This window comes from Calliphora vicina, chromosome 4 (assembly GCF_958450345.1).
Source record: "Calliphora vicina chromosome 4, idCalVici1.1, whole genome shotgun sequence".
Lineage (NCBI taxonomy): Eukaryota > Metazoa > Arthropoda > Insecta > Diptera > Calliphoridae > Calliphora > Calliphora vicina.
This window is the reverse complement of record NC_088783.1, coordinates 81,594,598-81,706,347: the sequence shown is the minus strand read 5'-3', so window position 1 is coordinate 81,706,347 and position 111,750 is coordinate 81,594,598. Positions and strand designations below refer to the sequence as shown.

The 111,750-nt window shown below is 30.4% G+C and overlaps 5 protein-coding genes across 5 annotated transcripts; 1 reads left to right on the top strand and 4 right to left on the bottom strand.

Annotated features, from left to right (window-relative positions):
* Positions 1 to 5,761: 5,761 nt before the first annotated feature.
* On the top strand, positions 5,762 to 98,190 carry LOC135957393 (niacin transporter NiaP). The gene is made up of 5 exons (XM_065508132.1): positions 5,762 to 6,148; positions 96,099 to 96,614; positions 96,688 to 97,111; positions 97,290 to 97,516; positions 97,585 to 98,190. Exons 1-5 carry the CDS (start codon positions 6,106 to 6,108, stop codon positions 97,947 to 97,949), a joined length of 1,575 nt encoding a protein of 524 aa, XP_065364204.1. The 5' UTR covers positions 5,762 to 6,105; the 3' UTR covers positions 97,950 to 98,190.
* Positions 19,528 to 31,761, bottom strand: inaF-D. The gene is made up of 2 exons (XM_065509695.1): positions 31,062 to 31,761; positions 19,528 to 20,371 (listed from the first exon to the last, which is right to left on the bottom strand). Exons 1-2 carry the CDS (start codon positions 31,282 to 31,284, stop codon positions 19,551 to 19,553), a joined length of 1,044 nt encoding a protein of 347 aa, XP_065365767.1. The 5' UTR covers positions 31,285 to 31,761; the 3' UTR covers positions 19,528 to 19,550.
* On the bottom strand, positions 82,724 to 83,092 carry inaF-C. Its single transcript, XM_065507844.1, has one exon. The coding sequence runs from the start codon at positions 83,090 to 83,092 to the stop codon at positions 82,724 to 82,726; it is 369 nt and encodes a 122-aa protein (XP_065363916.1).
* On the bottom strand, positions 89,529 to 89,753 carry inaF-B. The gene has a single exon (XM_065507132.1). The coding sequence runs from the start codon at positions 89,751 to 89,753 to the stop codon at positions 89,529 to 89,531; it is 225 nt and encodes a 74-aa protein (XP_065363204.1).
* inaF-A lies at positions 95,666 to 95,926 on the bottom strand. The gene has a single exon (XM_065507130.1). It carries the CDS (start codon positions 95,924 to 95,926, stop codon positions 95,666 to 95,668), a length of 261 nt encoding a protein of 86 aa, XP_065363202.1.
* Positions 98,191 to 111,750: the final 13,560 nt, after the last annotated feature.

Below are 111,750 nucleotides of genomic sequence, written 5' to 3'. Positions count from 1 at the left end.
GTGTGCTGTATTTTCCAGTGAATTCATATACATTAAAAAGTGAGTCTGTATTTCTGCGAATTTATATATGCATATAAAAAAACACTGAGCGACTATTTAATTCTGTTGTTGTTGTACATTTTAAATAAATTGTTGTTACAATTTTTAAACTACTAAACGGCTTTTATTTGCAATCAAAAGTATCCGGTTTATTTAAAGGAAATAAACCAACGTTTTGAAAATGTTAAAACGTAACAATATAATTGGTCAATTAAAAAGGTGTACTATCATGTCATATTGTCATAATGTCCTATTATTTCACGACTCGGCGGCTCGGTTTAACCGACTCTTAGGCGTTCGGCGCTGGTCTCTGCTTGTTGGTTACAATAACTCAATAAACATAGCATACAGAGTAATATTATTTTAGGACATTTTTAGCTTGAAAGGCAATAACAATATTTTCAAACCATTGAGAAATATTAGGACATTATGACAATATGACATGATAGGAGACCCTGTGAATTGACCAAATATCTCATTTGCCTTAAATACATTCGTTTCTTTTTTTTTAGGGGCATATCATAACATATACATTAGAGTACTCCAAGATTGTATTGCCGAAAAAAAGTTAAGGTACAGGCCGTTCCCCTAGAATTGTTCTATGTATTGTAGAACCACGTTCTGTAAAATATTAGGACCATAGGATAACGTTAACCGCCGTAAAGTTTTTTTTTCCAGTTTTTGCAAAAAATTTTGCTACTAAATAACGACTTATACAATTTAATATAAAAGAATCGAAATTTGGACGTAATTGTCGTTCTAATGAGATATAAAATACAAAAATTGGTTAAAAAATTTTAAAGTTATTAAAAAATCGCCAGGCCATTAATGTGTCTCAGGCCACTAGAACAAGAAATTTGGGAACACAATTAACATATTTTGAGAAATATTAAAATAAAAGTTTATTTTTACTTAAAATATGTCTATATTTATTTGTATATGAGTTTTTGTCTTCGTAAGATACCGTTAACCTATTCGCAGTTATGACCAAAAAAATTAAATTTTTTTAACGGAAGTTTCAAAACTCCAATTTCAAATTTTTAAAAATTGTGTTAAACAAATTTCAGAATTTTTGTATCTTTATATTGGGATTTATTTAGAACATAATAGGGAATAAAAATATGAAAAAAGTATGACAATAGGTGTGTTCGCCTACTTTCCAGTAAAAAAATCCAGTAACTTTATTTAAGAGAGTAAAAATAAATTACTCTCAGTCTGAAAAATAATCAAAAAAAGTACGCGAACAACAATTTGTAAAAATAAGTTGTATTTTATTATAAATCAATTTAAAACTTTTGTTTTGTGTTATTTAACTTCTTTTCTTTACAAAACTTGTAAATTGTAATAATTTTCAACTTTTTATTTTTGTTTACATTTGCAACCTAAGTTTTAAATATATTTTTATGTTGATATTTTGTACGCGAATACAACTAATACCTCCTACAGTTTTTCCTTACCTGCGATTTAAATATTGCGATTTTCGAGAAAAACTAATTTTTTGGCCATATTTTGGCGAATGAGTCGAATTTCCTTACTTATGATTTTTAAGTAAAAGCTATTCAGAATATTATAGTACATGTCATTTTAAATATAGTCTGAAACATGATACAATAATTGTAGAATCACTAGGGAGAGTTTTCAATATTTAGCCCTATAACGTCAAATTTTGATTTAGATTTTTTTCATATTTTTTTATATTTTCCTTTGTTTGACGTTACAAGAATTGTATAATTGAGAATTTATTTTCTACTGAGTGTACCTTATATTGTTGTATCATGGTCTGAAAGTTTTACTAAAATCGGAAAACTTTAACCCTTAAATCGTGAAGGTCAAATGTCAATTTTTTTCAATATTTGGAATTTCTCATAGAAAGATAGCGAAATGTTATATATTTTTGGGCCGATTTTGATGAAACTTAAGAAAAATATAACACAAAGACTAGTATTTACAAAAACAGCAGAAAAATTAAAATTAACCCTTAATAGCACTTGGGGTTCAAAATTCGCATTTTCGTTTTCTTGGAGTACTCTAATATACATACATATGTACATTGTACATATGTATGTAGATATGGTTAGGTTTTAAAATAGATCTAATAAAATATATTAATATGAAGCTAATTAATTCTACAGGCAAAAAATTTCATTAATTTAACTGATATATATTTAATTGGGATATTCACATGGTCTGATATTAGTCATATTGTCATAATGTCCTAATATATTATAATAGTTGTTGTTGTGTTTTTTTTTTTTTTAAGTATTATTTTATGACAAAACAATAAATATAGTTCAAATAGTCTTATTAGTTTAGAACTTTTTTGTTTGAAACACAACAAAAATTTGATTAAACTATCATAATATATTAGGACATTATGACCAAATATGATATCTACTCCCACATAATGCACATAAATGTTTTGCGCACTACTGTTTATGTCATATTATTTTAACACCTGTTGATATGTTTTCCAAAGATAAAAGGAGTAAAATGTCCTATTGTTTTTATTAGTATTTATAACAAGTATAAAGAAAGATATAAAAGAGATAAATTCGTGTAAGAAAAAAAATACATGTATCTCATTATTTTATATCTACACATATTTTCTCTTAGATTTTTCCTTTGTATTCTCTTAAATAATAATACATATTACAATACCAAGATTATAAATGTGTTTGTTTTACTGTAGTTTAATGTACTTTTCATTATTAATGTTTTTTTTTATCTAAATAGTAATTAAAAAATAATCGAAAAACACAAAAACTATAACATATCTACCGTAAACAAACAAGATTGTTCTTGTCTTGTGTAATTGTTAATAAATTATTTCTTACAATAAGAGTGGTAGTGGGTTGATAGGAGAGTATTAACACTTTAACACTACATACATATTTTACTACATATTTTGCTAAAAATTTGATAAACAAAAATCTCATTTTGGATGATTCTGTTTATTTTTCGCTTAATTTTTTTATAGTGATAACTAATAAAAAAATCATAGTTTTTTAGCAAAATAAATTAATTTAAGATAAGCAAGAATTATTAAGAATAATATATGAACATGAATAAGAATAATATGGCAAAGACGAATTGTGTGTGCCCTGTATTGATTTTATATTCAATTGTAATATTAGTTGTCACTATTCATTTTACATAATAATATAATTCTAGGCTTCCCAATTCCCCGTACTTTTTCCATTCCCGGGAAATATTTTTTTAAAAAAAACTGTTCATTTACGGGATTTTTTTAATATTAAATTAAGCCAAATCCAAATAATCCGTAATTTCAGTTTTCAAAAATATGACCTTTTAAAAAAACCATGTAGGTATGTATATTTCTGAGTTAAATTCAACGCATTGGCGAAACAATGAAAACTTTAAAACAAAAATAATATTTAAGAAAATGATGTAAAATACATCTTGTTTTACCGTTATTTCCATATTTACTTTATTTTAATATCTTTTGTCATTTTATTGGCACAGTAAGTTGTTTAATAGTTAGTTAAAATGTCTAGACAAGATTTGGGATATGACTTAATAATGCGGGATTTACAATAGATGGCGTATCGTTTGAATGCGAGTTTTGTTTTTAATGTCTGTAATTTATTCTCACTTAGTTATTGAACATTATACTGTAAATAACAAAGTTTTTGTTTACTTCGAAAATGTTGAATTTTGTACCAACGATTCTTCATATGCGAGAAGTTTTGCTTTACTTCTTTAATTTGAAAAAAAGTGCCTCTGAAACACTCCGATTGCTCACCAAAGCTTGGTGAATGTGTTTCATCGGTTTCAACGTGCAAGAAATAGTTTGTGAGGTTCAGAATTGGTAATTTTGGCACGGAAGAAAAATATTGCTCAGGCCATCCAAAAAAGTCTGAAGACCAATAACTGGCGGTATTACTTCATGCAGATTGTTGTCAAACTCAACAAGAGCTTGCAAAATCAGTGGGAGTGGGATCTACTTATGCAGCTTTTTCAAAACGTTTGCAAGTAGCTGTATTCATCCAGAAGCAGGCAAATTGGGTACCATACGAATTGAAGCCGAGACACCTTGAAAGGCGAGTTTGCATGTCCGAAATGATGCTTGAACGTTTCGATCGATGCAGAAAGCTCTCTCTGGGATACGCTTCACTTTGGAATTTGTGAAATTGTACAAAAACCTTTCTTTGATAAATCAACAGTTTAAAAAATGTTAAAACAGGTTCTTTGAAAATTCAACATCTGGGAGTAAGAACTCGCAAAATATCAAAGACAGTATAATTTAAAATCAAGAGAGTAATAGTTCTCGAACTGCTAACTACAGGGCAAATCAGGCGGGTATTGGTTGCTATCACCCCTCGAAATAACCTCTTATTTCTAAAAGAACAATTTGCCAAAAAATATTTAAACTCATCTGCACGAAAATGGAATAGTATTATCTTTTCGGATGAGAACAGAGTACTCAAAGTTTGGTGCTGTTTTTTTCTTAGGGCAAGGTTGAGTAGATCATTTTTGTAGAATAAACTTATAGTCCAGCTGTTATATTGTGGAATTTTATGGGTATAATTTTTGTGGAATTTCTTAACCCTCTAGCTCCTGTCTTTAGGGGTCAATTACACCATTTTTTCGAGAACATCAAAAAAAGTCCTTTCAAAAAGGACATTTAAGGATTAAAATTTTTGCCGGAAAATTTCAGTTGGGGTGACCAAAGATGTCAAAGTTGTAAATAAAGCTCTTTACGCTTAATTAGCTAAATTACACGCCATCTCGGGTCTCACATTTTTTAAAAAAATCGTCAAAAATCCAAGAATAATTCGACTAAGCTGAAATTTAAAATATAAATAGTCCTTAAGGAGATCTACAAAAGCATTTATACATATGTAAGTTATCTCTTTTCGTTCAAGAGATATTTAGGTTTATTTTTTAAATTCTGCTGGATCTTTTTTTGGTTTTTTAGATATGCCGGGCCTAGGGAGGTTCAAAATTTTTGGATTGAGAATGATGTGTCCCTCATTCTAATCTAATGTGTATGCAGACCTAATCCAAAGACAATAAGGAAGAATGCCAATTTAATCAGAGCAACAATTGTTAAACAATTTTTCGTCCGGAACTGGCTGGACTAATTAAATAATAGTTATTATATATAAGATTTGAAATAATTAGTGTTGGTGCATTAAATAATGAATATAATAAACAAATGAAATTGAAAAAAAATTATATTATAATCAATCTGTCTGAGCCATATTAAAATTCTGGGAATTTGTAATAAATCTGATATTTTCCTCAGATTGGAAAAATTTCTATATTTGGCATACATTCCAATTCAAAGCATTCTAAATTATTTGGGGAATAACGATCCATAGTGAGTTCTCTTACAGAATCTAGTACCTGTCTAATGTACATACAAACTTACATATTGACTTAAGTTTTATAGAGATTGAGAATACAGCCACATCTTTCTATCTGTCTGCTGCAAATGAACTGATAAACAAATTATACCTTTTCATAACACGCAGAAAATAATAATAATAAAACAAAAAATAATTAAAACTCATTTGTTTTAGTTTTATTTAGTTGTGGTGGTAGATTTTGTATTTTTTACTTTGCAAAAAAATCAAAAAAAAAACATCAGTAAAACGTCATAAAGGGGAAAATATTTTTTATTTTTTTTTGTTCACACTACAAAAGAATTTTTTAAATAAAGTTGGAAAGTCATCAAAATTTTCAACACAGTCTTCAATTAACGTTGGTCTGAACGGTTCCAGTGGGCATACAAATTGAATTTCTCAGCTAGTGTTTTGAGGTCTTTCAATCAATGTAATCTGTTCAAAAGTGTTTTGGTTAAATTTTCATTATTTTTTATTTTCGAAATAAAAGTGAAATGTGCTGATATGTGATAAATTTTTTCTATGAAAAGCTACATAAATAATTTATAAATAAAGTTTATAAATAAATCGAAAACATTAATTAATAAGTGTTATTGTATATTTTGATATTTATACAATACAAATAAATTTAAATAAATTTGCTTAAATTAAGTAAATAATAATAAAATTTAAAAACGAACAAAGGAATCTGAACAAAATGGATAATCCTGGTTATATTATTGAACTCGAAGGAGATAAAGGTAAGTTGTGGTTTAAAATTTAAATTTGTATCTTTACTTCCGTCCTATACTTTTGGAAGATGAAAAAGATTGCAAAAAAGTGATTAATTGGCCAATATATTTTACTGTTTAGTTTTAATAAAATAATTTCGAAATATTATGATTCAGATGAAAATAAATGTTTTTCTCAATAAAATTCGAGTTAAATAAATGATGTTTACACTTTGAAGATCAGTAGAGTACCAGTAAGAGTACCAGTAACTTTTTCAATATATTCGATACATATGAAACTTAAGCAAGAATAACCTTGATTTTGATTTTAATTTTATAAAAATCTGGCCATTCATAGGTAAATTCTCTGCGAGATATTAAGTTTTTCCTAATTAATTTGCCACATAAAAATATAAGCTAGACACATTATATATCAATGGATAGGGGATTATGTCTATTTTTCAAAAATATTTATAACTTTTGGCAATTAAAAATTTCATGGAATACTTTTTTGAAAAATATGACAAAAAATGTCTTTTATTGAGTTTTTGCGAAGACAAACATTTTTAAATTGTTATTTATGAATACATATTTTTTAATGAAATTTTACAGTTATATATGTAGATTCTTCTATTGAAAATCCAAAAATTAAAACAAATTTTAAAATTCGTTATCAGGAATCAATTCCCAAAAGAGTTTTGAAAAATACCAAAAATGGGATTTTTTGGTTTTTTGACTATAATATCCATAACAGGGGCGAAGTTATCGGACCCTATTACAAGATAATTATGAATATATTGGGCCATCTAAAATAGGTTACTGTATTTTGCTATCGACTATGCGATTTGAGAATTTTTGCCCTAAACTTGAATTTTACATGCAAAATATACGTTTTTTGGATGGACCTGGTCCCCTCGGCTTGAATAATTTTTAAATTTTGTTTCATTTCAAATATTTGATGTAAAGTTAGCTTTTAAAAAAGTATAAATTCCTTGTACATTTTCTAAGAAATTTTATAGATAACTTAAAAAGAAAAAAAGAACATTTTTTCCAAAAAACTTGCATATTGAAATACAAATGCATATTACATTGGAGTCAGTCTTGATTTGTAAACAATTATATTTTTATTGGATATATACATTTGTTGTTAGTCAAATAAAGGAAAAATTAAGAAAATCGGGAAATATTTGGACCAGCTGGGTAAAAATTTTGAAAATTTAGTTTTCAAATGCGAATATCTCCTTAGTTATAATAGATAATATAGAAATAAGTAGTAATTTAACATACCCGAGGTATGGTAAATTACTTCTTTGGGGAACCCTATACGCGCCCCTAGTGAGCCCATGAAATCCAAATTCAAAACATAAACTCGACAACATTTTATCTTTACGCATGTCAAATTTCATTCAAATCGGACTAAGCGTTTAACAGTTACAGATTTATTTCCATCTTTTTTTCTAAACCACTGTGCTCTCGATACAGGCCCTAAAAATCCGAATAAGGCTTAATTTAAATTACATTATCGATCTACAAGTAAAATCCCGTCACGAACTAGTTATTTAATTTGGTCACTTTCACCTATTCTCAAAACTTCAGTTCTTCTTTCGGAATTCTACTCGTCCTCTGTCAGCCATGAAGTTGGTTGTCCTTAAAACTCTATCACGCAAACTTTAAAAAGGTAAAAAAAAAGTTATCGAATAATTTTTTTAGGGTAATTATGACCCAATAAACTCAGAACAGCCATCTGAAACTAATTTGCAAATTAAGTTAAGGAACCAGATGCAAAAAGGTGAAGAGTGCCTCAGGGCATTGTTGCCGGTTTAGGTGTAAAAAAACAATAGTTAGGATACGATTTTATTGAAAAACTAATGAAAAAGAACTAATAAAAAATATTTCAAATAGATCGAGCGACTAAAAGTTAGTAAAACTTTGATTTTTTAAAAAATAAAATGACACACAAAATTCCACGTGCTAAAATTATGACATCACTCACAAAACTAAAAGTCAGAATGCATTTCGACCTTCGAGGGAAATGTTAACAAATCTGTAACTAAAGTCACAGTTAAATTTAAAAAAAAAATTATAATTACTTTTTGAGATACTAATTGGATTTTTGTAAAGCATGCCTTGAGGCACTCTTGCAGGTTAGAGGGTTAAGAATCTTTGGGATCTATTTTCCACCAATTGTCTAATTGCTGCAGGTTTTCTGTATCATTCAACCCGCTGCAGAAAGGCCTCTCGTTTACTTTTTCCTCACAATCATAATCGCTTTGCAAGTTACTGAAGGCACGTGTTCAAACCCGTAAGCAGGTTTACAGCGCACTTTATATTCGCCCTATATCTTGTGATTGGCAATGGTTGAAGGGTACATGAAAGAATGCCAACTTCTTCATTTCGAAATCTACATTTAAACATTTAAACAAAATATTCGGCTGTGCCGAATCTTATATAGCCTTCACCAAATTATACTTTAAAATAAATTTTTTTAGGTAAACAAAATTAAATTTTTTTTTAATTGTATTTAAATTTTTTTTTTTTTAAATTGTTTTTTTAATTTATTTTAAAAAAAGTTTTTTACAAATTTTTTTTTGGAAAAAAAATTTATGACAAAAAAAAATTTTTTGATGAAAAAAAAATTCGGGTTAAAAAATATTTTTCCCGATTTTGACCCATTGTAGGTCCAACTTACTATAGCCTTATCTACATCGTTGCAATGGACTTTGAAATATCTATCATTAGATATCCATATTGTCTATATTAATGACTTAGTAATCCAGATATAGATCAAAAATAGGTCAAAAATTGAGGTTGTCCCGGTTTTTGCTCATATCTCCGTTATTTATGGACCGATTTTGCTGATTTTAAATAGCAAACTTCTCGAAAGCATGTCTGACAGAATTATTGAAGATTTGGATCCCGAAGATATCTGGGGTCTTCAGAAAATTGATTTCAACAGACAGACATACGGACATGGCTTAATCGACTCCGCTATCTATAAGGATCCCGAATATATATACCTTATAGGGTCGGAAATGAAAAATGTAGAAATTACAAACGGAATGACAAACTTATATATACCCTTCTCACGAAGGTGAAGGGTATAAAAACAGTCCCTAGAGACTCTCAATCCCTTGGTTTTATCGTAAAGTAACTTGAGTAATGTCTAAACCTCACTTCTATTACAAGGTTGGTTCCGATCTTGAATTCAATAATAATATCAAGATTATCAAATATCGACTCAGGTCAAACGATTATGTCCGAGCTATACCAGACCGTGTCATGGGCATTTCCATCAGCCGTAATTGTCTTCGAAATAGTATCTTAAAATAAATTAAACTTCATCGTGACTGGAAATGAACCTATTATTCATTCAGTTGTAATCATAAAAAGTTAAAACATTGCGATGATTAGGTTAACATTTATTTTTAGAAAAGAACGCGCCATTAGACTATTATAAATCTGAAACCCCTTAATCACTGTGATGAAATTAAAAACAAAATATATATTATGACTTTTGGACTTTTTACGTATGCATACAAAATTTAGAATAATATGACCCATAATTGAAGTAATTGCTTTTATAATACCCACATAATATCATAAAATTTTGAACATCAAACTTTATGAGTGGCAGTATTACTGGTAGTGAGAGGGCTCGTGTGATATTTTAATGCCTTTCGAAGATTGTGAAAATCATTGAAAAAATTTCCATAAAACAAAGAAAATAATTGAAATAGAAATTTATATTCGAGTTAGAATTTCATGACATTGCATCAAAAGTTCAAGTACTTAGAACTTATCTAGTTTTATTGTATAACAACAATTAACCATTTACGAGTGTCATGAAAAAGTTTGCTAAGAAAAATCACGCTGATGCTGATAATGATGATCAGGGCAAGTTTTTCAAGCAGAATGCTTGAAAAGTAAGCTTTTTTTTACCCCCAACCAGACATCGATACAACATTATGAAACTAAAAGAAAAATAATTTATTGTTCTTTGTAAAATATGTTTATTATAATAAAAGTAATTTAAACTCTTATTTTTCCTGTGCATATCCATGCTTTTTTCTGCATATTTTCCCGTTTCTTTGAGCTTTTTTGTTTGCTAATAAAATTGTTTTGTTTGCATATTTAAACTTGCCCTGCTGATGATGGCTTATTTTCATAATATAATTTATTAATCTCCAAAAACGATTTACATAAGGAATTTTGTTTTTATGAATGAATGAGATAAATGTAAATGAAATCTAAAGCTCTGGTAGTCAGTCTACATAGTTTGTATAATTTTATACAGTATTTTTTTATTAATCTTTATAAAAAAAACCATAAAATGACAATTTTGTTTGGTAGAATTTTTTTTACATTCTCACATTGTGATTTTTTGTTATCATTAAATAACCGTAATAAGAAAAAAAGTGCTGAGTTTTAATAAATACTTTTAATACGTAATTTGTTTCATTTAACACCACCCTTCACACATTTAAATTAAACCTTTTTGCTAGAAATTGTTAGTCATTAAATTACACTGAGCTACAGTGAAAATTTTGAGCATTTACTAATGTTAGTTCTTCAAGTTTCTCCAACCCACATACATCTGCCTGTTCTTATTTATTTGCAAATAAAATATCTAAATTTGTACTGCATACTTTAGGGAGCTTTTTTTTTATTACAGTTTATTTACAGAACGGCTCCAGTCGTTCTCATGTGATGCCATTACATACATTTTTATATATATACATATATAGAAAATCCTAGGTAGAGTAATGTTACAAGGTCGGGCCAATAAGTCGGTGAGTTTTCGTATGAAATACAGATTTTTGGATAAAAACTCATATTATTTTTCAACATAGTCTCCATTGAGCTCTATACACTTTGTTCAACATTTCTTCAATTTGTTTATCCCTTCCAAAAAATAAGATTTGTCGAGGTCATCAAAATAGTTATTTGTTTGTGAGATGATTTCATCTTTGTCCAATCTCTTTCCGAAGAGTCATTTCTTCAGGTTTGGAAACAAGAAATAGTCACTCGGAACTTTTTTCTTGGCCAAATGCGGTAATTCTTTTTTTCATCCTCATAAAATCGACCCAATAAGTTGGCATAATACACCCCATGATACCCAATGTTTTGACTGCATTTGGGTGTCTGGTGTATTGTGGTCGTAAACGTTACCATATCGTAAATATTTTCAATTGTTTCGGGTATAGAGATCTCAACTGGACATCCGGAACGTTCGCTTTTTTACCATTGTATATAAGACCATAGTAAGTTGGAACTACAATGGGTCAATATATATTTTTTAACCATAATTTTTTTTTCACCAAAAGTTTTTTTCGCTAAATATTTAAAAAAAATTGAAAAAACAAAAAAAATTAAATTTAAAAATATTTTAAAAATTTAAAAAAACAATTTTTTTTCCTAAAAATTAAAAAAAACAACTTTGGAAAAAAAAATTTTTTTGTTTACCTAAAAATATTTAAAATTTTTATTTTGAAGTATAATTTGGTGAAGGGTATATAAGATTCGGCACAGCCGAATTTTATTATGAAATCCTACTACGACACGGGAAATGTCCTTATATTAAGCCAATTTTTATAAAATGTTTAAAATTGGTTTTTCAATCAAGCAGAAATTTAATTAATAAACATAAAATGTAACTGACATGCTTCTGAGGAAAATAAAAATCAAGGCTACATTGGATTAATGGACTTTTTTCTTGTAATGATACCAAAAAAAGGGAGACCTTGTCGTACTTTTCTATTTCTTCACATGGTACTTTTTTATTTTTTTTATAATAAATATGTTTATGAGTTGACTTAGTTTTACTTTCCAAGCGGTACCCCATTTGTGGTTTATTCTAAAAAATGTTTCAAATACGAATCATAATTGTTGGTGTGACTTGGCTGATGACATGTCAATGGGAACTGTCTGATAGACAGCAACCTAGTCTTCTCATGCAGTTGATCCAGATGAGTCATCTTGACACATGATTTGCGATCCTCGCCATTGAGAAAAGAGTTACTGGACTAGCGTAATTGAGAAGGGAGCAATCAATTGCCTCATATGTCGCTACCATCTTCTCCATGTAAATCACTTTATTTCGTGATTTCTCTTTCTGGTGATAGAAACCATTGGCGATCTGGATAGTTATCCAGTTCAAAGACGTATGTAGTTGTGGTCTGGGATTCCCTGTAGAACCAAAAGCTAAACAGGGTTTAGATTTGAATATAATGTTTTTAACTTCAATGGGAGTAAATGAATAGATCTCAGAGTATTGCTTCTGAGATCTGGGAAGCTCGGTAAATAGTTGACAAAACTGAATTTCCATCATATACAAGAGAAGGTTTAGATAATGTTTTTAACATTAAGTGAAGGAAGAGAGCAAAAAATCCGGTTCGAGATTCTCCGGATTATATGTAGTTCTTTAGTAACGGTTCTGCTGTGAATTATTAAATATTGTTCAGTGGTTAAGGTTGTTTCGGCGATGCTCCTTACGCTTGTGATGGGAAATTTGGTCTAATATTAGATATTTTTCCTGTGGGGAGAAAACGTCCTAGAGAACAGTAATCCTATAGAGTCTCTCAACTTTCTGGCACTTGTTGGGGGAGTAAATTGGACTTGTCATAGTTTAAAATGTTTTAAAATTTATTTCATTCGAAATACAAAATTTACGAATTTTAACAAATGGAACAAAAACTGAAACTTTTATGAAATAAACGTAGATATTATGGAATTTTAAAGGAGAAACACATTTTTGATATAATTAATAGAATACATACACTTATATTTTATTGTAATATATCTAAGCATTAGAGTGGGAAAATTTTTTTGGTCAACAGGCTTATAGCAAAAATGTAATCTACGAAAAACTGTAAGAAAATTTACCCCAGAAACTATGGGTCTAAAATCAAAACCTATGTAGCTCCCGCTGAAAGACTTCAAAATACACAGTTATGAAATTTTTAAAAACAAATCTTAAATATTTATGTCTCTCGGCGGGAGCTAGGTTTTAATTTTAGACCCATACTTTCTTTTGGTAATTTTCTTAGAATTTTGTGTAGATTCCGATTTTGCTATACGGCCGTCACGATATTTCTCACCCGAACAAATTGACCCTCCCTACTAAGCAACCTCCAAAAACTGTCCCCTCAAAAAAAAATTAAAACTTCAGTTATTATAGGATTTTTTTTTAACATTTTCGTTTTTATTTCAACCGATTCGTTCACAGTTTTCCTTTTAGATCATTTTCTTCTCCGTTTTTGTTTTGCTTAACATTTCCATATACTTATGTAATTTTTGCTGTTCTCGTTATATTCTGATTTTGTTTTATTTATTTTTTTAATGACATTTAGGTACACTATAGTTGAATAAATATCGATACATTTAGTTTTGGTTTTCTTGTGTTTATTTCACTATAAGTATAATTGTTTCTTTTGTTTTTGGTTTGTTTTTTTTTCACATATAAATTTTATTTAGGCCAATTTGTAATTATTGTATGGTTGGTTATTATTATTATTATTCATTTTAATTAATAGGTAGTGGTATACATTGATTTTCATTATTTTTTCTTGTTTATTTTTGTTACTTTTTTTCGCACTTAAAGACCCATTTACCAATAAAAAATGCGGTGATTTTTCTCATTTCGTTTTCTTAATAAATATTTCGAATTTTTTGTTATTATTCTGTTTTGGTTTTTCGGTTTTGATTTCAGACTAATAATATTTGTTGTATGGTGTTGTTTTTTTGTAGTTGTTTGCTGTGATCTTAAGAATTGTTGAGAGATAGATTTTAGATTTTGAAAGTGAGTGTTGAGTGAGAGAGTTATTTAGTGATTGATTGATTGAGCCAGTGAGCAGGTGAGTGAAAGATTAGGAGGTGATTTATATTATGAAATATTTTATAATTTTTCTTTTTTATAATTTTTTTCTGTTTGTTTAAATATCACTAAAAAATATGCGTGGTGTTTTGTTTTGTTTTTTCATCATTTTATTATTTATTTATTGGGTGTAGTGAGGCTTGGATAAATGGGTTTGGACTAAAGGTTTTTCTTATATTTCTTAGGTTATAATTTCCGTTTCATATATAAATTTTCTAAATTTTCGTTTATAGTGATAGTTAGGTATTTATTTATTTTATTGGTTGGTTTTGATCAACTAATAAGTAAGTAATAGTGTTTGACAATAGTTTGAGGTTATTATTAGTTTCATATCGCCAACTAAAATGCAAAATATCTTAACATCAATTCCAAAAAAGTTTATAGAGATGAGAAAAAAAATTAAAGTATCTGTAATGTAAACTTAATTTCTTTCATTTAATCATTAAACAGATTGACAAATACATTTTGAAATTGAAATTTAGATTTTTTTTATAATTTCTTAAGTTTTGTTAGATTATTTTGCATTTTAGGTGACGATTTCCTGGTAATTTTTTTTGTACTAATCATCAATTCCTAAATAAGTCTAAATTAGAGCTTCTAATTATTTAATTAAATTTTAGCTGAATTCTCTGAATAAATCTATTTCCAACATCTATTTATTTACATAGTTTCATTCAAAGGCTTTTATTTAAATAGAATTCATTCATCGTTGAACAGAATTCATTTAACCTTTGAATGATTTAATTCATAGAGAAATATACATAGAGCGGAAACTCTCTCAATTGTCAAAAACCTAAGTGGTGAAAATGTATTATTAAAAAAAACAATTTGAAAACATAAACAACACTCCTACATGTGATTATTTTGAATAATTTTGTGTTTGAGTTTTATTCTAGTTTCCGCTCTAAGATTCTTTATGATTCAATTGTTGTTAATTCAAAACTAATGCAAATTGAGTTAAAATAGTTTTTCTGTATTCAGTTTTCTTTTTGTTTTGATTTTAATCATTTACAAAATGACTTATGTGCTGTTTTTCTATAGCGAACGAGTACTTTGAGTGGAAATTTAACATGTGTTTTGTTATTAAACGTCCACTCAAAGCACTCGTTCGCTATAGAAAAACAGCACATTAAGCCTTTTTGTAATAAATTTGTATTGAAGAAAAATGTAATCATTCAATTCATTTTTAAAGCTATTTTGTAATGGCGTTGAATTAAAGAAAGTTTTAATGATTCAATAAGAAATCAATTCTTTAAAGAATGAATTCTGAAAGGAATGAATTCAATACATTTGAAGTATGAATTAATTTATAATGAATTCAATAACGGAATGATTAAGAGATAAAATTTAATTTGATTTTTAATATGGAATTTAGAATTAATTCGTTCAAACTTCACTACTAAATGCTGCTCTATTTGTCAAAACATTAGTTAAACGTTTGTTGTCGAGGAAAGAATCTCCGCTATCTCTTCAATTGCATCGTTTATTTCAAAAACCAGTCAAACAACAAAAAATCCAAAATTGAGTTATTGAGCGATTACTGTTGTGTAAAGGTATAAGCATCGTTTAATGCAAAAAAAAAAATATAATTAATAAATACTGCCCATATATTAATAGAAGGTTTTCTTTAAATGTTCAAGTCATCCTTTTACTGATTAATGGATTTTGAAATAGTTTGACGATGAACCTTCAGATCTTTTTCTATTATCGACTTTCAAAAAAAATAGCAGAAGATCTGAAGGTTCATCGTCACACTGTTTCGTTACTTTTTTTGCCGTTACGCATTTTAAACCACCTTTCACTTGAACTTTAAAAACTCAACTGAATATTTATAAGTTTCTTCCTGCGTTAGTTTGTTTTGTTTTCATATTTTCTGTTAAAGTCCCGCTATTTTGCTTTTTTAAATGAAAAAGAGTTAACATCGTCGCTCATCTGGTCGTCAATATAGTTTGAAAGACGTCAACATGCATGTAATTGTAGATAATTTTGTCCTCACAACAGTTTTACTGACGATAAGGTGAACACATTGTCGCTCATCTTGTCTTGGATGTGGCTTAATACAGGTCAAAATTCGCTCAATATGTCCTCAATATTATTTTATTCAACACAAGTTCATGAAATTGTCGTTAGCTAATGAACAATGGAGCTTAAAACACGACAACATATGCGACTTTGATTTATACTTGTCCTCAGAGGCATTCTATAGACGACAAATATCAAATGTCCGGAAGACAACACCGACGAAAATTTCGTCTATGACTGTCTGGCCAACTGGGTTATAGTAAAGCAAAGCCGAGAAATCTATGTTTAGTGCAGAAAAAATCAAGTGACAGCGCTTGACGGTTTACTGCCCATGTAGTACTAGGCGCTAATCTATTTTTACAATTACAAGCTCTAAAATCCTACTTGGTTGGATATGAAGAGTAATAGTAATAGAAGAGTAATTTTTCAGAATGCAATGTAGATTGAATGTATGTGTATATGAATATGATGTTGAAATCTTTAAGGAGTTCATTGGTCATTTTACTTTTGAAGTTCCTAATAAAATTAGAATATTTCGTATGAAATTTATGGTTGTTTGATGATTGTTTGTTTCAGAAACCAGTCAAGTGCAAACTTTATATAATTTTTTAAATACATGTTAATAGTGATAAAAAGTTGTATGTTTATCAAACAGTTCAACAAATGGAAACTTTCATAGGAAAAAATATAAATATTGTAAAAGTAATTTAGTGTTACAAAGAACTTTTCTTTGATTTATTCAAAATCAATAATTTGTTGCTTAACTAGTTTTTGAAATAAACGATTCAATTGTGTTCACACTTAATAACAACAATAGTGGTAGAACAATGTTTGCCCAGTATCGAATCGATTTAGTGATACAAAATATTTTAATTTTGTATACATACATATATATTTTTGTAGAAATTGCATTAGACAATGATTGAAGGTATTTTTATATAACTGAAAGTATTTTTCTGAAAAATGTACAAACATTATTTTACAATGCTTTTTATTTTAATGTAAAATATTCAAAATCGTTTGTTTAGATTTTTATATTGATCTCACAGTTGCACTTATCGTTTGTTTGAAAGGGATATTGAAATTGTGATACATCTTTTCAAAAAAAAAATTCGAAATGTCGAAATATACACACAATTACTAAAATATACGTACGATCGACTTTTTGTGCCTTTTTTAAATAATCTATATATTTAAAAATACAAGGCCTCACTAATAGCAGAAGTGATGAAATTTTAAATTGAGACCATATTAACGCGGTGTATTAACCATAAATAGGATTGAAATTTGGAGTTTTGAACAACACTTTCTTTGGAAATTCGCTAGGCTTCCTAATCAGGGAAATTTTTTCGGGAGTTTCCGGAATTATTTTTGTAGATATTACCGACAGGAAATTTTGATAATTTCTTTACAAGTTTTCTTCTTAAAGACACAGTATTATTATTTCTGATTTGTTTTACCAAACGAATTATTCGATTATATCCATAAATTTTATATTGATAGTTGGTAATGTAAGGAATGTATGTAAAACTAGAACAGCAACCAAACAAAAATTGTGGGTTACACCACTTTTACACTGATGGCCTCAATTTAGAAATACTAAACCTGACAGAAAATAGCTATTTTCGGATTTGTCATTTCTGATTTCTGAAAAAATACAGAGCCGATGATTTTATTTTGTCGGATTGTAATTATTACCCGGAAATAATTTAGCGAATTAATTGGATAAATCAGGTTCTTGTCTGCAAGACGAGGACATCATCTAAACAGTGGGTCTTTATGGGTCTGCTTAGATAGTCTACTATGACTACATGCTCGACATCGAGACTTGTATAGCCTATATATGAATGCTAGAAATCGTCTGCATTGACGGTGCTTCCACGAGATCGTCTATGGGTTCTAGTATTGGTGGAATACCTCCTCTGCCTGCGCAAGCAAGAGAACTCCACTGAAAGAAAAGTTTAGTGAACTAGAAAAAATATGACAGTATTTATCTGGATTTATTTGTTAACAGTAATGAAGTCAACAATATTAATCAAATTGTATTAGTTCGAACTCGAATTAAATTAATATTGTTGACTTCATAACAAATAAAGCCTGATAAACACTGACATATTTTTTGTAGTTCACTAAAATTTTCTTTCAGTGGAGTTCTCTTTCGTTTTGATGATTATTTTTCTTCAATTCGTGATAAGCTTAGTCCATTATTATTTGCATTAGATTCTGAACTGAGAAAATGACCATCCTTAGAACTTGTTCCAATATCACTAGTTCTAGAACGACTATAACCAGAACTACTTCAGATTCTTTGATAGTATCTATAGAACTAGTGATTTCGAACCCGTTCAGTAGAACAATATTGTGATTCTTAAGAAATTCTATAAAGTTAGAACACAAACTAGATTCGAAAGAAATTCATGGAACCGTTAAAAAAACTTTGAATTTTATGTTGGAAAAAATTAATATTTGATGAAATTGGACGGTTCTATTAATCTAATTGCATTAGGTACATTAACAAAACTGTTGATTGAAAAAATTTAAATCGATTTTTTTTTTTAATATTTTTTAAGAAGATTCATCGTGAGCATTGAATGCAACAAACATTTAATAGATCCAATGAAAGAAACAAATATTTATTTGACTGGTTCCCAGAACTAGTTCCAACTATAATAATTTTGAATAGCAAACAGTGATGGAAGAACTAGTTCTAGAATCGTTCTTAAGAAGATGTGTTAGTTATATATCGCTTCAATAGAACTAGTTCCGAGTGTGATAATTTCAAGCTAAAAGCATGAATTGATAACAGGTTCCAGAATCGTTCCAATGGGGGGATGGGGGCTCGGGCTTCGTAACTTTTTCCGAAGTTGACAATTTCAAACAAATATCATTAGTCGCAACGTCAAACGAGAATCTGTACTGGGTATATGCATGCGTTCTAGAATTAGACAAAAAATTATAATAGTAATAAATAATAATAATAAAAAAACATAAAATTTTGCTATAGATTTCTAAATCTATAAAATACGAGTTGTTAAAGTACAAGTCTACTATTTTTTGAATTTTGAATTTTTGTATAACCTCAAAATATTGCCTCAAATGGTAAATGTTTTATTTTGATACCTAAAAATGTAGATTTAATATTTTATTTTTTTTTTTAAATTTTATTTTTATCATAAAGTTTTGAGTGGGTGTGTTGTGGTAGTGATATGGCAAATTTTATTTCTTAGGTTCCATGTGTTTCAAAATAAGGTCGGATTTCTTCGGTTTATTGTGTATTTTGTTCATCTTTTTTTATCTTAAAATGTTTTACGTTCCCGCCCTGATACTAAATCCTTGTGTTTTTATCCCCATTTGTTTTTTTTTGTTTGGTTTCATTACGTTTTTCTAAAAAGTACTAATTTGGCTGGTTTATGTTGTATTTGGTTTTGTTATTTTTTTTGTTTGTTTTGTTTTTAATGTTGTCTCACATTCATAGATAAATAGTTTTCAAAAAAATTTCCTTAAACTCAATTCCTTAACATTTATTATTGAATGAATTTATTTCTCAAATATTAATTCACCATTTAAAAATGGATTCAAATATGATTTTGTATCGTAACCGGAAACGGATGGGGCTGTTATGCGTTTTCGCGCCAAAGCTTTGGTACGTTTCTCCATGTGACCATGGCCATTGTGGCCATGATTGTGATGGGGTCTTTTGTCCTCTTTTGAATTCAATATCAACGGTATGGGTATTGAGGTGTACAGCGGTTCTTGTATTATTGATGTGGGTGGATTTAGGGCTGTCTCCTTGTATTTCTCCTGGTTAAATTTCTCCTCGAGATTTTCCTCATCTTCCAATTCCTTGAGTTTCTGGTGATTACGTTGATTCCGTCGATGATGCTGATAGTGTTTGCGATGTGTTTTCCGTTTGCTGCCATACACCGGTGATGTATCCAATATGGGCAATGTTTCTATGGGTCTCAACATTGTAGTTTCCTTCTCAATGCCCAATGGTATACGATCTTGGGGTTCGTTCAGTGTCGGCAGTTCGGATAGTTCTGGCGGCGGTGGAGGTGGTGGTTGTCGGGCTGGATCGAGTAGGAATGTACCGTTGGTTGGTGTCACCGGCTTGTTGATGCGATCTTTGGGATTTGATTGTATTATTGTCGCTGTTGCGAAGATCTCTTGAAATTTATTGCCTGTTGCTGCCAATTGTTGCAGTTGTATGTGTTGTTTTTGTAAAAATTGTTGACGCTGTTGTTGCAGTTGATTTAGTATACGATATTGTTCCAAAATGTGTTTATAGAATTGTTCGGCGGTTACTTCGGATGAATTGATTAAACGTATGGCGATTTTTTCGGGTATCACAATTTTGTCTGAAATAAAAACAATACGATAATTAGAACAATTAATTAATTACATGATGAAATATTTAGAATAGTATTTTTAAAGAGAAATACTCGATTGTCATATAAAAACTGAAAGCATAGAGAAATACACAAAAGCCTAAGCATAGAGAATAGACATAGAGCGGAAACTCTCCTGTCAAAGACCTAACTCAGTTGACAGAAACCTAAGTGGTGAGAATGTATTAGTAGAAAAAACTATGTGAAAAGAAAAACAAACAAACGTTTGAGTTTTTTCTCTATAGTAAAAATACTTATAATTGCACTGTCCAACAAATTGAGACTTTTTGATTGGAACAAAATTCTGAAAGAGCACGTTGAGTTGATCATTTTTGTAAAATAAACGTATAGTCCAGCTGGTCTGAATGACGAGTAAATAATTTTGCAAATTAAGCGTAAAGGGCTTTATTTACAACTATTGTATCTTTGTTGACCCCCACTGAAATTTTCCCGAAAATATTTTCGTAGAAAATGTTATTTCTTAAATCTCCCTTTTAAAAGAACTTTTTTGGATTTTCTCGAAAAAAAGGGTCAAATTGACCCCTACAGAGAGCAGAGATAGAGGGTTAAGATCTTCCACAAAAATAATCCCCATAAAATTCCACAATATAACTCTGACAATAAGAATTCTCTCAGATATGAACTTACAACATTATTTTCAGTTAGTATAATGCTACATCCGATCAAAAAATTAAATCTTTGATCCACTGTAAAAAAAAGACCAGCTGGACTATTCTACAAAAATGATATACTCAACATGCCCTTTCAGAATTATAGGGTTGCTATTCTGTTACAAAAATGCTGTTGGACAGTGTTGTTTAGCATTTTTTCTATTTGAGTTTTTTTGGAGTTTCCGCTCTGTGACTACCAGTAAATACTGTTATATTGATGAACTTAATAAAGGTTCGAATTCAAAGCCTATATTTTGCCTCTTGGGTAAATGAATTGCATCTAATTATCTATTATTTGGTTCTTTCGAACTTTTTTAAAATAATAAACAAATTTCTACTACTTTGTTTATACTGCGTATGAGTAATAATTAAACACTACAAATGTTTCATAATGAATTTATTACTCATACGTCATGTAGATGCTGCATATAATTAATATTAAGTATACGACTCCCTCCCTCGCTTTTATTTTCTGTTGGAATTCTTTATGAATCAACTCAGTTAATATCTAATAAATCAAAATTTTAAATTTCATAAAAACGTTTTGTTACATTCCGAAAGAATTTATAATTAAATTTTATTGTTTCATAAGTAGCTAAACAAAATAAAGCTATTTTTGTCTTAATTAATTGTGTCTATTAAAATTAATTGCGCTAGAAATAATATTGTATGTAATTAAAAAATATGTTTTTCTAAACCTAACAAGCTATTTTAAAATTTTGATTTATTTAAATGTAAATGCGGCATTTACAATAGATGTCATATCTTTTGAACGTGGTTTTTGTTTTTAATAACTTATATATCATTTTGAAGAGTACACATCTTTCATTTATTGTCACTTAGTTATTGAATATTTTAATGTAAAAAACCAACTAGTTTTTTGCTTAGAAAATGTAGAATTTTGTATCAACAAAGCGTCATATGGGGGAAGTTTTGCTTTACATCTTTAATTTGAAAAAAGTGCCGCTTTTTTCAGGCCATCCAAGAAAAATTAAATACCAAGAATTGGAGGCATTATTCCATGAAGATTCTTGTAAAACTCAACAAAAGCTTGCAAAGTAATTGGAATCTACTTGTAAAGCGGCAATTTTATAACATTTGCGAGCAGCAGGATTCTTCTTGAAGTAGGGAAATTTGGTATTGTATAAACTGAAGCCGAAAGACCTTGAAAGACGATTGTGCATGCCCGAAATGATGCTTGAACGTAATTTTTGCACCGCATTATTACTTGCGATGAAGTATGGATCCATTACGATAATCCGAAGCCAAATATTCATGGCGCTAAGGTATGATCTGCTGATATCTGGCCAGACCATGATCAGCTATTGGTTTTAATTGCGTGCGAAAAAAGTGCTACTTATGTTATTTCGTAGTTGAAAAATAAGGTTGCCAGATTATTTCACAAAAAGAACAGAGTACTGCTTTTGCGAAATTATTTCGCAAATATTTCATTTGAAATATTTTATATGTAGTTTCTGAACAGAGTATTTAGCTTAACAACGGCCAATACATTGAATAAAATTATATTGTGCAAATCTTTCAAAATAAAAGGTAAAAATTTTAAAAAAACTTAATTTTTAAGACTTACAGCCAATATTTTATTTTAATTGATGTCATACAACTTAAAGATATGTGATATTTGTATTTTTTTTCGGATTTGAAAGCTTGTAAAAATATGCCCGTTTAAGTTATCGTAGTATAATTTGAAATTTACGTCCTGTTTATACCCTACACCACCATAGTAAGGAGGGTATTATGCGTTTGTGCAGATGTTTGTAACGCCCAAAAATATTATTAAAGTATACCGATCGACTTAGAATCACTTTCTGAGTCGATTAAGCGATGTTCGTCCGTCCGTACGTCTGGTCGGCTGGCTGGCTGTCCATGTAAACCTTGTGCGCAGAGATATTTCGATGAAATTTAATACATATTATTTTTTCGGCTCAAGGACCAAGCCTATTGAAACTGGCTGAAATCGGTCCATTATTTCACCTAGCCCCCATACAAATGTCCTCCCGAAATTGGACTTTATCGGTCATAAATGTTTAATTTATATATGTATCTCCAGAAATTCCGCTCCAAATAAGTTCTATATATACAAAATTCATGTCACCAAATTTTGTTACGATCGGCCTATAATTAGTCATAGCTCCCATATAGACCCGCTTCCGAAAATCACTTTAACGTGCATAAATCGCTTAAAAATGTTGGTAAACACACAAAATTCAACATAGTTAACTTTAATATAGACATAAATCACACGACCTTATACATGATTCATGGTGATCGGTCCATAATTGGTCATAACCCCCATATAAGACCCACTTCCGAAAATCACTCAAAAATATAAATTATTGAAATTTTAAAAGAAACATTTTTTTTGCTCTTTTACTTATTGTAGGGTATTATATGGTCGGGCTTGACCGACCATACTTTCTTACTTGATTTTTTATAAAAATGACAAATTTCTAAAAGAACAAATTGTCAAAGACGACCCAATATATACCAAAGCCTCAAAAATTCATGCACTTGAAAATTTTTTTGGAATTTGACTTGAATGCAAATGTAATTATGCTTTAAGCTTGAAAAATTAAATATTTAAAAAAACAACAAATTTATTTTTCCTTTTTTAATAGAGAATGCTATTGAAATAAAGTGTAATACAACTGTAATTCAATTGCTTGACTATAATTAGGCTTGAATTACACTTGCTTTCAACTTCAATTCTAGTAAAAATGCTTATTGGGTAAGGCCTTTTATATTTATGATAAAATGCCTGGACCACTCTCATCTATTTTGAATATAGGCCATATGTCATCAGAAGATCGTCATTGGATATCAAAATCATAGTTTTTTGAGATAAAGGCAAAAATTAAGAAATTATAAGAGGACCTGTTAATCGTTTGATCTGTTAATCAACGGATTAGTCAAAATTATTGGTCGGACCTTGTGATTTTGTTGATATTGTATATATTGTTAAGTTTTTACCTTTTAAAAACGGTGGTTTATTTTCTTCGAATAAAACTAATTCGTTTGATTGCAAATAAAAGCAGTTTAGTAGCTTATTTATATACACAGTGCCACCTTCCAACAGTTTCATGAAGTATTTAACAGACAAAATTAGAATGTTATATTTCTACAGCTTTTAGCAGCTTCAATGTTAATGTTAGCAGCTTTAACACTTAATGTTGCCCTACTTACACACAATGCTAATAACTGCGTACATATCAACATTGTTGACACTTATCAATATTGAGATTTGTTATTGAAATTCCCTCAACTCCCAAAAAACCTTTAAAAAATTCCTAAAATGTTTGGCAATATTTATGATAATAAAAGTCGAGCAAAAAATTCCATTTGCAAAATAACACAGAACATATTGGTTCATACAAAACAAGCTTCAATTATGTGATTAAATCTTGACTTAAATTTGAAATTTGCATCAGAAATTGGTATAGTTCTCGCAGTAACAAAACCTTTTTTTAATTTTTAAATGATGAAAAATATATTTTTTATAAGGCTACGGAATCGACTTTCCGTAGCCTTATACATGATTCATACGATTGAGAAAATCGGCCCATAATTGGCTGAGTTATAAAAAAGCAGGACAACCTCGATATTTTAACTATTTTTGATCTATATCTGGATTACTAAGTCATTAAAATAGCCAATACGGATATCGAATGCTAGATATTTCAAAAACTTTTTTCGAAATATGTATGTAGTATCACAACTTAAATCAAACTTCATTTAGTTTGAGAAAATATATTAAATAAATCAAAAATTTCTTATCACTCATACGTCCCTCAGCTCAATTTGCATTTAAACTAAATATATATAACAAGTATACGTCTCTTCGTTTAATACTCAATTCAATATTAATTATACGCTTAGTTGCATTTAAACAAATTACTAAATGAGTATAAAATATATACTTCACTACACTATCATATACTGCTACTGTTTACTACAGTTTTATGAATTTAACCCATAAAATCATTCAGGTGAAATCAAATAAACTTTCATATGGTTTCTGTTTCTGTTCTTGTTTTGCAGGTTGTTTTTTTTTTGTTTTTTCATTACACCAGCATTATTTTTATTACTTTAACAATTTCATAATAAATGAAATGCAACACGCACACACTTACACTTACACTTACACTCACTCATACTCACACTCATACAAACTAAAACCATGACCTACAAATAATATAACAAAAACAACATGCAAACCTCAACACCTGTAAAAAACTGTGAAATACACACACACACATACTAACAACAATTTTTTTAGAAGGAAATAAAAACAAAAAAAAAGAAATGTTTTTTGCTTTTAGCACTACTCATATACTGGTACTACCTAGACAAAATCAAGCTCCTCAACAAAATTTTTATGGAAAAATGAAAAAAGAAAAAAAAAATATTATGATGATTAACCTTGTGGTTGGAAAAGTATAATAACAACAACAAGACCAGAATTTGTACCTTGAAAAGTAATAAACTACTGAATTAAGGCTTTTTGACGATAACAACAAAAACATGAAGAGAAACCAACAGCAAAAACCAAAACCTAAAAAGATTGAAGAATTTAGACAAAATTTTTGTTAAAAATCTAGAACAGCTTAACTTTACTTAACATACATACAAACATATTTTGTTATTGTTGTTTTAGCAACGACAGCAAAAACTATTTAGGGGTTTCATTTTAATAAAACAAACGCAAACAAAACAATAACAACAAAAAAATTATAGGATTTTTGACCTGTATTTAACAGAATAAACAACAAAAAAACAAAGTAATCATTTCTTGAAAACCTTTCTAGACTAACTATTGTTGCAATAGGAGTATGAACTACATATACATCTACTCGTAATACCACACTCTCTCTCTCTCTCTCTCTTGCCCTCTCTATCGCTTTAATTTTCCAACAATGCACAAATCCATGATGTGCATGTGTATGTATACTTTCGCAAACAGTGTGAACACGAAGAAAAACAAAAACAGATTGAGTACGACAATCCATTGACCTACATTTACAGTAAAAAAGCAGCAACAGCAACAAAAATTTAAATGCAAAAGCAAGAAAAACAAAAGCAGCAACAGCAACAAACATTGTAAACCTTAGAAAATAACGGTACTGAAAAACGGCGATTTTCAGTACCGTTGGCTTCTTTCTAGTCGTTGTCGTCGTCGTTTTCTAACTCAACAGCGGCAGAGGAAACGGAAATAACTGAATGGTTTAAATTTGTAATGAAAAAAGTGTGTGTTTTGTTAAATATGGCTGAGGAAATACAGAAATCGGCTTAATGTAATAAAGTATTTAATTTAGTACATTGTTAATGGTTTTTAATATAAAAACAAGTAGTACGTACAACTTTACCAGAGTGTATTTAGGAAATTTGTAATTTTAGGAAATGAAATCAGCATAAATAGGTTGAATGTTGAAGATATTTTTCATTTGCTACAAACTTATTTACTTACTTAGTTATTTTAATGAAGTTTTTGATTATTATGCTAAATGAGTTTTCACTACTTAAGAGAAACATAGAATATATCATTCAAATAGCTAATTACGTAATTTTTTAATTTTATTTAGATAATTTTTAAGTCATAAAATACTATATTAAGGACATCATACGAGGATAACTATTTATATTGTGAGCCTTCCCAATAATTAGTTTACTGGAATTCAAGTTGAAAGTAAGTGCAATTCAAGCCTTGAGGTCAAGCAATTGCATTACAGTTGTATTCAACTTTATTTCAATAGCATTCTCCAGTAAAAAGGAAACATAAATTCAAGCCATATGGTTTTTGTTTGAAAAATATTTAAATTTTCAAATATTTTTAAAGTTTAAAACATAATTGCATTTGCATTCAAGTCAAATTCCAACAAAATGTTCAAGTGCTTGAATTTTTGGCAATTATTAGGTTATAACAAATGAATCTTTAATTTTGGTAAAAACAAATAAGAATGTATAGTCGGCTAAGACCGACCATATAATACACCGAGTATATGAGCAAAAACAATTTTCTTTCATCAATTTTGCGAATGGGAACAATGTCAGCCGTTCGACATTTTTTGTGTAGGCTTATATATGGGAGCTGTAAAATATAGGTGCCATAATTACTGTATATCAATCATTCAATGAAAGATTTATAAAGAAATTCCATTTTGTGACAGAGGCTTTATACAAATTTGACACACAATGAAGCCATTTTGACATTTCCATTTCCATTTTTAATTTTTCTAATTTTGAAAATTCACGATTTTCAATTTATGAAACTGACAAAATTCTACAATGTTTGTAAGTTTATGTATTCAAATCCAGATATCAATATTTGTAAAAGATTTCGTCAAGTTAAAGTTATTTTCCGGAAGTAGGCCTTATGTGAGAGCTGTGACTGATTATTAACCAATCGTCATAAAATTCTTCTTTTATATATAATTTATTTGTGTTGAATTTTATTTTGATATAATTTGTAAGACATTTATGATCGTTAAATTGATTTTCGGAATTGAGCCATCTACAGGAGCTACGACTATTTATGGATCTTTCGTCATAATATTAGGTAACACGGCCGATGTACATATGGAACTTTATTGACTAGAACTTTATTTCGATTAAAATACTTTTAAGCTATTTTGCTAAATTGATTTTCGGAAGTGGGTTTTATAATGGTGTATTCAGGATAATATTGTTACCCCCTTTTTAATGTTTTTTTTTGCTCTTTTTTAAAAGAAGGTCAAAAAGACCCACGCCTTGAGGATTTAGAGGGTTAATATATTCTACAAAAATGATGAATGAACACATTTTATACCTAAAATGTAAGGATCACATGGTTTCTTATGACGATTAACAATAAGAATGTGGCAGAGTTGGAAAACTTAAACCTCCCTCAAATGATATTCATGTGTCTTTTTTTTTGTATCCTCTATCAAAAGTTATTGGTCGGACCTTGTAATTTTGGGAAAAAATTGATTTTGTTGTATAATGTTATAGACCGATCTTCATAAAATTATGTGTTATGATTTTTGTATATATTGTTACATTTTTACCTTTTAAAAACGGTGGTTTATTTCCTATGAATAAAACTAATTCGTTTGATTGCAAATAGAAGCAGTTTAGTAGCTTATTTATATACACAGCGTCATCTTCCAGCAGATTCATGAATTATTTAACGGACAAAATTAGAATGTTCTATATCAAGAGCTTTTAGCTTTAGCTTCAATGTTAATGTTAGCAGCTTTAACATTTAATGTTGCCATAATTACAAACAATGCTAATAACTGCGTGTTATCAACATTGTTGATAAGTGGAAGATGGAAATGTTTATAAACATGATGAATGTTGCAAGCAGTCGTTACAGACCTAGTAAATTATATATATCGTTAAATCGACTCAGAATGTGATTCTAAGTCGATACGTATATTTGTTGGGTCATACAAAACAAACTTCAATTGTTTGATTAAATTTTGGCTTAAATTTTAATTTTACATTAAAAATTGGACTTATCTGGTCCTCGCAGTAACAAAAGCATTTTTAATTATTTAAAAATAAAGAAAAATAAATTTTTTTAAATGTACATAAAATGTTTAACAATTATTTTGATATCCTTCATCATTAGTGGCAAGGGTAGATATAAGTTTGCCATTCCATTTGTAATTTCTTCAAACTTCATTTGCCACCCCACAAAGTGCATATATATTCTGAATCGTTGTATATAGAGGAGTTAATATAGCCATGTCAGTCTGTCCGCCTGTATGTTGATTCCGAAGCCCCCAAATAACTTATATAAACCTGGTTCGGTTGAGAAAATCGGCCCACAAATGACTGAGATATAAGTGACAAATTTGGTTTTTTAACTATTTTTGATCTATATCTGGATTACTAAGTCATTAATATAGACAATATGTATATCGAATACCAGATATTTCAAAAACTTTTGCTACGGCTTATATAAGGCCATAGTAAGTCGGACCTACAATGGGTAAAAATCGGGAAAAATATTTTTGAACCAGCATTTTTTTAAAAATTTTTTCACTAAAAATTTAAAAATAAAATTTTTCAAAGAAATTAAAAAAAATTTTGAACTAATTTTTTTAAGCCTCCCTTAGTCGCAATGTTTTTCAATTGAGACTAGTGTATGTATCAAATTGAAAATAATCTCTTCACTTTTTATTTCGTAAACATAAAAACAATATTGAATTTAAAGTATTTAAAAGAGTAATACAAATAAAATTGCAGTAAAAATATATTTTTATCAAAAAATAGGGGACCTAAAAAAATTTACAATAAAAAATGTTTGCTTGTATCAACTAGATCAGTTGCGACTAAATTTTAATGATGATATCTCGTAAACTATCTAAAATGGATCAAAAACACTATGGACTTGTAACACCGCAGCCGGATACTATAAAAGGTTCAAGTTCAAAAATAAAACTCGACTATACCTTTGGAAAATGGGATCGTTTTTAATTTTATGTGGCATTGAGACTACGCCCCCCGATATTCTATAAGATCCTAATGTAAAACTTTATTTCTACTATACATCTTTTATAGTCATGAGTTTTATTAAAATTAGAATATCTTTTTAGAAATTACAGATTTATTTCCACCCATGGGGCACTCTATCGGCAATACAAAAAATCTTTACTAAACGAAACTGATTTTTTAAATACTCCGGAGAGAAGGATAGATATATTTTACAGTAGTGACTATATACAAAAAGTTTGGTTGCTTCAACCGAAATTCTTCTTCATCAACAGACTTTCTGTTGATAGAACCGATAAATTCTATGTGTGCAACCGAATCATTCGATTGGCAACAATATCGGTTGCTATCACGATTCTGTTTTCTCTGTGTAGAAAATAACATTTTGAATTTGGAATTATTAAATTTTTGTTGGGAGTTTTCACATTTGTTTGGACATTCAATTTTATTTTATAATTGTTCCAAATATTGTAATTTCATTTTTAAATAATGGCTATTATTTAATTTTTGCGAGGAATTGTTATTTGAAATTATCACATTAGAAATTCTGAATTTTTTTATTCGTATTAAAAAATGTAAATTTCAAGATGACATTGATGAATATTTGATACAGACATATACATATGGGACGTTGTTTGCACTTGCAAAATTCAAGTAAGATCAACTAAATATTTTATTTATTTGTGAAATATTTGCACAATGCGAAGAACGTACCCTGAGAAAACTTTTAATTTCAATGGGAATTAAATGTCCTGTATAAATTAATATAACTATTTTGTATAATATCAGATATTGGGCAGTAAATTTTGATTTGATTCTTGCTGAAAAAAGAATTCCAACAATTTCAAAATATATCATGTGCCAAGTAGTACAAATACTCAAGAATCTTTAATTTAAATAAACTATTACACAAATACTATTGTACTTTCTTAAACATACAAAAAAAAAAAAAAAAATTGCATACAAATTTGCACTTTTGCTCGACACTTTTAAATTTTGCATTTCTTTTACCGTTTTGCATTAAACAATGCAAAAACACCACAACAAATATGAGGTTAATAATAGACAAAATAGACAATAATTGTTGTTTTCTTGTTGTTGTGGGTGATGTTGAATCAGTCAGTCATTTGGTTTAGTGTTTAATTATTGTATTTCGGAAGGAGGAGGATGAGAAGGCTGATGATTATGAGGCATGAAAGAGTAAAGGAAATGAATGAAAGTTTTCCTGTTTTTTTATTATCGTTCAAAGGAAAGAGAAGCAATAAAATAATTTGTGTGTTATTAAGTGTTTTGTTGTTGGGACTTTATTGTCAATATTGTTTAGGAGTAATTTAACCCAGATTCAGTTGTGATTTATAGTATTTTTATGCAACTGCTTTGTTTTTTATTATTTTTTAATGATGTGAATTGTCGATGATGATGATGATGAATAAATAGTTTATAACTTTAATTATGTATAGAGTTGAGTGATTGTGTGAGTGAGTGAGAAATCTTACCACAATTATTGTTTTTTGTAACAAATGGGCGTATCGTTGGATCCCATATGAATATATAATATAGTGACAGCATAATGGCTGCCAGAGACACACATAGAACATAAACAGCTACCGTTAAAATGCGAATGACCTTACGATTGCCCTGTGGCTGATAGCAGCGACTGATAGTTTCCGTAGGCGGTAATTTAACTTTTTCCTCTAACGAACCCACTTTGGAATTCATGTTTCACGTTTGTCTTTGATTAATTGAAAACTTATTAATAGATTTTGGTAGTTTTGACAAGTAGCAGAGTTTAATTTTATATTATAGTTTTTTGTTTGTTGGGTTTTTATTTCATTTTCTTTGTTTAGGATATAAATGCAATTGTTTACAAATTATTATTCAGCTTTATAGTATTTTTTTTTTAATTTTAAAATTTATTGTCGTTTGTTTTTTTTTATGTTCTTAAGTATTTATTTTTATAAAATTTTAATTTTATCACTTGTTTAATTGTTATTTTTCGTTTATTTTGTTGTTGTTTTTTTTTTAATTTTATAATTTGAATTTGAAAAAATGTGTTTGTTTAAAAATAAAACCGTTAAAATTTGTTTTCCTTTCTATTCAAATGTTTTCGACCGTCTCTCTGTGCAACTGCATTTGTAATGAATTAAGTTTTTGGTATTTTCAACGTTTTTAACAAGTCTCCGTCCATCCATTCATCCAACAACCATCCGTCTGTTGGTCGGAATCAGTGCGAATAAGTTTCGTTGTTGTGATTCTCTCCAATTCTCTTTAATACTCTCTTTTGTTAAAGCGAAAAAAAGGAATCGTTTGCTCTCGTTTTTCTTCACAACTCTTTGTTGTTGTTTTGTGTGAGTTCGTGTGTGTTTGTGTTAGTTTGTTTGTTTGCGAATTGCCAAACACCGTTTGTTGATGGCGTTGCCACTAGCCTAGATAATGGATTGTGATTTTTAGTTTGTAGGGGGAGTGATTTTTGAATGGAATAGATAATTTTCGTAATTGAAAACACATTTTTGTTATTTTTTGTGTTTTCAATTACTAAAATTATCTATTCAACAATTTTTGTATTTAAAATTCAACCAACAACGAAAATTGTATACTCAATTGTCAAAATTATCAAATTCAAAACTCAAAATTCAATAGAAAATATCAGAAAATTTTGTTTTTGAGCACATGAAAACTAGATTCAATTATGAAATAATTGAAACCAGTTCAATATGTGATAAATGTTTGAATTGAAATATAGATTTTTCTGTGTAGGGTTCACATTTCCTTAGGGGCTTGGAAAATTCTTTGGAAATAAATAGGGAACATATCAATGTTTTCAAAGCTGCTTTCCGTTTTCTGATTCCAGCTTTGGGATTGGTGGACCAAAGTTGAAATTTTGATAAAATATTGGTCAAATTCCGAAGGGCGTAGGGGCAGCATATTAAAAAAATAGGACTTGTTTTTTATAACAAAATATTCTCCATAAAGATACTTTACAAAAAAACATAAAATTGTTATATGTTCTTAAAGAAAGTTTTTTTTTATACCCTTCACCTTCGTGGGAAGGGTAGTTTGTCCTTCCGTTTGTAATTTCCACAATATAATTTTCGACCCTATAAAGTATATATGTATATTCTGGATCAGGGATGTTAAAGTTGGTACAATTGTACTTTTTTTGGTACATTTTTACCTTCTAAAGTACCGTGGTACTACCGCGTCACATTTGGTACAATTTAAAATATTTTATATAAACAACTTTTACAAAAACCACAAGCAATTTGTAAACATAATATCAATATTGATATTGTTAAAGAAATTAAAGAAAATTACAAACAATTTTATATAAAATTTTGAGTTTTGAGGACTAAAGTCAACCTTAATAACGAAGTGTTAATTGGTTCCATAAATTTACTCCAGGATATGTTATTTCAAGTAGTATTGTACATCTACTAGTAAAAATGTTCCCGAATGGGAATTGCAAATTTTGTTTCAATCAATAGCACAGGTCAACAGCAAAAAAGTCGTGAATAACCACTTTATAGATTTTATGCACCTAAGTACAAAAAAATAGCTAATTTTTTTGTTTTAAAAAATTCATGAAAAATCGAAACTTTGAGTGGAAATTTTACATTTGTTTTGTTATTATTTTCACGTAAAAAATATGTATATTTATGTTTCAATTTGGTATTATAACTCCGAAAGTACTGAGCCGATTGAAACGAAATATATACATACATATGTATGTTAAAATTTGTACATAGATAGCATGGGGAAAATTATTTCAAAATTCAATCAATCGAAAGAAGAACATTAACTGCTCAATTTTATGTATATCAAACAAAAAACTAAAATTTTGCGAATATGGGCGAATTCACTTAATTGTGAATAAATTCGAAAAGAATGGTTTTTATGATATTTCTCATGTTATTTCTATTATACGTGGCTTTCTGATAAAGCATTAAACCTGAACAATTTCTGCCGTTTCGATTTTTCATGAGTTTTTGAATACAAAAATATTAGCTATTTTCACGCAAAAAATATATTTTTGTTTCAGTTTGTTATTATAAATCCGAAACTACTTAGCCGATTAAACGGAATATAGGTTATGTATATTTAAATTTTTTTAAGTTTATTTTAATAATATCGGAGTAACCGTTTTTGAGTTATCATTACTTATGTGGAGAAAAGTATAAAAAGCTCAATTTTACTTAAACATTTTTTTTAAAAAAATCCTCTACATAGAATTTAAAATTTGGACCATATTTGTACTACTGGACCACAATACATCAAAATTTTGTAGTGGTTTAAAAAGCCTCTAAATTTTTCCCGATTTTGTTGCCTTGTGTATTCAATTTAGAGCTTAGAGCTGAATTCAGTAAAAAATTAAAACATTTGTAGTTTTTGGTCGGTAGTAGCTAATTTAATCTATGTTAATGTTAAGTTTTGTTTTTTGTGTACAATTGAATTTTTATGTACTTTTTTGATGTTTTAATAAACTAAAAAAAATGGTACCGCGAAGGTCCAAAAAGTACAATTTTTTTTGGAGGGTGGTACAAAATTGAAAACTTCATTAACATCCCTGTTCTGGATCCTTACAGATAGCGGAGTCGATTAAGCCATATCCGTCTGTCTGTCTATTGAAATCAATTTTCTGAAGACCCCAGATATCTTCGGGATCCAAATCTTCAATAATTCTGTCAGACATGCCGAATTTTATTTTCACAAAAAATAAAAAAAACAAAAAAAAATTTTTGAAATTTAAAAAAAGAATTTTAAATTTAGAAAAAAAAAAATTTTTCCTAAAAAGAAAAAAAACAACTTTGAAAAAAAAAAAATAAATTTTGTTTACCTAAAAATATTTAAAATTTTTATTTTGAAGTATTATTTGCTGAAGGATATATACGATTCGGCACAGCCGAATATTGCTCTCTACTTCTTTAATAATAAAAGAGTCAACTTTTTCGCCCAAAAAACAAATTGAAAATCGTTTTTTTTTGGACCCATAATTGATTTTGCTCTGAAATCGGTTATATGAGCACGGTTATAATAGAGTTTGATCAACTGAAACTTTCCTACATGAGCTAGTTTGTATTTTAAAATTCAATGTTGTTGTAGCTTTCGTGAATATCGGGTGCTGTTCAGCAACATCACTCCAGGCGAGTCTTGGTGGTTTCTGGCATCTTCTCAGAATGGTGTCCTCTCACCACTCGTATGCTAAAATCCGTGAAGCTTCATGACTGTAAAGTTGTAGCATATGAGTTCCCATCCCATCATACCGGAACTCTTTCTCTTCATGTAAAAGTACAAGATAATTGATTGATAATAAGCTTTGCCTTAATATTTTGTTGAACTTCCAAATTAAATTGGTGAATGGATGAAATAGGCGACAACAGTGGGGGAAGTGGAAACGGATATTCCGATTTTAATAAAATTGTCTATGGCTATAGAGAATGTGTAGCTGAGTTTAAGTTATGGACTTTAAACACTAAGTGGGGGCCTTGAGTCTCCCAAAGTGGGGTATCTTGGGTATATGTCAGGGTAAGATTAATTTAAAAGAATAATCCTTTTTTAATTTTGTTTCATAAAAATTTTTTTTTATCAATTTTAGTTTAAACAAGAATATTAATAGGTTAAAGTTAGGTCTGGAGAATAGGAGGAGTGGGAATTTAAGCAGCTAAAAACTTCAATGCTATATCGTCTGGTCTTTTGGGTATACAATTGCAATCCCACATTTTCGTCTCTCCGGCACCACTCTCTATTACTTGTATGTCTAGAATACAGTGTGTGTGTGTGTTTGTAAATTTTGTTTTTGTATTTGATTTCAATACAATATTTCATTTTCATTTTGAGGCAAATACTCCCATTATTAGTTCTCTGACATTCCTTCCTTTTGTTGTTTTTGTTTTGTTCGAGTATTTAGACGTTTTTGCCTTGAGGGGCCACTAGTTACTCATAACAAGTTGTAGGTGGTTACACTACGTAGTAGCAACGATATTTTGTTTTTATTATTTTGATTTAGAATGAAACTGTGGGGGGAGAGGGCACAGCTCCCCTTGTGCAATTCGCTGGTCATAGTGATGAAGATTATGTTGATGCCAATCTATAAATTTTCTTTCTCTCTTATTGTTTATTTTCCCCTAAAGTTAGAGTATCAAATAATTGTATTTGTTTTTTACGTCGGAGTCTGTTAGAGTGTCTGTTATCCGTAATATTAAATGCAACACATCTGTTTCTTTTGTTTTTTTGTGTTTAGGGATAGGGGGAGGGGAGGTGTAAATTGCTTTTAATGTTTTTTTTGTTTAAATTTCACTAAATAAACAATAATTTTGAAAACAATGTTTGTTTAAATTAAAAGTGTTTTTTGTTTGGTGTTTCAATCTCTCTCAAATTCATTTGAAATTTTACTAACAAAAAAAAACTGTTAAATTTGTTTTTTTTTTTTTTTTGTTCGATATTGAAAATTAATTTTCTTTGACGGGTTTCATTCAATTTTATTTCGTTTCAAATTGTAGTTCATGTTTTTTTTTTGTTGTGTTGCCATGTTTTTATTATAAACATTTGGAGGCTGGCTGGGACAACGTAAACATTTCCTTTTAATATAAATATTTTGAATAATTCTTTTTTGTTCATTTCGTTTGATTGACCGTTGAAATATTTAAAATGTTTTTTTTACATTGCGCGTGGTTGTGTGCTGTTTGATTTTGTCAAAATAAAAAAAAATACTTTTTATTTATTGCTAAAACTTTTTGTGGGTATAATTTTTGTGAAATTTATTTAGTGTGTAGGGGGTTTCAAAGTGTTTTTAAGAATTTTTTTAATTAGAATTTAAGAAGAAAATAAATAAATATTAATTGCAAAAAATCTTTAGCTGAGAATGGTTATTAGTAATCAAAGACAAAAGGCAATTAAATAATAAACATGAAATGTTTCCCTCTTCAAAATCACTTTATGATGGCAATAGAATGTTAATTAATTTTTAATTGATAAATACATGCAACAATACATATATGAAATGAAAAGTATGTATCTTCCAAACTACTGGCTTAGATTAGAAAACAATTTAAATTAATATTTTGAAGGAAGAAGCTAAGCTTTCAGATCAGTTTACTTATAACTATTCCGATGGAATACAATGTGAGTTACAGGGTGTCAAAATGTGTCAACACTTTGTATTATGTATTTTTTTTGACATGACCCATTAACATAGCTTGGTAGTAGCTTAAATGTATATTACTTTCATAAATTTTAGTCTAGCTATCCAAACTGAAATCCAAGCTAATTGAAACTTGCTCTCTTTATGTGAAAGTGCAAGATATTTGACTTTCGATTCATCGCTTTTACCACCACCAAGCTCAATCTTGTCAACTTTTGCAAAAAAGTGATAATTTTCTTAGGCTCATATCTTGCAAACAGTTCGGAATTTTGATTTACTCTCTGAGGCAAAGTCCTTGTCATAAAGAACAAAAATTGTGAACATATAAAATCAAAAAAACTTCATCTTCATGATCAAAATCGCCTTAAAAAATTCGATTTTTTTGCCTTTTTTCCAATGTTCAGGTCCATAAGTATCAAACCGTTCAAAATTCAAGGAAACAATACAATACAAAAATGTACCTAAGATCTCAATAAACATCTTTCTAGAACGTATGAACTAGGAATGATTCTTAACACCGTTTAGGTAGGTCAATATAAGTTAGTAAGAAAAAACTAAAGGAATTAAGTGTTTTGGGACATAAACTACTAAATTATTATAAACTAAAGCATACTTTTAGGCAGTTAAAAAAAGTTATTTCTAAATTTATTTCGAATTTTTTAAAGTTTTTTGCGATTTTAATCTTGAAGATGAAGTTTTTTTGTTTTTATATGTTCACAAGTTTTGTTCTTTATGACAAGGTAAATCAAAGTAAATCAAAATAGGAAAAATATTCCGAACTGTTTTCAAGATATGAGCCTCAGAAAATTATCACTTTTTTGCAAAAATGACACCAAGGCCCCAAATCTTTGGGACGCATAAAAACAGTGCATAACTTTGGGCAAAACTGGGAGACACGTGTCTTTTTTTTTGGTCTTTTATCACGCTGTGGTGTCCTTATATGGTTATTGTGTAATTTATGTTTTCTACATATACATTAGTATTGTTTAAATTTTTATAATAATACCTTTCAATGTCGGTTCACTGAAAACGGGGTTTTTTAAAAACGGCCAAATTGGTTTTAACAGTAAACAAAATTTTTAAAAATTAAAAAAAAAAACTTTTTTGGCATACATTTTTTCACTAAAAAATTAAAACCGAACAAATTTGAGTTTAAAATTAAAAAAAAAATATTTTTAAAAATTTTTTTAATTTTTATTTTAAAATATAATTTCGTGAAGGGAATAAAAGATTCGACACAGACGAATATAGCTCTCTTACTTGTTTCTATATAAAATTGTCTTTAAAACACTCTTAAAAAAAAATTAAAATAAAAACAAGTAAGTAATACCTAATAAAAAGATCAAAAACATTTTTTTTTAAATTTCAATAATTTATATTTTTGAGTGATTTTCGGAAGGGGGCCTTATATGGGAGCTATGACCAATTATGGACCGATCACCATGAAATTAGGTTGTGTGATTTACATCTATATGAAAGTTAACTATGTTGAATTTTGTGTGTATACCAACATTTTTAAGAGATTTATGCACGTTAAAGTGATTTTCGGAAGCGGGTCTATATGGGAGCTATGACTAATTATGGACCGATCGTAACAAACTTTGGTGACATGAATTTTGCATATATATAAAACTTATTTGGAGCGGAATTTGTGAAGATACCTATATAAATTAAACATTTATGACCGATAAAGTCCAATTTCGGAAGGACATTTGTACGGGGGCTAGGTGAAATAATGGACCGATTTTAGCCAGTTTCAATAGTCTTGGTCCTTGGGCCGAAAAAATAATATGTACCAAATTTGATCGAAATATCTTCAAAATAGCGACCTGTACTCTGCGCACAAGGTTTACATGGACAGCCAGAAGAATCAGAAAGTGATTCTAAGTCGATCGGTATACTTTAAGGTGGGTGTTAGACTAATATTTTTGGGCGTTACAAACATTTGCACAAACGCTTTATACCCTCCCCACTATGGTGGGGGATATGTGAGTTAGATGACTAAAGTACTACGATCTACAATAAAACATTTCTTTCAAAATAACTTAAAATTTTGATGGTGTTTCAAAATCCTTGAAAACGGTTTTTGTATTTTATCGTATTATATTACAACACCCACTCAAGTTCCGACAAAAAAGTTTTATTTTGTAGCAGTGTGTTATAAAAACAATTATGAATATTCAAGTCATTTTCTGAGGGGGACTAGGGACAAATGTTGTCCGATTTTCGCCATACTTTACAGTATAATTTCAAAGTACTTAGAACAACAATATCAACAGAGAGTATCTGTGGAAAATTTCAGCTGGCTCCTTTCCTTTGGACCCAGAATATATATACGTTTGTGGGTCTGTGATGAATATTTCGATGTCTTATAAACGGAATGACAAAAACAATATATGTACAGAGAGCCTCAAAAGTGAGTAACCACAAATTATTTGATTTTTTTTAAGATAATGAAAATATTAAAAAATCTATCCATCGATTACAATTTAAAAGTTTCGGTTTGTTGGAGATTGGGCAAAATAATAGATTCGGTTCTGAAAAAATAAGATTTGAGTCGAACTATAATGATTTTCGTGATCTTAAAAATATCAAAAAATTCCCTGGTGTTTACTCACTTTTGAGGCAGAGATATATGCCATCGTTACAGCCTCGAGAAGAATCCGGAAACTGAATCTCGTAAATTCGACTATACATATCTACTTGGACAGCCTTAAATCAATCAAGGCTCTTAACTCCAACTCTATTAGGTCGAAATATCTTATTGAATGCGTGAAAGTCTCTTAAAAGAACTGATTTTTACAAATTTTCAAATTAATATATTTATCTAACTAGAGCACCCTTACGGCAAAGTTTTGCAAAAAATCATAAACGATGACTTCAAAAAATATAATTGTTTAGCAAAATGGCAATAGATGACAATAAACTATGTTTTAAAGACTATAGAAAATGTGGTTAGTAAACTAACCACCCAACCGCAAAGAGTTAATGTGGGTTCCAGGACATGAGGGCATCCAGGATCGTGCGCAAAAGGATATTCACACTCCCTTTATCGAATTTGATAGATGAATAGGCTTTGAGAGAGACGGAACTCTGGTAGTCAAATATCATCACTTGTAGAATATTCAGAATGCTCTGACCCTCTCTGACAAAGGATAGGACCAGGAATCTTTTGTTTCTTGATAGGAATTCGATTAGGCCTTTTACGGGTATAATTACTGGACACTATATGATTTTACACATGTCGGAATGCTTGGGTTGCCCATGTTATAGCTATTGTAGAAGTTGTTTAGATGAAGAGGAGGAAGAATCAGTACAGCACCTTCTATGTGACTGTCCGGTCTTACAAGAGCGTAGACTGCTACATCTTGGTAGAGCTCTTTATCATGATCTGGACTGTCTCAGAGATGTGTCACTAGTAGATATTATCAGATTTATTAGAAGTACCGGTTGGTTCTCAACTACCGTACTTAGCCTTTATCAAAACTATTAGTTTCATTCAGTGAAAAGAAAATACTATTTTTGTGTAAGCTTGTGTAATTTGTCTCTTAGCAAGGCAATCAAATAGTTTTCTGTCCAGTGAAGTCCCTATAGAAAAAAAGGTGTCAAATATTTGTACTTACTTATATATTGTAAATACATATGTATTTATGAATTAAAACATCGCTACAAAAAAAAACCCATAAGCTGTTTAAATGTAAATCAAAGTATTTTCTTTTTTTTCCAAATTAAATATTTGCACACAATTTATATTTTTTTTTAAAGTCCACAAAAAGGAAACGCACAAAAAGTAACAACCGAACAAAAAAACCAAACTGCAACACAGTGTAAACGTTCAATCAACTTTGGGGGTGGGGGAGGCAAATAAAATGAATAAAAATGCTGCATCCAGCCATCATTGATCAATTCCAAAAATATTTACATCCGTCTTTTAAACACATCTCTTCGCACCCGCACAAACACCAATAAATGCAATAATTTTAAAAATGAAAAAATCGAAAACGCAGCAAAATTTATGCATAAAATATGGCATGATTTTATGATTTGTTTTTTTGGCAGTTCTTAACAAAGTGTTTTCCTTCCTTCCTTCTGTTTTCCCGCTCCATACCATCCAGCGTCAGCAGTTGCAGCAGCAGCATCATCATCATAATGGTTGTCGTGTAATAAAAAGTGGCTGATGGTTGCTTGGTTGGTTGGTGGCTGCCTGGCCAGCTGGCTAATGGCTGCACGATTCTGCATTATAAAGCGAGTGTAGAATATAAATACAACAAAATTGTAAACATTTTGGAATTAAAAGAATAAAAACTGAAATAAATGTGTAAAACTCTCGCAGCACTCAGCGGAAGTTTTAACAGTAAGTAAACAAAAATACAATACAAACGAACGACGAACGAACCAACATAAAAATGAAAACTCAGAAAAAAAGAAGAAAATTGAAATAAATTTATTTATTTATTTTATTTTTTCCACTTTTTATTTTTCCTCTTACACAAGAGTGCAATTAAAAATGGGTTTTTTGTTCTTCTGATGTTTAAAGCGCCAAAAAAATATAAATAAAAGAAATTAAACCAAATATAAATAAATAAATTGGAAAATCGGCAAAAAAGAGAAAAAATACTTGTGTGCTTATTTACAGCAAGAAATTAATTTTTTATTTTATTACGAATATTTTTTTTTATAGCTTGCTTTTGAATTATTGTGAATGGGAATTATTTTGGGCGCCACTATATCAAATGATTCCTTAAGGGGAGGAAGTAAAAATTAAGTGGTTTCAGACATTTTGAACAGATGAAGTATATGGAAACGTATGTATATGGGGCGAAAAGAAATATTAATATTTTAACATAATTTGTATCAATCGTGTAAATTTTATATCATGAATTATATATAAAATATCACCCAATAAGAAAAAAAACATCAAAAAATTGATTTTAAAGATTTCGAATATAAAAATGTCCGTTGTGGGGTTAAGTTGTCCATGGGTTAAGTTGGCTTTGGGGACCGCTGTTGTGGCTTACTCGCGACTTAAGAAAACCCCACAGCAAAAAGTCTAACGGGGTCAAATGGCACGATTTCGGTGGCCAGTTCACTTCATGTCCATTTCGCTCGTGCAGCATGTCCAGTGTTACATGAGCTGTGTGGTATGTATCGCCGTCCTGTTGAAATCACATGTCGTTGGTGTTCATATCATCGCTGAAGATGATTTGTTGATGAAATACCAACAAGACATTGATAAATAATTTTCTCAGATGTGGCTTCAACAATATGGACGCTAGCAACTATCAAAGTTCTCTATTTGATGACCCTTTATATGTCTAACTTAATTGTTAAAGATAAATAAAACTATCTCCGTAACGAGAAAAATTGAGAAATATTTATTTTAATTTGAAGTACACAATAATTACTAGTAGGAGACAATAAATATCATACTGAATCGAGCTTTTGCTGTTTCTGGGCATATTTATTTCTTGCCCAAATTATTTTGTTTAGCGATATATTGTTAAGCTTTTCATATTGGCAATATCATTAGCCAGACATTCAACATTTTTTTTTAATAAAGTTGAAAAGTTTTATTTTAATAAAGTCATTATAAATATTAATCATATGTTACGTAGTACTGATTTTAAACTTTAATTCCTAAAATCTCCGAATTCTCTTACACATTTGTTGAACAAGTTGTCTTTATTTAACTATATTAAAAAACTTCTAGCAAATTCTAAATAGAAAGTCGTGTTTTTTTAATATTCAGATCTTGATCATATTATAATTATAAACCTTTGTAAAGTAAAACTTTGATTATGAATAAGACCTTTGATATTTGCTAATAATTATTATGGGAAGTAGAGTTTTCTTATTTTCCTAAATGTTCAAAATAAAATTGTCTAAGCTAATTTATAAAAGTATAAGTTCATCGTCACTCTGTTTCAAACAATCATAAAACAGTATAAGAAAGAAACATTGAAAGAAATTCTGGATCAGGAAAGCAGCTCGTAAAGTTAAATGCTTTGATTTTTTTGTGAGCAGAGCCAAAGCTAATGCTGGGTTGAAGTTGCATAAAGTTCCAGATCGCAATGCGGTAAAGAACTTAGAAGCAAAAGAATGAACAAAAAATGAAGTAAAATTTTATAAAAAAATACACCTCTTGTGTGATGAAAATTATTTACTTGAAGACTTTTAACAACTTCTGGGTAAACATTTTTATATTTTAATTGTAAATTATTAGTGGTTATATTCTTATTCATCTGTTTCTTAAGACAGGAATATGAAAAGTTATTTATTTTATGTTGACAATTTCATGTTTCTAACATATACATTTTTCCACCTTAATTATATTTGATGAAATACATAATTTTTGAACATATGTAGTTGTAAAGGTTTATTTTAATATAGAAAAAATAAATATTAATCATACGTTACTTTGTACTAAGTTACAATTTCAATGATATAACCTCTTTGCTTTTTTAATAATCGACTCCGTAACTTGTGATTGAGATGAAAATAAAGCGTTTTATTCAACATTTAAAACATGTAATCGGATAAGGGCATATAGATATAAGAAAATATAATTAAGATTTAATTATTTCGTATAGAATTATCTATTTACTTTTAGTCTCAATTTTAAAAGCTACTAATGAATATTTCTTCTTTTCATTTCAGGTATGAAACATTTACAATCAAGTATAAGGTATTTATTTTGAAAATTGCAAAAGTTTATGCTATGGACCAGAAAACCAATATTTTAAAATATTTCTTTATTAATTAAACAACATATCAGTTATGAACAGGGCAACCAAAAATATGCTCTAAAAAAAGAGTTTTATGCGCATAAAATATGCACTTAAAAACGAAAAATATGCTTTTAAAATATAAAAAATATGCACTTAAAAATAGTTGTAAATAAAAATTTGTTTAGTAATTAGTTGCATAATATTGTAGGGAGAGGATATTAAGAATTTCTCGAAATGTTTCTATTCTACATAAAGCTTTAAAATCTACTTTTTTATCATTTGAATTATGTTTCCAAATCGCTATAGAGAGCGTTTGTAATTGTTTGGTAAAAATTGCAGTGGATTTTGGAGCATTTATCATATATGAAGATTAACATCTAAATTTGACTTCCAAAATTTAAACAGAATTATCAAAAAGCCTAACAATAGTGAAATGATTTGTTTTCTTTAAAACTGCGGAAAAATAAAAAACCTTTTTTGCATTTTTATTACCGTGACATTTCCTATGTTTCTTCCTTTCTCATCAATTGATTGATTTTTAATGATTTCCTAATATCTTTGTTACAATTTGTAATAAACGTGATATTTTAGATATTTTTGAAAATGATATTTTCGATGGATCTTAATATTCTGAACATTTGCTGAAAAGTTGTTTAATTTTACATTAGTGGTAAACTGTAGCACCTTAAGTTTTTTTTTTTTTAAATGTATCCAAGAAATGTATAAGAAGTTGCCCATTTTCTTTTCTTTTAATTTTTTATGTATTTTTTACTATTTGTTAAATTTTGATATTTGTGTGTGAATATTTTTAATTTAATTCAAATATATGGAAACTAAGATCCCTTAAGTCAATAAAAATTTAATGAAGATAAGTCGATTATGGATACTCTATTTTTTTCTTTAAGTAGCTTAGGCAAATTATCATTGGACCTTAACAAAATTGTAAAATATAGAAATGAAAAATTACTATACAAGCAATAAAATTATATTTAGAAAACAAAATAATGGAAATAAAGAAAATATGCAACAAAAATATGCAGTTATGAGTTAAATATGCAAAATATGCAGTAAGGAGCAAAATATGCAAAAATATGCACTAACAAATCGATGCCAAAATTCTTATAATTGTCTGAAACGGATAAATAACTAACTCATATGTTTATACGACGCACAGCTAAAAATATGATATTGCATATTTTTGGTTGCCCTGGTTATGAAGTTATTTTTAAAAACTATTGCGAACTTTCAACTCATCGATTTTGAAAAAATTGGAATATTAATCCAGCATTTGACTTTTTAAAAGCTTTTATTTCAAACTTGCAATGTTTGTAGATTTAGGTAAAAATTTGAATTTTGAACCAGGTATCGTAGCTCGAATAGACTGAATTTTGGAATTCATGTTTAGACCTGGTGATAATTCAAAATTTCAAAGTTATGTTTGAATAATTTTTAAAGTTGTTATAATATTCTCTAGATCATGCATGAATCTGACGACAATGGTTTTATGTTCGAACATTTCAGAAAGCTGTTAAACAAACTCGAAATGATAAGTATTCAAAAAATTTTAGTTTTATTTTAGGCCAATTTCTAATTTTATTCAATTTCGAACTTAAAAAAAATATTAGAAATATTCATGAATTTTTAATGTAGTTTCAATGTGAAGAGAAATTAAAAATAAAAAAATTATTTTTAAAACAAGCCTTAAAAAAAGAAACTAAACTTCAAATTAAATCAAACTATTTATTGCATTATACAATTTATATTGTTACGAAATTGCATTAACGATTTGAATTTAACGGCTGCTAACAATATTCAACATGTTTATAAATAATTCCAATGCTCGAAATTTCTACAATGTTGATAACACGCTGTTATTAGCATTGTATGTAAGTATAACAACATTAACTTTAAAAGATGCTAACATTAATATAGCTGCTAAAAGCTAAATCTGTCCGTTAGATAATTCATGAAACTACTAGAAGATAGCACTGTGTATATAAATAGTAACAGAAAATTGCTGTCAGTCAGTTTATCATAAGCGTTGTTAGAATTAACATCAACTGCATTAACAATGTATTCTTGTACATTATAAATTGTGTAATATAAGTTTGCATATTCAAAGAAAGTGACAACTTAAATTGTTGTGAAAATTTGATTAAATAAAGAGTTGTTAAAATTTTTAAACTACTAATCCCCATTAACACGAAGTCTGGTTATGCCTTAACTAATAGTTATACTGTCGGTTAAAATTATTTTTGTATGAAAACTGTCAGTATAACTATTAGTTACCACATAACCAGCCTTCGTGTTACTGGGAGTAAATTGCTTTTATTTGCAAACAAAAGAATTAGGTATATTAAAAGGAAATAAACCACCATTTTTAAAAGGTTAAAACGTAAAAATATGATATAAAAGTTTGTCGCAGCAAGGGCAGTATCAGAAAAATATCGATAATTTCGGGATCTTTAGAAAAATAATTAATCACGTCTGTCTCCGATCATATGTAAAATGAAACTGACAAATTTTGAGAGTTGGTAAATGATCGATAAACAAAAACATAATCGACAACTCTGTTTTCCAGTAAATCGGTGTTGGCAATGGCCCCCCTTCTACCCTATCCTGTGTTCAATTCTCCTAAAGTATTGGTCCTAATCTATGAAACAGTAGTGTAATAGATACACATTTCTTACCATTATAGTTTTCTGCCCTTTCTCAGCTTGACAAATTACTTTTCACTTTTGAAATAATTAATCAAATATAACAAATAAAAATATACAAATGTCCTATACTAAGAATATCTAGTTCAATTATTAAATAAAATAATACTATTTTGCAAAATATTTCTATATATATACATATGTTTAAGTACGTATGTATGTCTAATGTCCTAGTTTATTCCACATACAACTTCATACAATAAAAAAATAATATTTAGGTCTCTGCCTTTTAGCTCTTGAATTCATTTAGAAAAATGTTAAATTTATTATGAATTTCTTTAGAATTTATGGAGCTTTTTGATGTTTTTTTGAATATAACATAATAACATAAATAAAAGTAACTAAATAAATTTCAACTAAATTAATTTTCTTTCATTAGTTGGTAACATTAATTATACAAAAACACACTCTAGTATTTATTTAATTTAATAATTTTTTTGGCGTATTTTTTGTTGTCAATGATGTTGTTGTCACTGATGTTTTATTTTGTACAATTTTTTTCTCTGTTTTTATACTAAATATCAACACATTTGTACTACCAGTACGACTACAACATACATAGATACATATGCATCTGTGAGTGTACCCAGCAGTTCTAGGAGACAGTCTCGAACTAGTGATTTTACCCATAATTTAGGGTAACAACTAGTTACATAACTAGCTACGTGACTAGTTATTTTAACATCTACGGGTGCTATTTGACCTCAACCTGTCACCTAAAAACACATATCATAGACTGTCAAATAAAGGATTGTTTGCAAACAAACCTTCCTCTGACAACTCTCCAATAGATTGCTTCTGGTGGGTAACATAATTACTTTCTAAAGTGCAGTAAAGAATAAAGTGACTTCATTATAGATTACTAAGAGACACTAAAGTGACTATTGACTTCACGCTATGTTACATGGGATATCAGTATGTATACTTAAGCAAAAATAAAAATAAACTGTATGAGAATTATATCAACACAATTTGTATAAAACAAATTTGTACGAATTACTTACAATACATTTAAAGTGACTACACTCTAGATTACTTATAGACACTTAAGTGGTAATTGTCTTCTCACTAGATTACCTGGGATGTATAAAGTAACCAAGTGACTTCTTTTTGCACTACTTAAGCATATACGTGTCAAATAACTATAATATATAAATTGGAATCAGCAGCCAAGTGGTCAGGCATTAGTGACAATAACTGTCTAAAAGGGATAAATTGACTTCTTGCTTAACTGCTGGGTACATTTGTAGGTTTGTAAGTATCTGGATGGATGGTGGTTGAGCATAATGGATGTATAATATGATTTGTAGTCATGTTTGTATGTCTGTCTGTCAGTCAGTCTGTTCGTCTGTCTATATGCGGTTTTTCAGTATGTCGAAATATATAAATTACTCTAATATCTGTAACCATAGCGCTTGCTACTGTTGGTTTTAGTGGGCTTTTGTTGTTAACCTCAAAAAATGGAGCAAAAAAACTATATAGTATTTTAAAAGCAATAGAGAGGGAGTCTAAAAGCAGGATGAGATGGTAAACTAAGCTACTGTAGAATCAAGTGGCATAAAACGGATGTATAGAAAAGTAAATGATGTTGAGTGGCAAGAAGGATGAAGGAAAATGAAATAAAAAAACTTTTGCCTTTTTACAGTTATTGTTCTAGTTGTTGTTGCTGTTGCAGTTGTATACAGCACAACTGATAGGACTACGGCTACATTAAACTTCACTATCGCGTCCTTAACAAAAAATACATAAAATAACTCTTACAATTGTAACAGGCCTGAACAAGTTTGTACTTTTTGTACTTATTATTAACTAAATTTAAAAGGCGAACCGAAAAATTTATTTAAAAATATTAAATTTTGAACCTTTAGTCTTCTGAATACGATAATAAGAATTTAAAGATCTCCAGAATTTCGAAATTCCCTTTAATTTGGTTTTTATATAAGTTCAAAGTTCAAATTCGAATAGATGCTTGCAAAATACCTAATTGGTCAATTCCCAAGGTCTCTTATCATGTCATATTGTCGTAATGTCCTAATATTTCACAATGGTTTTTATTGTTTTTCAAGCAAAAAATGTCCTAAAATAATACTACTCTGTATGCTATGTTTATCGTAACCAACCAGCAGAGACCTGCGCCGAATGCCTAAGAGTCGGTTAAGCCGAGCTGTGATATATTACGACATTATGACAATATGACTGATAAGAGACTTTGTGAATTGACCAAATGTAAAACTGTTAATAAATTAGAACTTTTAGTCAGATTTGATAATTTTTGCTCTCATATTGAAGCTTATGAATTTTAGACTTTAAGGTTTTATTTCTAGAAATTCGTTTCTCATTCCAAATAAACAGCTGATTTCATACGGAATGTGCAACCAGCTTCGCAACTTCACGAATCATTTTATATGTATTCGCGCTGTTGCTTAAGCTGACTTAAGCTAGTGTATACATATTATAGATGGGCCTTCATTCAAGCTTTCTTTGATAAAGAGGAGAAAAAAGTTTTACCTGAAAATAAAACGGCATACATCACTTACCTACTTTAGTACTATAAATACAACTCTCATAGTTCAAGAGATACTTACTATATAAAATTTAATATGTATAGAAATCTAAAATATTATTCTCTGATCTTAATAAAAAATAAATAAAAAGCCTTGTCTTAATTAGAATTCTAAAAAAATATAGACATTTTCCCTTTTAAAAATTGCACAAATTGTTTCCAACACTAAAAAGGCACAATATTGTTCAATTTCCTTGGTACTATTTGTAAATTACAATTCGCATCCTTGAATTGCACACAAACAATACAATCGTCTACAAAAAAAACAAAAAAAAAACAAAACTGAAACATCATCGTATTTACACTCTCATTCTCTTCGTTTAATTCGTTTTAGTGGTTGTCGTAGGTTGTGTTTTATTTGTTGTTGTTGATATTGATGTTACTGTTGTTGTTGTCGTTGCCGTTATAGGGCAAAACTCGATTTAAACAGTGAGTAAAATAAAATACATACACACACTCATACATTCTATACATACAAATATATTTCAAACTGTAGAAATGTACGCGAGGATATATCCCAGCAAATATTAATGTTTCATTGCAATTTGAGAATTATTTAAAAACAAAAACATGCTGTAATCTTTTAGGAATTTTTCTTCAATGGTTTTAAAGTTTTATAAAAAAATGATTCAGGTTCAAGAAATAAAAAAATAAAAACCAGTAAGAAAATATAGGCGATCAAGGCCTACTTCGTTTAAAATTTATATGGGAGTTATGACTAATTATGAACCGATTGTCACAAAATTTGGAGGGATGATTTGCTTATATATGAAACTTATGAAACTTATTCAGAATGACAAAATTTTCAATTACATGAAAAACATTAAAAACAAAAACTAGTAAGATTGAAAAACATATTTCAACACCCCCTCTCAATCTACTAGTCCAAGTTGGTTTCTTAGTTTAATAAAACGACTTGAATCTGTTTGTTTTGTAAAAATATCCGCCAACTGCATTTCGGTAGAAATTGGTATAAGATTGATTATTCCACTTGCAATGTTATCTCGAATAAAATGGTATTTAATATCGATATGCTTTACGTGTTTGGTTTCTAAATTAGTTGCCATTCCTATACAACCTCTATTGTCTTCATAAATTTTAATTTGATAATTGTCATCTATTTCTTTGAGATCTTGCATTATTCCTCTTAACCAAATTGCTTCTGTGGTTGCTAAGCTAAGAGCTATATATTCAGCTTCTGACGACGATGTGGCTACAGTCTGTTGCTTCTTACTGCACCAAGAAATTATACAGCCGTATACCTTAAATACATAGCCGCTAACAGACTTTCGATCAAGAAGATCCGAACCACAATCTTTTCCATTGGAGACTTCACTGAATTACATTAAGACATTCCAAATTTTTCTAATATTTTGTTTATACTCGAATTCTGTGACAGTTTTAAAGTTCCATTTTCAAATGTTACTTTCAATCCAAGAAAATATTTTAATGGACCACAATCTGACATTTCAAATTTCTGTGCTAGGTTAGCTTTCAACTTATTAATACTTTCTATTTTGCTTCCAACAACAAGCATATCATCCACATACAAAATTAGATATAATATGTCATTTTTCTTTTTGTAAATTTTGACGTACAGGCAATAGTCATGCTTTGATCTTGAAAAACCTAGGGATTCGATGAAATTATTGAATTTGTCATACCAGCATTTTGGAGCTTGCTTTAGACCATAAAGTGATTTCTTTAATTTGCAACACATTTTCGAATTTGCTTTAACGCCTTCCGGTAGAGCCATGTAAATATTTGTTTTTTAAATCACCGTGTAAAAATGCTGTCTTAACATCCAGTTGATGAAAATTATAACCATGATGGAGACCAACAGCCAGTACTATTCGTATGGTACTTAATTTTGCAACAGGTGCATATATATCCCAGTAGTTGGTGCCGTATTTTTGGAGAAAACCTTTGACAACCAATCTAGCTTTATATTTTGTCGGATTTCCGTTAGGATCTTCTTTTATTCGAAACACCCATCTTGATTTTAACTGCTTTTTGTTAGGAATTCCGTGTATATCATTATTGTCGCCTATAACCTCTTGTAAAATATACAAATAACGGCAGATTATTTAAGAAAAAAAATTTAAAAAGGTTTATTTGGTTCAAATATTTTTTTCAGAATGACAAAATTTTCAATTACATGAAAAACATTAAAAACAAAAACTAGTTGAAAAACATATTTCAACAGAATATTATTTGGATACTAACATATTTTAGAGATTTATGCTCATTAATTAAATTTTCGAGAGTGGGAGATATGGTAAATTATGTACTAAATTTGGAATTACGAGTAATTAAGCTATTTATGAGAGTTTAACTATTTTCAGATAGGGCAGTTGTATGGGGGCTAGGAGAATCAATTGCTGGATTTCAACCGAATTCAATTGGCTTTGTCCTTGGGGCAATATACATGTTTATGCCAAATTCTGTCGAATTATCATTGAAATTGCGACATGTAATTTAATTAGAAAGTTTACATGGATGAGCACACGGACTCGGAGGATGATCCTGTGAAGATTGGTTACTTTGAAGTGGGTTAAAGTACGTTACAAACATCAGCACTAACCCAATATACCCTCCCCACTATGGTGGTGTAGAGTATAAAAAACAAATTAGTTAAAAATGTACGTGTTTAGAATTTATTTAATAAATTGGAGGATATTTTGGAAACATTTTGGTCAACTATCGAATATATTTGGGAAAATAATAATGTGATTACTTAGAGAATTAAACAGGATTTATTGAAATCTGTCTATATTTGTACAAGTTACTAGCTCTACAAACCGAAGCTTGTCGACTTTGAGACCAATTTCTGAAAGCATGTGTCATCATTTTGCAATTAACATAATATCATTTTAACTACAGAACCATAACTATTATTATTTTTTTTTGCCAAACTACTACGAAGATTAAAAACATTTTATGCCTTACTTAAACTAAACCGTTTTTGAGTTACTCGAATATATGTTGTGCAACCTCTTCCTTTTTTCGAAATAACGGTATATATCGAAAATTCACCACAATTATATAATGTATTTTGTAACGACCCTGTTTAAATATAAATATTTCGGATTAGGAAGCAATAAATATGATTACTGCATCTTCTACTGCTACATTAATTGCATCCTAAAATTATTGCCTTACAAAAATGATTTTGGAAGGCATACATTAAGTTATTCGTATAGGTGGTGAAGAACTTAGAAAAAGCAGAGCTTCTTGTTAGGCAATCACTGGGTCTGTAAGATTTTATTGCTTCAGCAGCTCTAAAATCGATGTGCACAATTGTTTGCACATATTTAATTCATATTCAATTTAATCATATTTAATTTAATATATGGGGGATTTCATGTCAAGTGAACCAACTTTTGAAATCGATGTCTTCCGATCGGGATGAAATTTGCACCAAGGTTAGCTCTATTGGATAGTAACTCAGACACAATTTTTCAACAACATCGGTCGAGAACTCTCTGAGTTATAGGGGGTAAAATTTTGACAATTTGATCAAACAGGGGTTTTTTCTTATCCATGTAACTTATTACCTATTGTTCTTAGCAAAATGTGTTCCAAATAGTATAGATAGCTATTTCTTCGATCTTTCGAAAAAAAATATTTAAAAAAAAAAATAAAAGATTTTTAATATTTTTTTTCCGAAATCAAAAACTTTTTTGACTTTTTTTTAAAATACGCTATTTTTTTTTATTTTTTTTTTTTCTTAAAATAAAGTTTAGATATTTTCCTTGAACACCTACTTGGTCGCTTAGTGGGATGCGAGTGGGATATCTATCAAAATAAATATTTTGTAACTCAAAACATAAAATTTTTGACTTTTTTTGCAAAATCAAAAACTTTGTTGACTTTTTTTTTCAAAATGGACCCTTTTTTAATCTTTTTTTTTAGGTCAAACAAAAGCTTAGATATTATCCTTGAAGACCCTTTTGGTCGCTTAGTGGGATGCGAGTGGGATATCTATCAAAATAAATATTTTTTAACTCAAGACTTACAATTTTTGACTTTTTTTTTTGCAAATACGATTTTTTTTCCAAATGGGCCCTTTTTTAAAATTTTTTTTGTAGTCAAAAGAAAGCTTAGGTCCATTCCTTTAAGATATTTTTAGTCCCTTAGTGGGATGCGAGTAGGATATCTATCAAAATAAATATTTTGTAACGCAAGACATACAATTTTTTAATTTTTTTTTGCAAAATCAAAATTTTTTTCCAATATGGGCCCTTTTTTAATTTTTTTTTTTTGCTCAAAAGAAAGCCTAGGTCCATTCCTTTAAGATATTTTTAGTCCCTTAGTGGGATGCGAGTGGGATATCTATCAAAATAAATGTTTTAACACAAAAATTGTATGTCTTGAGTTACAAAACATTTATTTTGATATATATCCCACTCGCATCCCACTAAGCGATCAAAACCATCTTAAAGGAATAGGCCTAAGCTTTCTTTATAGCAAAAAAAAAAATTACAAAAAGGGCCCATTTTAAAAAAAAGTCAAAAAAGTTTTTGATTTTGCCAAAAAATCAAAAATTGTATATCTTGAGTTACAAAATATTTATTTTGATAGATATCCCACTCGTATCCCACTAAGGGACCTAAAATATCTTAAAGGAATGGACCTAAGCTTTCTTTTGACTAAAAAAAAATTTTTAAAAAAGGGCCCATTTTGAAAAAAAATTCGAATTTGCAAAAAAAAGTCAATAATTGAATGTCTTGAGTTACAACATTTTTATTTTAATAGATATCCTACTCACATCTTCCTAAGTGACAAAATAGGTCTTAAAGGAAAAGACCTAAGCTTTCTTTTGAGCAAAAAAAATTTTAAAAAAAAAGTCCCATATTGGAAAAAAATTTCGATTTTGCAAAAAAAATTAAAAAATTGTATGTCTTGCGTTACAAAATATTTATTTTGATAGATATCCCACTCGTATCCCACTAAGGGACCTAAAATATCTTAAAGGAATGGACCTAAGCTTTCTTTTGACTAAAAAAAAATTTTTAAAAAAGGGCCCATTTTGAAAAAAAATTCGAATTTGCAAAAAAAAAGTCAATAATTGAATGTCTTGAGTTACAACATTTTTATTTTAATAGATATCCTACTCACATCTTCCTAAGTGACAAAATAGGTCTTAAAGGAAAAGACCTAAGCTTTCTTTTGAGCAAAAAAAATTTTTAAAAAAAAGTCCCATATTGGAAAAAAATTTCGATTTTGCAAAAAAAAATTAAAAAATTGTATGTCTTGCGTTACAAAATATTTATTTTGATAGATATCCCACTCGCATCCCACTAAGGGACTAAAAATATCTTAAAGGAATGGACCTAGGCTTTCTTTTGAGCAAAAAAAAAAAATTAAAAAAGGGCCCATATTGGAAAAAAATTTTGATTTTGCAAAAAAAAATTAAAAAATTGTATGTCTTGCGTTACAAAATATTTATTTTGATAGATATCCTACTCGCATCCCACTAAGGGACTAAAAATATCTTAAAGGAATGGACCTAAGCTTTCTTTTGACTACAAAAAAAATTTTAAAAAAAGGCCCATTTGGAAAAAAAATCGTATTTGCAAAAAAAAAAGTCAAAAATTGTAAGTCTTGAGTTAAAAAATATTTATTTTGATAGATATCCCACTCGCATCCCACTAAGCGACCAAAAGGGTCTTCAAGGATAATATCTAAGCTTTTGTTTGACCTAAAAAAAAAGATTAAAAAAGGGTCCATTTTGAAAAAAAAAGTCAACAAAGTTTTTGATTTTGCAAAAAAAGTCAAAAATTTTATGTTTTGAGTTACAAAATATTTATTTTGATAGATATCCCACTCGCATCCCACTAAGCGACCAAGTAGGTGTTCAAGGAAAATATCTAAACTTTATTTTAAGAAAAAAAAAAAAAAAAAAAAAAAGGACGTATTTTAAAAAAAAGTCAAAAAAGTTTTTGATTTCGGAAAAAAAATATTAAAAATCTTTTATTTTTTTTTTTAAATATTTTTTTTCGAAAGATCGAAGAAATAGCTATCTATACTATTTGGAACACATTTTGCTAAGAACAATAGGTAATAAGTTACATGGATAAGAAAAAACCCCTGTTTGACCAAATTGTCAAAATTTTACCCCCTATAACTCAGAGAGTTCTCGACCGATGTTGTTGAAAAATTGTGTCTGAGTTACTATCCAATAGAGCTAACCTTGGTGCAAATTTCATCCCGATCGGAAGACATCGATTTCAAAAGTTGGTTCACTTGACATGAAATCCCCCATATATTTAATTTAATCAGGTTAATTTTAAAGCTGTGAAATATGCTTATTTTGGATTCCTTATGCAGAGCCTCTACGCGAGGAATCCCATATAAAAATCATGTAAACTTTCATGCGAAGTATGCAGTATACAATTGCTCTCTGCCTTACAAACCTGTTTCCGAGGAAGCACCATTTTTTGCTGGGTAACTTGGTGTCACAGTTGAACACTTTGACTGTAAAATTGCTTTAAAAGCTGCAAAAATCGTCAGAATATTTTATATACAAGCCAATAACGCAGTATGTACTTGTAATTTGTAATATAGAACCGCAAATAGTTTATGTTTGCGGAAAACTTTCAAGAAATTAACAAGGGCTTAATTTGAAGTGATTTTCGGAAAAGGAAGCTTTAGTAGTCGGTCCTTGCAATACCTTGAGTTATGTATACACAGAAGTACTTCATATAATTATATACTTAGTCAGGTGCGGATATAAAATGGGGGCAGAATAGGAATCCCCCAAAGAAAAGTGTAGAACACATTTTAATTTTTCCTTCCAAGTGGTTGACCTAGTTCCGCTCCTGCACTTATGTAATTAAATATGGATACCAACATATTTAAGTTATTAATGGGATCAATAGAACTATTCCGAGAAGGCATTTTTTAGGATTTTAGATAAAAACAAGGAAAAATTTCAATAGAATTTGTTCTATCAGCAAAAAAGCTTACGTGCCAAATTTGATCGATTTAGATTAAAAATTGCGAACTGTACTTTGATGACAAAAGTTTAAATGGACATTAAGACAATCGGAGAAAATATTTCTGAGACGATTGGTATGTTTTAAGATGGTTGTGGGACTTTTATATTTAAGCAGTGCAAACACTCCCTAAATGGAGTGGTGTAGGGAGAAAATAATTGCGTTAAATTGTTTGCTGGGCAACACTAGACATCAACAGAATACTACAGTATTCGGTTGTGTGGCTGTTTATTGCAGTGGTGGTGGTAGTAAGTTGTAATGGTTGTACCAGTGATGGCAAATTGTACTAACGTACATTAAAAATTGTACTTTTTGGGATATTATTGTACGAAAACTTATTTATGGTATAAACACAACTGGGACGAACAACGAATTTAGCATAGTACGACGAATTCGCCGGTAAAGTTTTGTTGAGTAAATTCGTCATTGTTAGCTATGTCCTTTTCCCATCTTTCAGGCAACATGTGGATTCCGAGCCAAAAAAAAAACTGCTCATCTTTTGAGGCCAAAAACGAATCAAGCCAATTTTGGATATTCTGTTCTGAAGTGAAGCGTATCCCAGAGAGAGTGTTCTGCATCAATTGAAACAAATAGTAGTCGAATGCGGCATGATCTACGTTTTCATGATGGAATATTACGGTTTCATGTCTGGCCGTACCATAAAAAGTACTATGCCATCCCTGGCTTGTACTATTTAGTATGAACGTATACGTTATTTTCGATGTTGTTGGTGAAAGGTTAATAAACTTGAATTGGGTCACTGGGACAACATGCAATTTAATCAAAATACCACCACACATACACAGACATACAATTTATATTTTCACTCACACACACATACAACCATCCACAGTATTGAAGGTATGCATGAGTTTGTGTGTAACAAACTTGCAATAACAAGGAATAAGAAATTGGGAAGGAAGGAAAGAAGGCGTGCGATAATTTTTTTTAGAAAAATGTAATTCATATCAGCCTATTCTCAAATTGAAAAAGCTCAAAATATGGAATTTAAGAATTTTTCATAATAAGGCGGATTAAGATTATCGATTCATAAATTATGTATATAAGTAGTAGTGAAACATCTATTACATTCTGTTTCTAAGGTAAAAAGTATGAGAATTTCAGGGTATCAAAAACACCTAAAATTTCTAATTGGGAAACGCAGGCACAAGGATTATTATAAAAATAAGAATGTCGATAGGAAGAGAACAAAATTTTCAACAAGGAATCAAACCAAACCCAGTTCCAAACTTGTTAAAATTTGGTGCACAGGTTCTTCATGGTCATACAAAATTTTAAGTTGCACAAACATTTTAAATTCGCTATGGTTTGTCTTCTATCGAAGTTAAAAATTCAAATTGTATATATGAATGATGTAAAATTGCTAAATTGAATATGGGAATTCCATGTCATCGTACGTGACATTTGTACGCCTATAAGTGGAATAGATTTTGCAAAAATAAGAGTATCTGAAAAATAATTTGGTGTTAATGTTCCATTCAGAGGGTACTATATTTTAAAAAAATAATAAATTCTTTCGAATCGTTGTTTTCCAAAATATTGAGCGAAATAAAGGTATATCGTACGTAACATAAAACGGAAGTAATTTTGAGATACATGTAAAAATATGCGACAATTTGCGAATCGTAAGATGGGTTATGTTTTCTTTTAATTTCTTAGACTAAAACAAATATTTTTCCTTTACAATCTGTTGTATTTAAATAAAAACTTTCTTTGGATGATTTTATAATAAATAAAATTTAATATCGTACGTGACATACCGTTCGCGACAGATTTTTCTCTTATAGTATTCTGTAAATATATGTATACAAAAACAAAAAAAAAAAATAAATAGAAAATATCTATTTGGTTTCAATAAACAATTTGATAATAGTAAAAAAACAATCAGAGTCAAATTCATTTCATACTACATGTTAATTGGGCGCTCAGTTTTCGCCGCAATTTAAGCCTAAAACATACCAATTACATTAAAGAATTAAACTATTATTTTTGCCCTTAAAATGTTGTAATAAGCTCTAAATACTTTCACACCGTAACATTTTAGATTATTTACACTTTAGTTAGTTTTTAAAAAAAATGTGATCTTTGAACCTATATACAAATCAAACTAAAGCGAATTTCAAAATTCTGGCGAATTCCGAAGAGCGCTGGTTCAAAAATTAATTATTTTCATCGAAATTTGTTTTTATTTCAATTTAAATCATTTTATTAGAATACCTTCCCCTCGTACCCCATCTTTAGACTTGTGGAAAACTAAGTTTTCTACGTTTTTGTTATGCCACTCACAGTAGGGACAATAATCACAAGCAGTGAATGCAATATTCAAGGCTTATGTTCTTGCAACCTACCTACACATACAGATACACACACATAACCATACTTAAGCGTACATACTACCACACAAATGCTTAACTTAATTTTTTGTGTCTTCTGATAACGGGGTGGATTCCTTGGGCCTGGCTTAGAATCGTATGAAAATTTTAAAATAAAAAACAAGTTAGAGAGCTATATTCGGCTGTGCCAAATCTTATATACCCTCCACCAAATTATACTTCAGAATAAAAATTTTAAATATTTTTAGGTGAAAATATTTTATTTGTGGAAAAAATTTTTTTCCGTATTTTTTTTTAATTTTCAAAACTTTTTTTTAATATTTAGCGAAAAATCGAGAAAAAATGTTCTCGATTTTAAATAGCAACCGAGTCGAAAGAATTCCGGAGATATTGATTTGTGAATCGTGTATGTAAGTTATTTGGGGGCTTCGGAAAGTTGATTTCAACAGACAGACGGACATGGCGTAATCGACTTCGCTATCTATAAGGATCCAGAATATATATACTTTATAGGTTCTGAAAATTATATTGTGGAAATTACAAACGGAATGACAAACTTATATGTATATACCCTTCTCACGAAGGTGAAGGGTATAACAAGTAAGAGTATTATATTCGGCTGTGCCGAATCTTGTATACCTACCATCAATATGTAGTTTTGACCTTCTATGGGGACTTGAATCAGTTATGGTCCGGGGGGTATGTCGGCTAGGTGAAAACATGGATCGATCGTGTTTTCAAGAGATATACAGACGCATGGACAGACGGACGGACATAGCTAGATCGTCACAGAATATTATGAGGACCAAGAATATATATACTAATGAGAGTATGTGACAAATATTTCAATGTGTTACAAAGGGAATGACAAAATCCATATACCGCCCCCATCTTTTTTAGGATGCTGGGTATAAAAACAGAATGTTCAGTAGCATTGAAAACACAAGCAAAAACCACGGCTGCTTAAAGGTAGAGTATCTATGTTTGTTTGTCTGTGCATTTCTGTGCAGCTGTATGAATGAATATTTGTGTAAATGTTTTTGTCTGTAGGTGGCATAAACCTTAAATTTCATAATTTACCTCTGACACAAACAAAAGGGGGTAAAAGAAAAACAACATGTAGAGTGAAAAAAGTGGAAACTGAAAACAAGAAAATACCTGCTGATTTCTATTGTTTCCGTTGTCTAAAGAGGCGCATCATGTTTATCTGTTTGAGGCAGTTATGAAGTGTTAAATTTTATACAATGTTTTCGTTGCTGTTGCTATTATTAGTTATTTACACCTTGACACTGTGGGTTAGTTAGTATTTATATATTTTCAAAAAACTAAAAAAAAAATTGGAAAATGGTCTGCATTTTTGACTTCTGGTTTTTATGGGTTAATGAAGTAAAATAATCTATTTTATTAATAGTCACGTTTCATTAAAATATCAAAATTGCTTTTAGCAAATTTCATCTACTTTATAATTTTAATAATTTTTAATCTAGAAGTCTAACTTTACTTTCTTGAACAAAGTCCTAGAAATGTTACACTACAAAATCGCAAATTAGCATAAAAAAACAACTTGAAATTAAATTTATAAACTGGGCTACAAATTGTTTTTTCACCACATAAATTTAACCGGAATGTCCCGAGTTCACTCGGCCAAGGGCTGTCAACTCAGCAATCATTGCTGCTAAAACAACAAATACGTGATCAAAAACTAAATTTTCTTGAAATCCGCCAAATTTCAACGTAGAACCGTTAAAATTTTGGTTAGAATTGGTTCATGACTTTCATCTATCTCCCATACAAATGTCCTTCCGAAATTGGACTTTATCGGTCGTAAATGTTTAATATATATATCCGTATCTCAACAAATTCCGCTCCAAATAAGTTTTATATATACAAAATTCATGTCACCGAATTTTGTTACGATCGGTCCATAATTAGTCATAGCTCCCATATAGACCTGCTTCCGAAAATTACTTTAATGTGCATAAATCGCTTAAACGCTTACACACAAAATTCAAAATTCAATAGTTAACTTTAATATAGACATAAATCACACGACGTAATTGGTCATAGCTCCCATATAAGGCCCACTTCCGAAAATCACTAAAAAATATAAATTATTGTAGGGGATTATATGGTCGGGCCATACTTTCTTACTTGTTTTTTTATCTAACTGTGACATTAGTTACAGATTTGTTAACATTTCCCTCGAAAGTCGAAATGCATTCTGACTTTTAGTTTTTGTTCTGTCAGCTGTTTTGTGAGTGATGTCATAATTTTAGCACGAGAAATTTTGTGTGTCATTTTTTTTAAGTCAAAATTTTACTAACTTTTAGTCGCCCGATCTATTCGAAATATTTTTTATTAGTTTTTCAATAAAATCGTATCATAATTATTGTTTTTTACACCTAAACCGGCAACAATGCCCTGAGGCACTCTTCACCTTTTTGCTCCTGGTTCCTAAACTTAATTTGCAAATTAGTTTCTGATGGCTGTTCTGAGTTTATTGGGTCATAATTACCCTAAAAAAAATTAATCGACAATTTTTTTTTAGCTTTTTAAAATTTGCGGGTTAGAGTGTTAAACATTCGAGATTTTTTCAAATGATTAGCTTTTATTTTGAAACATTTGTACAATATAACTTTATTCAAAGTATTGGCTATTGTTAGCTATGACCATTTCCCATCTCTCCGGCAACATATTGTTACGTGTTAACCTTTTCAAAACGCTGGTTTATTTCCTTTAAATAAACCGGATACTTTCGATTGCAAATAAAAGCCGTTTAGTAGTTTGAAAATGGTAACAACTCTTTATTTATGCAAATGTACAACAACAACAGAATTGAATAGTCACTGAATGTTTTTATACACGTTTGTAAATTCGCAGAAATACAGACGCAATTTATAATGTACACGAATTTACTTGAAAAAAACAACACACTTTAAGGCACTCAGTTGATGTTTATTCGAAAAGCGTCTCTGATAAACTCACTCACGACTGCAACCTCTGCCACTATTTATAACACAGATTGTTCTTTAACTGTCAAAATTCGAATATTCTAGACCTTACTAATACATACGCCATCTGTGGTGTACTTTCTACAATGTTCTTTAACTGAATATTCGATTTCGAATACAGCGTTGCCATCTGCACTCTAGATTGTTCTTTAACTGTCAAAATTCGAATATTCTAGACCTTACTAATACATACGCCATCTATGGTGTACTTTCTACAATGTTCTTTAACTGAATATTCGAATTCGAATACAGCGTTGCCAACTTACGATCAAATCAACTGAAAGCTTTTATTTAATAATGCCCACAGATATGTTACAGTTTGCTATTATAGCACTGTTATTTGAAAGCATTATGCTACTTTTAAATCAGCCCTTAAAATCGTTATATTTGAATTCAAGTACAATTTCGTGCTCATCTTTTGATGCCATAGATGAATCAAGCCAATCTCGGATACTTAGTTCTGAAGTAAAGCGTATCCCAGAGAGAGCGTTCTGCATCGATCAAAACAAATAGTAATCGGATGGGGTACGGTCTGGACTATAAAGCGGGAGATTGAAACTTCTCAGCCACTTCTTTTTAAATATTTTTTAAGAGGTATTGCAAAATGTTGCCGAGTGTTGATGTTTGAGTAGCTTCCAATGATTTTGCAAGCTTTGTTGAGTTTTACAACAATCTTCATACAGTAGCTGTGCAAATCACCACTTCAGAAACGAATAAAACCATCTCTCTCACGTTGAAACCGACTTGTACTGTGGACCGACTCACAGAAAAAAGTGTTTTTGTTACCGTCCTCCAATAAACATTGGTTTGTTTTATAATGTTGTCCAGTTGGCATAAAAAAATTAGGATATGGATTATAATGACTTGTCTGTGAATTCCAACCACTGGTCTCGTGTTACCCGTTTGACCCACTGTAGGGTCGCCATTCTGTTTTAATCAAAAAGTCTCAATTTGTGAAATTTCTTAAATGTGTATTTTGAAGTCTCTCAACGGGAGCTAGGTTTTGATTTTAGACCCAAAGTTTCTTAGGGAAATTTTCTTAGAATTTTTCGTAGATTACGTTTTTGCTATACGCCTGTTGACCAATAAAACTGACCCACCCTAATATATATTTTTGTACTATATGAGAAAAATCTGTATCGTACGGTATGTCACGTACGATATCAATTTTTATTTATTATAAAATCATCCAAAGATGGTTTTTATTTAAATACAACAGATTGTAAAGGAAAAATATTTAGTTTAGTGTAAGAAATTAAAAGAAAACATACATGGATCTCAAAATTACTTCCGTTTTATGTCACGTACGATATACCTTTATTTCGCTCGATATTTTGGACAACAATGTTTCTAACCCCCATTAACACAAAGCCCGGTTATGCCTTAACAAATAGTTATACTGTCGGTTAAAATTATTTTTGTATGAAAACTGTCAGTATAACTATTAGTTAACACATAACCAGCCTTCGTGTTACTGGGGGTAAAGATCTTATTATTTTTTTTAAAATATAGTATCCTCTGAATGGAACATAAAGACCAAATTATTTTTCAGATACCATTATTTTTGCAAAATCTATTCCACTCTATAGGCGTACAAATGTCACGTACGATGACATGGAATTGGGCATATAAAGTCAGTTGATTTTGAAAAAAACATAAACTGTCTCGGACGGTAGTCGAGTTGATAAACAATTTGTAAATTATTCAATATTTCCTTAACAAAGTTATGGTGTACGTTTGTTATACTTTAATCTATTTGACTGAGATAATAATTTTCCAATTGTATACTTACTACTTTTGCATACACACTATAACAACTAGGAAAATCTAATTTATTGTAAAAGATTTTTAACCAGTGTATTTTTATTTATACTAATATTTTGTATTAAAATCCCAAATTTCATAAAAAGTGGACTTATGCTATGTTCAAACTTGGATTTTTAAACGCGTTTAAGCAAAATTTTGATTAAGTTAATCGAAGCCGTTCACATTACATTTGAAATGATTTAGTTGACAGTAAAATGATTAAGTTGACAAATAAAAAAAAAACTAATTTATATTTCTTAACCCCCAGTCTATAATTGATAAATATTTATCTTAACAATAAATGACTTTTATTGTCAAGACAAAATTGTCTGAGCAAAAGCACTAAGAATTTTGTCATAACGAAGCAAAAATACTAATAAATCGAGACTATATCTGATAATTTTTTATCTTGACAACCATTTTGACGTTTATCATGATAAAAATTTATCAAGCATAGACATGGGTTAAGGCATTAAATATGAAAATAGGTTTTTTAAGGGGAAAAACAACTTCTGTCAAAATTTATTTATCGGTGCTACAATGAAAGATGGCCGATGCTACATCATACTCGGTTTGAGATGATTAATTAAGTGATTAATTTTTAATCATGTCAATTTGAAGTGATTAACAAATCATTTAAATGTATGGATAATCATCTCGATTTTGAAGTGGTGAGAGCTCACGTTTGAGATGATGAATTCTGCAAATGTGAACATAGCATTAGCTCGTTTGCTCACTATACTAACGATAAGGATTTTTTCCACGAAATTTAAAGGTTTCTTTAATACTATACCCATAGTGCTATTGTTGTTTTTTCGTTTGATTATTGCACTTTAATATTTTCACATTTCGCAGAACCAGGCATGCAACTGCATGTTTGGCCTTAAAAAAAACAAGCAAACAAACTAAAAAAGCAATATAAACCATTTATATTGTTGATTATTTAATAGTTTTAAACTCAATAGGGAATTTTGTTGCATTAAACATACCCACACACACACACACATACTTCTGTGTGTGTATTCTCTATAAGTGTTTAAGTGTTTGCTTTTAAGTAAAGGATGTATGAGTGTTTCGACTTCCTTTCGATTTGAAAATTTCCTTTTCCGCTGCTTTTCAGTTCGTCTTTTTTAGGTTATGTTTCGGTTTGTAATTGTGTGATAAATTTATTGTATTGAATTGACTTTACTGACATTTATATATTGTACAATAGAATAAGATTTTAAAAAAAAGAAAGTTTTTTTTTTTTTGCAAATAAATGAGGTCAACAATTTTCTAACGTCCATTTTTTTTCGTTTGCACGTTTTGTCTACAACTTTGTGTTACCAAAAATTATAGTTTATAAGCCATAATAGTTGTTGTAGTAGTAGTATAGTTTTAACACACAACTAATAAAAAAATAAAAAGAAAAAAGAACTTTCAATTTTTCTTTTTTAAAAAAAACTTTTGTTGTTGCTGTTGAAAAAAATTGTTCATAACAATTGCAACAACATTTCTTCAAAGTTTAGTTTTTCATTTTATATTTTCCTTTTGTTAATGTTGTTGTTGTTGGTGTTGCATATTTTATTTGGGTTGCACTTTGGGTGTGTCCTGTTTTAATACTGTATACGACTCCTTGTAGCAGCAACTTTCTTTCTCCTATATACGTTTCATATGACAAGCACGTTGCATTTGTTTGCAAACACAGCTACACACACATAGAAATTCATATAAATGGTATAAGTATATGCAGTTGTATTGGTTTATTTAACTAGTATTGGTTTTACAGTGGTTCAACTATATTTTTATTCCATTATTTGTTTTACTTGCTCAACTCTACTAACTATATACGATACATATTACAATTTGTGTTGCATACGAGAGTGTATTGTGTATGTGTTTGCAGCATTTTGTGGCACATTAAATGAAAGTGAACTTTTGGGGATTAAAAAGTAAAAGAATAAATGAAAAGTATGTTATCATGTTGATACTCTCTTCCTACTGCTACTAAATATTTAACGGAAACATGAAATGGTGTTTAAAGTTAAACATTTTGTTTGTTGATTGTCAAAATTATTTAAAAACTAAACTAGAATGTTATTATAACATTTTGAGTTCTTTTTTTATAAATAAAAGTCAGTTTTAAATGTCTAACAAAATGATGTGAATGAATTATAATGTGTAGTTGGTATATGCTGTTATATGAGTTGCTATTTAATTGTTCCAAAATCAATTCGAAATTAATAGGCTGTTTTTTCAGTATATATTAGTTAACTTAGTTAAAAATCATATTTTGTTTATTATTGAGTGTATAGTGTATGGAATCACAACGATTCCATGTCATCGCACGTGACATTTGTACGCCTATAGAGTGGGCTAGATTTTGCAAAAATAAGAGTATCTGAAAAATAATTTGGTCTTTTTGTTTCATGCAAAGGGTACTATATTTTTTAAAAAATAATAAGATCTTTCGAAATATCGTACGTGACATCAAATGGAAGTAATTTTATGGTACATGTTGAAATTAATTTCTTACACTAAACCAAATATTTTCCATCATCCATCATATTTAAATAAAAACCATATTTGGATGATTTTATAATAAATATAATTTAATATCGGTAATACCGGTCGCGACAGTTTTTTCTCTTATAGTAAAACAATATCAGCCCAATTATGAAAAAAAATTCCCCGGGAGTTTTTTCCCTTTTCAAGGGTTTTTGTTTTTTCTGTTGTCGTGGTTGTCATTCTCGTGGATGTGCCCATATGTTATTTTTTTCCCACTTAGTTATTGAACATTATAGTGTAAATAACAAAGTTTTTTTTGCTTCGAAAATGTCGAATTTAGTGCCAAAAAAGAGTCATATGCGGGAAGTTTTGCTTTACTTCTTTGATATTGTTACGTTTTAACCTTTTTAAAACGCTGGTTTATTTCCTTTAAATAAACCGGATACTTTTGATTGCAAATAAAAGCCGTTTAGTAGTTTGAAAATTGTAACAACTCTTTATTTATTTAAAATGTACAACAACCACAGAATTAAATAGTCACTCAATGTTTTTTTATACACGTTTATAAATTCTCAGAAATACAGACACTTTATAATGTACACGAATTCACTTGAAAAATACAGCACACTTTAAGGCATTCAGTTGATGTTTATTCAAATAGCGTCTCTGATAAACTTACTAACGTCTGCAACCTCTGCCACTATTTATAACACTGCCATCTGCACTCTAGATTTCTCTTTAACTGTCTAGAGGTTTCTAATACATACGCCATCTGTGGTGTACTTTCTACAATGTTCTTTAACTGAATATTCGAATTCGAAGATACGGTCGCAGCAAACAGCGTTGCCAACTTACGATCAAGTGTCAACAGAAAGCTTTTATTCAATGTTAATAATGCCCACAGATATGTTACAGTTTGCCATTACAGGACTGCTATTTGAAAGCATTCTGCTACTTCTAAATCAGCCGTTAAAATCGTTACATTTGAATTCAAGAACAATTTCGTAACAATATGAAAAAAGTAACGCTAGCAACGATTGCTCACCGAAGCTTATAATGAATATGTTCCATCGGTTTCAACGTGTGTGAAATGAAAATACGGTTCAGAAGTGGTAATTTTGACACGTAAGACTAAGATCGTCCAGAGCAGCCAAAAAAATTTGAAGACCAAGAATTGGAGGCATTACTCCATGAAAATTTTTGTAAAACTCAACAAAAGCTTGCAAAATCATTGGGAGCTACTCAAACAGCAATTTGCGTCTTTCAAGGTCTGTCCGATAAGATGTTTGAACGCTATAAAAGAAACTAATTTTTGCACCGAATCATTAATTGCGATGAAAAATTGATCCATTACGATAATCCGAAGCATAATAGATCGTATGTGAAGCCTGGCCAACCAGCCGAATCAACACCAAAGCCAAATAACCATAGCGCTAAGGTAATGCTCTGTATTTGGTGGGAACAAAAGGGTCTTATCTATTATGAGCTGCCGAAATTTGGCCAGGAATCCTGTACCGAACGCAACTGATTCGTTTGAAGCGATCATTGGCCGATACTTTTGATTGCAAATAAAAGCAGTTTAGTAGTCTAAAATTGAAACAACTCCTTATTTATTAAAATTTACACAACACCAGTTTAACTAGTCACTCACGTGTTTTATACACTTTTATAATTCACAGAAATACACACATACACTTAAATTACACACTTTATAATGTACAAGAATGCTGTTGATGTTAACTCTAACTGCGCCTATGATAAACTAACTAACGATTGCAACTTCTGCCACTATTTATACACAGCGCCATCTGCTTTCAAGTAACATCATGATTTTTTTTAACGGACAAAACTAGAATATTTGAATTCTAGAGCTTTTTAATGTTATTGTTAGCAGCTTAAACATTAGGGTAGCCATACTTACAGTAAATGCTAATAATTGCTATCAAAATTGTTGATAAGTGGAAGCTTCTACTGATGGACATGTTTATAAACATGATGAAAGTTGAAGGCTGTCGTTACAGACCGTTAAATTCAAATTGCTAATGCAAATTCTTAACAATATTATACTTTTGTCTACGTCTATATCTTTATTAAGAGATTAAAATTTCAAATATTCATAGATGTTGTAAGGTTAATAAAAAATTCAGTTTGAATTAAGTAAGTCGACCTACTAGAAAAGTAAAGTTTCCTGTTTTAACTAAATATTTTTGTCAAACCGAGAACAAACCGAATTATAACAACTAAATATAATTATATTATCATCGAATTTTTCAGTCTAATCGAAAGACTGAAATTTTGCTCTTGACAAATTTTAGTTAGGGAAAGATGAAAGCTTATAAAGAAATTACCAAAATTTCTCGGAAGATTCTAATAAAATATTTTCAGGTTTTCAGAGAAAATTTTCCGATACTTTTGATTGCAAATAAAAGCAGTTTAGTAGTCTAAAATTGAAACAACTCCTTATTTATTAAAATTTACACAACACCAGTTTAACTAGTCACTCACGTGTTTTATACACTTTTATAATTCACAGAAATACACACATACACTTAAATTACACACTTTATAATGTACAAGAATGCTGTTGATGTTAACTCTAACTGCGCCTATGATAAACTAACTAACGATTGCAACTTCTGCCACTATTTATACACAGCGCCATCTGCTTTCAAGTAACATCATGATTTTTTTTAACGGACAAAACTAGAATATTTGAATTCTAGAGCTTTTTAATGTTATTGTTAGCAGCTTAAACATTAGGGTAGCCATACTTACAGTAAATGCTAATAATTGCTATCAAAATTGTTGATAAGTGGAAGCTTCTACTGATGGACATGTTTATAAACATGATGAAAGTTGAAGGCTGTCGTTACAGACCGTTAAATTCAAATTGCTAATGCAAATTCTTAACAATATTATACTTTTGTCTACGTCTATATCTTTATTAAGAGATTAAAATTTCAAATATTCATAGATGTTGTAAGGTTAATAAAAAATTCAGTTTGAATTAAGTAAGTCGACCTACTAGAAAAGTAAAGTTTCCTGTTTTAACTAAATATTTTTGTCAAACCGAGAACAAACCGAATTATAACAACTAAATATAATTATATTATCATCGAATTTTTCAGTCTAATCGAAAGACTGAAATTTTGCTCTTGACAAATTTTAGTTAGGGAAAGATGAAAGCTTATAAAGAAATTACCAAAATTTCTCGGAAGATTCTAATAAAATATTTTCAGGTTTTCAGAGAAAATTTTCCCGACTGGGAACCCAAGTAGGGAATACCAGCAAATTTTGGAAAATTTCCTTGACATTTCGCAAGAAAAAGTTGTGCATGAAGTTAGAAAGTTCTTGTAGAAGAACCAGTATCGGGCATAAGATTCCTAATTTTAACAGAACGCATTCCATTGTAATGTTTTGTTACAAAATAGACTTTGACGCAGCTGCCCATTTTTTGTAGAATATATGCGGAGTATGTAAGGAGATCAGATGGCGACAGGATGTCCTTCACCGTTTTAAATACACGAGACTTGCTTATCTTTAGGGCACTGCTACACGTTCAATATATGTTGACCGTGATCCAGTATCGCGATATTTATTGAACGTATATCATGCAGTATTTATGGATCGCAGAATAACCCAATATTTTGAAATCTAGATCGCGATCCAAATATCACAAAATATATTGCACGTGTAGTATTGGCCTTACACTTGATAATATCCGACTTTACAGGGAATTTCCATGCCCACCCATTATTAATTGCAAATGCAGCAACATCGAGGCTTGCGAGAATTAAAATTGATACTAATCGCCAGGCCAAATGTATTCTTAAACACATATACAATTCACCGCCATGATACGAATTGGAAATTTGTCTAATAGACGAGCTAACGAAGAATGGCTCTCCTTTAAGTCCTGGTATTTCATCTTGTCTTCTGATTTTCAATTTTCAATGAATTTGGTACAATCTGTGCAAGAATTACTATCAATTTACAAAAATTAGTTGCTAAAATTGCTTTCAACTTAAGACTTCATGGCTATTGGCAATCCTTTAGATTCTACGTAAACATCATGCAATTCTGATGCAATTAATTCGTCTAGTAGAAATGCTTATTGCCTAATTTAACTGAATTATGATAGATTCTTCAAAATACAACTCAATTTGAAAACAATATAGCTCCTTGTATGTATTCGTTTCAACCCAACACTTTAAACATATTAGTAGTTGTCCAGCAGTTCTAGGAGATAGTACCGAACTAGTGATTTTACCCATCTTTTAGAGGAATAACTAGTTATATAACTAGCTACGTGACTAGTTATGTTAACCCTAAGCAGGGGGTAATTAACCTTTTGCATTGGATTCACATACTGGTTAAATAGGGTCAGTTACCTTACTAGCTACTTAACTGGTAATTTGACCAGCTACATAACTAGTTATTTAAACATGTTTGGGTGCTAATTGCCCTCAAATAGTCAGCTAAAACGACATATCATAGAAAGTACAATAAACGATTCCTTGTAAACAAACCCTGCTTAGACAACTCTCCAATTGATTGCTTCTGGTGGGTAAAATAACTACTTTCTGAAGTGCAGTACAAAATAAAGTGACTTCACTATAGGTTACTAAGAGATATTGAAGTGGCTAATGACATCACGCTATATTACATGAGATCTCAGTATACTTATGCAAAAATAAAAATAAACTGTTTGAGAACTATATCAACACAATTTGTAAAAAACCAATTTGTACGAATTACTCACATCAAAGTTTAAAGTGACTACAATCTAGATTACTTAGAGACACTTAAGTGGCAATTGTCTTCACGCTAGATCACTTGGGATTTATAAAGTAACCAATTGTCTTCTCTCTGCACTACAAAGAGCACATACGTGTCAAATGACTAAAATATATAAATTTGGAGTCAGCCAAGTGATAAGACATTTGTGACAATTACTGTCTTTAAGGGATACATTGACTACTTGCTTAACTGCTGGGATATTACATGGGATCTCAGTATACTTATGCAAAAATAAAAATAAATTGCATGATAATTATATCAACACAATTTGTATAAAACCAATTTGTACGAATTACTCACAAAACGTTTAAAGTGACTACACTCTAGATTACTTAGAGACATTTAAGCGACAATTGTCTTCACGCTAGATTACCTTTGATGTATAAAGTAACCAATTGTCTTCTATCTGCACTACAAAGAGCACATTTTTGCCAAATGACCCAAAATATTTTAATTGGAGTCAGCCAAGTGATAGGACATTAGTGACAATTACTGTCTATAAGGAATACAATGACGACTAGCTTAACTGCTGGGTACTGATGTTAACTAAAACTTTCTGTAGTCATGTTAGAACATTCGTACGAGTATGTTTTTGCATTTTTATACTCGTATGTATCTATAACTACAACATATGCAGATACATGTTTATATAAGTATTTTTACTAACTAGCGGAAAAGGAAATAGAAATTACAAAAGGCCCTACGAAATATCTAGTATAGTATGTAAGTAGTCTTATTAAAAGTATAAGGAATCAAGCGAAACTCTTTTTCTAATTTGGTTTCAAACAAGAGTGCAATGCGAATGTGTGTAGATATTTTTGAGGAAAGCTAGATTTTTTCGCTACTTCGTATTGTTACGAAATTGTTTTTGAATTCAAATATAAAGGTTTCTAACGGCTGGTTTAAAGTTGTATCATGTTTCTCAACCATTCTATCTTTGGAGACTTCTAATTGTGGACAATATTGTTTACCGGCCGATTAACAGCAGTTAACATAACTGTGGACATTATTAACATAGCTGTTGTACATACAACATTGAATAAAAGCTTTGATTTGATCATTGTAGAAATAAAGCTTTCAGGAAGCATCGATAGATGAAGCTGGAAAGTTCTAGATGGTAATGCAGTGTATATAAATTGGCCGTGAGAATATCAACCAGTCGGTATAGAAGCATCGTTAAGTAAAGATAAATTAACTGTCTGGCAATGCACAGTGGAGCAGAATCAAAATTTTTTGGAAATAAATCTGGCATTTCTAAACGACTGGTCCGATCGGGAGTATTCGAGTTTAAGTTATTAAAATGGGCTCTACAAATGCTATGGGGACTAAAAGTAGGGTCCTTCCCATCCGATTTCAAAATTTTTTTATTTTTGAAAGCTCTCAGATAGGTTTTGAAAAGCGTATGCTATTTATCTCTTATAATTTTCGAGTTATATGCATTTCAAATTTGAAATTTTTAAAATTTGCCATACTTTTGTCCGCTTTTTTAAAAATGTAGGGCGTACCTATTTTTGGACCGAATGAATTCTATTTTTTTGTTAGTTAGGCAACTAAATTACCAATAAGATGCAAAAGATTTCAGAGCAATATCAATTATGGATCCACAAATAAACGATTTTCAATTTAAAAATTAAAATAATGTTAGATTTTTGCTGTTTTTTTGGGCGAAAGGGTGACTTAACTCATTTTTTATTAAAAAAAAAATTCTTTAAGAACATAAAACAGTTTTATATTTTCTGTAAGGTATCTTTACGGAGAACATTTTGGTATAAAAAGCAGGTCCTACTTTTTTAAATATGAACCTTGATGTGTTCCCTATTTATCCCCAAAGTATTTTCCCAGCCCCAAAGGAAATGTGGACACTATGGGCAAAATTGTAAAAAATACCATTTTTGGGAATTTGACTCCAATTTTTAGGAATTGCGGGATTCCCTTTGACCTTATGACAAGTGTTTTTAGAATGACAAATTGAAAAACGTTGAAAATTTCATTGAGTTTTGTTAATAAATAAAGATTTTATTACACATTTAATGAGTTTCAAAATCTTCAATTTGTATCAAAATTTTAATAGGATTCCAAATATTAGGAACAATTTGATCCACATTTATTCCCAACTATTTTCTTTTGTTTAGATAAATTAATTTTTGGTCTTACAAAAAAAATTTCAAGTCAATATCTCAATAGATTCAAAAATATGCCACTTTAAAACTACGTTCTTCAAAAATATTTCACTTTTTCATACTAAAATTTGTTTATAAATTTGTATAAATAAGGAATTAAACCACCGTTTTTAAAAGGTAAAAACGTAACAATATGGAAGGTAGGATGTAACGGAAATCGATCAAAAGTATCCGGTTTATTTAAAGAAAATAATCCACCGTTTTTAAAAGGTAAAAACGAAACAATCTTACCTCCCATAGGATGTAACGGAAAACGAATCACTTGCAAACTCAATAAACATCTTTATGAAGGCCTGTAAAATAATGGCCTTTTTATCGCTGCCCTCTGTAAACCTTGTTTGTCTGAGTGCACGAGCAGATGATGTAGTTTAATCCTATTGAGAATTATTCTGAATTTATGTAAAATACTCACTCGTACAATCATAAAATAAAGTTTATTTTTTTTTTATAAAATAAAAGTAAAATAAAGCTACTAGAACAACAACAACAACGAAAACAAGAATAAACTTATGATATTTTATGTTTCGAGTATTGTTAAGGACATATTGATGTTTTATGATACGGAAATTGAGAAGTTGTTCCACCAAATAAGCAAAAACTTTATGAAGTGTCCTACATAAAGTTTGGAAGTTATTTTCTATATTTTTTATTTTTTTTTATTTCATTTTAAAATTAAATGGAAAATATGTGTTAAACAAGAAAAGGAAATAAATATATACTTATTTAAATACTGGAATATACTTATATAAAATGCATATTACTAAATATACTTATGTATTGTATAAAATATAAATTATGGCATTCAGTTTTAGACATTTTATATTTGCATAAGAAATTTCTTTTATATACATCATCAGTAAGTTATAAATAATATCTAAAGTTTATATTTGAATTAGGTCTTATGCAGCAAATTCAAAATTTATTAATAATATTAACATACAGTTTATACTCGTAGTTTAAAAGCAAGAATGCGTAATATATTTCACATAAATTACTACAGAAAACGACATCAGCTTTTATGTCGTGGACAGGCTGTATGCTAATTTGGCGGTGTTAGCACAGCTGTTACTTTACAATTGTTTTATGAAAATCAATAAAATAAATAATTGTAAATTAGGTAATGTCGGATTTATAAATGTTTGAGATAGGAATCTAAAAATTACACATTAAATTGTGCTCTTAAAAAAAGGTAACATTGAAATAACTAGTACAATCACAGTCAATTAAAGTAAGTGTTTGCAAACATATTTATATTACTACAGGAAAAGTTCTAAAACTTGTTTTATAAAGTTTAAAAGGACCAAGAAAACTACACCATTTCCAATTGTATTTTAGAAGTTTCTATTTGAATTTCAGATATTTTCAATTGTATTTCAGATATTTATAATTATATTTCAGAATTTCCAATTTTCTATTTTCATTTCAGAATATTTTATTTATATTTATGAATTTTGTAATTGTATTTCAGAAATTTACATTTACACTTTTCAATGATAAATTTCTGAAATACAATTGGACATTTCTGAAAAACAAATAGATAATCTATCAAAATAAATGTTTTGTAACACAAGACATACAATATCCCACTCGCATCCCACTATGCGACCAAATAGGTCTTAAAGGTAAAGACCTAAGATTTTTTTTTGGACAAAACTAATTTTTTAAAAATGGCCCACATTGGAAAAAAAATTCGATTTTGCAAAAAAATTTCAAAAATTGTATGTCTTGAGTTCGCATCCCACAAAAAAGTCATCAAAAAAATTTTTGATTTTGCAAAAAATTTAAAAAATTTTATGTTTTGAGTTAAAAAACATTTATTTTGATAGACACCGAACTCGCATCCCACTAGGCGACCAAAGAGGTATTCAAGGAAAATATCTAAGCTTAATTTTAAGAAAAAGGGCCCATTTTGAAAAAAGTCAAAAAAAGTTGATTTGGGAAAAAAAATATTAAAAATTTTTGGTAACAAAAAAAGTAGCAAAGATGGGCTAAAAACAAGAAAATACATTTTATTTGAAATTACTAAGCCTATTTTTGAGACAGTCTGTAGCGCAAAAAGTTTTGGAAAAATGTAGTTTAAAATTTAAAATTTGACCGGTGTTCAAGAAGGAAACGAGAAATTGGTACTTTTCTCCTAATGGTACTATTTTAATATTTTAAATTGGAGGAGGAACCTTAATAATTTCGGACAACATGTATTTTGCCGTTTTTTACACCATTTTGGTACTTTTTTGTGCGGCTTGAGTTGATAAAAATTGTATTGAAATAAAGTAACGTAATGAGAGCTCAGAATGAGATAGTCATGTGTCTATGTCAATTTATAAAACATATTTTTTTCAAAAAATTTTTACACTAATTTTCAAAAGGTATTTGGTATTTTGTGTGATGTAAAGAATACGATTTCAAATTATTATACCCTTCACCTTCGTGAGAAGGCTTAATATAAGTTTGTCATTCCGTTTGTAATTTCCACAATATCCGACCCTATAAAGTATATATATTCTGGATCCTTATAGATAGCGGAGTCGATTAAGCCATGTCCGTCTGTTGAAATCAATTTTTTGAAGACCCCAAATGTCTTCGGGATCCAAATCTTCAATAATTCTGTCAGACATGCTTTATAGAAGTTTCCTATTTAAAATCAGCAAAATCGGTCCACAAATGGTTGAGATATGAGAAAAAGAAACCAGGACAATCTCGATGTTTGACCTATATCTGGATTACTAAGTCATTAATATAGACAATATGGATATCTAATGATAGATATTTCAAAGACCTTTGCAACGACGTATATAAGACCATAGTAAGTTTTTTTTTATTATTTATTTTAAAAGAAACAGTTTTGAGTGTCTGGCGGGAATCGAACCCGCAACGCTCAGATTAATAGTTCAGCACACTATCGACTGGTCTATCGGGGAACCCCAAACCTACAAGGGGTCAAAATCGGAAAAAATATTTTTTAACCCGAAAAAAACATCTTTATAAAAAAAATATAGCATTAGCGGTATAATATAAAAATTTGATTTTGCCACACCCCTCCGCCCACAGACCGAAAATCAAAAATCTGAGTTTAGAGTTTGAAAATTTCATTAAAATCGGTCCAGCCGTTTTTGAGTTCATTCGGAACATACACCCATTTTTATATATATAGATGAAAAATGTTTGTATGAGAAAATTCGAAAATCTTCTTTACGAAATCACCGAATGGACCTAATGTAGTATTTAAGGTGTCCAAAACCATATTCAGAAAATTTCCTTTCCAATGATACCAGTTTGGAGCTAATCGGTTGGATGGTCTCAGAGTCTATAACGAACATAGGTAGAAGCATTTTTTGTATTTTATGTATATAGATAGATTTGTATTTTAAAGTATAATTTGGTGAAGGGTATATAAGATTCGGCACAGCCCAATATAGCTCTCTTACTTGTTTCTATATTAATTGGTTCAAAACTTACATAGAGTTTACAAAAAGTACAAAAATATGGTTTTTATCCGTTTCCTCTCGCAATATATTCGATTTTCAAACAAGTACCAAAAATCTGTCTAATAATTTTTTTAATAGAAACCGATGATTTTTAAATTTATTCGTTGTTGTTGTTGCTGTAGCAGCAGTGATTGCTGAGTTGACAGCCCTTGGCCGAGTGAACTCGGGTCATTCCGGCTGTCGTGGGAATGTTAAATTTATTCGTTATCTGTATTAGTTTAGAAAATATAGGGTTACCGAATTTACTCCCTAAACATTCGAATTTCCAAAAATTCCTTCTTAGTGGATCTACATAGGGAGTGAGTCCAAGTATCATGTATCTAGGTATGTATATATTTATGATTACTGACATAAATTAATTAAAAATAAATTAAATTTTAATTATGAATGTGTTTATGTGTTTACAATATTATTCCTCTCCCACTCTTAAAAGTGTAAATTCTATTGAACTCATTTCTCAATTTTTATTTAACAAAAAAATAAATTTCAAAGAACGATATTGAAATGAATCTTTATCATATTAAACGCACAGTGCGTAAACTTTGGATTTCGTTCAATGATTTTTCATTAATATATTCAGATTGTTGCTGTTGTTGTTGTAGTTACATTTATAAAATACAAAAACAACAAAAAAACCCTTTGAATTTTTAATTTCATTTTCATATAAACGAGAGTTTAAGAGCAGCAGTGTGTGTCCAAGTCCGTTTATTTATGAATTTTTGTAGGGTAGTGTCGTGTCGAGCAGTTTGTAGTTTTGTATGATTAAAATGGTAGGAGTTTTGTATGAATGAAAGAAGCAATTTATGTACGAGTGTGAATGAATGAAAAAAATCCTTTTGCTTTCTCAACTCGTACACAATATTTTTCCATATCATTAAGTTTTGAAAAACAAAAATGCATAAAGAAGTTGTGGTATCTGTTGGATGTGAATGTGAAACGCGTTCAGTTTAATAATCGAATCGAAATGTAGTTGTAACACATCAAGTAGAATGAAAAATCAATGGGTTTTTGAAGTGTAACAAAGTTTTTAATAAGTTCTGCATCATATTTCAAAAGTTATGATAATTTATTTATTTTTTTCTCTCCCTCGTTTTTTTATTTTTATTAAACGCACAAAGGATTATGGAAAGTTTTGTGTTCACATGCTTGAGAGTATAAAAATGATAAACCCCCCAAAAGGCTCCCTTTTCCAACAACAAATACTCACATACACATACACCGAGGCAGAAAGTATAAAATAAGTATGTCAAAATCTCTTAAAAGATAAATTTTATGAAAATAAAAACGAATGCGAGTTTAACAAGTTTGGGAATAGATAAAATAAAAAAAAAATACAAGAAATTGGGACGTTTTTCTTTTTTGGGTGCAGAGGAAAAAATAAGGTTTTGTTATTATCATAAAAGTATGCATAATGTATTTAGTTAAGATGAAATGTTTAAATAAACATTTTAAAACGACAAGGATTAATTCAGCTCAACTGAGTTTAAGAGTACATATTCGTTTAATGGCATTTAATACTTGAACAGTTAACAAAATTATTGAATCAGTTAGCAATGTAGATTTTTTAAATTTTTAAATCTACTAAAAGTCCATAAAAACCTTTAAGGATTATATTTTGTAGAGATCATGGCTTATGAAGCCAGTGATATTCAGAAACAAATTTTAAACAGGAAATAAGCAAAGTTTGTTCATTGCGCCAACCAGTACGTCCTTGTGAATCCTGTAGCTATTATCCTTATTGTAATGATCTTGATCGAGCCATTCTGGAGTGATTGGCTTCTAGTCTTTCGATATGGTGTTCGAGTGTCTCTGAAGCTCTCGATGAAGATGCACTGCGACGTATTTGCTGAAGCCGTGATTTCCGTTCTCTTTTCGTTTAAGCGGCTCTCATCTACCCCTTTCGCGATTTTAGTCCAGACGTGATTCGCGTTCTCTTTCTGTTTCCGTGTCTCTAGACGTAGATGACTTTTCCCGATTTTCCTTAAGACGTGATTCGCGTTCCGTAGCTGGGGCAATTTTTTATACTATAAACGATTATGATAATGCAAACATTTTGATTTATTATGCATTGTTTCAATCTTGTTAATGAAAATGTAAAAAAAGTATACAAAAAAGCTTGAGTAAAGCTAATTAACCAATTGACTTATCCTTCAAAAAAGTCAAAAACAATTTCCATTGCCTTTTTCTACATTAATCATGTGTCACATTCACTTACACATAAATACACGAACAATTGAACAAACTATTTTCTAGATTTTTCCATCCATCCAGCTTGTCTTTTTTTTTGAAACATTTTGTGAAAAACACTTTTCATTTTCATAAGCAAGGTACAAACGTACTTACATTTGTGCGAAAGTACTGGTGGTACTATTGAGTACCGGTATGAAGGTTTATGCTTAAGAATTGTTCCAAATGGTTATCGATTATTTTTAAACGTTCTGTGTATTTAGTTTGTTTTTTTTCTTTTGATTTGCTGGAAATACATAGAAACCGAAACGTTATTCGCATGCATGTTTCTAGGTAATCAGTATTGATTTGACTTTGAAAGGTTTCCTTGGTTTACAAGAGAAACTGTGTTAAGAGGTTAGATTTTTACAGGTGCCTTACATTTATTAAGGGCTCAAAATAATGTTGAGACACACAAAACAATTTGCAAAAATCGCAATTCATGTTTGTTTTGTTCTTTGGTTTTTTTTGCTCCCTATTTGTTAGTTTTATGTAATTATGTTCAATGTAAATTACATGTTTGTAAATGTAAACGTTTTTGTGTATTTTTACACAACAAAACACAAGCGCGTGTCAAAAACACTCACAAATACTTGTAAAGTTTTGAACATGACACTTGCGTTAAATACTACAATACAACTGAAGGTTTTAATTACTGCTGCCTCAGATATTCACAGTTACTTACTTAGTAGGGGTGATCATGGTGGTTGGGCAAAATACAATTGTTTAGTTTATTAAAGGCGTTACGAAATATGCAGTATGTATTTCATTTACAAACGAATTTTGAAATAGAGCTTTTTGGTGAAGTGTCATAGTTTTTAATGGATGCAAATATGCCATAATTTATACGAATACTAGCACTTCGCTACCCTAATCGTGGCAAACTAAAAAAAATATAAACGGATTTCTAAAATCAATATACATAGATACATATGTCCCATTTTATAATTCTAGGTCCATTATTATAAACAATTCAAAAAGTAACACTAGAAGAAAGAACAAGTAAGAGGGCTATATTCGACTGTGCCGAATCTTATATTTTATTTTTCCAAAGTAGCTTTTTTAATTTTTTGGAATTTTTTTTTTTGAATTATTTTAATTATTTTTTTTTAAATTTTAAAAAAAATATTTTGGTTTTTAAATTTGGTGAAAAAAAAATTCGGGTTAAAAAATTTTTTTTCCGATTTTGACCCATTGTAGATCCAACTTACTATCCAACTATCTATCATTAGATATCTATGTTAATGACTTAGTAATCCAGATATAGGTAAAAAATCGAGGTTGTCCTGGTTTTGTCCTCATATCTCAGCCATTTGTGGATCGATTTTGCTGATTTTAAATAGGAAACTTCTCGAGAGCATGCCTGACAGAATTATTGAAGATTTGGATCTCAAAGATATCTGGGGTCTTCATAAAATTGATTTCAGCAAACAGACAGACGGACATGGCTTAATCGATTCCGCTATCTATAAGGATCCAGAATATATATACTTTATAAGGAAATTATATAGTGGAAATTACAAACGGAATGACAAACTTATATATACCCTTCTCACGAAGGTGAAGGTATAAAAAGTATCATAAATTCTCCCATTGGATTATCACGCATATTTTCATGTTTCTAGTTCCATTATTAAAGAAATTTAAAAAAGGTAGCATTAGAGAACGAAACATTACCTGATTCTTACTTTACTCAGAAGCATATCAGCTAAATTCTATGTCATTCAAATAAAGAATTAGGAATATTAAAAAAGTACAATTAAAAGAAATAGTACCAGATTTCCATTTCCCTATTGTCAAGGTGGTAAATCCCATACTAATGTATGGAGTACTAGTATGGTAGAGGTCTCTCAGTAAATGCACCTACTGCAGGATGATTGAGAGAATCCTGCGAATTTCTGCACTAATGATCACGGGTGCGCAGCGTAGCAATTAGGGTTTCGGGTTTTCCGGATAATTTTATTTCCCGGGAAACGGGAATGAAAAATTTCATTTCCCGGGATTCCCGGGAACTTCATTTCAACTACAAAAATAAGTAAAAAAGGATATTATTTTACAAAATTGTTTAATTTTATTAAAAGAAAATGAAAAACAATACAATACTATTCATTCTACTAACATAAAACCAAAACTAAAAAATGTTTGATAAAATATTTGGAGATCATTTGTTACTATAAAATTAAATATTAGCGATATTCATGATGTAGAGCTCTTGTCCTGGTAATAGAGCAAAAGAGCAATTAAGTATCACAAAATTTCATATAAATAATGTTATATGTTCGTCAAGAACTATTTTTTTTAAAAATTGAGTTTTCAAAATGCATTCAGTAAGTCATTTGACGATTTCTTATTTTAGTGGCAAAGTTTCCAGACACCGAGAAAACTCATTCGTTTTAAACAGGTGGTGGCTTTATCGTTAATAAAGCATTATAAAGACAATATAAATTTTTTGCTACTTGCTTCAAATAAAGCTAATTCCCACTTAAAACGACTTTCAGCATGTGATTTTAAATGTCTAGGATTTTAAATATTGATTGAATAATCTAATTCGTTTTTAAAATTTTGCTCCATTTGTATTTCGGAAACATCATCATCATCGCTTTGAACTGATGAGGGAACATTGCGGTCAAGTAGGCGTACGTATGAACATTGAATTTTTGTATCATAATTTAGCTTATTATGTTGTGAAGTTATTAGGAAATTTACATAAGTCTGCTGTTGTATTGTTTATTAACTTTACATTTTATTGCAAGAACAATTTTTTGAGAAATCGTAGAATTTTTAGATAACATCTGTTCATAAAGAGTGTTCGTCATAGCAAAATGTCGGCTTAATGCTTCTACTGCATCCTTAATGGGGTTTAAATCCTCCACTAATATTTTGAACAAGCCATTCATCAAACAGAGTTGTTATATTTAAATGTATTAAAGTATTTATAATTAATTTTAAATTTCCCGTTTTTCCCGGGAAAAAAAATTTAAGTTTCCCGGCAATAATTTTACGGGAATTCCCGGAATTTCCCGGGCAGGAATTCCCGGACCCCAAACCCTAGTAGCAATCCATCTCTTACTTTATTTGTTATGTTGCACTGGCTACCGTCTGATCTCATGGCCAAACAATTGGTACTAAATTCGGCGGTTAGGCTCAGCACTGTGGGAGAATGCAGGTCAGGTTCTGCCGGACATGCGTCTATTCTGGGATGTATATCTAATATCCCTGTATTGACTATTGTACTCCCTTACCATTTATTGATAGACGCTTCTCTGTGTCCACTGCGCATGTGTTACCTTCATCCAGGGACACGTTTTTCATCTGTACAGATGGCCCCAAGTCTGCGATTGGGATGGGTGGGGGATTTTATTTCCCCCGTTTTCAGAAGGTTTCATGATCAATGTAGTGTAATTCAAGCTGAGATTTCAGCAATAAAAAGGGCGCTACAGTGGATGATGTACTGTAGGTTATTTGGTGTGGATATCCGAATTTGCACTGTCAGCAAACCTGCCATCAAATCTCTCTCTGATGTCTATTCGACATCCAGATCTGCAAGTCGACTAGATCTATCTTTTGGTCGGTTTACTGTTCTCCTGTTGTAAATCACTAAATCGCGTAATTTTTTTGAGTTTGTTCAACTCAGATGGTCTAGCTTGACAAATTTCTCGGCATCGAGACTTATATGGCCCGTTTACGACCATCATAAGTCAATGTCTTTATTGGGCTATCACGGGCTCGACTACGAATTTTGATAGCCAAGCTTACAGGGCACTTCTTAATTGGTGGGCATGCTAGGAGACTCAACACTCCTTACAATAACTTCTATAGAAGTGTTCATGATGAAGACGAGGAGGAAACGGTTGAATATCTCCTCTGTCCTCCGGGACCCGGACTAAGACATTGGGTAGTCCTTTCAAGCACGGCCTAGCAGATTTAACGAGAGTGGATGTTAGGAAGGTGGATTAGTTTCTTCGTGCGTCAGGTTGGTTCGGCATCGAACCCCTTTCCGACATGTGAAGGACCTTTTGAGGAGCTGATCATGATCTTTCAGGGAATCACAAAGGAATCAATTCATGGACCCAAACCAGCCGGTAATACTGGCTGCCTTTATAACTTAACCTATTGAACAGCCGTTAAGCTTAAAACGATCGGATGAGGTACTGCCGAGCCAGTTGTGGTAGTAATATGAATGATATTGTGTTCCATTCTTAAATGACAAAGTTCAACGTCTCCCATAAAGTCAGAAATTTGAAAAAATAATCAGTACTTTTTTCATAGCCGATTTAAATTTAAATTAAATTTTAAAAAAATAAAGCTATTTTCTACCCAAAAAGGATTGAATTAGAAAAAGAAAAGTTCTATATTCGGTTGTCTGCCTATTTTTTTAAATTGATGAAGATGCATTTTAAATTAGTTGAACAGAAAGTTAGAAAATTTACCCGTTTTTACACCCTAAACATTTGAATTTTTAAAAATTCCTCTTAGTCAATCTATATAGCGAGATAGGATCTTATAGTTTCAACTGCATGCAATTTGAAATTTTCGCTTTGTACCAGAGTAAATCTCACTGTGAACACCCCAGCTAATAATTTGCTTTTTTTATTGACACATTTATGAATTTTACAATTAATAACATACGTACATACATACATACCTTTTTGCCAGTAACGTTTATGGTTTAATAAAAACTGGTGGTTTTTTGGTTGGCTTGTAAACGGGTGGCATACGTGAATCCCAAAAGAATATATAATACATGGAGAGGAAAAATCCCAAACTACTTAGGCCACCCAAATAAATCACAATGACCAAATAGCGAAAGAACTTTTCCGAAAATGTTGGCTCTGCATACAAGTGATCATCATTCACGATCGAGCGGGGTGGTACATAACCACCGGAAGGATTAGAGGCTAAGTTTGAGGGTGGACCTTCACTTTCCTCCGAACTTGTATTGGAATTGTTGTCTTTGCCATTTGTGGAGGTTGGCGGCAATAGAATATTAACGATTTTCAAAGGATCTGCAGCAATTGTAGCCGTAGGCATTTTTAAGGGATTTTAGTTTTTTTTTTGTTGTTGATTTTTTTTAAATTAAATTATTTTCACAACTTTACTTTTCACTTTTAAACACTTCTTTTAGGTAAAATCCTATTTTGAAATATGCACTCATAAAGAACCAAATGACAATGATTAAAGTCAATAAAATCACGTTCATGTATGAATTGACAAAATTGAATGAATATATTTAAAATTGACTGGATTGGATGCGTTTGCTTAACTGTAATTTAAATGTAGACAGACAGACTTGATACTCAAGTAAATTTGTAGTTATTGCTTCTTATTCATTCATACTAACATTAGTTCCATTTCATATATACAAACATACTAACAGATAGATATACGAATTCGGCATTACTGCCTGAGAGTATTTAAAACATTCAACTACTACCCAGTTAGTAGTAGATGCAGTTGTAGTAACATTAGCAGTATCCCAACAACCCTGGAGGCCTAGAATAAATGAATCGTTTATTTCAAAAACCAGTCAAGTAACAAATTATTGATTTTGAGTAAATCAAAGAAAACTTCCTAGCTACTTTTATTTACCTTTACAAAATAGTAATCGCCCTATAACTCAATTTTAGATTTTTTGTTGCTTGATTGGTTTTTAAAATAAACGATTCTTATGAATTAGGTTTTTGACAACAGACTTAGGTTTTTGGCTCTCAGTTACTTATCTAAATAATTGCCATCTATGCATGGAGCATTGAGAATTATTCGAAATCAAAGACTTTGTCAAATGTAAACGTTTGAAAATACTTTGACAGTGTAAGAAAATAATGATTTTCTCAGTAATAATTTTGCAAACGTTTAGCTTAGTGTTTGCTGGGTTGTAATCGTAGTAAATGTTGAATAAATGTTCAAGTAGCTGAATGAGGTTGTAGTAGTTTTTGTTTTTATTGCTGTTGCTGTATGCATTCATTCATTCATATGTTTGTGTATTGTGACTGGGATTTATCGAAATGGAAAAAAGCCGATTAATTCGCTGTTAAAAGTGCCAACTTGACATGTTTTTTTTCTTCTTTCTGTAGCGTGTTCCATTCCATGCTCAGTTTTGTTCTGTTTTTATGACAAAAGTTAAAAGTGTCGTATGAAGTGTACGTATTACAAGATAATCCAAAAAGGAATTTATGTTATGTACAATTGGCGAAATGTGTTGTTTTTGTTTTTTTTTTGTTGTATTTAGCAATTGGCAAATTATATGAACTAAAATGGCTTAAAACTAAATTAAATATTAAAATCCTTTTAATCAAGTTTGGATTTACTTCAAATAGGTCTGTCTCATTATCAATCGTAAGTAATCGAGTATGAAAAATATTAACGGAAAATCATTTCGTAAAATAAAATTGAATTAAGTACAACATATTTGGAAAATGGAAACAGCACTTAAATAATTTAGATTAATCTTAGTTAAATCTAAAATAGGAAATACATAATATTTAGATATATTCAAGAAAATTAATAATCGGTCTATAAATGGCTGAGTTATAAGCTAAACACTAAGATTCTCTCGAGTTACAAAAACAATTTATGTATGTAAAAATTAACTTTTTTTAATTCATTTTCAACTGTTATTTCTGTCAAAATGGACAGCGAAAAAAGAACGTGAACTTTTCAAAAAAATCCAATATGAACTTTCACAAAATAGCAAAAGATCTGAAGGTTCATCGTTATACTGTTTCAAAAACCATTAAACAGTATAAGGAAGACTCGAGCATTGAAAGAAAACCTAGATCAGGAAGAAAAAAGGTTTAACAGATATTGGTAAGGCAAAGGAAGGTGAACAACCCTTTCGAAGAGCACCGAATACTTCTATGAGTAAAGCAGCTCGTAAAGCTAAATGCTGTGATTATATTGTGCTCAGAGCCTAATCTAATGCTGGGTTGAATTCAACTAAAGTTCCAGATCGCAATGCGGTAAAGAACTTAGAAGCAAAAGAACGAGTGAAAAAATTTACGTAAAATTTTATAAAAAAAAAAAAATACACCTGTGTGTTATGGATGATGAAACTTATATACTGGCAGATTTTTCACAAGTTTCGGTTCAAGATTATTATGTGGTTAATGGGCGGGGTATTGTTCAAGAGCAATACCGGACAAAAAAAACAAACACTGAAATATTTATTCCGGAGTGCCTATAAAAAGTCTTTTACCTTTCTCAAAACAGCACAAGAATCTTTATATTTCTGGGCCGAATTTGCATTATACCACTATGGAAAAAAGGTCCTTAAGTAGTATTCAAACAATAAAGTAAATTTTGTACCACGGGAGGCAAATGCACCCAACTGGAAACACAAGAAAGTAAATGACCACCTTCTCCAAAAAGGTAATGGAAGCAACTATGGGAAGATTTCCGGAAAAATGGATAAATTTATAAATACGGAGAAATATGCCAATATTTTTGAGAATTTTCATATTGAACGGTTTAAGTTTTATTTAATTCACTCTTTGGTCTGTTGATTTCTTTTTATATGACATTTCTGTTATTTTCGGAAGTGGGACTTATATGGAAGCTATGGTCCATTATGGATCTAATCGTAAAAAATTTGATTACCTCGATTTTAAACCAATATCCGTATTCAGTCATTAATATAGACAGTATGGATGTATAACGAAAAACATTTTAAAGACCTTTCCAACGAAGTATATAATGACATAGTAATTCGGAGCGACAATTTGTCAAAATAATTAAAAACATTTATTATATAAGTTTGTCATTCCGTTTGTAATTTCTACATTTTTATTTGCGACCCCACAAAGTATATATATTCTGGATCTTTATAGATAGCGAAGTCGATATAGCCATGTCCGTCTATATGTTGAAATCAACTTTCCGTAGCCCCCAAATAACTTAAAAAAATTTTTGTCATAAATTTTTTTTTTTTAAATTAAAAAAAATTGGAAAAATCTTTTTTAAAAAGTATTAAAAATTTATTTCGAAAAAAAAAATAATTGAAAAACAATTTTGAAAAAAAATATTTATTTTAAAGTATAATTTGGTGAAGGATATATATGATTCGACACAGCCGAATATAGCTCTCTTACTTGTTTTTTTCTCTAATACATTTTTTTTCATTAAAAAAATATTTTCACAGAATGTGATTCTAAAAATATTTTTGGCTTTTACTAGGCTTTTCAGTTACTCATTGTCACTGTTCCCAAATGGAATTAAAAATATCATCAAAAATTCCCAATTATTATTTTTTTTATCATGCCGTTTGTAACATATCGACTTATTGCTCGTAGAACCTGGAACCTTATGCAATTTTAAGACGATCTTGCTATAACCGTCCGTCTGTTTTTGGCACTATAGAGCCTCAAGGAAAGGACGAATGGAAATGTTTCCTAAAAATTCTTTGCTGGTCAGAAATGTTTGGTATTGAAAATAGTAAAATCGTTGATGTAGGACCAAAATAATTGAAATTTTTTTAAATGTTTTGCTGTTTTCTTTAAATATATTGCAAATAACATCATAAAATAGTATGAATCGGTCCATGATTTCTTCCAGCCCCCATACAAATTTCTTTCCGAAACATGACTCAATAGTACATTAATCCCTATAAAATACCAGTATCCATACCAATTTCAAAAAAAGTAAGTTCGATGTAAAAACTAATTAAATTTTGTTTCTATCGGTCCATATTTGACCATAGCACCCATATATGCTTACTCCATAAAATCTATGGGGTTGAGATCGGGGGATTGTGGCTTCCACACCAAAACATGCACATCGCTGTTGTTTAATAAGATGTTTGCTAAGCGACCTGTATGCTTAGAGTCATTGTCGTGTTGAAATATACTATCTGGGGCCATTTTTTCACGAAAATGGGGTAGCATGTGTTGTTCTAGTATCGCACTGTATTTAATGGCATTCTTATTTCCTTCAATTTCTTTATGAACTTTCACCCATCACAGGTGAATGTTCATAATTAAAATATATATCAGCTACATTCAATCTTATTGATCCGCCGCCCTGTGTGACTGTTGATAATTGATATCGAGGAGAATATCTTTGTTTAGGTGAACTGTGTATGTAGTTTTTTCCATCTGAGCCGAAATTAAATTAAATTTGCTTTCGTCGCTCACAACACTGATCAGTTGGCCGATCAATATATAGTCTCCCAAAGTCTAGGTATTTCTTTTTATTGACGTTACTTATGAGTGGTTTCTTGGTGGGCCGTCTTGCGAACAAATTTAATTCAGTTAATCGACGTCTAGCTGTGTGAACTCCTAGGTGTTCATTTGCGTAACTAGCAACATCTACAGCCGTCTTTCGTGGATTAATTTTGACCTCTTTTGTCATCTGACTGTTTTGGCGAGAGGTAGTTTTTCGGTAACGTCCACTTGCTTATTTTATTTCTTCTTATTTCTTTTCACATTGTTTCTCAGACAAATTGGAGCCCAATTGCACCCATGGATTTGCCATCTTCTAGAGCTTGTATAATAACTGATCGGCTATCAGCTGTTTCTATTATTACAAAGTTTAAAATAAATGATTATTTAAATAAGCATAACTTACTTACTTTTACTATAGATTCATTACGTTGCATTTTTATACCCTACACCACCATAGTGGAGAGGGTATTATGCGCTTGTGCAGATGTGTGTAACGCCCAAAAATATTAGTCTAAAACCCACCTTAAAGTATACCGATCGACTTTCTGAGTCGATTAAACGATGTCAGTCCGTCTGGCTGGCTGGTTGGCTGGCTGTCCATGTAAACATTGTGCGCAGAGTACAAGTCGCAATTTTGAAGATATTACGATAAAATTTAGTACATATAATTTTTTCGGCCCAAGGACGAAGCCTACTGAAACTGGCTGAAATCGGTCCATTATTTCACCTAGCCCCCATACAAATGTCCTCTCGAAATTAGACTTTATCGGTCTAAATGTTTAATTTATATATGTATCTACACAAATTTCACTCCAAATAAGTTTTATATACACAAAATTCATGTCACCAAATTTTGTTACGATCAGTCCATAATTAGTCATAGCTCCCATATAGATCCGCTTCCGAAAATCACTTTAACGTGCTTAAATCACTCAAAAATTTTGGTATATACACAAAATTCAACATAAATAACTTTTATATAGACATAAATCACTCGACTTTATTTCATGGTGATCGGTCCATAATTGGTCATAGCTCCCATATAAGGCCCACTTCCGAAAATCTCTCACGAATATAAATTATTGATATTTTAAAAGAAAAATATTTTTACTTATTTACTTAGTGTAGGGTATTATATGGCTGGCTTGACCGATCGAAATTTTTTTGCACGAATATACTAGAGAGTTTCGGTGTTCTTTATTAATTTTTAACACTGCGATTTTTGATATTTTTTATCTTTGGCTTTAAAATGGAGTCAGAAATTATGAACAATTATGAACAATTATGTGTATATAATTTTAGACAATTTTAACATATTTTTCAATTTTAAAATCGCGATATTTTTACATCGGAATTAGTTTCCATTGAAAAAGTGACTGAGGAACATATTGGATATGTTATGTCTGTTGTAAATTTCATTAAAATCTGAGATGGTAAATCCGACTGCTGACTGCTTTCACATGGATCCTCCCATAGTTATTTATTGCAATAATAAAACAAGTAAGAAAGTATGGTCGGTCAAGCCCGACCATATAATACCCTACACTAAGTAAAAGAGCAAAAACATTTTTCTTTTAAATTTCAATAATTTATATTTTTGAGTGATTTTTGGAAGTGGGCCTTATATGGGGGCTATGACCAATTATGGACCGATCACCATGAAATTAGGTCGTGTGATTTATGTCTATATTAAAGTTAACTATGTTGAATTTTGTGTGTATACTAACATTTTTAAGCGATTTATGCACGTTAAAGTGATTTTCGGAAGCGGGTCTATATGGGAGCTATGACTAATCATGGACCGATCGTAACAAAATTTGGTGACATGAATTTTGTATATATAAAACTTATTTGGAGCGCAATTTGTGAAGATACATTTATAAATTAAACATTTATGACCTATAAAGTCCAATTTCGGAAGGACATTTGTATGGGGGCTAGGTGAAATAATGGACCGATTTCAGCCAGTGTCAATAGGCTTCGTCCTTGGGCCGAACTATGGTGGTGCAGGGTATAATGAATTGAATCAAACTATTTTCATGTAGTGCCCGAGTATAATTACTATATTTTATTTCATGAGCTCAATATTTTATATTTTATTTAGTTTTTTTATAAAACTTTGAAATATTGCATATTTTTTATATAAGAGCATATTTTTCGTTTGTAAGTGCATATTTTAAGAGCATAAAATTCTTTTGTTAAAGCATATTTTTGTTTGCCCTGGCTATAAACCTAATGTACATAATACATATGTAATTGATTTTCTTTTTGTTAACTTGTATTGGTACTTACTTGGTTAATTATTGCGGTTAACCGATGTGATGTGTATGTTTGAATTCTGGCAATGGTGGCATACGCGAATCCCATATAAAAAAATAATACATGGCCAACGTCATGCCCAGGCCACTCACGCCGCCCATATACAAGGCCAATGTTATCAAACGGAAGGTTTTCGACTCGAAGAAATCTTCGTTTTTGGGAATCGGTACCTCTTCCTCTTTTTTTGCTTCGTTACCATTAGCTGGTTGCGACATGTTTATTTCAGATGATTTTTATTTGGTTGCTTTTACGAATTTTCTATATAAAAATATCGTTTGTCTTTATAAAAGTAAAACACTTAATAAATTTAATTTAAATATTTGTTGATTTTATTTATTTATTTGTTATTTTTTATTGTTATTATTGCAATTATTTACAAATTTGAACTCGAGTTATAGGTTGGTTGTACTAAGTTGTAACTGCTGTTAATGACTATTTAAAGAAATTTAGCCGCAAGTATCTGCGTTTATGTTTATATTTTTTCTAATTTTTTCTATATTTTGCTGTTGTTATGTTTTTCCTCAATGGAATTGTGTTTGTTTTTTTTATTTTTTATTTTGGCTCGTACTGTGTCTGTGTTTATAAATTTTTGCGGTTTTTTCTTTTAATAGACGAGACAATCAACATTGGGTGGGTTTCAAAGAAATTATTTATGTTTTCATTTGTTTACTTGCGTATATTCTATACACTCTAAGGAACTACACAAGGGGGTGGTGCAAAGTGTTTGTTTTGAGGTTTGTAACACTAATAGTTCGACTGTAAGTGTTAATTTAGCATTGGTGTTGAAAATCAGCAAAATCGGCTCATAAATGTCTGAGATATAAGCAAAAAAGCACTACTATACCTTTAGCTTTATCTCCGATAAGTACTAAATTCTGTATGAATATTAAATGAAAGACATTTTAAGACTTTCCAATGACCTATAATTCGACTTGAAAATTTCGGGAATATTTTTTTGACGAATTATTTATCAGCATAAACCAGCGATTTCATGTGACACCACAGGAAATAATCATGAGATGTGAAATTGCACGACCTTGGAAGATAATTCGCAGGTCCATTTCTACAAATCAAGTTATCGCCAAATTTTGATTTCAATAAATCGATGGTTGCGTTAGCCATTCTGTTGAAATCACATCTCGCCCGGATCAATATCATCCATATTTTCAAACAAAAAATCATTGATCAAGGTGCGGTAATGATCTTCATTGCTTGCAACGCGAGTTCTGGCTTCATTTTTGAAGATATAACTCTATCATCCTCCAGATCAAGAAATTATTGATTTTAGTGCAACATTTTAAGAACTGGTTAATGAAATTGGACATAAAAATCTTTTATATGAACCTAAATCTTTCTAACAACATATGTGAGTATCGGTCCTTAATTAACCCTACCCCCGTTATAATGATATTAACATAAATTTTGACGTAAGTCACTTAAAGTTTAAAGAAATTAGCCAATCTATCAAATTCTATACAGTTCTAACCATAACTGATTCTAGTCCCTATAGAAGGCCAAAACTACATATTAATTGATGGTGGGTATACAAGATTCGGCACATCTGAATATAGTATTTTGACTTGTTTTTATATCTGTTTTGGTTGTATTGTAACCAACACTTTGTTGCTGTTGTTGGTAGAAAAGAAAACGAATGAAAATAAAAAACCAAAAGAATTTTAAATGGTTTAAAATTGTGGTTAAGAAATTACATACAGGTATTCATGTATTTTTTCTCTAAGACAAATTTAATTACACCTCGTAATTGGTTCAACATAAAACCACATTAAACAATTAAATAATCGATATTTTTCGATATTGAATCTATGCTTCTATGTAAAACAATTTGAATTGAGAGGTGCAAAATATCTCACTATAAATAAAACGTTTAAAAAAAATCTTAAATACCAGATAACATCATTGTCAAAGCCCCTTGTTAGTAACAACTTTTTGAATCTGGAAGAGGCTTCTTTCTATATTTCCCCTCAAAAGTTGGGGAGTTTTGGAGACAGGGGATATTTACGCATTTTTCAGGGAATTGATGAAGATAAAGTTTTTATTAACGATAATAACAACAAAGTACCATTAACTGAATCCTATTTTATGATCCTGGACAAAAAAATCGATATTTTGTATGAGATTAAAAACATTTTTCATTACAGCTGCATTTTCAAGACATCAAGTGAAATACAATTTTTAGATCCATCATCAGTATTTACAAGAAGAGCAAAACTTTCGATATTTTGGTAATTTATGAATTTTATTCATATCCCTTCTATTCGTCCGTTTAGTATAAATCATTATCTGTATATGGAGTTTGTTATACCGTTTGTAATTTTATTTGCAACCTTATAAAGTATTGTTAACGGTCTGTAACGGCTGCTAGCAACATTTATCATGTTTATAAACATTTCTACTTATCAGAAATGTTGATACACGGTGTTACTTATATTGTTAGTAAGTATAACAACATTAACTGTTAGAAATAGAACATTCTAGTTTTGTCCGTTAGATAATTCATGAAATTAGTAGCAGATGGCGCTGTTAGAATTAACATCAACTGTATTACCAGTGTATTCTTGGTTATTACAAAGTGTGTAATACAAGTGTGCGTATTAAAAGAGAGTGACTATTTAAATTGTTGTATAAATTTAAATAAATAAAGAGTTGTTATAAACTACTAAAGGTATTAATAGACGGCAAAACTGAGTATTATTATTTGTCAAAAACTCAAGTATCATAATACAATTTAATCGTCAAAACAAATTTGTATTCGATTTTAAAAAAATACGAATGTTTTTTTTTCGGTCGGTATTCAAAAATAGTTTAAAGACTTTTTATTTTCATATGAATCGAGTACGTATTTATAGATACAAATAAGGCAAATAAAACTGTCAAGAAATAAGGCAAACAAAACTGTCAAAAAATAAAAATAAAGGTTGTAGAAAAATATCAATCAACAAAGAAATAAACTATTTGTAATACTATAGTGTAAACAATAAATGTTTTCTCGAAAAGATTTCTTGAAATACCGAATGAATTAATAATATTTTAAATTTGAAAAGTGTTAATACTCAGTATTGCCGTCTATAAATACCTTATACTGCTTTTATTTGCAATCAAAAAAATGCGGTTTTTTTACGTTCGAGAATATTGATAATGAAAATCAGCAAAATCTGTTCATGAAATATGTTTGAGTTTATCTTGAATATTGAGTTCTATACATATGAAATATGTATGTATATCAAATGCCTCTCCAACAAGATTACTATTTTTGACCATAAACCATAATTAGAATAAGAGTAGAAACACAACATTGCTGGACCAGTATGCAGTTGTTTTATTATATGACGTTTTGACAATTTAAAACGCAGACGGAATTATAATTATGATCTATATTAAATAACTCTATGAAATAACTAAAATACCTCTAGGAAATACAAGCAACAATTCGCACAGCTTCATTTAATATACATTTTCTCTGAGAAGCGGAATCCGCATTAAAATCCGCAAGCTTGTGTTTCTACTACTAAATTTCTAGTATTAATGTGGGCTAGGTCTGATCATTTGATCAGACCTAGCCCACTATGTCATCTATGTTACCCGGATCTGATGGCATTTTTTAAGCGGAACTACAAACCATATAGGTTCTCATGAATCTTATAATTTTTTGATCGAAAAAAATTTAGTAAGTTAATGTCTAAGAGAATTATTATTGTCAGACTTATATTGTGGAATTTTATGGGGGTTATTTTTGTGTAAGACCTTAACCCTCTAGATCCTGTCATTAGGGGTCAATTTGACCCCATTTTCGAAAAAATTAAAAAAAGTCCTTTCAAAAAGGACATTTAAGGATTAAAATATTCTACAACAATTTTTGTCGGAAAATTTCAGTGGGGGTCACCAAAGTTGTTAATAAAGCTCTTAACGCTTAATTAGCAAAACTACAATCCACCTTTGGTCTCAAATTTTTTAAAGAATTTTAGATATGTCGGGTCTACGGTAAACGTGAAAAATACGGTCATTTTTACATGTTCCAACTTTGGATGCGTGTTTCTTTTTATAGGGAAAATATAGCTGTTAGCATATTGTTTTTACAGTATTCGAAATTTTGTCGCAAATAGAGATGATATTTAAAAAAAATTCGAACCACAGTAGGCCCGACATAACTAAAAAACTAAAAAAAGATCGAGCAAAATTAAAAAAAAAATAAATAAACCTAAATAACTCTTGATCTAAAAGTTATAACTAGGGGGCGGATTTTCATGCATTTATTATTGGAAAATATGCGCCTAAAATATGCTTCAAAAAAATCAAAATATGACATAAAAAATTAGAAAATATGCACTTATATTTTTTTGCAGAAACATAAAATAATTAACTATGATTTCGCAATATCCAAAAAATACACAACACTGTTCCCAGCAGTTAGGACTCTTTAAATTGTACCAGGAATTACACAGTTAAAGTTCTAAAATTATTTTTAAAATAATTTTCCTTCTAAAAAAACGACTGATATATTAATCTACATCTTGGTTTAAAACCATAATCTTTAGAGCTTCTATATTTTCACTTCCCTTTTAAATTCATCAATTTGATCGCGCGTTAAAGTAGCACCAGACCTTAATTTTCATCTCGTAATAACCCTGCAATTAAGCAAGTAGTAAATGTATCCCTTATAGACGGTACACGTCAATAATGTCCGATCACTTGGCTGACTCCAATTTATATATTTTCATTTCATTTGTCACGTATGTGCTATTTGTAATGCAGAGACATGTCAATTGGTTATTTTATACATCCCATGTAAGTGTCTCTAAGTAAACTATAGTGTAGTCACTTTAAACATTAATTGTGTAGTGCATTTGTCTCTAAGTTATTTAAGTTTGACATGAACGTGTTAAAATAACTAGTCACGTAGCTAGTTATGTAACTAGTTGTCACCCTAAATGATTGGTAAAATCACTAGTTCTGGACAGTCTCCTAGAACTGCTGGGAAATGACTGTCAGAAGCTATAACTGTGAAGTTACAAAATCATTCGATAACGAAATCTCTTCCAATTCGAAATGAATGTTTTCGATACATTCAATGAATTTTTGATACTTAAAAAAAACTAAACTGATATGATATTTTCAATTTATGATAGAGAAATGAGGAACTTAATGCCATTTTCTCGATATCGAAAGAAGTTAGCCGAAAACATTTAATGCTATTTCTATAACAAATTAGACAAACAACTTTTTTTTCAGGAAATTTGTTGTCCATTGACGACCAAATTATATTTTATATTTTTATTAAAAACTTGGATAATATGCTTATAAATATGCATTTTGAAGCACAGTATAACAAAATATGCATTATCAATAAAATATGCAAAAATATGCACTAACAAATCGATGCCATTTTACAGCAAAGTGTGCGATTCGGATAGATAATTAGTCTAAATTGTATTTGGATGTTCGGGGAAAAACATGCATTTGCATATAAATCCGCCCCCTAGTGATAATCTATATGTTTATGTATGTTTTTTTTAAGATCTTCTCTAGGAATATATGCATATATTTTAAATATAAGCTTATTCGGATCATAACTAGATTTTTTGGTGATTTTTTTTTAAAAAAATTAATACCCAAGGTGGAGTGTAATTTTGCTAATTGAGCTTTCTTTACAACTTTGGTATCTTTGGCGACCCCCACTGAAATTTTCCGGCAAAAATTTTCTTAGAATATTTTAATCCTTAAATGTCCTTTTTGAAAGGACTTTTTTAATTTCTCGAAAAAAGGGTCAAATTGTCCCCTAAAAAGAGGAGCTAGAGGGTTAAGATCTTCCACGAAATTTACCCCAATAAAATTCCACAATACAACTCTTACAATAAGAGTTCTCTTAAACATACAAAATTTTTTTCAGTTAGTATAACACTCCCTTCGATCAAAAAATTAAAACCAGCTGGACTATAAGTTTATTCTACAAAAATGATCTACTCAACATGCTCTTTCAGAATTATATGTTCGCCATTCTGTTCCAATCAAGAAGTCTCAATTTGTTGGACAGTGGAATTAACTTTTGTTTAAATAAAGCCTGTGAGTTGCTGTATTAATTTTATATTCACACAATTTCCAACTTACCTTCTTAATTAATAATTGCCTGTATCTTTTGCACTGGTATGCCATTGACCGAAATGGGAAATTTAAAATGAATTTCGGGCATACTTGAATCGAAAAATATTAAATAGTAAAATGATAAAGCCATGCCCAAACCACTAATGCCGCCCAAATATAAAAATACCGAAATATAGCGGAATAGTTGGGAATCGAAGAAATCCGAATGTTGATTTTCGTTGGGCGGAACTTTTTCGCCCTCTGAGTTTGCTGCACTATTAGAAGACAACATGTCTTATATTGAATAAGTTTGCAAAGAAACTAAAGAATTGTTAAAATCAAAATGATTTTCTTAATAAAATTAACTTATAAATAATAATTAAGATTGACAGTTTAAATAAGATTTGCATAAATTTGTTTGTAAAAAAGCTAATGATTATTTTTTATTCCATTTTTTATTACAGATCTCAAAAAACAGAAATTAGCTGAGCCCATACCCACTCACACTTTCGAGGAGGCGGTGTCTTTGACAAAAATAGGAAAATTCCATTATATTTTGCTGGTGGTATGTGGCGTCTGCTTTATGGCCGTGATGGTGGAAATCATGTGTGTCAGTATTATTTTGCCCTCAATGAAATGCGATTTGGTAGCCACGTTAACGGAACAAGGCATATTGGCTTCATCTGGCTTCCTGGGTATTGTGTTGAGCTCACATGCCATGGGTTTCTTAGCTGATACCTGGGGTCGTATTCGCACCCTGCGATTGGCTCTGATATTGGCCACAATTTCAACAATTTTATCCGCATTTTCCATAAACATTTGGATGTTAATTGTTTTTAGATTCTTAACGGGTTTCTTTATATCCGGTGGTCAGGCCTGTGTCTTCAGTTTGTGCGGCGAATTCCATGGCAATAGGACGAGAGTGCGTCATGTGACACTGTTGTCGGGATTTTTACCTTTAGCTTTAATGTATTTGCCAAGTGAGTGTTTTATTTCTAAATTAATGCTAAATGTTAAAAGATTTTAATGTTTTATTTCTTTATCTTTTTTAAGCTGCTGCAACTTTCGTTTTACCTTTGCGCATTGAGGCCATGCTTTTCGGCATGAAATTCTCCTCATGGCGTGTTCTGTTGATTGTCAATTCCAGCTTATCAATTTTGTCGTTGGTGGGTCTATTTGCTCTACCCGAGACACCCAAGTATGTCTTGGTACAGGGTGATCATGATGGTGCTTTGGAAATTCTACGCTGGATTTATGTCAAGAATACCGGCCGTCCTGCTTCAGATTATCCTGTTAAGCAGATTGTAATGCAATCGAATGGTGCCAGTTTGGCAAATATCTCCGGTGTTAAGGATGCTTTCAAGCTGATTTGGAGTCAAACGGTGCCATTATTCTATCGCGAACGTTGCCTGCACACCATCAATATCTGTGGAATAATGTTCATCGTTTATGGTCTTTCTCAAGGCATTTTCATGTGGTAAGTTAAGGGATTGGAAACAAAAGTGTAAAATTACGGGAATAGGAATTGAAAATTTGTTTTAAAAGAGTTGGAGCTTTTAATTGGCTTATATTCAACTCAAGGATTTTTAGTAAATTCCTGGAGGTTAGTTTACATCTTTGTAAATAAGCAACAAATGTTCTCCCTTCTTTTTCAGGTTCCCCACTATGCTGAATGAAATGGTTGCCAAAGATGGTTTAGGCTACAATGTCTGTCATATTTTAAGCAACATGGATACTGGAGCAGATTTAAGTGGCGATGTTTGCAATGGTATAATTGATACATTCCCCTTCATGGTCATCATAATGGTGGGAGCAGCCTTCACTGTCTTCTATTTAATCTTCGCCTTTACAATTGACATTATTGGCAAAAAAAACCTAATAAGTAAGTTAAATAGTTACAAGCAATTTCATAGGTTTCCCTTTTTCACCTATTAATTAATTCCTTTACAGTTGCCTGGTTGTTTATTGGAGGCATAGCTGTTACTGCGATCCACTGGTCTACCAATTTCTATGTCGTCGTTGTTTTACTTACCCTTACCATGAGTGTTGGTAATTGTGGTGGTCTGGTCAGCACAATTTCAATGGAATTCTTTCCCACAAACATTAATGCCATGGGCATGTGTTTCATTATGATGATTGGCCGTTTGGGTGCGGTATTTGGCGCTAATTTCTTGGGCAAGCTGCTGTTTAGTTTCTGTGACAATGTATTGTGGGGTTTGTTGGCCATATTTGCTCTATTGGCTGTTATGAGTTGGTTCCTGCCCGAACGAAAACATCCCAAACAGAAGAAGGTCGCACACGAACTAAATCAATAGAGATTTGGGGCGATTTGTGGCTGTTTTATGAGCACTGTAATGTGCAATTCCTATTTCCTGTTCGAAAGTATTTGTACAAATTTAAGTTGAAATGTAAATTGTAGCCCTTATGGGAGGCTCGTAATTAGTTTAGTACATGTTTGTGTATTCATAAATTGCATTTAGTTAGGAAATTAGTTAATTAAAATTACAATAATTTTAAGATTAATTATTTTTTTGAAATAAATAAAATTAAAACTATTTGGTAGATTGTTTATCTTTTAATGCTTAAGAAACTTGAAATGGAATAGTCTAGCAAATAGTCTTTAATATTGACTTAAGAGTACTGCAAAAGAAGTGATAAGAAAGATGAAGAGAAAATTATTAGGCGGCATCAAGGTATATTAATTATAAGGTAGTGTCATCGGCGAATTCAGAATACCGAGCGAATTGGTTATATTTTTTTTATATGTAGTTTGACATTGTGCCTGCATTTGAAGGCGAATTGGCTGGCAGGGAAAAATGTCAAAAACAGCTCACAAATAAATCAAAGCGAATTTTTGTTAAACAAAAAATGTCAAAGCCAAAATCATCACAAATCAATAGCGATACCAGTTGCTAAAAAGGAATTTATTCTGAAAAATTATTTTAAACTAATTGATAAACTCTTTGAAAATATTGTAAAAATCAGTTTTTTTTAAGAGACTCACTCACTTAATTAAAAAAAAGCACAGAATGTTTATTGTTCATCGAATTCAGTGTTACTTTGATATTTCAGTTGTTTGGTCAGAAAATTTAGTTCAAAATATTCGATTTCAAAAAATGTATACGAAACGAAAATGTTTATCATTGTTATTTTGATTGCCAAAATTAACCACTTCACTCCACAAAAGACCTTGGAATGGGGTGTTTTTTCATATTTTGATTATTTTTTTTTTACTTTTTATAATAAACTATCCTTGATTATATTAAAAATGCAATTGTTTTGATTTTAAACTTATACACAAAAAAGCGTGGCTGAAAGAGTTAAAGACAGATCAATCCATACCATACTCAAAAAGAACTGACCAAATCGTTGATAGGAAATCACATGTGTCATAGCACTAGATTAAAATGGTCCAAGAGTATTTTGTGCAGCCCTATAATTCACCATAATGGGATGAGTTCAGGAATGAAGCTAAATAAATTTCATTCAACTTGAATCCAGAGCATTCTGAGGTTTAATAGAAACGATGAGGTGTAATAGAAATCGAATTACTTATTGCGAACAAAGATCCAGAACCTATACTTGAAACGGTTCTGCAACATACGAATTGTGAACTGGAAATTAACTAGTATCCATCATGTCCAAACAAGGGAAATTGGTGAAACAAGCGAAACAGTTTTAATTGCGAATTCATTTGAATACAGTGATAGTGTACGTTCTTCAAATTATCCAAATTCACTCTCACCCTCATGCCCAAAAATTACTGAAAGCATGAATGAGAAACTAGCCAAGGCCATTATTGTTTTCGGAACATCCTTTTCAATTGTGAATCACCCACTCTGGGTACAATTTTTCCAGGACTTACAATCCTTATACAAATTACCGAGTAGAAAAGTAATTTCGAATAAATATTTGAATAAACTTTACATGGAAATGCAAACTGACATTAATACACAGTTGAAATCATCGAGGTATTTGGATTTGCAGTGTTTTGCTGCAGCAATATACGCAATGAAGGAGTTATTATTATTTTTTTTAATTTCTAAGCCCGATATTGTTCGGAGCTTATCAACAGAAAGCAACAGCCATAAGTCTTCAGGCCTTTTTTTTACAACTACTATGTACAATTTTTTATTTTTCTTTATAAAATTAAATAAAAAAAATCATTATCTTGAACCATCCAATTAGGGTTTTTATCCCGGGAATTCCCGGTACAAATTTCCCTGGAATTTAGCCAATTTTTCACTACCCGATTCCCGGGAATTAACAACTGACGAAAATACAAAGAAAACAAGTTAGAACTCTATTTTTTTCACCAAAAAACCATGAATTTTTTTTACAGTTTTTTGCATATATCTATTATATATTATATTATTTAATTGGGGTTTTTCGTATAAAAATTCAAAAAGAGAATTCATTATTTATAGAATCTATATCTTATTGAATTTCTTCAAATCCATAACAAAATAGCTTCAAAAATGTATTAAACGATTAAATTATTCTTCAATTCAAATCTATTAATTTTCAATTAATTTTGTAAATGATAAAAACAAAACTGAATCAAGAAAAAAAATATTAACTCAATTTGAACGAACAAAAATTTAATTATTCAAAGTTTGAATAAATTTTGTTATTAATTAACTTCAAAATTAATTCAGTTTAAACAATGGCTCTTGAATGAATCTAAAAAATAAAATATTAGACATGAATTTATGGCATGAAAGGCTGACATTTTTTAATTGCGGATTAAGATTTTAGTTAATTAAGCTCAAATTGTATGAATTAATTCGAAGCTCTGATATAAAATAATTAAGTTTTTATATGAAATTTGGCTATAATATTCCCAATTTACAGTATCCTTATATATTTCGGGAATAGCCGGGTACCCGGGAATGTTGAAATAAAATCCCGATTCCCGGGAATCAAAAAAGGCCGGGAAATTAAAAACCCTACATCCAACGTTTTTGGCCCCACATAATCTTCAAGATAGTTTTTACCCACATTTTTAGTAAACACCTGGGTATTCACCCGTTTTTACCCATTTTAACGGGTATTTACCAATTGGGTTTTTACCCATTTTCCATCTATAGTCATAGCTCCCATATAACCCACTTTCGAAAATTACTCACGAATATAAAGTATTGAAATTTTAAAAGACAAATTTTAAAAACAAATGACTCTTGGCAAAGTTTTCTTGCAATCGATTTTACTGCATATTGCTGAAAAAAATGTTAGATGCTGTAATGGAAGCTGTACCTCAGATCCATTAATTTCCACATCGTTTTTATATAGGCGCTTACAAAAGAGGAAACGTTCTACACTTCCACCAGAAGTTATTCAACTATTATGTTGCAGTGAACCCATGGAAGAATTTCACTTTAGCCATTGAAATTAATGAAAGTGAAGACTACCTTTTTGATTTAAATTTACAAAATGATTTAGATTTAAGCAATTACTAAAAGTTTTAGTATAATTAAAATAAATTAATGTATTAAGTTTGCATTAATGATTGCAAAAGTGTTAATTTTTGGTCGTTAGTGGGTTAAATTCCATTTTTTTAATAGAATTATTCTTACTTATGAAATTCTTTAAGGTTCTGGTTTGAATATCATGATTTTGTAGTTGTTATTAATTTTGCATAGAAAAAGTAGTCATTTAACCTAAGTTGTGAATTATAAAGGTTTATTTGTATTAAAACACAGAGTGACTGTTGTTGTGTACATTTGAATAACACAGTACAACACGAAAAAATAACCATATACGGACACCACAACGTGATAAAAGACCAAAAAATACCCGTGTCTCCCAGTTTTTCCCAAAGTCATGCACTTTTTTTATGGGACCCCAAAGATTTGGGGTAAATTTTGCAAAAAAGTGATCATTTTCTCAGGCTCATATCTTGAAAACAGTTCGGAATTTTGATTTACTCTATGAGGCAAAGTTGTAGCTCTTGTCATAAAGAACAAAAATTGTAAAAATATAAAATCAAAAAAACTTCATCTTCAAAATCGAAAAAAACTTAAAAATATCGATTTTGTTTACCTTTTTTCCCCTGTTCAGGTCCATAGGTAGCAAACCGTTCAAAATTCAAGGAAACAAAAATGTACCTAAGATCTCAATAAACAACTTTCTAGAACATATGAATTTCCTAGGAATGATTCTTAACACCGTTTAGGTAGGTCAATATAAGAAAAAACTAAAGGAATTAAATGTTTTGGACCATAAACTATTAAAATATTATAAACTAAAGCATACTTTTAGGCAGCTTTAAAAAAATATTTCTAAATTTTTATTGAATTTTTTAAAGTTTATTGCGATTTTGATCTTAAAGATGAAGTGTTTTTGATTTTATATGTTTACAATTTTTGTTCTTTATGACAAGAGCTACAAATTTGCCTCAGAGAGTAAATTCCGAACTGTTTGCAAAAATTACACCGATTCCTTGGGGGCCCATAAAAAAGGTCTTTTATCACGTTGTGGTGTTTGTATATGGTTGTATTTCCATGACTCAAACAATTACACACAGTGTAAATAAAGATTTCTTATACATTTTTAAACTGCTTTTATTTGCAATCAAAAGTATCCGGTTTATTTAAGGGAAATAAACCACCGTTTTTTAAAGGTAAAAATTTAACAATATATGTATTTCAAGCTATTTAGAATCGAAGATAGAGCCATTCATTTACCAAAAATAATGAGTACTAGCATGTTTGCTTCTTCAAGATTTAAACCTGAAGCATAGCTCACTTGAATCTAAACGATAGTCCAGTTGTGATACCTACCACCATTCGTCCTATGTTGCCTGACGATCATTATTCTAAAGCCACTCTGTCGTTTTAATTAAAGTGTGAATTTTACTCAAATCGTGAAAAACTGACAGTCAAATAATTTATTGATCTGTGCTCTAATTTTATCAGTCCAAACATTTTACATCTTAAGTCCCCAGTGACGGAGAAGATGTTCGATTGTCTATACTTCTTCCTCGTCGTCACAGCTTCGGCAGAAGTAATTGTAAAGGATTCGCTGTATTTAAGCATGTGGCTGACTCTACTTCTTCTACAGAAGATATCTGCAGATGATGTGGCGAATTAGATGATTTTTCTCCAAGGCATTTTAATTAATTGGTAAACAATTGTAGAAAACTACCTGTCAGTTACTCTATTGATCTGTGTTCTAATTTAAGCAACTTACTTATAGGTAGTTACTCTTACTTTAAGTATTGTTAAAAGCTTATAACAAACTAAAACCTTTTATTTATATTTTGATAAAAAAAACTTTTGATAACTAGATACTGCTTGTTATATTAATGACAAATAAAAAAGATCTTAGCAAATATTAGTAAAAAGGAAACACTTTAAAGATATTGGTCGGTGTCAATAATCTAACGTGAAAACCATTTTGGCCATCATTAAAAACCAGACAGCCGGGGTAAAAAAGTGACGCCACAACTGTCAACTAATTTACTTTTAAAACTGTCTACTTCGTTCTCACTCTGGTGATCTGACTGTCTCGCTCTTAAGTGATCGGTATGATGCAAGTGAAGTGTATAAACACACTCACTCACAAACATAAACAAAAAAAAAAAACGATTGAAAGCTGATCATGCGTATTAAATTCTAGAAATTTCAAATAAAAATAAGAAATAAATAAATATTTATGTGTTAAACATATCGAGTGGAAGAAACTAAACAATTTTACAAACTAGCAATACGCGTACAAGATACAATACAAGTGGTATAAAACAATTTATCCATCTGTAAAGAATATTTAATGATAAATTGTTTTAGTTGTTTTCCTAAAGCTGCATGCAGCAGTAGCCAAAGAAAGAGCAGCTTAATGCCTGACATCCAGATGAAGAACAAAATGCGACAACTTTATGTCGCTTTTATGACGATGTTGAGCTGCTGCTGCTGCTGCAGCTGTCGATGATGCATTAAAATGCTTGAAATACTAAAGTTTTTACATTAAATGTTGTTTAAATGGATAGAAAATCGAATGGAAACCAAAAAAATACAAAAAAAAAAGAAAAACAAGTTGACAACAATAAATAGTAAATCATAATAATGATAATCAGGGTTTACAATTGCTACTATATTAGCCGTCAATTGCAGTAAATATACATTTTTATCAATCTGCATACTAAAAATATAGTTACTATTATAATTTTGTATAACTCTGCTAATATAAATTGCTGTTACTATTCATATATTACTATACAAATTGCAATGTTAGTTTGCAATTTCTAGTAGCAGATACAAACAGTTGTCAACTCGTTATTGTAGCACAACAACCAAAATATATGTTCGTGCTATAGCAGCATACACACTTTTTTGCCGAACTAATATTGCGCGTCAGCATTCGTTTTTGTTTTGTTGTGCTAGCAATTTTCTCTGGCAGCAATTTACATTTCTTTGGTTGCTCTGCTATGGTTGCATTGATATTTCTTGTTTTTTGGCTATTTGGATGCTGCTAGTTATTTTATTGTCAAGTATGTAATACGAAATAACGATTATTCATTAGTGTAAATATTTTTGAATCTAACTGAGATATTGACTTGCATTTTTTTGTAAGACCAAAAATTAAAATATCTAAACAAGAAAAAAAATCTTCGGAATAAATGTGGATCAAATTGTTCCTAATATGTATTTGCAATCCTATTAAAATTTTGATAAAAATTTTAGTTTTAGAAACTCAATAAATATGTAATATGTAATAAAATCTTTATTTATTAGCAAAACTCAATGAAATTTTCAACGTTTTTTAAATTTGTCATTCCAAATTACAAAGTGTAAAAAACCTTTTCAAAAGGTCAAAAGGAATCCCACAATTCCTAAAAATGTATGCGAAAATCCCGAAAATGGTATTTTTTACAATTTTAACCATAGGGTCTACATTTCCTCCGGGGCTGGGAAAATACTTTGGGGATAAATAGGAAACACATCAAGGTTTCTAAAGCTGCTTTCCGTTTTTTGATCCCAACTTTGGGATTTTAGAACATGTGGCCCAAAGTTGAAATTTTGATAAAAAAATAGGTCAAATTCCGAAGGACGAAAGGGCAACATGTTCAAAAAATAGGACATGTTTTTTATACCAAAATGTTCTCTGTAAAGCTACCTTACAGAAAAACATAAAATTGTTATATGTTCTTAAAGAAATTTTTTTTTTAATAAAAAAGAGTTCAGTCACCTTTTCATCCAAAAAACAGCAAAAATCTACTATTTTTTGAATTCTTAAATTGAAAATCGTTTATTTTTGGATCTATAATCGATATTACTCTGAAATATTTTGTATATTACTGATAATTTAGTTGTCTAACTAACAAAAAAAATCGAGCCTGTTCGGTACAAAAGTACGACATATATTTTTAAAAAAGCGGACCAAGGTATGGCAAAATTTTAAAATTTCAATTTTGAAATGCTTATAACTCGAAAAGTATAAGAGATAAATAGCACACGCAAGCATATTTTTTCAAGACATAGGCGAGCGCTTTCTAAACATATAAAACTCTTTGAAATCGAGTGGGAAACAAAAAAAATGGCACGTGTTTAAAAATTTTGCATGTCGAAGGTACCTTATTTTGAGCCCCCATAGCGCCGCCCCTGGGGCATTTGTTGGGCCCATTTTAATAATTTAAACTCGAATACTCATTGGCTACGCCCGCGTCAAATTTTATCCTGATCAGATCAGCAGTTTAGAAATGCCAGATTTATTTCAAAAAAAATTTGATTCTGCCCAACTGTACATTGGGTGTGTTTACTGATATGTTGTTATGCACTTATCAAGAACAGCAACTGATAGCATCAATTGCAGAAATGTCAATTGTGCTATAGCACAACCACAGAAGTGTGTATTTTTGCTAGAAAAGTTTGACAGCACAACAAAATAAAACGAATGGAGTGCAATATTAGCACGACAAAAAAACTGTGTGTGCTACTAAAGCACGAACATATATTTTGATGGATGTGCAATTAATTGTGTTTGCTACTAAAAATTGCAGACTAGCATTGCAATTTTAATAGTAATACGAACGAACAGTATGAATATTTATATTAGTTGATTGTGATGAAATGAGATAATTTCATATTTATTGCATAGTCAAATGTAAGCAATATGTTGCTAGAGCTGAATATCGAAACCCTGATGATAATGCTTTTAATCGTACATATATGGTAAGATATACAGATAGGTTGGCTAGAATGAGAATGCTGTAGAAAGAGAGAGAGAGAGATAGAGAAATGTGACCAGTGAAGTGGACATGTTCAGTGTAAAAGTAACAGATGAAACAGACATCATCAGATTTTATATACTCTGAATCTGAGTTGCGCTCGTACATGGAGTTGCAACGCAATTGTTGTTTATGGATAAAACATCATCGATAGAATTAAAGATGTGTTTACCTTTTTTATTGACTGCTATGGAATTTTTATTTATTTTAGAGAATACAGAATACAAACACAGATACAGGGAGATGGACATGTACAAATACAAACAAACATACGAATCAAATACATTCAATGGTCGGACAATGACGAGACAAATGCTATACCAGATTCTGGTCACAATGGGAACCACAGGCGATTTATTCAGGACTTTTATGAAAGTCTTTGCATACTGCACGACTGACTACTTTGAGACCCCAAAACGCCGCTTCTGTGGAATGTTTGGGACCCGTCTTCAAGAAATAAACTCAAATAAACCTCTGCTACGCCTACGAACCTGTAAGGTTCATCACGAACCTTCTACGATACAGGATCATTTGTTCCGAAAAGGGAACGGCAGTGATCACTAGAATGGCCACCAGGGGTACGCCTTAAAGAGGCGTCTTATCACCACTTCTGTGGAACCTGGCCATAAATTGTCTGCTCAGGAAATTGGATCACATGGGTTATAAAACAGTCGCCTACGCGGATGATGTCGCAGTGGCAGTCTCTGGGATCCACTTGGGTACGATATCACAACGCCTGGAACATGCACTCAGTGTAATAAGTCGGTGGAGTACAGACAGTGGATTGAGTGTTAACCCAAGCAAAACCGAACTTGTATTGTTCACAAGGAAGTACAAGAATCCTATTTCTCGCTTCCCCGATTAAATGGTGTTGAACTAATACTATCGGACAATGCGAAATACTTTGGAGTTATTCTGGATAGCAAACTATCCTGGAAACCCAATACCCTTTCAAGTACGTCAAAAGCCTTGACGGTTATGTATGTCTGTAAGAAGGCCATAGGTACGCAGTGGGGTATTAGACCACAGTTCGTTAACCGGCTATGTGATACGGTCATTAAGCCGACACTATTTTATGGATTTTCTATTTGGTGGAAGGCTCTAAACAAAGGCTCAATTCGCATGCTATTCGAGAAAATTTTAAGAAGAATGGCAATCCTGATCCCTAAGGACGACTGCAACAAAGTCGCTCTTTACTATATTGAACTGGATCGCCGAGGATATAATGGCAAGGAAATTGGCATTTACCTCTTCATTCAGGCTTAACGCGATTGGGGCGTGGAAATAACTCCATACAGTCAAGTCAGTATAATATGCAGCATTCGGACTCTTCCGGATAATATAGATTACTGCATTTCTAGGCCCTTTATGTCGAGAAATTTCGGTTTCTCAATTCCGTATAATACGGAAGCAATGGACGGACCTTTATATGAAACAACGGGACTCTCAGTCTATACAGATGGTTCTACGAAGGAGATCGAGTTGGCGCAGGTATCTACATTCGGGAATTCGACATTTGGTTATCTTTTAGACTTCCATATGAATGTAGCATTATTCAGGCTGAAATATCAAAGGGCGGCTAACTGGCTTAGTTATAACAAGATATCAGATAGGATATTCGTATATGACAGTCAGGCCGCAATAAAATCTCTAACAGTTGTATATACGACATCTAACTTGGTCCAGGAATGCCGGGCATCCTTAAACAGGACGGCGAGACATTCAACAGTAATTCTTAAGTGGGTACGGGGACACGGAGATACTACGGACAATTGCGTTGCTGATGATTTGGCGAAAAAAAGCGCCAGCTTCGTGTCGGAGACAAAGATTTCCAATGTGGGATTTCGTTATCCAAATGTAAGCTACAAATTAGTAACTTCAACTATGAGCTCGCTCAGACAAGATGGGGTTGTGAACCCACATGCACTATTACCAGAATGATATGGTCCTGACTGAATCGTGGACGAACAACATATCTTCTTGGCTTGACACGTTCGCAACACTGCACTTTTGGCAACCATGCGAGGAGACTTGGCTTGCCCTACAACGTCATCTTCTTTGTCACTGTCCGGCATTAGGAGATCTACGCTTAAGGTTTCTGGGACATCGTTCCATAAATAGTCTTCCAGAGCTCTCGAATATGAGGATAGAGGGCATTAATGCCTTTATAAGAGTAGTAATTGGTTAAAATGACCAGACATGGGGATCTCTTTAGAGTGACCTAATAACCGCCGACTCATTGGTATACAACTTTTGAAAAATCTCCCCTCTCTTTCTTTCTTCGGACATCTTCCTCTTAACTTTTTTCAATCTTCCACTTCTTTCTTTTTCATTTCCATCTGTCCATTTTTTTCTGACTTTCTGCTTTCAGGCCATAATATCAGCCTGACAAACTGTATTATGATTTTGTAGACGAAAGTATTTTCGAAAGTTTCTCCCATTTCGCCAACTATGTTTGAACCATCTGTATATATATCGGTTCCTTTGTTATTCCATTACTCTAGTTTCTGCATCCTATACTTTTCCATTTGGCTTTATGTTGATGCAGTTTATTTTGACAGATTCTGTTTGTTTTCTGTCAATGTGACAATCGTTACCTATTGAAACTAAGCTGTGGAAACTTCACCAAAAAATATTTTTGTTACACAACTTTTATTAATTATTTTTTTATCATTCAACCTGTTAACAAATATAAATTGTTTTAATTAAAATAAAAAATATCGAATCTTTAATGGCCATAGTAATATTATCCCAGGTAGAGAATAAGCTTCAAAAGTTTTCCAAAATTTGTCAACCTGAAAAGTGTTTCGGTTTAACGCTTCGACGCCACAATTGTATGCCCAGCCACTTGCTACAACTTTATGAAGCAATAACTGAAACCAAAAACAAAAGGAAAAAAATAAGTTGTCAATCTTTTAGCATCACATTACGAGTATTGATCAGCTAAACGCAAACAAGCTTGTAATAGACAAGATGGAAAAAACGGAAAAAAATAAATACATTTTAAACGATTGCAAAAATATTTTATTTAGAAATTCTACTTGGGTTTTCTTGGATCTTCTCTGCTCTTCTATACTTTTCTAGAGAAATCTGACAAGTAAATCTGTAAACAGAGAACTAATAAAATAAGATACGTGTCATTTGAGCAATCAGCGTTAGAAAGTTTAATGAACGTAAATATTAAATTTATCGTAAAAAAGGGACACCTTGGATTTCATTTTCGGCTTTATTGCTCTCGCCTAAAATTGTTCCCTTTCACCATAGCTTTCATGTCTGGTTATGAGAGGGATGGATTGATTTTTGAGTTGAATCCATCGCTAATATGCGTCCATACGATGATTATTATTTACCAGGCATTATGGTCTTAAATAACAATTATTTGTTTTGTTCAATTGTTTTGCGATTATGATCATACATCTGAACTGATTATAATTATCTTTTTTATAATTCGGCTTATTCGAATTTATTGGCCTTAGCTCGATCGATATTAAGTTCCGCAATCGTGGAAAAACTGGAATGTGGATGGTAAGACCTGTGACGCGAAATCAAAGGACTACAAAGTTCCATTTGTTCACGTAAGGGCATTTATTACAATAATCTTCTATGATTAATATGTAGGACAAATCTGTTGAGACTTCGCTTCATTCACTTGAGAGTTACATTGAGACACCTCTTGAGCATGGAGAGTACACATTAATAGCTTTTCTGGATATTGAGGAGTTTTTAATAATGCTAATTATGTGTCGAATATAACAGCTTCAATCGTAAAACTCTACAAGCTGGTGTATTACTAGCAATGAATTCATTACTTGTGGAACTCGATTCTTTCAGACTGTTAATTGTGTATGTGAATGATGTTTCTGAGGTCACTAACGGACCATGTATGCTCGAACTTAAAAGGTCCCTGTATTGCTTGAATAGAGTGGAACTTACAGAAATGCAATATCTGGGAGTTATCCTGGATTCGAAACTGCCTTGGAATTTAAACACTCAGTTTGTGGTGTAAGAGTTGACTGCGGTTATTCGCTGTTATTTGTGTAATAGTCCATAGGGAAGACCTGGGAAATTACCCCTCATAACATTAGATTGCTTTTCGAAATGGCGGATAGCCCTTTCTAAGGCATGGTGCACTTGTTTGGCAGAGTGCACTTTGAATGTCGTTTACAGACTTTGGCATTTATGGTTACAGGTGCACCATGTCATTAAAGATCCTTTTTGCATTTGAGGTATTCACTGGTGACTCGAAGACGAAGGAATGTAGGGGTTGGACGGATATGCCTTTAAGAATTCCGGAGCAACGGATACACGAGGTTGATATTAGAATCAATTCTATATTAATGCAGTCTTGAAATCCATCTATACGACATTTAATTTGTTCCTGAAATGCTGTATATTAATTCACGATATGGTGAGATATTCTATACTTGGACTCAACTGGATACTAGATTACAAAGTTGTACTTATCTACTCTACGACCATGCATTCGTTCGTGTAACTAAATGATTCGTTCGAGGACTCATTGTGGTAGAAGGGATACTAATACATTATTTATTTCCTTGAATCTTTCTTTTAAAAATTGCGTGATTCTAAAGGTTTCAATTGTGTCACTACTCAATGGGAGACAGCCTGTTTAACCTAATATTCGGAGGAACGTTGCAACTGATTTACTATAAATATAAAAAATTAAAGTTAAATAAAACACTTATAATGACAATTTCATTCAAATTTGGTAACGACTTTGAATCACTCTTTCCAGCATTCAAGACTTGGAAGCCAACATTAATCGCTTAATTCACGAGTTGCGTCTGGCTTATCGACTAAGACGTTTGACTTCACATAACCCCTTGGAAAAAATCCTGGAGTGTGATATTACATGTATTGGTAATAGAGGCTAGGAAGATCGGTGATTTTCGTAATACAACTGTTGCGGTGTGACTATTTCTATGATGAATTGTCAAAAAATATTGACTAAAAATAAGATGTGAGTCAAGCCAAAACGACCATGAATATTCCGGAGAACATTCCTTGGCTGCTTTTCGCATATAAATTTGATTTGAAATGTGTTAGTAGTGCCCTGATTTCTTGTAAATTTAAATTTACAGACGATATTGAAAATTTCACTTAAGAATCCTTGACAGTCTCTAGTATCTAATCGATACCTTAATAAGATTTGTAATTAATTGGTAATTCTCTGAAGGACTAGTTTTAAGATAATTTATATTCGTCGTACAGAATCATTACTTTTTCTGTTTTAATATTGATATCTGTAGGTATATTTAACGGAAATTACCTAATTATTTTGGTGATAAGTTCAATGAAGTATCCTCGAGTTATAAAGGCAATAATGTTTCTGCCATTGATCTTGGTTTTAAGGACTACAAAGGGCACACTTTTAATAATCACAATTAAATGATTTCTCAGATCGCCCTAAAGTATATTTCTCTTAAAAATCTTGGTATTCATATAAAATTCAACAGAAATGAGTTTCACATATACATAAATTACACGACACCATTTGATGATGATCGGTCCATAAAGGATCATAAATCACTTTAACTAGCATAAGTCTACCGTTTCATTTTGGAATCCAATGAAAGGAATCAGAACGATCGTTGTATAATTGGTCATAACTCCTGGCCCACTTCCGAAAATCACTCACGAAAAAACAATTATTGAAATTTTAAAAGAATAATGTTTTGCTCATATACTCAGTGTAGGGTATTATATAGTCAGGCTTGACCGACAATACTTTCCTACTTGTTTTCTTTAAGAAATATACAGCAACATCAGTATCATCATTACAAAATGCAACAAACAAACGGTTATTGAACTGATATTAAAGGCTGTATTCCCTACCATGACTTGGCTGCCACCTGATACACTTTGTCCCA

What these genes read in the sequence shown, in the direction of transcription:
- LOC135957393 (XM_065508132.1), top strand. Translation starts at nt 6,106, where the DNA reads ATGGATAATCCTGGTTATATTATTGAACTCGAAGGAGATAAAG. An exon ending in TCTCAAGGCATTTTCATGTG is followed by an intron (nt 97,112 to 97,289) that starts GTAAGTTAAGGG and finishes CTTCTTTTTCAG; the next exon opens with GTTCCCCACTATGCTGAATG. An exon ending in TGGCAAAAAAAACCTAATAA is followed by an intron (nt 97,517 to 97,584) that starts GTAAGTTAAATA and finishes ATTCCTTTACAG; the next exon opens with TTGCCTGGTTGTTTATTGGA.
- inaF-C (XM_065507844.1), bottom strand. Translation starts at nt 83,092, where the DNA reads ATGCCTACGGCTACAATTGCTGCAGATCCTTTGAAAATCGTTAATATT.
- inaF-D (XM_065509695.1), bottom strand. Translation starts at nt 31,284, where the DNA reads ATGAATTCCAAAGTGGGTTCGTTAGAGGAAAAAGTTAAATTACCGCCT. An exon ending in TACAAAAAACAATAATTGTG is followed by an intron (nt 20,372 to 31,061) that starts GTAAGATTTCTC and finishes TTTTTATTTCAG; the next exon opens with ACAAAATTGTGATACCCGAA.
- inaF-B (XM_065507132.1), bottom strand. Translation starts at nt 89,753, where the DNA reads ATGTCGCAACCAGCTAATGGTAACGAAGCAAAAAAAGAGGAAGAGGTA.
- inaF-A (XM_065507130.1), bottom strand. Translation starts at nt 95,926, where the DNA reads ATGTTGTCTTCTAATAGTGCAGCAAACTCAGAGGGCGAAAAAGTTCCG.